This window comes from Triturus cristatus, chromosome 4_1, assembly GCF_964204655.1.
Source record: "Triturus cristatus chromosome 4_1, aTriCri1.1, whole genome shotgun sequence".
Classification (NCBI taxonomy): Eukaryota; Metazoa; Chordata; class Amphibia; order Caudata; family Salamandridae; genus Triturus; species Triturus cristatus.
In genome coordinates this window covers 370,136,452-370,280,630 of record NC_140585.1, presented here as the reverse complement: position 1 = coordinate 370,280,630, position 144,179 = coordinate 370,136,452, and positions in this window count along the sequence as shown.

Here is a 144,179-nt window from a genome sequence, read left to right as displayed (position 1 = left end):
CTCCAGTTCTTGTCTGAGACGCTGTCTCAGACCCTGCTGCTGCTAGAAACTCTGTCCAAGAGTTCGAGATACTGATCAATAATCTATTCATCTAGAAAGATTGCGTAAAAGGGACAACCGAGGAGAGTAGTGTCAGAGAGGGGTGCAACGCTGGCGTTGTCTTTAGAAGAAGTTACCCTTCCAGATCTGAATCTGTCCATTCTTCTACCTGTAACCTGTCTTGGAGATTCTATCTGGCCCCATTACGGAGTTGGGTTCATCTTAAACCATAGGTAAATATAATCAGCTACCTGTCTTTTATGCCTACCTTCTTTTTCTTCCCATCCCCATTTTTCTTTTTCAGGTACCGTCACTATTGATCATTTAGTTTTGCTATGAAATTATTTAGTGTATTCTGCCTCTTGAAATTGAAGGTGGTTACTGTAATTTAATTTTGACTCACAAATTAATTTAGATAAAGGTTTTCAAAACTTCATGAGTCTGTGGTTACCCAGAGTAAAGAGATGAATCTTGTCATTCTACCTTAAACTAACTCAGCAACCTGATTCATTGAGGAAGGAAACTACATTATTGAGTTGGTAAGACTTGGTAAAGGTGAATAACAAAATTGCTGTTATTTTACACAATATTGATGCCAGCAGGGTTTACTAGCTTACTGTGTGAATGTGGTTTGGGCCCAGGTGAGTATTAGGTGTATGTGTGACCAGAGCTGGTGACCCGCGCTCCATCAGAATTGCTTGGTATGGTTAGGTTCTAGTTAGTTAGGTAGGGAATATTGTGATTCAAATTATTGATATGTATTAACATTTATTTGTCATTGTCATCGTTATTCATGTTGACTGAAGTTCCATGGAGTTTTGCACAGCGGATGGTGAATGGAAGCCATACTGCAGTGAAGTTACTTGTCAGGATTCAAGAAAGTGCTGAAAGTTAGGTAAAACTAGAAGCACTGTTTTAGGGATTATTTTTTGTATGTAAGTGAGAGTAACTGGTAGCTAAAGAGTTCATTGGTGAAACTTTGGTCTTATATCACCTAGAAAGGGTAATACTGAAGGAGTAGCAGGATCTCTGATGCTTGAGTGAAGAGTAAGCGGAAAGGTTTTACTCGTAGTGTGTGAAAAGTAAGCGGAAAGGTTTTACTCGCAGTAAAAGAAAATGGACTATTCTTTGGAATTTAGAGAATCTGACACAGTAGCGAATGTTTTATGTTGTTGATTTATGCAAAATACGTACAAAATACTGAGAAATGTAAGTTACTCATTACCTTGTCAAGGAGGGGTCAGTTGCGTATTGGAGAAACGGATTTGAGTAAATTATAAACATAGAAGTCCCAAGAATAATAATAGACGACGGATTGTGTATGTGCAATCCCACATTAACTGGGAGTCGCCCAGATAGAAATTATTTAGTGTTTGCTTATCAGCAATATTTGAGAGGAAGGTCACGAAAACGTACGGTGAGAAAAGAAAAATGTCGTTTAGGCAGAAAATAAAAGATAAGCCCATTAAAACCAGAGAAGGAATTCTCATTCCTCCTCAGAAAACTCCTGCATCATACATGATGGTAGAAAGAGGCTATCATACCTGTGTATGGTTAGAGAATTGGATCGAATACACGAAAGATGATGGAATTTTGCCTTTCCAAGAATACGGAGCATTTAATGGGAGAATTTTACATAATTTACGCACAAGAATGAGTGAATTAGAACCCAGACCTAGGTTGACTCAGTGTGAGGCGTTAGAAGAATGGGAAACTGAGGCATTTGAACAAGATAGACCAAGGTGTAACAGGAATTTGAGGAATTTTTATCCAAAATTTCCACGTGAAACCCGAGACAAGCAAATAAAACAATGGAGGCAAGCCATGTTAACCAAGGGATTATATCCTGTATAGATGGCTGATGAACAGACAGGAAGTAAGTGTATAGAAAAGAGAAAACATTTAATGACGACCAGTGAAGGGAACTCTGAAGATGATTATTTAGAAGAAATATTAATAAAAAGTCCTCGGCCATATCAGGAAGGGCCAAGCAGAATTACCCCGAGGGCTCCACTCTTAGAAACACCTTTGGTGCCACAAATAGTACATGAAAAAACAATGGAAAGGGTACTCCAAGATAAGGAAAGAGAGGCGATAAATAAAAACAGAGAAGAATTAATACAGAAGATAACACAGTTAAACACACATCTTGAAGCTCTAACTATACCTGTAACTATAGGTCAAGTTGTCCCGTTGTACGGAGATAAATCAAACTGTCCTAAAACTCCTGTCATGACCACACCAATCATAGAACCTAGAAAAGGAAAAATAATAGTCGACGACCAAGCTAGTGATTGCGAGTCTGTAATTTCATTAATGGACTTGCCAATAAGAGGGCAAATAAATGACACACCCAGAAGAACCACACCAGGGTGTTGAAGAGAAGTGAGACTTGAGACATCCACTGGAACAAAGAGTGCTACACTAATAACACCTGAAGAATTAGACAAATGGACAAGAGACATAGAAAAGCCCGATAGACCACCAAAAATGCTGGATGTTTTTAAACTAAGAGTAGAATTGGAAGAAATGATAGCAGGAAATGTAGGGTTGGAAAGGTTGTATACCTTCAATGAGGAAGAATTGCTATTCATTTGCAGAAGTATAACTCGAAATACAAAAATATTTCATGAAAAATTAATTAATCTGGCCTTGGAAATGGGAATTGATGTAGGAAGATCCAAGGTTCTGCAAAAACCTTATAGAGCAGAATTTTCTGATAAAGACTTAGAAAATATGAACGCGTCTGGGAGAAAGTTGCAAGTTAAGGAATTAATGATGATATTACAAAAATGGGAAGACCTAGACAGGTGGAACGCAAGGTGGACAAAGAAAAAGGAAGAAGCACAGATCACTCATGTAACATCAGAGTATTTAATGAAAGAAACAGAAAAAGCAGAAGGGTTGTACTCAATGAGAGAAGTTCCCGGGGGAGGTTATATACATGTCCCATGGACTAGACAGGATATTTTGTCATTTACAAATGATTTCCCAAAGCTGAGGGAGAAGCCTGTGGAATGGTATAGACAAGTCAAAAGGTTTGTGAAGGTTTCGAAAGTTATGTTGAAAGATTTGGATGGTTTGTTTGACATAGTGGTACCGGCAGATTTGTGGGCTGAGTGTAAAATTACGGTTGATTGGCCAAATGATGAGTTTCCGAGAGACAAGAAAACTGGAGCACCGTCTGAAGAAGTAATGAGAAAATATAACCAGGTCATAAATTCTTGAAAGGGAAAATTCCCCCAAAGGAGACAGATTGGGTAAAGATAGAACCACTCAGGAAAAAAGATGAATCAGTCCATGCGTACTATGAGCGCCTTCTACAGGTGTTCAAACAGTATAGTGGGGTGGAAAGCATTGGTAATAACGATATGACTCATTTTGTGTATCGATTTGTCAATGGATTAAAGAAGAAAATTTCTGAAATGAATAAGCTACATAATTTGTGTTGGCAAGCAAAGCCAATAAATGAGATTTTAAAATATGCAGACTACTGTGGAGATGAAATTGACAATAAAAGAAAGATTTTAGAGGAGAAAGTGATGTGGGCTCAAGTTAAATTAGCAGAACAACAAGAACTCCAATTAACTAAAATGGCAGAGAAATCAGGAAAAGGGCAAGGAAATGGCGAGAATAATGGGGGAAAACCAAAAGGGCGACTAAGCAGAGAAGAGGCAAAGAAGAAATTCCCTTGTCATGGGTGTGAAAAAGTGTGGCATTGGAAAAACGAGTGTAAGAACATACAAAATAATAATAGCCCAAATCAAAATTTAAATCCACAGATGCAGAATGAGGTGATGATGAATCAACCACAACAGGTTGTAAACCTGCAGAATCAATTGCCCCTGCCCCTATGCCAAAATTTGTGAGTCAAGCCAAGTACAGTACGGACACCGGATTTCAAGAAGGAAGTGGTAAGAAAAATTACCTAACATCACAGTTTCTTTTGCAGGATCCCTATTTGGAGGACCAAGATCAATGACGGTGCCTGAGAGGGGGGTTTGAGGATTGCGTACTTGGCGCATCCTTACCGGTAGATAAGTCAGGTCTGTATATCAACGGGAAGGTAGAGGGAAATGACATTACCTTTTTAGTGGACACTGGCGCTACCCGTTCTACTGTGAGAACAGCAGACATTCCAAACCTACCCCTCTCGGGAGAAGCGATCCAAGTAGTGGGCGTTTCTAATAAGCAAATTAGGACCCCTATTACAAAACCAATGAAAGTATGCATTGGAAACTTCAAAGAGATGCACAAGTTTGTAGTGGCGACTCCAGTCCCGTGAATTTACTGGGAAGAGATTTGTTGTAGGTAGGTAAAGCTTTATTCGATATAAAATATCATAAAAGCACAACATACAATGATAAAAAAAAGGATCAAGTGTACATAAAAAACATCAGTAGTCGAAAACGTCTTAAAAAGTTGTAAAAACAGTTAAAAGCAACATATAAGAAACAGAGAATAAAGTGCTTAGTTATTTAGAGTTCGTTAAAGTACAAGGTAGCCGTCGATCTCATAAGTGGATCAGTGCAGTTGGGATGGAATGTTTTTCTTACGCAATAGCCACGCACAACCCAAGTACTTGGCAATACCGCAGACAATAGTAAGGGACGAAGTATCCGTCAGCAGAATGCGTAGCACAGTACAATAGTCACGACATCCCAACATTCTGCAGATCGGACGGAGCCATTTAGCTCTTGGCCTTCGATAATGATGGCAAGCAAATAAGAAGTGAGGAATAGACTCACTAGGTGCTGTGCAACTCGGACAGCCAGCAGATGACGGTAGGGATCCCTTCCAACCAGCAGTCACACAATTAAGGGGGAGGGACCCTAATCTGAATCGTACATACAGGGATCTGTCCAGAGGGGACTGGATGAAGTCAAGATATGCCTCCAGTTTACAAACGGGCTTATGTTCGAAAAAAGCCACACTCAACTTCCCCAATTTGGGATTGTTCAGATCTCTTGTATTTACCCAACTCCAATATGCTTCCTTAAGATCCTGTTTCTGAGGGGGTACCTGAGATACCCAGGAGTCTTCGTAGCCAATGGATTTCAGTGTTTGCTTTATGTGGGTGATCCATTTTAACCTCCGCCCAGTGTCTGCTAATAGGAGATCATCTAGACCTGCCGCATATTTAGCAAGTTCAGGGGTCCTCCGCAGTCTTGCCCAGAATAATAAAGGGCAAAATGTATTGCACCATATTTTGCACACGGATGGTGTTGCCATTCAAACCCCACATAGAGATGGAATATACAAAATCATGCTAGCTAAGCAAGGAGCAGAAGTGAATGAATTGTATTCAATAATAACATAGGATGACTTGCCAGAAGAGGTAAAACTGACAGTAAATCCAGATGTGTGTGATTTTACTGGAAAAGAAGTAGGATTAATGACAGATGTAGACCCTGTAAAAGTGACTGTAAAGGAAGGTGCGGTTTTTCCAAACACCCGGCAAATAAAATGAGTTCTGAAGTCAAAGTTGGTGTTGTAGCAGAAATTAATAGAATGGTCGAACAAGGTATATTAAAAGAAATTTTGAGTAGTCCCTGTAACTCACCTATAATTGGCATTCAGAAAGCAAACGGCAAGTATAGGGTAGTTCAAGATTTACGAAAGATTAGTAAAATTGTTGTGCCCTGTTGTCCAGTGGTGCCCAACCCTGCAGTGATCCTGTACCAAATACCATGGAATGCGAGGTGATGTACCGTGATTGATTTATGCCATGCTTTTTTCTCCATCCCATTACATCCAGATAGCCAGTTTGCATTTTCTCTCAAATTTGAGGATTGTGTTTACACTTGGAATCGTGTCCCCCAAGGGTACACAGAAAGCCCATCGATTTTTAACCAGATTTTGAAAAAATTTCTTGAGACTTTGGTAATGCCTAAGAATCTGTCTTCGTACAGTATATTGATGATCTTTTGGTCGCTTCAAAAACAAAAAGTGACTATGTGACAGATTCCATAGCCTTGCTAAACCATTTAGCCAAAGGTGGACATAAAGTGTCCCCTGAGAAGCTACAGTTTTGCAGAAAATAAGTGAGATATCTGGGACACCAGATAGAATGAGGAGAAAGGAGAGTGACCTCTGAAAGAATAAAAATAATAAAACAAATGAAGTTACCGCAAACCCAGAAGGAAATAAGAATGTTCCTAGGGGTAGTTGGGTATTGCAGGCAGTGGATTATGGGGTTCTCCTTGCTAGCGAAGCCTTTGATACAAATGACAAAGAAATGAGCAAAAGAACAGATAGAATGGGATGATGAGAGCACAAAATCTTTTCTGAAATTACGAGATTGTTTATGTGAAGCCCCTGCTTTAGGTATACCCGACTATTCAAAAGATTTCGCTTTATTTTGCTGTGAGAGAGATAATTGTGCCCTCTCAGTTCTAACTCAGATTTATGGCCTGATGCGACGCCCAGTGGCATACTTTCCTGCTACCTTAGATCCTGAGGCATCCGCTTTGCCATGATGCCTAAAAGCTGTGGCAGCAACATGCGTGCAGAGTGAGACAATTGTAATGGGACACCCTGTAAAGGTATATGTTCCCCATGCAGTTGTTATTCTTTTAACACAAACTCGTACCCAGTACCTTACCCCAAGCAGATTAACAAAATATTAAAGGATCATTTTAGGAGCAGAGAATGTGACCATTGTTCGATGTACTGTATTTAAACCAGCTACTCTGTTACCAGATCCATACAATGAGGAAGTAAAAGATGACCCTAAACATGACTGTCTTGATGTAACAGAACTTAGTACAAAATCACGTCCATGCATACAAGATGAGCCATTAAAAGATGCTGAGCATGAATTCTTTGTAGATGGTTCATGCATGCGCCATGAGGACGGAGGATTAAGTGCTGCTTATGCTGTGTGTACATTGGCTGAAATAGTCAAAGCATCCTATTTACTAGGAGTCAGGTCTGCACAAATAGCCGAATTGATTGCTTTAATTAAAGCCTGCAAAAAGGGAAGAAATTGGAGAGTAACCATTTACACTGACAGTCAGAATGGTTATTGGGTTGTGGATGACTTTGGCCAGCTCTGGATGCAGTGAGACTTTCTGATTTCTTCAGGGTCTCCCATTAAAACTGGACAATTTGTCAAGGAATTGATTGAAGCAATACAATTAACAAAAGAAGTGGCAGTGGTCAAATGTGCCGCACACCAGTCGCTCAACATTGTGCCAGATACCGAATGGTAGTAAACACGAAAATTGAAAATTGTCAAAACAGCTGCAACCTTATGCTATTCTCAGGGTTAAAAACATGGAAAGAAGTGAAAGATTTACTAAATGAAGCAGGAACAAAAGAGAAAGAGGAGTGGGTAAAAATTGGTTGTACACAGAGGACCGAAGACGGTGTATGGGCCCACTTAGACGATAGGCCTGTGTTACCAGACAGCATGCTTGCACCTCTGGCTAGAATATATCATGGAGAAACTCACATAGGCAGAGATGCAATTATCAGACTTTTTAGGCAGGATTGGTTTAACTCGAGGTTTAGAAATGTTGCTGAAAGACTTTGCCAAAGATGTTTGACATGTCAGCAAATGAATCCAGGCAAGAGAACAGTAGTCTATATGGGAAAAATTAGAAAGGCCGAAGGACCATTCATAAGACTTCAAATCGACTTCATTCAGTTACCTGCCTGTCGAGGATTAAAATATGTACTTGTCATCGTTTGTTTATTTTCAAAGTGGGTGGAGGCATGCCCCACCAAAAGAAATGACAGTTTAACAGTAGCCAGACTCCTATTGAGAGAACTCATTCCTCGGTTCGATTTTCCAGTAACTATTGAATCAGACAGAGGGTTTCATTTTAATAATGAAATAATTCGATTAATTTGTGAAGCATTTAAAATTGAACAGAAGTTGTACTGTGCATACCGCCCAGAGGCATCTTGAGTGGTAGAACAATTGAATGGCACAATTAAGTCAGGGTTGGGAAAAGTGTGTGCATCAACTCCACTGGACTGGCCTGATGCCCTACCTCTTGTACTGATGGGACTCAGAAGTATTCCAGACAAAAATACTGGATTGAGTCCCCATGAAATCATCATGGGAAGAGCAATGAGGCAGGCATGCATACTAGGACACAAGTTGTTGAATATAACTGATGATTTGGTACTGGAGTATTGCAAAGAATTGGCTGACCAAGTGCGTTCTATCTCTCACCAGGTTGGAGAGGACGCAGACATTAGGCAGCCGATTCAAGCGCTTGATCTGAATCCTGGTGACTGGGTTGTAGTGAAGAATCACACACGAGAGACTTGCCTAGCACCAAGGTGGGAGAAACCACATCATGTTATATTAGTCACAACAACAGCTGTAAAATGTGCAGGCTTGCCAAATTGGATTCGTGCAAGCCATACTAAAAGAGTACCAGCACCTGACAAGGAGGAACCTCAACTGACTCAGGCAGTTGAGGGGGCTGAAGTTTGCACAGCTGAAGGATCTCAAGTAATAGATGCTGAAGTAGCTGACGAAGAACAACCGAGCACCAGTCAGGATGATTGAATAGCTTTAGTAGACAGACCAGAGATAATTGTAAGAACCAGAAGCCAAACTAGACAAAATAGTCAAGAAAAGAGGACCAGATAGGCAGAGAAGAAAGTGATAAAGAAACAGAAATTAATTCAGATTATAAACCTGAGCAGGACCAGGTAGGGAAGGTACCAATTACCCAAACAAAATAAGTCAAATTTACAGAACCAGAGACTGGGGGAGAACAGAAAGATTCTAAAGAGAATGAACTGATAAAAGACAACAAAGATTTAAAGGAAATTGAGCAAGAGTCAATAGGGGAAGTTACAGAAATTCAGGCAGATACAGAAAAAGCAACATTAAAAATTGAGCCTTAACCAGGTCAGACTAGTGAAGGAGAAAACATTCAGGAAGGGAGTAGGGAACCAGTAAGCCCTGCACAAGATCGGAGAGAGAAATAATCTGAGAACAGAAATAATCACATTGTGCCACAAATCAACGAAAACAAAAGAACATATGAAGAAGGTACAAGTGCAGTGCAAGCTAAACGAATCAGAAAAGGTGATAATAGGCCAGGTGTTATCTAAAGATTGAAATATCACCTCAAAACCATACCTGAAAACCCAGAGCAGGTAGATGAAGTATCCAGTTGTTCTGGGCAAGCAACTGTAGGTTCAAACCGAAGAAGCCCTAGAGCGAAATTTGTAAACAACAAATTCAAAGGCCCTGAATGGACATAGTAATGCTCGAAGATTTTGAGAATTTAGAAATAATTGAAGAGGAAATTGAAAATTTTGATGCAGAGCAAATTGACGAAGAAGTGAGACCACCTTGAAATGAATTCCCCTTTTGTAACTCTGTTCGAAGTTGAATCACTCAAATAAAGAAGAGAAATCTTCTTTCCCCTTTGAAAATGGCTTACAATAGAGTTGCTGGAAAACTGAATTGTTTTAAGAAATGTTGCAGAGTGTGTATATGTAGCATATTTCTAATACTCATAATATGGTTAATATTAGCAGTGGCCATACCTTATTTAATGGTCAAAAGTGTACAGAATAACACTAACACACATGAAAAGTTATCTACTATCAAAGAAGATAGAGTAGAATTAGAAGCACCAGATGAGTCAGATTTACATCACGCTGTGAATAAAAATGGCACTGATGTGTACAATATGTAGAAACTATGGAAGTTAGTGATTGCTATGTCTGCATGAAATTACCTGCATCTGTAGCAGAGGGAGTGACTTATCATCATTTGCCCTTAACCTATGGTATATCCTGTAGTGTTTTAGCAAGTGTGTTTTATAAAAGTGGAAAATTGCAATATTATTCAAACATAGATGTGATTTTTTCTGAGGTTCCTATGCAAAAAAGCATGAACCCTGTTCTTAGTACAAAAGACTCAGAATGTATGGGTGAATATTTCTTCACGATGAAAGCAATAGATATAGCTGAAACACATAATAACAATTTAACCTGTAAATTGCATAAAGAAGAGAAAATATTTTTGAATTTAGTAGAACAAAGAAGACAGGATTTCCAATGAAAAGCCTCTGAACCTAAACCTCAGATCCCGAAATGGGCTGAGGAAGAAGAGCATTTTGCAAGTAGCAAAACTCATGCTTCCGTGTCATTAGATTTTAAAAAGAAAGTAAAAATCTGTCTCCAAAGGTTAAAAACAGAATATAACAATGTGTTTATTGGTTCCAGTGAATGTGAGCACAATTTCTTAGTTATTGGAGGATGGGGACTAAAAGGAGGAACTGATCCAGTATTTCCTGGAGTTTATTATGTAAGTGGCAATAAAGCCTACTTTAGGCTGCCAGACCATTGGTACGGGAGTTGCTATTTTGGAATAGTATTCCCTAAAGTTTATCATGTAAAAAGACTAATTGGAAACAATGAAGGCGCAAATGGACTAACACGTGTTAAAGAGCTAGTTTTTCAGAGATTGTAAGTGACATTTTTGGTGCATTGATACCTTCAGTGGGAGTTCTTCTGAACTAACGGAAAATTTGTCAGTTGTCTACAGTAGTTGATCGATTATCTACTGACACTGCTGGAGGATTTCTGCTCATCAACACTGAATTAGTTGCGTTCAGATCTATGGTTATGTAAAATCGACTTGTCCTTGACATAGTATTGGCAAAGAGGGTGGAGTCTGTAAATTATTGAAAACGCAACATTGTTGCACGTATATTCCAGATAAAAGTGTTGAAATTGGAAAATATATTAAAAATATTACGAGATTTGAAAACAAGTTGAAACCACTGGAAGTTGAAAGTGTATGGAATACATTTGCAAATAGTTTTTCCAACATAGGTAACTGGTAGGCTTCTAATTTAGGAATAGGTATACTAGGTCATATAATACTACCTATAATTGGAATAACCCTATTAGTCTTAACAATAATGTGTTGCAAATGTGTTGTAAAGGAAAAAAGAAATATGAAGTGAATGAAAAGGGTAAGAAAAGAAAACTTGAAGAAATACAGCTAGAAGAATTAAAAGGAGACTTTTATAAAATAATGAGAGGATTTCAATGCAAGGAGGAAAAGAAAGGAAATGAAAGGGTTGAAGACAAGATTGAGATGTGCTAAAGTTGGCATCTGTTTTAGTAGAAAAAGTTATTATGGGAATAAATGCCATCAGAGAGAGGATTGATGGAGCAAGGATTTGTGAAAGAAACTTGCTTGGATTCAATCCTCTAAAATAACATGTAATAATGTAACCAATTTGTTTTGTGAATACTTAAACCGCAATACACCACAAACACTTTTATTTAGGGGAAGCTTTTCTATGTGCATTACTAACCCGTAACAGGATTGTCCTAAAATGGCCAACAAAACGTGGGATTTCTATTGCGCATGCGTCTACTGCATCTACGTAATATGACTCTGTCGCTTTTTTGTGGGAAACTTTTGCAGTCACGCAATGGCACTAAAATTGGCTGCTTCAAACTCACATGCTAATGCACCTGCTGCTGCTAAACTAAAACTCATAAGTTTTATTAAACACTAATGAAAAAGATTTAAATAAGTAAATGGGGATGGAGTAGAGATAAGTGGTATACAGCAAAATCATTTGTTTCTGTGATCTAACGTGTCTTTTCTGAATTTATTATTAGTAGGCGTGGACGGAATTTGCGTTGCCGCGCTACACAGTGCTCCGCGAAATGGTAAAAAATCTCCGCGAGCACGCAGAAATTCCGTAAACACGCGGAATTGCTTGTTCGCAATGCTTTTTTCCTGTTCGCGAACGCTGTTTGCGTGCTCGGGGGAAATATCTTGCGAACACACATTTTGAGAATGCAAACAGACAACAAAATCCGCGAAGCCGTGGAGCGTAGAATTTTGAGCAATTCCGCGTTCTCCGCGGAACGCGAAATTACCCAAATGCCACAAATTCCACGAGCGGAACGGAATTTACCACCCAGGCATAATTATTAGTTCTTATCTGGGCCTCGGAGGGTGACTGGAATCCCTACTACGAGCATGCACATAAAGATTGGCCGGAAACAATGAGGGCACCTGTGTCACTCAGCCAAGGACACCTTGAATAAAGAAGCATGGGAAGTTCAACTGATGACCCCAGCAAAAGCAACAATGTTGAATAAAATGTTTAATTTACTGTGTAATGTGAAATGCGTGTGGGACTAAAGCTATGGTAAAAGAAAATTAAGGGGCGGGCACTTGGACAATGGCTCATAGATAAAATCTTAAATTCGAAGTGGTGTGATGAACTCACCTCCTCATCCTAACCAATCAGAATAAGGGAAAACTTAAGGATTGATACATGGGGGGGTGGTACACAAATCAAGAACAGTATAATTGAGGTAAGATAGCTAGAAGACCTTGTCCGACTTGTCAGATCTGTCATTCCAACTCGTCACTGACCCAATGCGTATGCGCCTCCAGTTCTTGTCCGAGACGCTTTTCTCAGACCCTGGTGCTGCCAGAAACTCTGTCCGAGAGTTCGAAATACTGATCAATAATCTATTCGTCTGGAGGGATTGCGGAAAAGAGACACCCGAGGTGAGTAGTGTCAGAGAGGGGTGCTACGCTGGCGTTGTACTTTAGAAGAAGTTACCCTTCCAGATCTGAATCTGTCCATTCTTCTACCTGTAACCTGTCTTGGAGCTTCTATCTGGCCTCATTACGAAGTTGGGTTCATCTTATACCATAGGTAAATATAATCAGCAACCTGGCTTTTTATGCCTACCTTCTTTTTCTTCCCATCCCCATTTTTCCTTTTCAGGTACCATCACTATTGATCATTTAATTTTGCTATGAAATTATTTAGTGTATTCTGCCTCTTGAAATTGAAGGTGGTTACTGTAATTGAATTTTGACTCACAAACTAATTCAGATAAAGGTTTTCAAAACTTCATGAGTCTGTGGTTATTCAGAGTAAAGAGATGAATGTCGTCATTCTACCTTAAACTAACTCAGCAACATGATTCATTGAGGAAGGAAACAATATTATTGAGTTGGTAAGACTTGGTAAAGGTGAATAACAAAATTGCCGTTATTTTACACAATATTAATGCCAGCGGGGTTTACTAGCTTACTGTGTGAATGTGGTTTGGGCCCAGGTGAGTATTAGGTGTATGTGTGACCAGAGCTGGTGATCTGCGCTCCATCACCAGCATAGGGCCGATTTAAGGTTTGTCGGAGATGGTGCAAAGGCAACGTAGTATGCTCCCTGCCAAATTCTCAGTCCACCCAACCCATTTAGGGCTGGGCAGACCAACATTATGTTGACGACGTAGCTGGTCCACCGCCGACCTATTCCTCTAACGGCCTGACAGAGTATGGGCCATCAAGGGTAAGCCATCCAACCATCTGCCCAATTTAGAGTGTGCATTCAGATGCCCTTTTTTGACTGTGCATCACTGCCAGGTAAAACCTGGTGGCGAGGACCAGCAAAAGTAAAAAAATGACCCCCCCCACTCCATGGGAGAAAACTTCCATGGTTTGGCAGCTATTCGTTTAACATTCTTCAAAAACAAACTCAGCTCTGGGAGTTTCTTCTTGAAAAAGTTTCATAGACGCCATCATCTTTGATGGTTCCATATGTTGAACTTTTGCTACATTGACTGGAACCGTGACGATAGGGGTTCCTGCCAATGTATAACCATCCTTTACAGCATTTAGTAGCATTTAGTGGCAAATACTTTGTGGCATATAGTGGCAAATCTGGTTCTTTTTCTGGTGAAAGGTTTTTAGCACTTGCACCCTGAGATTTGTTCCGCATTTCAGCCAGAGCACATGACTCTTTGCAATTGGACTCATGCGTTCATGACTGAAAGAAGATGTTGAAACTTGATAAAATGGTTTACTGGGTTCCTTGGGCAAGGACTTTGACACCTGTCAATGGAAGGTCTTAACACAACTTATTAGATCATGGCAATAGTCCAAAAAATGTCATCACCTGAGTGTACATCTAATGCAGATAGGGGCAGAAGTGGCAAGGACAGGAGTCTCATTGGTGTGCAGCTAGTACGATGTCAAAACGACGGATGACATTCTTAATACTGTTTTAGTCACATTCTATGCATTTGCTATAATTACAGCCAATGACAAGCACATATTTATAATTGCAACATAGGAATGTTAATGCAGTCTACTACTATACTCACAGATTGGCCCCGTTGCGGTAGATAAGCAGCCTCTATTTTACACTAGTGAACACTTCCCTCTTGGTGACATGCGGTATGTTGTCCTCCCCTCTATTATTCACGTAGGACTCTTGGCGATGTGCACAAAGTATGTGAAAAAATTTGGGTGCACTCACGCCCCTGAACGCTACAGGTGGTTCCACCTACTGCTTCTCTGTTGATTCCCTGTTGTGCTTTACCTCTGTGATACTCATCCTGTGGGAGAAACCCGTGCTAGCAAGCCTTCTCCTGCATGATTAGCTTCTGATCAGTCCATTTTTTGTGGATGCATTACACTGCCCAGTGGGACACTGACAAGATGGAGACCCTTGTGTGTCTGCATTGCTCTGCTTGACATCATTGCAGTATGTTTGATGCCTACCATTTTATGACTTTGAAGAGTCTTCATACTATTTGTACTGCCTGAGAGTCCCATAGCCACTTCCTAAATGGCTGCCATCCTCCTTAATTTGGCCTCAGATGAGGATGGGTGGGGGCAGGTTTTACAGGCACTATAGGCAATATGCCCACTACAACTCTGTGTACATCACTGGCTTGGAAAGTATAGGCAAAAAAATATGAGAGAGCAAACCTTCTAATAAAAGGGACAGGGTTAGAATACTTAACAACAATAATGTATCCCTCTTGTGTATCCTATATATAATCTCACGTACATCAACTCTTATACCACGGAAATCATTTACTGAACATTCTTTCACCCATCCAACTATGCAATGAGACATGTTTAATGAAAAAACACCTGCCCTTTACTATAATAATGTAATTTTTAATATCACAATACACTGATCTCTCATAGGCAATCTAAAATGTCCTCATTCCTCATATCCTATATATTATATATAGGATACACAAGAGGGATCCATTATTGTTGGGAAGTATAGGCACCACAGTGTTATTGGCACTACAGGTACTGTATGCCTAGGAAGCTATGCTCAAGGCTACCGGACTGGCAGATGAGTGCCGAGCAACAGGAAAGCATCACCTGATGCAGTGTTTTGCTAGGCCGGAGTGTTCCATGAACTGGTGAGTAATTTGTCCCCTTGAGCTTTGGTACAGGGGTGGCTTCTGGTCTGCAGCTAGCTGGGACTAAATTTAGTTGTCTGCTTTTCTCTGGTTGAGCTGTGAATCTGGTGTACTAGTATTATGACAGTGTGTGAACTGTTTACATTACATTTAGTTATGCCTAGAAGGTCCTTAAGAGTGTTTAATAAACTCATGGCTAACTTGCCTGAAAAGTCTGACGAAATGTCTACCCCGTTAGTTAAAAAGTAATTACACCAGTAGGTGGGAAGGAGACAGGCATATCACAGCCTTTTTTTTAGCATTGTTCAGCCTGCACATAAAGGCCAACCACACGACTAGTTGTATGAGTACTATGGTGAAGAGAATGGGCCCTAAAATGCTCAAACGGAGAAGCAGTGACAAAAAATATATGTATAATACTGGTACTCCAAAGAGTCATTAAGTGCGCCTCTGCAAACAATGAGGTCAGAATGGAGATTGCATCAAGTGTCACGCAGTGGAACTCCATCACCAAACACAGTGCCTTCACCACTACAAAACCATCCTCATCACAGACAATGCACTCCCCAATTTTCCGGTGCTAAAGCGTTTGAGAGAATTCTATTGGCTTTAAATGGTGGGGATGGTGAGGACAACCCTGCTTCATGCCTTTTGTGGGAGGTGGGAAAAAGGGCAAGTGACTCTCAGTTTGGTACCCCCACAAATTACCTTGGCCTTGATTGCTGGAATTACCACAGGACTGGGATATAACAACATTACCCCCAATGGCATGGTTGTTTCTGAGATCATGTAAGGATTGCACAGAGTACCAAGTTCCATCTTGTCATTTTTGGCAAAAACCTGACTGGATCCGATCATGTATTACCCATGTTGTTTATGATATTGAAAGCTCTTGTTAGCCTCGAAACAAAACATAATAACGCTGTGCATGAAGTGGATCAAGTACTACTTCTCCTATGCTGCTAATAGCAGCAGACCCAAGAGGACGCCTGGTCAACCAAAAAGCCTTCAAATCCAAGAAGACATTCTCTATCAGGCACCAAACCTATGCCACCGCAGGCTAGAAATGTATCAGAGAAGAAGGAGAAAAAAGCTGTTGAAGATGGGATTTGCAATGAGGGCGTTATTTCAGGAGGAGTAAGAAGGTCAAGACACACCTAGGGTGACAGAGACAAAAGAAGTCAAGATGACCAAGAGTAGTCAAGGGCATAGCCCAAGAAAATGAGCCAAGCAAGGGGACCCCCGATAAAATACCACATTACCACTCCCACCCAACTGTACCCAAGATTTTTAGAAAGGGGCATTAATAGTATTGTTAAAACAGAAATTAAAACTAGGACAAGTAATTACAACCAGAACAACAATCAAAACCAAGCACGAGAAAAAAACATGTAGTAAACAGAGAAAGTTGAGAAGGAAATCCAAGAGAGGACCAGGTCTGGTGAGGTTTGAAACCAAAAATAATGCAACTGGTGAGAGCACCGTTCCAACAATAGCTAAGTTGGATGACCTAGATGGGGGCATTTGCAAAGTGGTGCCCAGAATAAGCAACCCAGGGTTGGCATTAAGTAATTAGATTGGCCCAACAGCTATGACCAGACAAAAGCTTGCCAGAGCCTGTCATCCCATTTAGATTCATTGGCTCTCCTGGCTTCCCTGTATGTTATAGCAATAATCAGTATCACAAAACACCCAAAGAATTAACAGCCCCGAGCAAGAAACTGTAACATCATTACTAGACTTAGAATTTATAAACCTATTCAAGGAAGACACGCAGTATTGGGTGCTCAACAGGTTATGGCTTCTTAACATCTTTTGTCATTACCTGCTTAGAAATCTATTTTTTATTAATGTCAAAGTGAAATCCAAAGAAGTGGGCATAAAAATTGTAGAAAATATAAACAATGTTCATACTATGGGTATGGTTGTGATCTCAAAGAATAATCAAGTGTCACTCCATCTCAGCTCAATTTATTGTCTGTATAGGAAAATCAGTCAGCTAATTAAATGATTATACTACATAATACCAACACAAATATAGGCACATACAAGTATTGAAACCACAAATTGGAGACCCAAAGTACAGAAAATACATTAAGTACCTAACATTAAGTTCATGTAAAATGGTGAAATATCAAACAACTAATTATCATAACCAATATTATAGAAAGCTTTAAATATCAATACTGCAAATAGTGTGCACCACGACATCAGCAATACTATACACCACAATATCAACATCAAAAAACACAATTGATAGATTAAAATTTACAACATTTGAACTATTTTTGATATATTTACATAGCAAAAAACAAACATTTTATTTACCCGCGATTAAAGAATGTTACAAAAAACTCAAACAAACCAATGAGAGCACTGCAAAACCAATAAAATTAACCACATCACACAACCAAATAAAAAATCCCTATAAAAGAAGAACACTTTCTCATTAAGTTTGTGCCTACACACAAATAAATATATAAATGCTGGCTATGCTGCTGAAAAATGTAAAGATCACTACACAGCAAAGAAAGTAATAAAAAATGTAAATTACCTAACAGACTTCCCAACTCTCTTATCCCCTCTCCAACCCTGCTTAGAAATAGTTTAGAAATAAAAATATAAGTAATGTATGTATTTCTCTTGTTCTAAAATATCTCACACCTACTGTAATGACCAAAACAAAGCACAAGAAAATCCTAACCAAACAAGAAAATTTATTCAACCAGAAATAATAGAATACTTCTTCTTGATAAGATTTAAACAAGTGCAAAGAGCTGTAAATAAATGTCCAAATTAATTGTATACATAATATAGTTTACTTTATTTCATCTAACACAGACTACACCATGTCCAAAGAAGTAAGATACATTGTTTTTCAGAAAGGAAAACCCCTGCTAACATACATAGGCTACACCTACAATTCCATTTAAATAGTTGCTATGGGCATCCAATTGTAAATGATGAATTAGAAAGCACAACTGAGCATAACCACCCGCAAATATGGCTGAAATAGAGGTATAATAAAACATATCTCAAAACTCTTAATTAAAAAAGTTGCATCCTGAATTTTAATCTGAAAAGGAAATCCTTTTCTCTCCTGTTAAAAAGAGAGAACTAACCCTCCAAATGCACCACAAAGAACATTAAGTAAAGTATTTGTATAACACACACATAATAATTGTTTGAAACACATAGGGCCTGAATCGCAAAGGTAAACTTAGACCTCAAGTCTAAGTTTAGACCTGAAGTCTAACTTGAGAACTCAAATCTAAGTTTAGATCGGAAGTCTAACTTTAGACCTCAAATCTAAGTTTTGACCTGTAGTATAGGTTTAGACCTGAAGTCTAAGTTTGGATGTGAAGTCTAACTTAGACTTTAGGTCTAAAGTTAGACTTCGGGTCTAACTTTACCTTTGTGAATCAGGCCTACAGCATATAAATTATATACATAGCACATACATTCAAAACATATTTGTTAGACCTGGCATCATTGGCATGAGTCTCTCCTCCATTTTTTTCTGTTTGCCTCCTCTGTTTACGATGTTTTTGCTGGATTATTGCTTTGGGCACTGTGCCACTGCTGATCAGTGCCACAGTGCAAGTGCTCCCTATGTTAAATTGTTACATTGATTGGTGTTACCATGATTGGCTTGGTTGACTTACTGTTCAGACCCTAGTCTAGTGCACTGCGTGTGCCAAGGGCGTGTAAGTTAACTGCTGCTGGTGGGCTTGCAGCACTAGTTGTGCCACCCACAGAAGCAGCGTGTAAAATGTGTCTCAGGCCTGCCACCGCAGCGCCTGCGTGCAGTCCCTGACTGCCATGTCGACTTGGCAAGGAAACCTACTTGCCAGTCTCTAAACCTTCACTTTGCCACATTTCAGACACCTCTATGGTAGGCCCTAGGGCAGGGTGCATTGTTGGTAAAAGGTAGGTCATGCCCTGATGTGTGTGACATGACCTAATAGTGAATTACAGCCATTTTCGTTTTTCACTATTGAAGGGCTACCTGCCTCCAATAGGCCAGACTGGGCAGACTGATTATTAACTCCATTATAATCTATATGACTCAGGGAGCATGGTAGCAAGTCGAGTTTAGTATCCCTGAACTCAGAATTTAATAACACACCCTTTAGGATGGATGGTTTTTAAATTCTATGTTTGAAAATAGCACTTTTAGAAAGTGGCTATTTTCTTGTCCAACTATCTACCGGTCTCTGCTGGTTTGGTGTGTGTGTCAGGGGCTGGGTGGCTCCAGAGGTCTGAATGAGTCAGTGTGGGGTGAATGGGGCGTTTACACATAGAGTGAGGGAAGAGTAGCCTGCCCTGCCTGACACAATACTGGCTCCGCCTCCTGCTGGGCGACTGATAGCCCTGCTCCTGCCAGTGACAATACTGGCTCCGCCTCCTGCTGGGCGGCTGAGGACTCTGCCCTGCTCAGTGAATAGGCCAGGTGCCTCTGCCTGGCAACACCCCCAACAAACCTGAGCTGGTGGGAATCTCCCTGCTTGGACAAAGGGAAAAAGGGGTATAAGAGAAGGACCCCTGAACCAAGAACTCAGATCACTTCTGACAAGGAAACCTGTACCAAGGACAAGAAGCCTGCTGATCTAAGGACTTGCCTCCCCTTTCTGCCAGAGTGCTGTTTTGCTGTGGAGGAACCTGAAAGCTGCTTCTTTATTTTTGCCAAGGAACAAGGAGAGAGGAACTTGGTGTGTACTCTCTGAACACTTGCTAGGAAATCTCCAAGGGCTGGAAGAGTGCCAGTCTCCTGCTGAAGTCACAGGGCCAAAGGACTTCACCATTTGCTGAATTGCTGGAAAGTGTTGTTTCCAGTACACAAGGGAAAATCTGCAGTCTCGACGCCAGCAGCAACGCCAGTGAGCAGTGGGTATCGGCCCCGGCTCCAAGTGACCCCGTCTCGACGCCGGTATCAACGGCAGTGAGGAGTGAGTATCGGCTCCACCTCCAAGCGACCCCGTCCCGACGCCGCTGCTGATCGCATCGACTCGACGCCCTTCTCGACGCCGTGAGCGCTACTCCGGCCCGACATCCCTCGACACCGCTGCGGATTGACCCGACTCCGAGGCACGATCGACGCCGACCTCGACGCCGACATCTCGACGCCGTGGATCCTCGTTTTCGTCGTTTCTCAAGGTACTGTACTTGTGGGGTCTGTTGCGACTCCAGGCTCGACGTAGCGCTCCTCGCGGTCAACGCCGAACCTTGGGAATCTTGTAGACTCGACGTCGTGTGACTCCTGTGGGGGTTACATTGTTGCCAAAGAACTGTGCTCAGAAGAATACTTTGCTAAAGAACTATTTGCCGAGAAGAAACCTTACTTGAACTATTATTTTTCCTTCCAAAGAGTATTTATTAAGACTGTGGTATATTTTTGTCGTTATTTGGTCTTGTGCTAAGCCTTATATAAAAATACTATTTTTATAACAACTTCTGTGTCGTGTCCATCTGTAGTGTATTCACTTTATTACTGTATGTGGTCATAAATGCTTAACACACTGCCTCTGAGATAAGCCTGTCTGCTCTGCCAAGCTACCAAGGGGGTAGCAGGGGTTATCTGAGTGTGTAATCCCCTTTCCCTGACTAGAGTTGGTTGGTCCCTATTTGTCAGAAGTGCATACCTCTGCCAACTAGAGACTGCCGGTTCTAACAATATTAAACATAAACTCTTCACAGAAAACCCTGAAACGTTACAAGTAGGCCTGAGCCGAACTTATAGAATTTCACACTGCCGAATCACACGGAGTTACATAAAAACTCTGCGAGATTCCGTGGATTTCAGTTAACAGCCAAAGAGCACGCAGGAAAATTGAGAAAAAGTACTTTAAACCCAGGCCCTCAGCCCTCCCAAAAATGTGGAAATGTATTTCCCTTAGAAAGAAACTAAAAACGTTAATGCAAAATAGGTCCCCACTGCAACTCCTGGCCATCCACAATCAAATTTAAGAACAACAAATATGGTACAACAAATACTGATGCATCCCTTCATAAAACAACAAACTTACCAAAAGTTCTTTAACTTACTTGATTGCTCACAAAACAAGCATTTGCAATGGAATAAGTCTCGCATTTAGGCGAGTTTGAGCTATTGGCATTGTAAATGACAATGGGCCATATGTAGGTAAATTTAATTTACCGATTCATAAATACTGATTTTTACCGAATCGGTATTTATGAATCGGTAAGTTATATGTAGGTAAACATTCGGTAATTATTACCGAATCGGTAACAATCGGTATTCAAGAATCTGAATTTACCGAATCGGTAAATACCGAAGTGTTAATTACCGAATCGGAAAATACCGAAGTGGTATTTACCGAATCGGTAAATACCGAATCGGTAGTTACCGAATCGGCAATTCAAAAACACATGACTGGATGAATCAGCCAATCCTGTGCAACCAAAGCCCACCCAACCAGGAAGTGGTCACACCCAGGCAGGTGCACACAATCAACAGACTCTGGAGAGGCTGGGAGTGCAGAGGAGAGCCAGGGAGCCAGTGCCTGACTGTGAAGCTCAAACTCACAATGTCCAGCCAGGAGACACAGAGAGATGGAGGGGAAAGGAGGAGAAAGCAAAAATGTAGCCCTAAGGAACTGCAGGTACTAGTGGAGGAGGTGGTCAAGCAGCACCAGAAGCTGTTTGGGAAGCAGTCCCTGCAAGTGCCTGAGTCGGAGAAGCGTAAAATCTAGCTGGGAATCCAGGCGCAGGTCAATGCAATTGGAGTGACCCCCAGGGACATAGAGGTGCTTAAAAAGCGCTGGTACGACCTACGGATCATCACGAAGAGGAAGATGGGGGAACTGCAGAAAGAGGCCAGCCGGACAGGAGGTGGAAGGAACAGGGCACCTGCCCTTACAGAACTGGAGGAGCTGGTGGAGTCCACAATAGAGCCCGAGAGTGTCGTGGGGATTGGGAATGCCGACAGCTCTGCTAGAGCCGCCACCCAACAAGGTAAGACGCATGCACAGCAATGTTGCCCCCCCTACCCCTATCCCACATCCCCAATTGTGAAATGAGTATCCCACTCCAGTCCATGTGTTAGTGCATACTGGCAATGCATTATGGGAGATGTAGTCTGGGAAACCCCAACCATGAACTGAATAGCACAGTACAACAAGGCATGTTACACACATTAGCAAAAAGCAGGCAGAGGACAATGAGAGAGTGTTACAGAAATGTATTGTGATGCTTGCAATGCAGGGCTTCAGGTACACTGAGCTGATGTTGCATTTCTGTCCACAGATGATACATTGCGCAGGACTGCACATGCAACGGGAGAGAGGGCACACCGGCAAGACAGTTCAGGGAAGGCCAGCACAAGTTCTGCCCAGAGATCAGTACCACATGCAGCCTCACCACCACAGCCAGCATCACCACCACAGCCAGAATCACCACCACAGCCAGCATCACCACCACAGCCAGAATCACCACCACAGCCAGCATCACCACTCATGCTGGAGTCACCGGCATCATCACCGCCTGCATTGGTCAGGTCGAGGAGGCGTGCTGCTTCCAGGTTGCAAGTGTTGGAGTCCTCATCTGCAGGGGGCCGGAGCCAACCACTGTGCCCCTGGATGGTAGCCATGCCACTGTGCCCTCCATCTCAGAGGGAGCACACACAGGTGGCAGACGTCGCCGCAGGTCTCACGTGCAGAGTTCACCAGCACACGGTGAGAGCCATGGAGTGTTCTCGTGGCTCGAGGGCACCATGTTAAAGATACAGCGCCTACAAACAAAGGCAATGACGTCAGTTCAGCGCCAAATGCGTGGGCTGACATTTGATAATATGGACAGGGGCATCAGCGCTATGGCGGTGGGAATGAGTGAGATGGCTGCGGGCATGCGGGACATGTCCCAGTCCGTCAAGCTGCTGTGCAGCAAGTATGATGCGGACAGAGCTGCACGGCACCGGGAACGGCAGAGGAGAGATAACCATACGAGGGCACTCAACCGGCTGGCAACTGCCACTACGCTGCTCTGCAGGCGCTCTGTGGCTATGCAGGAGGGCCTGACGCACTGCAGCAATGACGTTTCAAGGGGGATGGTGCAGGTCACCAGTGCACTGGAAGTGCTACTGACAAGCCAGGCGGCCACAACTGGTGCTGGGGATGCTGTGGAAAGCATAGAAACCAGCAGCAGGAGCAGCATTACCCCCCCTGTCCCAGATACACAGAGGAGCAGCAGGCGGCATGGGGCTGCCACTAGTGAGGATGCACAATCCATGGCATCCCACACTGTAGTGCGTGCCCGCAAACACTAATGCAGCACGGTATAGCCTAAGACAATTGGGTGTAGTAACCCTGGACTTGCAAGTAGTCATTACACTATGTTGAGATAACAGCTTTTTCTTTTTGTTGTGGCGTAGTGCAGCATAATTAAACTACGTCATGACATCCAACAACTGGCTGTGTCCCCTTACTTACTCAGAAATAGTTGCATGTGATCTCTGCCCATCTCTCTCTCCCATCTGTTGCTGTTGGCACTCCAGCTGCGTTGGCCTCTGGCTGTGCTGACTCATCATCATTGTCCTCAAAATCAGTTAGTTCCACCTCTGTACCTCTCTTCGTGGCAAGGTTGTGCAGCATTGCACAAGTGGCAATGATCTTGCAACAGATGATGGGGGTGTACTGGCGTGCGCCTCCGCTTTTGTGGAGGCAGCGGAACCTGCTTTTCAATAGTCCAAACGTGCGCTCCACCACGTTGCGTGTAGATTTGTGTGCCACATTATATCGTCTCTCACTCTGGGTTGATGGGTGTAGGTAGGGAGTGAGGATGAATGACCGCACGGCATATGCACTGTCGCCTAGGTGAGTATGAGAGAACCATCAGTCACTTGCCTCAATACACAATGATTTGCACTAAGTATAATGGTGCGTCACTGTTACTTACCTAGCAGGTATCCTTCTCCAAATTCTCCCGCAAGCAGTCGTGTGTAGATCCCACTGTTCTGGAAGATGAAGGAGTCGTGGGTGCTCCCAGGAAACTTAGCTACGATATCAGTGATGATGTTCCCTGCATCGCAGATTACCTGCACATTGATGGAGTGGGTGGACTTTCTGTTCCTGTAGATGTGCTCAGTGGCAGCTGGTGGGCAGATTGGAATGTGTGTGCCATCAATACAGCCTATGACATGTGGGAACTGTGCCATGTGATAAAAGTCTGTTTTGGTTTTCTGCAGTTCAGCCTGTGTGTTTGGGAAGCTGATGTAGTGGTGCATTCTCTGCATCATGGCATCCAGGAACTTCCTGAAGAAACGGGACAGGCAACTCTGGGATACACCGCCCACCGCAGCTATCACCCCCTGGTAACTGCCAGATGCAAGTAGATGTAGGCTGCAGAGAACCTGCACATGTGGTGGTATGGCATGCGCCCTTCTTGTTGGCTGGTCCATGAGTGGGTGCAGGTCCCTTATCAGGTCCATGATGGTTTGTGGGTGTAGCCTGTACCTTTCATGTATCTCTGCCTCAGTCTGTTGGAAGAGTGTGATGCGCTGTCTGTAAATGCCTTCCTCCCGTCTCCAAATCCTCAGACCTGCTGCCTGTAGACGTAGGCGACTTGCAATGACATACAGAGCGGCCATGTTGTCGACGCTGTTGCATTTTGGGATTGCTTATATGCACTGTTGATGCTTACCACCTGCTTTCAATCTGTGTTAATTACCGACTCTTAATTACCGAATTTCATGGATTTCATAAATACCGAATTTACCTACATCTCTTTTCTCGTTTTACCACTTCATATTCGGAAAATATGTATTCGGTAAATATGAATCGGTATTTTTGAATTCGGTAAATATGAATCGGTATTTACCGATTCATGTTTACCGAAAACTTGTTTTTGGCCTCCTACATCTCACTTGACTGAATACCGGTCGGTAACGGGATATTTACCGAATTTCGGCCATTACCGACCGGTATTTAGCTACCTACATATGGCCCAAAGCCTTTTATTTATGTTTTGGTTTTTAAAACATAAATAAAAGGCGTTGTCATTTACAATGGCCAGAGCTTAAACTCGAGTAATGGCGAGACCTATTGCATTGAAAATGCTTGTTATAAAGTCTGTGTTGACAGCGCAGCTGTCTGAAAGATCCATTGTTGCAGATTCTTTAGAATGTACTAAGATTGTGCTTATGCTGCACCCAGAGGAGTATCACCCTCGCAACCCGTTCAGTTGGCTATCTGGTGTTTAATTCCGCCTTCCAGGAAGTGCTCCATTTGGAACATGAGGGGCTGTTTTACATCTGAAAAGTGCACACATTCATTATGCTGTTTGTCACATTCCTTTCTGTATCTCTTATATGCATTCTCTGCTGGAAGCAACCCTTTTTGGCTACTTTTTTCAAGCACTAGCAAAGCCAATGGGGCAAACTCAAGGCCTCTTGAAATACAAACACAAGGCGTCTGTAAAGGAACAGTTACCTTTTTCCTCAGATTACGGGCGTTGACGGTCCGTGAAAATAAGCTCACCCATTTTGGGAACCCAGTCACCTATTTGTGAAGTGGGAAGAAGACAGGCCAACGGACATTGGAATAAAAGGCTGATTCCTTCCAAATTCAAGCTGAGATCTTCAGTGACCCCGGGGAGGAGATATGTAATAAAACATGGTAGTAGGGAAAGTAGGGAGCCCCATTCCAAACAGAGGAAGGGGCAGAGCAGAGACCTGATGGGGTAAGTTGGGGCAAAAAGGGAGTTAGAGGGCAAAGAAGGGGTCAGGTGGCATGCACAGTAAATCACCAGACCATCCCTTTATCCTTACTCACCCTGCTAGTCCAGTCTGAGGTTCTAGGATAGACATATATCCCTGTAATTGTGACCCACCTCCCACCAGCAGTGCCCAATGCTCACCTTTGTAATCCAAGGGCAGCATTTTTCTTAAGAGCCCATGACTCCTAAACACCAAGGTTATTGTAATAATCCCACGGCTGCCTAGTCTTGTTTCAACACTTCACCCCTTTCTTCCTCCAACCTTAACCCCCCCACCTCACCTCACTCCCTCCTTCTAACACCCTGCACCCCCTCAATGCCCCTCACCTCTTATCTCACTCTTACTGCTTCTTTGTCATCCTTTCTTGCTTTTTCACTGTTTTCAGACCTTTCTCTTCATCCTTCTTTCTCCATTCTCTCCTGTCCTACTTGCTTAAGGTCAACAATAAAAATAGGTCCCTGTGCCTGCCATCGGCAAAAATAGAGCTCTGGCCAGAAAGGATCCGAAGAAGTTAACCTTTACTTGTAAATATTCGGATCTTGTATGGATTGCACGGGTCTGATGGCCTTGGGGATCCCGTGTTAGGGCCTTCCTTTCTTTAAATCTTGTTCTAGCCGTGTCTGTGCCATGTATGTTACCACTCTCTCAGCATATGTACATTTACTCCAGGAAAGCTGCACAATAACGCTAAATAACTAATTCTATGAAAATATAAATTTACCTTTGACTGCACTCCTGCTCACATTCACTGCTAGACAATGCCTTGTAAATCAGCAGTCGTTGAATACTTTTGTTTAAAGTAAACATTAATTTGGGCTAACGTTCCAGTTGCAGCTGTCCCTGTGGTCGACCCTTCGCTGGGGGGCTGTCGAGGTCAAAGCTGGCTGCCTTGTCCAAGCTTCTGCGCGATCTGACTCCCGTGGTGATGTGATTTCGCGACACAAGAAGCAGAAATAACCTGGTCTTCTTATCAGCAGACTGATCCTAAGTGGGGGTGGCAGTCTTGAAACGGGCGCAGAAGCCCCCTGGCATCGCGCGGCATATGGCGCTCTGTGCCAGAGGCCGGGTGAGCGTCACTGGGCAGAGATGTAGGCGCTATAATGAGCTGTACATGATGTACATCTACATACCAGCATCAAAGAGGGGATGTATAGCATGATTGCGCCTTGTTCAATAGGGCAAGAATTCAAAGGAAAAAGAAGCATTTGCAATGCAATAGGACTTGAATTTCTTGCGACCTATTGCATTGCATCACAGACAATGGGAGGGGGAGCATGGACAAAGTAGCCCTCACAGTCTAAATAACACGTACCGTGCCGCATAACACTCGAAGTAAAGGGACCAGTAGCCATGGGAGGGTACAAATGATGACATGGCGATAATAAGGAGGGACTAACAAGCTTCATAATAAATCACAAAGCAGCATTTCCGAAAGACAATGACACAAGCCAATTAAGAACATGGGCGGAGATTGGGAGGAGCTTCCACTGCATACTCCATTACTGCATGCCTCGTAGAGCGAGCAGCGCATGTGCACTGCCGCTATAGGCTTGACCTAAAAAGACCTAAAAATCTGATGGTGTACAAATGCAGGCGTGATTAGAGGCAAAGAGAGTAATCCTTTTCCTCCAAATACAAATGCAAAGTGATCAAGGGTCACTGCCCACTGACACGTGCTACTAAGACAATTCCACTAACCAATGATTGGACATGGACCCAAAACAAGCATACAAACTGTAACACACGCAACTGCATCTACCTCATTACGTGCCCCTGCAATCGGCAGTATATAGGGATGACTACCCGCCCTGTGAAAACCAGAATCACGGAACACAGGAGTAACTTTTGTTGTAAAAAACCCAACACCAAAATGTGTGCACACTATGTTGAACACAATCACACCCCAAACGACCTACAATGGAGGGTCCTTGAAGCTTTTCCAAACATCACTAAGGAAGCTTTATTTAGAAAAGAACAATGTTGGGTTTTCAAACTGGGAGGACACACCAGGGGACTTAATGATGAAATCCCGTGGGCAGAACTGAACCACTAGGGCCCACATCTCCTTCCTCCCTGCTCGCACGTACCGTTCCTGTCACTGTCTGTTAGCCCGTAATACTGTGGTTTATAGCCACAGCCATACACCACGGCACGGAACCACCCCCATAGTATCTATGCACCACTTCTGTATCTATGGATCACTTCCATCTGACATAACACTCCAAGGGACAACAGATTAGCCATTGTGGTGCGACTACATACACTGGTACCTTGAGCACAGCAATGACACTATGGCGCAGCACCCGATAACACCTATGGAGTTCGTGCACCCATTGCAGCAGAGTTATTACCCTTAGTTGGCCTAGCACATGTAGCGTCTTCCACCTCACAAATAACACCATCCACCCTGCAACGGTAGCCCATATGTAGCGGTAGACCATACATAGCAAATTTAAAAATTCTTATTCAGCACCTTATACCCCACATTTTCATTTGGCATAACTCGCTACTAACACCTACCCACATGTTTGTGACTCTTACAACCTCCTTTTCTGTTGTGTCTGCTCTCAATAAAGTTCCTTGAAACACTCCCAAGATGGCCGCCGCGTTCACACTCCAGATGACGCACTCTACAGACACTGCTACAAATAGCCGGGACCCGGAAGCAATTGCTACGGGGCCCGGAGCTAGGGTAGGACAAACGGCAGTCAGCTGCCTATACCTGGGAGTATATTCTACGATTCCTGCCTGACTGGTAAGCACCTACCATTTTACCTGTTTAATATTTATTTTAACTGGTTCTTCACAGCTCTCGGAGCAACGGCGTGCTCCGCTTAGCCCGTCAGCCTTAGGCTTTGTAACTAGGGGTGAGTGTGTTACCGCTGCCTTTTACCATCAGTATTTCTTTGAGTGTCTTCAATTTCGTGCATCATTTCCAGCACCCTAGTCTGTTTCGCTCCCGATAGTTCACGCAAAACTGGTCCGTCCTGTACTCATTTGGCATTGCTTTATTACGACCGAACTGTGACCACCCCATAACATGCATGTTTTTCGGCTCTTTAGACCTTTCACGTTTGCGCATCACAGCGCTTGCCCTCATTTCACCTGGCATGGCTCCTTTCACCACGGTCGCCGACACTGTCGGTATGTCGCCACAGGCCACCTGCCACCAGCTTGCCCACTTCACACAGGCTACCCTGTTTAGCATCTTACGCATGACCCTCAGAACGCGTTTTTAAATCTCATTTTTTATCCACTTCAACACCGAGGCTTCAACTTCACTGTTGCCGATGAAATAATCACGTTCGCCCTTAAATAGAGGTGCGCCAGCCCCTACCCCCATGGGGCCCCGTTCTTCCTTTGCTTTAGCCTATCATAACGTCCCGGCTCATAATTGTATACACCAAGGCCTTTGGCCTCTGAATGGGCAACATACTAACAGTACAACCAAGCTCACTCATGTATATTGTAATCAACTATTGCACCATATGACACATTAGTACAAGGCTTTGTATTTCCACCTGAAACCGTTGCCACTCCTTTGGCCTTTGTTTTAACCATCCGTGTTTTTAATCCTCCTTGGTTGTCCCTTTCTCCCCTCCCTTTTTTTCTCCCCTTCTCCCACAGGTCTACCGTACTCCCCAGTACAAGTCTACTAGGGTACTCCCTACCATTCTGGTAATTAGCTCAAAGAATTCTAATACCAGATGGTAGTGCACCATTCACATTTAGTAATTCTGGTCCTGATGAAGTGCCAACTGACCCATTAGGAGCAATCGAGGCACGAAACATGTTGACCAACTACACCTTGGTAGCCCTTCAGGAACATCACTTCCACATAAGGGCACCTACACTGCTTTTAATCAGGCTTGAGCTACCTAATCTATTAAACTTGACCTAGCAGGACTGCTCCAGACCTATTTTACTTCACCTTCCTGTGCACTACCCAGCCCTCACACCCGCACGCACCCTACGGCTTCTTCAAAAAGATCTCTGATAAAGAGCCCCGTTTACGGGAGCCCGTCAGGCATTGCAAGGCCGGCCTGACGAGGAGCAAAAGCCCAATGATGAAGCATGACATCCTCCGGGGTGTGTGAGGGCATCACGAAGAAAGACCTCCCTGTCCCCCCACGCCCAGCCAGTAACTGCACACCCTATTAAAACAGGGTACAAATGATGATATGGCGATAATAAGTAGGGACTAACAAGCCTCATAATCAATCACAAGACAGCATTTATGAAAGACAATGACACAAGCCAATTAAAAACATGTGCGGATAGTGCGCGGAGCTTCCACTGCATTCTCCATTACTGCATGCCTCGCAGAGCGAGCAGCGCATGCGCACTGCCGCTGTAGGCACGACCTAAAAAGCCACCTAAACATCTGATGGTATACAAATGCAGGAGTGATTAGAGACAAAGAGAGTAATCCTTTCCCTCCAAATACAAATGAAAAGTGATCAAGGGATGGGCAAAGCAGTGGGAGGAGCTTTCTGGACAGGTGGAGGAAGTTGGAGTCTCTGTGCCACTTACCTTCTGTTAAAAAAATAAAGTAAAATAAAAAATGCATTTCGAGCTAAGAAAAGCTACCTGAAGTGTCCATTCGGGAAGAATACCTACTTAAAAAAATATTTTCGAGCAGATGTTGCTGACACTCGAGTAGAAAATCTCACCAGAACTGCTCAAGACCACTCACGTTCATAAAATCTCACCAAAAGTCCTTCTAGCAACCAGAAATCTCTTTGAGAGATGCGAAGTCTCACCCGGGCTCGCCAGATCCCATTTTGAAGCCTTGTGTCGTTCCACGTTGTCATCTCGTTTCATGAATGGGGAAAGAATTCGTCAATTGATGTATTTTGGCAAGAACTCTTTGTTAAAAGAAATCATTTCATTTGTTTTGTTCAATTTAAACCTATATAGATAAAATGTTGAATTGTAGAAGCAGGGAAAACATAGAAGTACAAGAAAGAAAGGGCAAAGGGAAGATACAGAAGGGAGGGCCGAGGATGATCACAGCACCAGAGCAGAGAAAAGAAGCAACATGGGCACAAGGGTCAACAGCCATATCAAAGTGCCTAAAATAATGCATTGAAGCAAAAACATCAAACATTTACAGAGCTGTCAAACAAGTGGGCCATTGATACACAAAGCATTCAAGTCCGGGGGGGGAAGTGCAACTATCCTTCATCCCTCCCACTCATTATCAGATGTTGAAAGGCCTTCCATACGAGCATGTTGCAAGGGTGAAGGCACAGTAGTAGTAGGATTCACACTGGCCCTGTCCCTCTTGATATACGCCCAGAAGAGTGATCAGGTACGTTCAAATTTATTCATCCTGTCTATAACCAAAGCAGTCAAACGTTTCATTGCGTAAATGCGCCACACCTTGGTCCACTGCAAGGCTGGGGGTGAGGGAACACTTCCAGGTGTGAGCTATAGTGAGCCTGGACGATAGGAGGTAAAAGGTGAGTAATTTGCCCCTGGGGTGGTATAAGGATAAACAGAGTATTTTTCAGCCTTACCCACCAGACGGTCCATTGGAAGGGTTGCTTAACATTTTCAGGCAATCAACAGAAGCACTTCTGCCCAAAAGCCCCTAACTTGTGCAAGTCAGTAACCCTAGTGTCACAGCCCCGCAAGCAGAGGTCAGAGGTGCCAACCATTGCGTGAAACCTAACCTGGTTAAAGTATTGGCCTTGTTTTGTAAGCATATAGATGCCCACGCCTGCTGCCAGGTTTCATCAGGAATGTACGTGCCTCAGTCCTGCCCCCACCGTGACTGGTACGAAGGTCGTTGTTGAAAAAGGTCACAGAGGGGTGGGTACAGGTGGATAATGCATTCCCTATTAGACTCCTGCACAAAAAGGTGTTCCAGGGTAGTCTTGGTTCTACTACCTTTGGTTTTCATGGGGGTGAGTTATCCCAGTGTAGTAATTGGTTTAGGCAGAATTCATCAGAGGAAGTCAATTGGAAGCGTTGTCCACAAGTTTGCCTATCTAAGGTGGCTCCATCGTGATAGAGTAAAGGGGGCACTACCTTCCTCAGTCCGCAAAGCGTGCATTCAAAGTCCCTGGGACAAAATCCAAATTATGTTCAATGGGAGTCACTGGGAAGGGGTGAGTAGTAGAACTTGTGTTAATTTTGGTAAAATTATTTTTTTCACTTTGATTTTAATAAGGCATATACTACCGGGTGACTATAGTGCTTTACATTACAGGATATAGTTTTCTTTGCATTGATTCTATCGAACGTGAGAATATGAGTTATCTTTACTCTTGCCATAGCAATTGACGTAGTTGGTGAGAAGGCACTGAATGCTGTATTACCCAGGGTTTGCCTTTCTGCACATAGGTTAAGATTCTCTTTCCTTTTAATTTAGCAGCACTTTGTTCATCTTTCTGTCACTTACTAGGTATTTTTGGGCTTCACACTTGATGTATATAGGTTAGTCTTCTTCTTCCCGTTTTTTTGCTATACCCTAGTTTTTCTTAAAATGATCTTTGCTATCTTGTAATTCATCTGTTTCTGCCTTGTTTCTGTCCCTAATGGATCGAAGCTTTATTATATTAGTGTTTGATTGTATAGTCATAATGTGACTTACCTGTTTACTTTTAGCCCTGAAGAAGTCGGTGAATACTTCCTCAAAGACGAAACATGTGTTAGCTAAAGTTGTTTTGCTGATGGCTGAAGTGGCTGTAATCATACAGAACTTGGAATAAGCAAGACTGAAGAAGATTTCTACGGAAATATCGTGTGGCTTCATAATTTCATTACGGACTTTTCGCTCAGAATATATTGACTCTTACTGCTTTGTATATTTGTAGACTGCTGTCTACATATTAAGTAACGTTGGGTGGCCGTTACTCTTTATCCTTTGAGCATCTCTTCTAAAGATATATAATGTTTGCTGTGTGACTCTTTCACGACTTCGCGCATACTTTACCCATCCATCCGCCTTCTGTTTTGTCATCTACTAGATCCTATTTTTACAAATATTGTTGACATGACCACAGACACCCCATTCCAATATCGTGGTTAAATCATCACATAGGGGCTGATTACAATGTCGGGCGGAAAGGCTCCAAATGGCATTCAGATTTTCCTAACCCGTGTCGGGGCTTATGTTTCCGACCGACTCAGAAAAATTTCCGACCGACCGATTACGAGGAAAGGTAACCATTTGGGCTATCCAACTCAGTTCCAACCAGTATTCGGAGACTCTGAGTCAGTCGAAGCTGAATTGTACAGGTCTATGGACCGCGTTTTTGACACGAAACGGCTGTCGGAAACTAAGAGAAGATAGAGCCTCTTATTTTAGCGTAAGAATTACAAATTTGCCGAACTCGTCCAAAGAGTTATTTAAACTGGTGAACAGCCTCATGAAGCAGGCTAGGAGTCAATGCGGCCCCCCCCTCCTTCAGAGGAGTTGCGATATGTTCGCCAACTTTTTACTTGGAAAAGTACACAATATCCTTCTTTTTCTATTAAATGACTCCCTGGGTACGGACATACTGCTGGTATTTCCTGCAATCAGCAAAGAAACCACTGTGTAGATCCTAAAGTCAATTAAACCAGGGTCATCGCTGGACCCATTCCCCTTAGTCTTACTTAGGAATGGGTGAAATACAATTCTGTCCACTTTGACAGATATTTTTAATTACTCCTTGGAAAGCGAGAGCATCCACTCTACATAGAAACATGCAGTTGTGACACCCCTACTGACAAAACCCTCTGCTGATCCTTTACATGCAGAGAATTACAGACTAATTTACCTCCTTCAAGGGGCCAGCAAAGTCCTAGAGAAGTATGTAAACAAGCACCTGTCGTACTTTTTAGAGACACACACTATTTTACATCCACAAAAACAGGTTTTTGACCTGGAAGCAGTACTGAAACAGCCCTCCTAATAGCCACAAAAGAATTGCGAGCAATGCTCGATCAAAGCGACTATGATTTTGTTTGATCAGAGTGCAGCCTTTGATACCGTATCCTATCCCATTTAAATTCGAAGGATGGAGGAGGCAGGAAGTTTTTGAGCTGCACTCAAATGGCTCACCAGCTTTCTGTAAAACAGGAGTTTACAGGTCTGTGAAAGATCCCTGTTCTCTGCAACCCACCCCTTAAAATATGGGTTACTTCAGGGCTTGTCCTTAAGCCCGCCCTTAACCTTTATGTGCTCCCACTGGCAATGATAGTGAGGGGTCACGGCCTAGCACTGTTCTCCTACACAGATGACAGACAGTTCATCATATGTCTCACCTGAGATACCAACAAAGTCTCCAATCAACTAAATGCCTGTTTGAAACAGCTAATAGAGTGGATGTCATGCAAAATGGACAACATATCCCGAATGTCCAGGTGTTTGGCCAAGGTCTGGCTATATAAATCTTGAAACAGGGAAAGCGTATCACCACCGAAAGTGATGAAATCTAGTTTGCAAGCCACTCTCAGAATGTCTTTCTTGACCTTATAGAAATAGACCCTGGTGAGCACATCAGGAGCCAGGTTGTTCCGCTGTGGACAATCGGAAAAAACGTGATGTGTACGGACAAGGGTAAGATCCCGACCATCTAAGTCTTAGAGGATGCGCTGTAACAGCTCCCACATGTAGCTTTCAAGATCAGCATTTGACACAGAAGTGCTCACACCTCTGATCTAAATGTTATCTTGCACCTGGCCCTGCTGTGACACGGTCGCCTCCACCAGGTCTAAACGAGACGCTATCCCCTTCACTGTTTGGTCAAACTCTGCCAGCACTTTGGTGATGTGACTGGTCATAGACACAAGATTCCTCTTTATCTTCTTGAGTAGGGCTTGGATATCCTCTTTTGTGGCCAATGAGTTGAGATCCAGGGGTGGTGCCATCTCCCCTCACCACCTCACCACCTCACCAGCGTCAACCACAGCCCACCACTCTCCAGGGTCTTCAAGGCTAACAGCATATATTTTATAGTGGCGGTGGGGGCCTTTTGCATTAATTGATTGGAGAAGGCCATAAGGAGGAGCCTCTGCGCTCAGGAGCTTCACTAGGGGTATGAAGTAGCCAAGTAAATGGAGTTGAGAACCCCAAGGCAGGGGGTAAAACTTGGTATGCAGGTCCCTAGTCACCAGACGCTTCTCAGGGCCTGCCCAAATGTCCTCGCTGCCCCACAGGCCAGTGCCACACAACAGACAATAATAGGTCCACTGTTTAAAGTGGCCTCTGCAGTCTGCCAGACACATTTGGCATCGGCCGCACGCTAGGAGAAAGAAGCCGGTGATGCTGGCGGCATCTTGAATCTGCTGCGTAGCCGCATGGCCAAGCCACACCCCCCCAATGTCATTTTTTACAATTTAAACAACACTACACACACATAGTAAAGTTGAACATATCGGCACTAGTAAGACATTTCCATTATCATGCACCTACACTATAACGCTAAAACCAAACAACATACAATATTGTAAATAGTAGACCAAATGATACTACCTAAATCAAAAATACTACTAACTACACTACAATACATTTAAAAATCTAAACACTGACAGTATCCTTTAAATTTAAGTTAATATGTAACAGTACCCAAAAAAAGGCACAATCCACTCTGACAACAACTGCTGCAAGCTTGAAATGATGAAAAAAGACAAAAATTGTTTTAAAAAAGTGTCCTAACAGAAATAAAAAAAAATACTTAACACCTATAAATGCAATTGAAATAAAATATTAATGTATATTAAAAAAAAAATAAACTACATCAAATAAAGCTTATTAAATGTATAAAAATGGGTATGATTTTTATATTGCAATCGAAAAAACATGTCATTTATTTGTATGAAAAACATTTAAAATGTTCCGTAAATAACTATTTGCAATGTATAAGAACTACTACAAACATATAGGGGTCGATTCCGATCCTGGATTTTTTTTTCCGTACGACTCGTATCCGTATTTTTTTACGTACGAATCGTACAAGTCCCGTACAAACGGCGAAGTACGATTCGTACGTGAAAAATACATACGAATCGCCTCGGGAAAAGTCTACGAGACGCCCCCCGGACAGTTTTACATACTAATCGTAAAAATGAAGTCCGAGCGCGCAAGTACGATCCGTACCGCCCTTCCGAAAACACAAGCGCACGGAAAAGGCCCCGTACGGAGCAAACTTTGTACGACCCCTACCCCGAGTAACACTTGTGCCCGGGGTACGAGTCGTACGGCCCCCCCAGCCTTCCACCCCTCCCGCGTACGTCTGCACCGTACCCCCCACCCCCTATATGTACAGACCGTACCCCCCACCCCCCCGTACGTCCGCACCGCACCCCCACCCCGCCGTTTGTACAGACCGTACCCCCCACCCACGTATGTCCGCACCGTACCCCAGGCGTACCCCCCACCCGCGTATGTCCGCACCGTACCCCAGGCGTACACCAATCCTCGCGTATGTACGGACCGGGGGGTGGGGGGTATGGTGCGGACATATGGGGGGTGGGGGGTACGGTCCGTACATACGGGTGGTGGGGGGTACAGTCCGTACATACAGGGGGTGGGGGGTACGGTCCGTACTTATGCAATGTTGGGGTACGCACCGTACATGATGACACGTACGATGTGGGTGATGGCGTGTACGTCGCGTAGCGGGCCCCCTTTTCGTCGTGCATCGCAGCGTACTTAGCTTTTCCGGCACTTTTTGGCTCCCGTAAAAATATAGCCATGCGGAGTGCTGTAGGTACGAATCGTACTTGCTGGTCTGTAAAACGTGCGGACGTCGCGTACGCGCTGTCCAGGATCAGAATTGTATGTATTTTTTAGCCGTACGGTGTTTTTTACGATTTGTGCGGAAAAAGTATTTCTGTACGAATCGTACTTGCTGGTTTGTAAGGTGGAATTCCCGGGTACGAGTCCCGGGTTTTACAGGATCGGAATCGGCACCATAATGTAAGTTAGTAAGAAAAGTAAAACAAATGTAAAATAAATATAAAATATTGTAATGGTTACAAAGGTAAAAATAAAGAAAAACTAAATATATAAATAATTTGATCTAAAAATGTTAAATTGAGAAATATATTTTCTAACAAAATGTCTATTGTTTTTGGCATGTTAAAACGTGATTGTGTAATGAAAATAAAAACATGTTAATAAATAATACACTGTGCTATAAGCAAAATATAACAATATTTAAAAAGCTTGTGTTACTGTTAATAAACAAATGTGATACCATAAGTTGTACATTATGTTTTTCATGAAAATGCACAATAAATATTAAAATGAACAACAACCATTGATGGATGTGCACGATTCAAGAGGGCTGCCTCTGGAAAAAAATGAGCCTGGCTTGAAAGAAGATCTTTTTGTCAATTTGGGGGCACTTTAATACCTTCTACATCACCCTGCTTACCTAGCAAGTATCCTGCTTCTAGTGCTGCCTTGTTTGCAGGTGTTTTAAACTACAGTGGAGTCAATTTCATGCCTGAAGAGGCTTCAGAGGCTTCCTGCTTTCAGCTGCCCAGATTCCTGTCATAGTATGAGGAGTTATTCTAGGACAGGGTGCAGTTTTGGACTTTGGATACTCCCACAGCTGGTTTTAGCTGATGCACCTTTGGTAGTACTTTCATTTAACTTGGTATTTAATTTTCTACTAAACTATTTTCTTCAGTTTCTCTGTTTCTCTTTCCGGTTTTCTTCAAAGTGGATGGTAAGAGTACATTTCTAATGCTAATAAGTGCATGCAAACAATATCTCCACCGCCTATTAAATCAGAACTTGTGCACACTTCTGAACCTTCTCTTGCCACAATTTTGAAAGAATTAAAAGCTGCTCGGTCTAATACTGACAGTATTGTCAATTAGATTAATAATATTCGTAAAGATACGGCTGGTCTGACCATGAAAGTTACAAATAACAAAATTCAAATAAGAGGCAATAAATCTATGATTAACAAATTTCTTCCACTTGCAGCTTTAAATCACAGCAGGCAGTATAATTTGAGGATTTTTAATTCACCTGAAAACATTATAGATGGTGATTGAGAAAATATCTTGCAAAGGATTGCTTACCATAGTGCAGCTAATATGTACAGAGAAATCTGAGGTTGATGAAGCACATCGTATTCCATCCCACTGTAAATCAGGTCAAACCAAACCCAGACAAGCCATATTTAAAGTTTTGTGACATAACCATCTAGTCATGATAACAAAAGCTGCCCCAAAAAATTCCTTCTTTATTTGTCAACAGACAATGCCATTTATTCATCAGAAGTTTGCAAAAGAAACAGTGGCCATATGAAAGGAATTTGCTACACTGTGTTCTAGACTGAAAAATTCTGTCTTCGGATATTGCCTTTTTGACCCTTCGTCTCTGCGTATCTAGAAAGACAGTTCAAATCCTTTGTCCAACCTGAAGATCTTCAAAAATTCCTTGATCACTAATGTCCTCTCTTCATAGATACAAAGGAACTTGTCAATTGATGTAAAATAGAGGATTTGACATTACTTATGTGCCCTCCTTCTGTACACTTATTAGTTGGGGCCTTTCTTGCCTGCTCATCTTGTATATGTATGTGTGACTCACATCTAAAGTTATTGCTCTTTGTTGTTGTTTCTATGTTGCCTTTTGTTTCCCTTGTTCGCTATCTGCGTGTTAATCCTCAAAGCAACTTCACTGTCTCACTTCCTACACCTTTTATTGATTTCTAGTTTCCGATGCCTTTTCTTCTTCATTGTTATTATATTTCCATATGGATTCTTCAAAACAACTTAGACTTGTCTCTTTTGTGTTAAGGGTTTTGGGCATCCTGTTAAGTGTATGAAAATATCAGATTATTTAGCTAGACATAAAGCTGATATGTGTTTGGTCCAAGAAATTCATGTTGATTATAAAATATTATCATATAGGAATAAAAGTGGCTCAGGAATATTATTTCCTCCCCAGCAAATGGTATAAAAATGGACTTATTTGTTAAAGTTAAAATTGATACAACTGTTTTACATCTCATAATATTTATGGTCCTACGACTAATGATCCACCCTTTTGTAAACAGATTACATCTGAAATTCTCAAACTGGGCAATGTTCCCCTTAACATTGGTGAAGATTTTAACTTAATATGTGACCCTTTTCTTGAAATACTTCCCACTACTAAATTTAGACTCTCTACGTCCTTCCAATCACTTTAAACAATGTTTAAATAATACCAAACGTATTGATATTTGGCAACTCTTTTGTCCAACTCAAAAAGAAATTACCTTTTTTTCCAAACCTCATAATTCCGATTCCTGAATTAATTACTTAGTTCCCTCATGGAAATCTAGTGTACTCTGTCACTAATCCTATTATTGGAAGTATTAAAGTCTCAGACCATGCTCTCATTTCTATGTGTTTCTGATTGTATAACTCTCCTGTTTCTAAGGCAAGATGGCATATGAATGCTGGCATTGTACTCAATTATATTATAAAGCCTAAAATGTTATCTGCCTTTGAAGAGTACTTTTCTATTAATAAATAACGTGTCAAATTCACTATTATGCTTTGGCATGCTTTTAAAGCATATATTACCGGTGTAACTATCTCTCTAATGCTGCATGAAAATAAATCATTTTATTTTAAACTTTCTGACCTAGAAAAGAAAATAGCTAAATATGAATGTCTCTCCATTAGCTCTTGGAACAATCTTTTTAAACACACCTTGTAGAAGCTTTGTTATGAATATTATTTGCTATGTGAAAGAGTTAGATTACAACTCACCAATCACAAAGCTACATTTCCTTTTAATGTTATAGGTCAGGGAATATATTGGCTAACTACCTTCATGTTAAACATGTCAGAACTCAAATTCTTGCTTTGCATGGGACAGATGGGAAAAGTGCCTTATCTACGTTAGATATCCTTGAAGAGTTTCTAGAGTTTTATTCCTCATTATAGTAAAACGGACACCATAGTTAGCCATAGTATAAGTTATTTTCTCGCCACATGCAATCTTCCTTCTATATCGCAATCTGATAAATCTACCCTAGACTCGCCCATCTCTTTTGATGAAAATAATGAAGCTATTAAATATTTGACATCACGTACATCCCTGGGTCTTGATGGAATCTCTGCTGAATTCTATAAAACATTCTCCGAGTATCTTACTCCTCATTTATTTCCCATATTTACTACCTTCAGTACTACAGGGATGGTTTCTGGATCCTTTACAGAAGCCTTGATCATAGTATTACCCAAGCTCGATAAAGATCAAACAAAAGTATCAAAGTATCACCCCATCTCCCTTAATAATCAAGATGCAAACATTTTTGCAAATATTCTTACCACCAGATTGTCCAATATACTGCCTCATGTCATGCACATGGATCAAACAGCGTTTATTGAAAAATAGATATTCTGTTAATGACACCAGGCTCTTATTTCACATACTTGAAGCTTTCATCATCTTCTCCTTCTGGCCTTCTCACTCCTGATGCTAAGATAGCTTTTGATAAGGCTTATTGGCAATTTTTATTCCATATCTTATCTACCTTTAATTTTGGTGATTCATTCATTAAAATGTTTTTTCCTCTTTATTCCTCCCCTTCGGCAAAGTATTTTTCTATTGAAATTTTTCAGAATCTTTTCCCCTATTTTGGGGAACTAGATAAGGTTACCAGTTATGTCCTTTACTTTTTCAATTACTCATAGGGCCCCTACTATCCACTTTACATAACTCAAATGCGATTTAAGGATTAAATATTAGAAAACATTAATATTAAAATGTCCTCATATGCAGATAACATATTAGTGACCCAGAAATCAATAAACGAAATGTTCTCAGTCTTATACATACCTATTCTTTTGTATTTGGGTATACCTTAAATACTAATAAACCAGGTTTTTGTTCCTCTAAGGTGCCGATTACGCTACAGGGTCGGACCCTCTAGGGCTGCATCATAATGGGCCGATCAGGTTCCTTTCTGACCGCCTCATTACAATGAAGGTGGTCGGAAAGGAAACTGGCCGGCCAGTCGGATTCTGGCCTGTAATCTCAAGGGCGGGTCTTTCCGCCCTTGAGATTACGATCACACTTTCCAACATGGTTTCCATGCCGGTCTGTCTGACCTGTAAACCAAATCGGAAAGCCGGTTAGAGGGCCCCAGCAATGTCCCCTTTGGTGCAGCACCTATGGTTCTCCTTTGTTGATCCCTGCAACTCATGGCAGGCACCTCATGAAGCCGGCTAGGAGTCAATTCGGCCCAACTCCTTCAGAGGAGTTGCAATATGTTTGCCAACTTTTTACTTGGAAAAGTAAACAATATCCATCTTTCCCTATTAAAGAACTCTGTTCCTAACAGGATACCTTGTACAGTAGGTCTGGGTATGGACAAACTGCTGGTATTTCCTGCAATCAGTAAAGAAACCACTGTGTAGATCCTAAAGTCAATTAAACCAGGGTAATCTCTGGACCCACTCCCCTTAGTCATACTTAGGAATGGATGAATTACAATTCTGTCATGTTTTACAGATATTTCTAATTACTCCTTGGAAAGCAAGAGCATCCCCTCTACATAGAAACATGCAGTTGTGAGACCCCTACTGAAAAATTCCTCTGCTGATCCTTTACATGCAGAGAATCACAGTCTAATTTACCTCTTTCAAGGGGCCAGCAAATTCCTGGAAAAGTATGCACACAAGCACCTGTCATCATTTTTAGAGACACACACTATTTTACATCCAACCAGAACAGGTTTTAGACCTGGAAGCAGTACCGAAACAGCCCTACTAGTAGCCACAAAAGAATTGAGAGCAATTCTTGATCAAAGCGACTATGATTTTGCTGGATCAGAGCGCAGCCTTTGATATCGTTTCCCAGCCCATTTAAATTCAAAGGATGGAGGAGGCAGGAATTTCTTGAGCCACACTCAAATAGCTCACCACCTTTCTTCAAAACAGGAGTTTCCAGGTATGTGAAAGATCCCTGTTCTCTGCAACCCCTTAATCACTTAATCTCCCCGTGCCTACCAAAATATAATGTGTCCTCATGTAACGCAACTGGTGCTATGTAAAGCGCGCTGATACTCGATACCGGGTCAAGTGCGCGCTATATAAAACTCTGTAAAAAAAAAACACCCATTAAAATATGATTTTCTCAGGGCTCGTCCTTAAGCCCGTGCTATTTAACCTTTATGTGCTCCCACTGGTGAGTGCTCATGGCCTAGCGCTGGTCTCCTACACAGATGACAGACAGCTCATCATATGTCTCACCTGAGATACCAATAAAGTCTCCAATCAACTAAATGCCTGTTTGAAACAGGTAATAGAGTGGATTTCTGCCAGCAGCCTGAAATTAAACAATGAAAAGACAGCGGTATTAGTTGTTAGTAACAACTCTTCTCAGTGGCTGGAACTTTCCTGGGCTGACAATCGAGATGCACATTCTCTCCCTACTCCTGCAGTCAAAAGCCACGAGTTCTGGATTGATCCAGGCCAAGAAACTAGCATCAAGCTGCTTGGCACTTTCTAGGACTCTCAGAGAACTGTTAGGTTGGTTTCCATGCCCTTAGTGGAGAGTGGTTGTGCAGAGGCTGGTGAATTCACATCTGGAATATGGAAACTCTCTTTACCTAGGAAGTACTAAGTTTGTGATAAAAAGGCTTCGAGTGGTCCAAAATGCTGCCGCCCAGATTCTCTTCAATATGCCTAAGTACCAGTCGACTACACCAGTCCTAGCAGCTCTGCACTGGCTACCTTTGAATAAGAGAATTCCAGTTCAAGACACTCTGTCCAGCCCATCGGGCTCTGCACAGGAATGGTCAACATCTAATACAGCGCTTGATGAATCCTTATATTCCGAGGAGATCACTACGCTCCGGGGATCAAAAGCTACTGCAGGTCCCTATGATCAAGACGTAGGGTGTGCTCTTTTGCCTAGTTAGCTCCTAAACTCTGGAACATCCTCCCAGTGGATCTTGGAATAAACCAACTAGAAGTCAACTTCAGGAAGTGCATTTTGAGTCCTGTGGCTAATGTTCTTCCTAGCTCCAGGGGGGTCCGTTATGTAGCCATGTGCTCTTCAAATCCCACAGAATAGAGTAGAATAATGATATACCAAAATGGCTTAAATTTGTACAACAATTTGTTTTTCCATTCCCTTCCCTGCATTATTATATGCGTCCTGTTCAAATTTGCTGGTCAACTCCTCACCTATTATCAAATCTAGAAAATTGATTCTACATGACTGTGATTCTTTATTTGAGTCACCTAGCCCTACATCTAAAAAATCCCACTGTGGTATATTCCATTAAATTAATCTTAACCACAGCATTACAATTTAGAAATCGTAAGCGATTTTATTGTGGGCTACTGTTTGTGATAGTGGTAGGTTTAGAAACCACTCCAAACACGTAGGCAAATATTTAAATTAATTTTATTATGATTTCGAGCTCCGAAGAGTTCCACATAAAAACATCTATGCAATATATCAAATCAGCCAATGCTTAAAAAACAAGCGAATAAAATTACAAATCATCAAAAATTCAAAAACGAAGGCTAATCAGCCCACCCCCATTTTGTTAGGTTAGCAGTCTAGTCCTACTGAGAAGGGGCCATAAATACAAGGGTACTGCAAGTCCACGCAGCAGTAGCACGCAATAGGCACACCATCGGCACGACAAAGGACAGCCCGTCTGCACCCATCCAGTTCCAGTACAAATAAACAGGTAATTACCCACTCACGAAAAATGTTAAAACCTAATAAACCTCATATGCACAATAAAATTGGATGTTGAACAGTTCACTGGGTACAATAAAGGAACCGTTTTCCTGTTTTAAATGGGAGTGGAATCCAGGACATTGCAGGAGCGATTTGATTATGCATCAAAGTTAGACATTGAGACTACTCTTATTTGACTGTATTTCAATGTCAGATCAGTACCAAAACATTTCATGGGAATGTAAGATTTGATCTCAGAGTCTAAACGAGATTTGGAATTTATTACCGAAACCTGGCTTAAAACATCCCCTTTACCGGAAATTTCAGCAGCCGCACCGGTATTAAACTGTGATAGGAATGAGCACCCAAGAGGGGGCATTGTTATTATTTTGAAAGGACCCCTCTGAACGGTGGAACTTAAGTCTATGTCTAAGGGCTGGGAGATTTTAGCCTTCCAGCTTGCCCATAGAGTTGTTTGGTGGCTCGGTCCGTTATGGACCTCCAGGCTTTGACTCACGTTTAGCGAATAACCTTCTATCTTCTATCTTAATTAGCTTCGCTAAATGCTAAGCATGAATATTAATTAGTAATTGGAGAATTCAATCTAAACTATGAAAAGAAAGATGAGGATGAGCTATGCAAGCAATTGGAGAGTGATATGAACATACTCCAACTTAAACAATGGGTTACTGCAGTGGCGGCTGGTGATATTTGAAAGTGGGGAACGTAAAAGTTCAGGCTGAGTGACCTATGGGGAGGGAGCGGAGCGAGCTAGGCCGACCATCATAAAAAGCACATGGAGCTAAAGCGTCAGGTAGCTCCAGCTCTTCCCCTCAAAGCTCATGGTAAAGGAAGACTTTGCTATAGGCAGTGGAGAAGCATAACGAACAATAGCGTATAGGTAAACCATGCTAAAGGCGGCTGTGACAGAAAATGAACAGTACGGTGTTAGAAGCTCATGCCGAAAGGTAGTTTCATGTGATAAGGCACAAAATAGTCATGAAGACCATGCTTAAAGCTGTGAGGGATACAATTAACCCTGGGCGTAGTTTGCGTAGTAGCACTACACGTAGCTACGCGAAGTGCACTTCGCACTACGCAGGCTACGCATACCTACGCAAACTGTGTAGTGCGGTAGGGAAATGCTGTTCGCACTGATTGCACAGTGCCAGATGTTTTTCCGCACTGTGCAATCATTGCAAACGGCATCTTTCACAGTGCAAGCGGTCGTTTTCTGCCGCTCGAGTAGATTTGTACTCGAGCGGCAGCTTTCTCAACGCAGACTGGTAGTTTCTTATTGCAAGCGGTCGCGAGAATAGGCGACCACTCGCAATGAGAAACCTGACCTCCCCGCGTTGAGAATCTCGCCAGGAGGTTTATTTTCCACGCTTGTGATCGGCATCTTGATGTTGCTGATCGAGGAAAAAATCTCGCCGGGATGTTGATTTTGCTTGCTCGCGGTTGCCAACTTGACGTTGAGGACCGCGAGCATGCAAAAAAGGCCCGCTACACGTTTTTGCACTGTGCTACGTGCAATTGCCGTAATGCGTAGTAGCGCAAACTATGCACGCTCCGCGAGCGTAGCGTAGTACTACGCCCAGGGTTAGATACAATGGCTATGCTATGCTAAATGCAGCAGTGAGGGATTCAGCACATTATAGTGATTGAAAGACCATGAAAGCACACGTTTGACTCCAGTTCTTACCTGTCAGGAGGAGAAGAAGGAAGCTGGGCTCAGCAGACAGGGAATTGTCGGGTGCCGGACCCCCATCAGCTGGTCGGTGCAGACATAGCAGCCGTGAAGCAAGCTTGTCTGAACTAATAGGACTTTATTACTACACAAAGAAGCAGATTTATTTTTAGCAACCTTAGAATAATGACAGATTGAGAACAAAATAAAGTTCTAATCCTATGCCTGCAATTTGCATGCAGTTCCTTGATATCAGCTCATTGTGCTATATTAGAAGGTTTTCAAATTATGAAGTTACAAAAGGACCTCTCTGTCAAAAGCAACAAACCACTTACCTATCTACATAAAATTAAAATCTGTAATGTGCATATTACAGATGTGTTTTGCAGTAGACACATGAACCTTTATGCTGCTTTGAGTGAAAACTGTGATTAGACACTACACGGAACACCCTAGAAAGCGCATTAACCACCACAATTATCTTACCATCATTATCTCCTGAAAACTGCAGGGTAAACAAAGATCCTACCAGAAGGTACCTCTGACTTCTAATTTGTCGGATCCCCAAGTAAAATTACAGCACAGCTAACAAGTGATGAACTCCTTATCTCTTTGCTCCTGCATGACGTGTGACTGAGTCCCTCATAGCCCAGTAAACCTTTTAGGAATCTCAGGCTAAATCTACAACCCTGCCAAGTGCCACACATTAAGGGTTAAACAACAAACAAACTCGTTTTAGGGCTTGTCTTTGCATTAAGCATTCTCTATGCCTTCTCTGATGGAGGCTTTCAGAGTGCTGTTGTATATTTATTACTATAGTATAAATAACAAATTGTCCTAGACTTACTTGGCGCACGTTTAGTCAGAGACGTTCACAATACCAGTACAATTTGTTGCTTGAAATAATCAGCACACGATAATTGCTATATGTCATAATAACATTTTCAAATATGCACCATGAAAAAGGGAAAAACACCCACTTTTTTAGGAAACTTTGTATTTTTATTTTTAAATTTTTAAATGAATCACAAAGTTAAACAACATTACCGAATATATACCAATTAGAAGTTTGCGGTTAGAGAGAGAGGGGGTGTAAGGAATTTGTGCTCGTGTGAAAAGAAAAGACTGAAGAGTGAAAATAATTAGATGGGAATGATTGCGACAATTTTACAGTCCACACTGGTTATTAGTAGAGCATACACCAGTGTATTATGGCCTGTCCACAGTACATCCTTATCTCATCATTTTTATACAGTTCTTTTTGTTGCAGGGAGTCATCATCTATTTGTTATATGGGGTAGTAGTGGAATATGGTACAGGCCCAGATTAGGGGTATGCGTTGATGTTTCGACCTGACTTAATGCGTATGGGGTAGTTCTAAACCTCCGCTCACGGGTCTTCTTCAGGACAAGGGATATGTGGGAGGCAACCTATTTCAGAAGCCTATCATTGGCGGACCTGGTCACAGCTTCCGGGAAAGGGTAGTCAGCATGCCAGCGCGGTACAGAACGCATAACAAAACATCCCATCCTTTGAGATGTTTGAAGGGTATTCAAAACCCATAATACATCCAATAATCACCACAGCCATGGTGTTGACTTAAATTCAAAGGCTCACAGTGTTCCTTCGATGGGGGACCAATCGCCTCTTTGATCTCGCAGATACGGTTACGTCACCCTGGAGCTGAGGGTGTCCTCACTTGCCAAACACTGACAAGTGAGGAGTCCCTCTTCAAACATCTCAACAGATGGGATGTTTTGTTAAGCCCTTTTCCTTATGTGCAGCGAGTGACGAAAATCATATGCTAGACCACCTCCCGGAGAGATTTCTCAACACAGGCAGTCACGGCAGGTCGCTACCACTTGCGTGGAGAAGCCTGCCGCTCGCATTGAGGAAGCTGCCACTCGATTAAAGCATCTACTCAAGTGGCAGAAAGATTCAGCGCCCACTTGCAATGCACGTGGTGCCGTTTGCACTGATTTTTCAGCATGGGACAAACTCCAGCCACTAAAAATCAGCGCAAGCAGTGCGGCTTACCTTACTCCACTGCTTGCGGAAATCCACTTAGTGCTGTGGAGTTTTTTCACCACTTGACAACTCTTCTCAGGCCTACTCACAAGGCCTTGTACAACACCGGACCCGAGATTCCATGGACCAGAGTTGAATTTTTTAGGCATGCAAGGAGCTTGAAATCCTGCAATTTGGCCCTAGCTACGGCCATACAAATAAGAAAAGCCAGAACAGGTGGTTGCTCAATTTCGCAACTGGCAGCAGTTTAGTGGAATTCTATACCTCTGGATCTCAGCCTTACTGATAACTATCTTCGATTCAGAAAAAATTGAAAACCAGGCTGTTCTTGAGATAATCTTCCTTCTGCATTATGAGAATGCCTTCATGGGGTTTTGTTCCCAGATAAAATGAGACGGAGCTTTCAGCATTGTGATATCCCTTAGTGTGTCAGTGAAGTGCTTTGCAAACGCCCTAAAATAAAATTAAATTAAATAAATCTTGGATTGATGTGGGTATTTTTCATTAAACTATTTTTATAGTGACAATGCCTTTTTATCTTTTTCAGATTTACAATATACATTCTTATTACCATCAACCTATATCTATAAAGATGACATTTTATGCAATCCTATACTGAATGCTTTTCAAAACACTATACCCACAACCATTCTTTCAGACTCAGAAATATGCTTAACTGCTATCAGTGTTTCTCCACATACAGTCTCTTCATTTTATAAAAAACTAAACAATACAGGAGATGGTAATTTAATGCTTCTTAATAATTTTTGGAATGAAGAACTTTCCCAGGCCTTTTCTGTGGACACCTGGGTGAAAATTTGGTTGTGAAATATTTGTCGCTGGCACCCTGTTATAACAAGCAAATAAATGTATTTTATTCCACTCTTTATGGACTCCACTTAAGCTATTTAAAACTAAACCTTTAGAGACTCCACTGTGCTGGCATTGTAATATGATTGATAGTTCTTTGAAACATGTTTCATTTGAATGTACTTTTGTTTCAGAATTTTGAAGGAAAGCTTGGAATGTTATTACTACAATACTTCCCATCTCTGATTCATTTTTTAATGAATTCATTATTTGTAAATCGTTTGCATTGTCATGAAATTCCTCTGATATTCCTAGCAAATTATTTGATTTATTATTACCCCAGGCCACTAAATCAATTACATCAAACTGGAAAAATGCTTCTGTTTCATCAGTGCCCTGATGAATGAATGAATGAATGGATATTTCTTAAGCGCATGGCTATCCGCGGGCTTCCCAGCACTAGAAGCAGTACATTCAAGAATAACGAGCAGCCTAGGGGAACAGTAACGTTTTAATTAGTTTCCGGATGGTCAAATCAGTGCATACCTGGTGGTTTTGTGTTACTTTGACTAGACAAGGTGCCCATGTATCCCTTAATGGTTATTCTACTAATACCACCTCATACCAACTGATTTGGAAACCTGTTGATGATTATATTTCTTTGCACATGCTTCTGTAAATGTATATTAATTGTGGATTAATTTTAGTTGTTTTCTATTTATATACATAAAATGTAGCTATTGTTTATTCCTTAACTTTACTTTCAATATATATTTATTATATGAAAATATATTTTGACCTTTTACAGATACAGATAAATGCTTATTTGGTTTTCACACATACTCATGTACCTATTCTGGTACTATTTTTTGTAATGTCTTCTTGACCTTAAAAAAATAATAAATAATATTTTTTTAAGATAAAAAATAGCAACGATTCAACAAAAATATGTACTTATAGGGAGTTCTAATCTGCTATTTCCACTCCAACCTAAGCTACATTAGGGATAATGTTGCACATTATGGTGTTTAGATTTTCTTTTCCCAATCCAAAATAAGATACATTGAGGAATCTGTTGGACTTTGAGGGTTTTAGATTTACTGTTCCCACTTCAACCTAAGCTACATTAGGTAAAGTGCTGGATATTGAGGGATTTGCTATTCTCACTCCTACCTAAACTACACTGAGCAAAGTGTTGGACATTGAAAGGTTAAAATTTACTATACCGACCACAACATAATATAAATTATGATAAATCAAAATTTGTGTGTGTGTGTGGTTTCACACAAGTTATAGTTAGCTGTACATTTCACTCGTAAAAAACCAATGAAATTCCACGTTATAGTTAGATCAGGTAACTATAACTTGCGCCCCCGCAATGCCCTGCTGATGACGTCACATATTACATCACTTATGACATGGTCAGTGACATCACTCATGACATCAATGATGACATCTGAAATGACACATTGTGCATTGCGGTTGCGCAAGTTATAGTTACCTGATCTAACTATAACGTGGAATTTCATTGGTTTTTTACGAGTGAAGTGTACAGCTAACTATAACTTGTGTGAAACCTATGGTTTTTTAAGTGAATTTGCAAGGTTTTTTAAATGCTAATTCCTAACTATAACATGTGTGAAACCTATGGTTTTTTCAGTGAATTTGTACGGTTTTTTAAATGCTAAGTTATGTATTTATTTTTAATTTTTGCGCGCACGGTGCGCTTCGCACACCGTGCGCGCGCTGTGGGCACTCGGTGCTCTTCGCGCACCGAGCGCCCACGTTGCGCATTTCGTACCGTGCACGCCTCTCCATTTTTTACAAAATGTCAATTGTTTTTTTCTCCCTTGGGGGTCCTTAGATTTATATATTAAATGTGATTGTTAATTCTATTTTTTTTTGTTATTTTTTTTTACCGTACGCGTACGGTAAGCTTACCGTACGCGCACTCCGCGATTTTTTTTTAAAATTATTAAATTTATTTTTCATACTTTTTGGTCCTTCGTGAACCCCCTGACGAACGCTAGGGGGTCTGCAACTCTCTTCGTTGCCCCCTTTTCATGTTATCACCTTTGTTTTTCAGTGCAAGAGACAGAAAATGGCGGCCGATACTTTCTGATTTCGACCGATTCGAATGTTTACAGTCATGTAACCACTAATCAGAATTGAGCTCGCGCACGGCACCGTACACGTACGGTAAGCTTATCGTAAGCGCACGGAGCGCGCTTACAGATATATATATTGATTTAAATGCTATTTTCTCAGGACCTACTGAACAGATTTACACCAGACCTGCAAAAGGCACATCCCTGACCTGAGGACTACCTCTCTGCCCAATTTCAAGTAATTCTGTTCAGCCGTTCGGGCTGTAGCTCGGACTAAAGGTCCTATGGGAAAATGCATGGGGAAAACGCGTTTTGGGACCCCCTTTTTTCTCAGCCCCGCGCTTGACGAATCCCCCCGAGACTTTCAGGGTAGGAGCGGAGTGGAGCGCCCCATTAGTTTTGAAAAATTCGCGAGGATTCGTCAACCGGCGCCAAAGTTATTCCAAATAGAATGTTGCGGATTTCCTATGGAAACACGGTCCTAACTATAACTATCTACTGGCGACCGCCAGTAGATAATATACACACACACATATATATATATATATACATATATGTATATGTTTATATATATTCACTGAAAAAACCATAGGTTTCAGGGACGTTATAGTTAGCTGAACATTTCACTCGTACAAAACCATAGAAATTCCACCGTTATAGTTAGTTTAGCTAACTATAACTCACGCCCCCGCAATGCACTGCTCATGACGTCACATATTACATCATTCATGGCATGGTCAATGACATCACTGATGACATCACTGATGACATCATCCAGTGACTGTGTGTTTCTGTAAAGTTTAAATATTTTATATATAAATACCAAGGTGTATTGAAGAATGAGTGGGTGTATAAGTGTCTGGATGGAGGATTTAGGAGGTGTGTGACTGATTGTATAAGTGACTGATTAAACGTGTCTTACTGAATGCATGGGTTCGTGACTAAACTGTATGAATGTCTGTATCAGTCTGTCTGTTGTTGTGTAAGCTGCTACATGGGTTGGTCAGTAGCTACATGAGTGTCTATATGGGTAATCGATTGGTTGGCTGAGTATTTGTATGTGAAACTGAGTGTGTGTTTGGGTGGGTTGGAGGTGTGTGACTGTGCATAGATGTGTGAGTGGTTGATTCACTGGGTGTATGGGTTCAAGAGTGCATGTGGAAACAGCTGTATGGGTGGGTAAGTGTGTGTACGGGTGTGTTGGTGAGTGAATGGATGTCTCAATGGTACATGTCCAAGTAACTACATATGTAAAAGGCAGTGTATATGATTGTGAGAGTGGCTGTATGGATGAGTGTGTACTTGTATCAGTGATTGTAGAAGAGAGTAAGTATGCATTTGTTTCTGTTTGAATAAGTGATGTGGTGTGTGTATAACTGTATAGATCAGTAAATGGAAGTGTGATTGATTTTTTGCATGACTGACTAGGTGTGAAAGTAACTCTGGATGAGTGGTGGTGTGTGAGTGTCTGTATAGGTTTATGAGTGCATCTGATAGTGTTCTATTGATGAGTGACTGCATGTATGATTGCTTGAATGGGTGAATGAGTGGATATGTTTGGAGACCTAGGAATCAGTTATTGCATATGTAGTAGCTGGTATTGGTGTCTCAATGGTTTCGAAAATGGTAGTCTGTATTTTACAGTGGGTGTATCAGGTTATTTTAGAGTGTGAGGAGGTGGATGAGATTTTGATGTGGATGATGTCATCAGTGATGTCATCAGTGATGTCATTTGAGATATCATCAGTGATGTCATCAGTGATGTCACTGACCATGTCATGAATGATGTAATATGTGACATCATCAGCAGTGCATTGCGGGGGCGCGATTTATAGTTAGCTGAACTAACTATAACAGGGGAATTTCTCTGGTTTTGTACTAGTGAAATGTCCAACTAACTATAACGTCCCTGAAACCTGTGGTTTTTTCAGTGACTTTTTAAGGTTTTTTAAATGCTAATTTCTGAATATAACGTGCCTGAAACCTATGTTTTTTTTTGTGAATTTCAAAGGTTTTTTAAATGCTAATTTCAGATTATAATGTTTATTAAAGCTATGGTTTTTTCAGTAATTTTGAATTTTTTTGGGTGATATTTTGTAACTTTAATATCCAGAAAATAGTTTGTGTATTTTTTTTGTTTGTTATTAAAATAATATAATGTCTTCTGTTTTCTTAAATACTAATATAGATTATTTTTTTTAGAAATAGTGGAGTCGCGCACCCATCGTGTACCTATCTTGCTGGGTGTGGGGATTCAAACCGCCATATTGGTAAAGTCGTGAACGATGCGTGTTTCAGCCAGCCCCCTCCTCTTACGTTTACAGGGAGGGAACTACAATGCTACAAGTTCCAGGTCTTCCCTGTAGTGATCTGCTGATCACAGGTCTAGTTGTCAGCATGCCACAGCCAGTCCCTCATGGCTGCTTTACACCCACACCACACCCATGCAGCACAGGCGTCACAGGACATGTGACCCTGCCAATAAAAAGGGCCGGGCGCACATGCTCGATGCCATTTCCACTCTCTACCTGGGTGTATCCGTGTGCTTATTATGTTGGTGGCAGCCGAGGGACTTTGACCAACACGGGCCTCCCGCAGCGTCGCGATGAGTTGAGGTGCACAGAGATGGTGGCAGCCGAAGCACTTTGCCGGACACTGGTTTCCTGCCACCTGACAATGACTTGAGGTGCACAGAGTTGGTGGCAGCTGAGGCATTTTTGCCAGCACGGGCCTCCCGCCACATGGCGATGACTTGAGCTGCACTGAGTTAGTGCAACCAGAGCTGAGCGTGTGTGCAGCCTGCGATGATGAGTGACCCCGATACGCTATCCTGGCAATCAAGACCCAATTTGAATTGTGAGCTCGGCTGGACCGTGTGTACGCCAAAGGCAGCTGGCTGTGCAGACATGACTCCTCGGCGCGGTGCAGCAGGATGCACTGGGGGCCTGTGCTGCGGAATCCAGCGACTGCTGAGGAGGTTGGTCCGGCACGTGGTGGGCCCTCTTGGAGACACGCCGGTGGCGGCAGGTGAGAATTGAGGTCTGGGTGCCTAGGGTCGGGCAGTCATCGCTGGGCGGCAGACTGGTCTGGGGACCAGGGCTGGGATGCTTGCGAAAGATGTAAGAATCATGCACACTGCCTGAGAAGTTTGCGACAACATTAGTGTATAGGCCTCGGTGGTCCAGTTTTGCCTGCACATTGTTGGTATGCGTGTGGTTTCTGTAGCTGTGATTGGGTGTAGTGTCGGCAGGGGGCACAAATAGTACATGTGTGCAGTCAGTTGCCCCCAACACGTGCAGGAAGGCTGCTTTGGCGTGGTTCCCTTGCTTGGTCTCCAGTTGTTTCTGTGCTGTTTAGGTGAAGTGAACATGCATTTGTATCAAGCTGAAACGAACCCTGATGCTTACAGGTGTGATAAATTCTGCATAACGAGACCGTAACAAAAGTTTGTCTGGTTGTAACGTTCCTTTTCTTTCCTACGAAGGTTACGACCACACAAGCTTCTGTTACGGTCATTTTGTGCAGGATTGATCATACCTGTAAGCATTCCGGTTTGTCCAAGTGCATTACATTGTACCATATTACGTTTGTGACCATACTAACTCTTGACCATTATCTTCATTTATTCAACAGGTTTCTGAATACGGACTTTTGGGATTTCCAGGATGATCTACAGTTATTTCGATCCACAAGCTGATGTTCCCCATTGGCAATGTCACTCGTTGTTTGATTATTTTTGTGTTGTTAGTTTATGTTTTTCCAATAAAGTACTGTTTTTCCACTACTGTTGACTACTAGACTTCATGACCTGGCGCACCCCCATTTCAGTGACTACAATCTTGGATCCGGAGCACAGAGGCGTCAAGCAACGGGTGGGGTTGGGGTTGGTTGTACAGGAATACTACGAATTGGGACAGGCGGGTGGTGCGGATGCAGAGGCCCTAAGTTGCTTTCGTAGACATGCATCCAAGACGTGTGAGGAAGTTTAATAGGGCTGGCTGTGAGACTCCTCCAACTCTCGCAGTTGTTAGTTGGAAGATACCAGAGGCCAACAGGTGCAGCACAGCCAGCAGCTTTGTCTGCGTAACAATGTTGATTGTCCACTGTGTTGGTACTGTCAGCCTGTGGGTAATGTGGCAGTGTGCACCAACTTGAGAATGGGGCGATAATTCTTTTGCCACTTTTGCTGCGCTAAACTGCCGATAACTCGGCAATAAGTCCCAACTGTTGGGTTATAGGGTGACTCTAAAACAAGGCCTTGTGTTTATTAGGACTTTGATGTAGCTACATGCGAATCACAAGAAAAATGATGAAAAAACAAGAAAAGTGGGCAGGGTACAAACACCCTGCCCCCCAGGCCTGCTCAGAGGATCCCACATAAAGCCCCAGGGCCAAAAATGATTACTATTTTTTTTTTTTTAAGCGGCTTAGTTCACGAACCAGGACGAAAAAGAAACAAAAAACGATGGGGTGTATTCTCAAGAACTTATCGCTGAGTGATCAGCACTTTACCGCAGCAAAAGAATTATCATCCTATTCTCAACCCGGTGAAAACAGCCGATATCACCAGTTTTCCAGCGATAGCTTCCTAAAAAAACATCTTCACCAATGAGAGCGACAACTAACGCTAATGATATGCAGAATAGGCGTTCCAGTGCAAAAAAAAACATGAAAACACCACTTCCCGATATTTTCAACAACGAGCTAAATCTGCAATGCGATCCAAAAACAGGCGATAAGCCGCGTTAGCAGTAGGAATTTAACATCTGCCTTTTACTGGTGTAAAGCAGGACGACTACCTACAGTATGAAAGGGAGCCCAGCTCAGAACCACATCTGAAGACCAACACATGTCATAGAGCTACTGACCATGCAGCTCCAAAACCCAAGAAGGCCACAACACCCACTGCCACCACCCCCAGGACCTCCCCCTCAGACACCCGCCCTACTACCACCGAGGCAGCGCAGAACAGAACAGCGGACCTTCCCAAAACGGCATGGCCCCTCAGCCACACAATAGCTGAATATTGGGAGATGTGGGAACCAAGTAGGTGTGAAGGAGGCAAGTCACCCATCAATAACAATGCACACAATGCCAAGTGTAGTGGTAATGTGCTGGAAAGACCTCATTATGCAGAGCACAGACCTCTCAATGTGTATCTCAGTCATGTAGCTGTGTCATCCCCCCCTGTAAGGGGAACCGGAAACAGAGTGGGCTGGTCCAACGTACGCCACTCCAGCGTAGAAGCGTGAATAAATAGGCCGGGGCTCTGGGTGTGGTTCACTTCTGGAAAGGCCAACGCATCTGCCAGAGCGGCGGCCCTCACCCTGCCACGAGGCCGCCCCGTGACCGCCGGCCTCCTTGACACAGGCCCCCTGCGAACCCAGTGGCACAGCACCGCAGAGTTATGTCTGTACAGACTACTGCCTTCGATGTACACTGCGGACAGCAGGGCTCACAATTTAGATCAAGTCGCAATGACACAGTCCAGTAGACAAGAGACATTGCTCCCAGTGCGGTCTGCCCGGACCACGCATCATCGCAGGCTGCGCACACGCGGAGTGCGTCAGGTGCCTCTAACTCAGTGCACCACAAGTCATTGCCACGTAGCCTTATTAAGACAGAATTCATTAGACAAAAGACCTTGCTACCAGTGCGGCCCGCCCGGACCACACATAATTGCAGGCTGCGCACACGCTGAATGCTTCAGGTGCCACTAACTCAGTGCACCATAAGTCATCACCACGTAGCCTTATTAAGGCAGAAATCATTAGGTTCTACCGAGTCACAAGATGGCTGCCAACACTTCCTGGTTTGGAGTGTTGGCAGCCAATCACAGTGAAGCTCGTGGTCATGGAAGCCAATCACAGTGAAGCGCGTGGTCGCGAGGGTGTGCGAGCCCACCGCTGCCCCAGATATCGAAACTTTTATTTTTTGAATTTCTCAGCAACTACTGAACAGATTTACACCATTAAAAAAAAAAGTCACTTTCTGAATCAAGCACTAACTTTTTGCCAAATTTGCTGTAATTCCGTTCAGCAGTTCGGGCTGTAGCATTGGCTAAACTTTCCTCTGGGAAATTGATTTTTTGACTTTTATTTTTTTGAATTTCTCAGCAACTACTGAACGGATTTACACTATTTGAAAAAAAGGTCGCTTTCTGAACCAAGCACTACCTTTTTGCCAAATTTGATGTAATTCTGTTCAGCAGTTCGGGCTGTAGCCTGTAATAAAATTTCCTATGGAAATTAAAATGGAGAAAACACTTTTTGGGACCCCCCTTTTTTCTCAGCCCCCGCTTGACGAATCACCCCCAAACTTTCAGGATAGGAGTTGACCTGGATAGACCTTTTTTTGGGAGAATTTCGCGTGTTAGTGAGTGATTGCGAGAGTGACTGTATGGATGAGTGTGTGCCTGTTGTTGTATAAGAGAGCAAGTATGTGTTAGTATCTGTATAAATAAGCAAGGGTGTGTGTGTATAACTGTATAGGTAAGTGGCAGTGTGACTGATGCTTTGGGTGAGTGACTAGGTGTGTGAGTCGCTCTCTGGGTGAGTGGAAGTGTGTGAGTGTCTGCATGGGTGTACGAGTGGATATAGCATGTGGCTGTATTGGTGAGTGACTTGTTGCATGAGTTGCTGTATGGGTGAGTGAGTGGATGTGTGTGTAGACCTATGAATCAGAGAGTGGGTATGTACTAAAAGGTGAGTCTATGGTTTCAAGATTAGAAGTCTGAAATTTGGAGTGGGTTTATGAAAGGTTACATTGGGGTGTGAGTAGGTCCATCAGAGACTATGTGAATGATGTCATCAGTGATGTCACTGACCATGTCATGAGTAATGTAATATGTGACATCATCAGCAATTCAAGTGAAATGTCAGCCTAACTATAACGTTCCTGTAACCTGTGTTTTTTTCTGTGAATTTCTTCGGTTTAAAAAAATGCTAATTTCTAACTATAATGGCACTGAAACCTGTGTTTTTTTCAGTGAATTTCTAAGGGTTTTTAACTAGCAGTCATGTTTGTATAGTGGCGGAGAAAAGGGGCTGTGCCTCCAACCAGCTCTCAGGAATTCAGCTTTGTAGGACATACAGGAGCTACCAGGAGGGCTTTTTTGCCCCCAAGGTCACTCTGGAGTAAAGTGGACTTCCTTCACCAACCAGTAATGTGCCAGGAGGTGCATTTGCAGAGTGGTGGAGAAAGGGGGCGTGGCCTTCGAAGACCTCTTAGCAATACTACTGTGTGGGACTTACTCGAGGTAAAAGGAGGGGGTAGTTGGCCCCAGGGACATCCTTGTGGGCCAACTATCCCTCCTGTTACCTCCAGTAAGTCACACACTGCAGGATTGCTGACTTTTGATAGCAGGCCATGCCCCTTTCTCCACCAGTCTGCAAAAGTGCCTCTTGGCATGCTCTTGGTTGGGGGAGGAAGTCCCCTTCACTGCTGGGGGGCCTTAGGGGACAAGTAGCCTACTTGTTACCCCCAGTAAGCCCCACACAGTGGGATTTCTGAGAGGTGGTCTCAGGCCATGCCCCCTTTCTCCGCCACAGCAGCTGACCAGACTGCCCCATTAGTTTTGAAAATGTTATGAAGATTCATCAAATGAGGGCAAAGATATTGGCAAATTAAAAAACGCTTTTCCTATGGAAACTTGGTCCTAACTATACCTACCTACTGGTGACCGCCAGTAGGTAATATGTATATGCATCTCTCCTTCTTCTACACTTTTTTAAATCAAACACTAGATTTACAAGGCTGTAACTATGCAATCATTATAACATTTGCACAGAACCTATGCAGCCATCTAAACACCCACTTCCAACCCATGCAGTCATTGAAATACTGAGGCACACCCGTGCACTAATGAAACACTCAGACTCTACTCATGCACTCATGTAATTATGTAGAGAGTGCCATTGTAATAAACCTATTACACATATTGTTTAAAGACTACATATCCCTCAGTAATATGTGTAAATACATCGGTTTGTGGTTGAATACATCAATTCTCCCTGGGATGATTGAATGAGTGCATAGGTAGTGACTAGATGATTCCCTGAGGATACAAGTAGTGCCTAGATGATTCCCTGAACTCCATGGGTCATTCTAAATCTGCATACTTACTGCCTGCATGTTTGCATGAGTATACCATTCGTATCTGGGTGTTTGGATGAGTGCATGACTAATGTTTCATTAATTCAATACATGCATACATACTGGTAGGATGATGAAATGACTGCAACTCTAGGGCCTGGATGATTGCAAGAGTGTATACATAGGTGCCGATTACGATCCTGTAAAAAATTTCCCCGTACGACTCGTATCCGGTCTCTTTACCGTACGAATCGTACAAGTGCCGTACAAACTGCCAAGTACGATTCGCATGGGAAAAAGTCCATACGAATCGCATTGGGAATTATTCCCCATACGTCCTCGGGTCGGAAAAAGTGTCCGACACATCCTCGGACGATTTACCGTACAAATGTGAAAAGTGAAGTCTGACCGCGCTAGTACGATCCATCCCGTGCGTCCGATGTTACAACCAGATGGAAAAAACACCGTCCGCACCGAACTCCCATAGCAACCATGGAGACATGTGCCCGCATACGCGCCCAACACTCCCCCCAGCCCTCCTATGTACGAGTCGAATCCCCACCTGTGTATGTACACCCGTGTATGTACGAGACGTACCCCCACCTGTGAATGTACACCCGTGTATGTACACCCGTGTATGTACACCCGTGTATGTACGAGACGTACCCCCACCCGTGTATGTACACCCCCGTACGTACAGCCCGTACCCCCACCCGCGTATGTATGGAGCGTACCCCCACCCCAACGTGTATGTACGACCCGTACCCTCACCCGCGTACGTATGGAGCGTACCCCCACCCCAACCGTGTATGTACGGCCCGTACCCTCACCCGCGTATGTATGGAGCGTACCCCCACCCCAACCGTGTATGTACGGACCGTACCCCCACCCATGTATGCATGGAGCGTACCCACACCCGCGTACGCATGGAGCGTACCCCCACCACAACAGTGTATGTACGGACCGTACCCCCACCCGTGTATGCATGGAGCGTACCCACACCCGCGTACGTATGGAGCGTACCCCCACCCCAACTGTGTATGTACGACCCATACCCTCACCCGCGTATGTATGGAGCGTACCCCCACCCCAACCATGTATGTACGGACCGTACCCCCACCCCAACCGTGTATGTACGACCCGTACCCTCACCCGCGTATGCATGGAGCGTACCCCCACCCCAACCGTGTATGTACGGCCCGCACCCCCACCCCAACCATGTCTGTACGACCCGTACCCTCACCCGCGTATGTATGGAGCGTACCCCCACCCCAACCATGTATGTACGACCCGTACCCTCACCCGCGTATGTATGGAGCGTACCCCCACCCCAACCGTGTATGTACGGACCGTACCCCCCACCCCAACCGTGTATGTACGACCCGTACCCTCACCCGCGTATGTATGGAGCGTGCCCCCACCCCAACCGTGTATGTACGACCCGTACCCCCACCCCAACCGTGTATGTACGACCCGTACCCTCACCCGTGTATGTATGGAGCGTACCCCCACCCCAACCGTGTATGTACGACCCGTACCCCCACCCCAACCATGTATGTACGACCCGTACCCCCACCCCAACCGTGTATGTACGACCCGTACCCTCACCCGCGTATGTATGGAGCGTACCCCCACCCCAACCGTGTATGTACGGACCGTACCCCCACCCGTGTATGCATGGAGCGTACCCACACCCGCGTACGCATGGAGCGTACCCCCACCACAACAGTGTATGTACGGACCGTACCCCCACCCGTGTATGCATGGAGCGTACCCACACCCGCGTACGTATGGAGCGTACCCCCACCCCAACCGTGTATGTACGACCCATACCCTCACCCGCGTATGTATGGAGCGTACCCCCACCCCAACCATGTATGTACGGACCTTACCCCCACCCCAACCGTGTATGTACGACCCGTACCCTCACCCGCGTATGCATGGAGCGTACCCCCACCCCAACCGTGTATGTACGACCCGCACCCCCACCCCAACCATGTCTGTACGACCCGTACCCTCACCTGCGTATGTATGGAGCGTACCCCCACCCCAACCATGTATGTACGACCCGTACCCTCACCCGCGTATGTATGGAGTGTACCCCCACCCCAACCGTGTATGTACGGACCGTACCCCCACCCCAACCGTGTATGTACGACCCGTACCCCCACCCCAACCGTGTATGTACGACCCGTACCCTCACCCGCGTATGTATGGAGCGTACCCCCACCCCAACCGTGTATGTACGACCCGTACCCCCACCCCAATTGTGTATGTACGACCCGTACCCTCACCCGTGTATGTATGGAGCGTACCCCCACCCCAACCGTGTATGTACGACCCGTACCCCCACCCCAACCGTGTATGTACGACCCGTACCCCCACCCCAACCGTGTATGTACGACCCATACCCTCACCCGCGTATGTATGGAGTGTACCCCCACCCCAACCGTGTATGTACGGACCGTACCCCCACCCCAACCATGTATGTACGACCCGTACCCTCACCCGCGTACGTATGGACCGTACCCCCACCCCAACATTCTAAGTACGGAGCGCACCCCAGGCCCCAACACCAGCACCTTCACCCAACATCGCGCATGTACGAGTCGTACCAAGCCAGACACAAGGACAGCACTGTACAACAAAATTGCCGAAGTACACACCGTACACACGCTAAAAACGCACGTACACAACCAGGACAAAGCACAACAACACAAGAATACACTATTCGAATGGCACAAAGCCACAAAACATGTCCAACAAGCACAAATACAACACATTCACTGACCTGCAACTGCCAAAATCCCAAACAGAGGCCCAAAACACAACCACTCCTTATAACACACCCACCCAAAGTTCAAACACAGCCACACCCACCAATGGACCAATAAAAAGGGTCCACAGACACAAACCATGAGCCTTTGCAACAGACTCACTGCTGCCAGACCCCACAGACAACCTACAGCACCATACTTGAACCTTTACTACACCTTACACTTGCACACCTTCACACACACACCTTCACAAACACCCCCTCATCACATTCACACACACACCTGCATAACCACACCCACAACCATCCACACCCACACCCCCCACAACCATCCACACCCACACCCCTCACCATGCCCACTAACAAGAATCCAAAGTTCACTAGCCAAGAGTTGGAGGTCCTTGTCGACGAAATCCTCAGAGTCGAGCCACACCTCTTTGGAACATTGGTCAGACAGACCAGCATTTCCAAAAAAACAGCCATGTGGCAGAGGATTGTTGATGCTGTGAATGCTGTTGCGTCCACCAGAAGGACCAGGCATGAATGCCAAGCCAGGTGGTACGATCTGCGGAGGAGGGTCCGAGCCAAAATGACTGACGACCACAACCAGGCCAACATCACTGGAGGAGGGCTGCCCCGCAGACCCGTACAATACCATCCCTGGGAGTAGAGGGTGATGGTCATACTGCCGGTGGTGTCAGTGGACGGATTAGAAGGACTCCGAGACCCGGGTGAGTACACAAACAACTCACCTCACATGGAGGGAACGTCATCCACAACCAAACTCACAATCAGTCATGCAACCACCCCAAGCTATCGCATGACTCAACCACACTCCATGAACACGCACATGCCACTAGCGCCACCATGCCCCATGCACCCAGCTGGACAATGCCAAGTCACAGGCCACAGAAAACACCAACACAAGACACGGTAAGCCGGATGGCGGGAGTGTGGGCCCCAAAAATCACATAGTGCAACTCAGAAGCAGACAACAATGCCCTCTGCCCATATGGCCTAGGTCACAGCCAGACAAACAGTGTGTCCCCACACAGGAAAGACTTGCCAGCAAATGGCGGACGCCTTGCATTAAGACATGGGGGTGAAGGCACGTTTTTGCACATGACAGCAGCTAATGAACAGCCAACACTGTGAAAGAGTGGCAGCACACACCACCACAGCAGCAGCGCAGACACAGACACTACACCCAATGGGTGCCTGGAGATCAGAAACAAACTCACATCAACAAGCCAAGGGCCATTCAAAGATCTGCTAAAAGTGTGTGCCTAGGAAGCTGGGCTGAGGTGACAGAGGGTGACACACAGAGGGAGGGAGAGGGGGAGAGAGAGGGAGGGAGACACAGGGAGACGGACAGAGGGAGGAGGCTGACACAGGGAGGGAGGGAGAGGGGGACAGAGAGGGAGTGAGAAAGGGACACACAGGGAGACCAATTCAGCCTTGTGGGGTGTGGGAATGTCTGCTCGTCAGCAGGTGGACTGCATGCATGTAGACAAGGGTGGCCAGTGCCTGAATCCCCCTCTCTTCTCCATGGCAAAACACAGGGCCATGTCTCAACCTGTGCACGAGCACAACGCCAGCTACCTGCATTATATAAGTGTGTAGAACAACTCCATGTGCCCACGTACAGTGCAACATGGAAGGCGCCAATGCATGGCTCGCCACACCTGCTCACTCCACTGCTGACTGCAGTCACAATTGACGCAGCAAGTAAGACTGTGCCACACATAGGTAAAGTCTCAAAAGCTGTGGCCAAGGGACATACCCATGCACAAGTGCACTGTGAGTGGAATGCAAGACATATCCAAATTCCCAGAGGAAATGTGCCAACTTTGAAACGAATGAAACATGGATGTTGCATGGAACATAAATAACATTGTGTCTCTCACACACAGGTCAACGTCGTGGATCACCCCCCAACACTGGGGGGGAAGACTCACAGGACCCGGCTCTGCGGGATGCTGATCCCACCGGCAGCGACGACTCTCACCACTCTGTGGATGACCCCGACCAACCTGGCCCCTCTGGTGTCCAACCACCTGCAGCACCTGCGTCAGGTACAACTGGGCCAACCACCACCCCCACTCCTGCCACATCCCAGGAGACACCCAGGATCCCTGCCCCACCACCACAATGCAGCTAGGCTCACCAGGAGGGACACGGTGTACCGGGCACCCAGGAGGAGGCAGGCGACAATGCTAATGCCACCCCTCAGGGGTCCCGGAGACCCGATGTGCCCACAAGGTCAGGCCAGGTGCAAGTGGGCAGTGGTGGTGGGAGTGGAGGACGGCGGAGGCGCGAGCCTGACCAGTTGGCTGCGGAACCGGTATATTCCCATGTCAGAAACATCCTGGACACATACCGGCAGGACACCACGGGCATGGCCCAGGTTGTGTCCATCCTCGAGGAGATCAAGACCCAGCAGGCCCAGCAACATGCGGAGCAACATGCCTGTCTACTGCGACACCAAGGGCGGATGGAGGACAGACAGGCTGAGCTCGTGACGGTGTTCACGGGAATTCACAGTACACTCCGTCGGATAGCCGACAACATGGGCAACCCTCCCTGTGCCACCAGGCGTAGAACATCACCACCCACAGGGAGGGATCAGGAGGAGGAGGAGACATCCGACGGAGCATCCCAAACATCGTCACGGCCTGCTTCTGAGGGTTCCCGCAGGAGGGCGGGTCGTCCACGGAAAAGACCGTGAGGGTCGGCGCAACGGCACCATCTCCCAGGACACCTGGCCTGGCACCTGGCCCACTGGACCAACAGCAGCACATCAGCAAAAGACATTCTCTGCCACACGGACTTGCTGGTCACTGTCTGACCAATGTTGACAAAGACTGTGGCATGGACTCTGAGGATTTCCAATGGCAAGGACACCAACTCCCCTAGTGAACTTTGGATTCCACACACCCGGAAAGCCCCTCATGTCATACCCCCCCCCACGTACCCCAACAAAAATAAAAAGTTACACGATAAAGAGATGATGCCTACATTTTGCATTATTACCTTACATGTGTCTTGTTAAGTCTAACCATGCCTGAGTTCTCATATGACTTCAACCATCCACACCCTGGGGCCTGAGTCTGGCACAGGACACACATGGGTCACAATGTATTAGGCAAGACAGACATGGAGCACCATACACACCCGTGATGGGCCCAATCAGCTGAGGGGGTGGCCGCACAACCGTGCCGACAGACATATTGAGTACAGCGACAGCCATGCGCAGAGGCCAGGGATCATGTGGAGTGTCCTGGGGGGCACTCAGGTATGTGTGGACAGGTGGCAGAACCATGTCCTGCAAGCTTGAGTCAGGTGGATGCAGAGAATGGTGGCCTGGCCAACGTTGGATGCATGGGGATGGCACATGTCACAATACCCACACAGTCATGGACATCATGCACAATACACAGTCTAATCCCACACAAACAGCTTGCATCTTGCTACTCCACACATAGACACATAGCCACTATCACGGAAAACCATGCCAGACATGCCGTATGCACCGTGGCAACACACCAGCATTGACTGAGAATAGGCACCTTGGATGCATAGGGACACCTTTATTATTCATGTATTCGGGAATGCAGAGGCAACTCGGAGTACACATAAACAGGTCATGTGGAGTAACATGTGGGTCCAACACTGGAACCCCCCTTCTGCAGCGCAAATGCGTGATAGCCATGGAACTGGCACACAAGTGTCGGCTAACAGCTAAACACCCCCTGCTGCTCACGGAGAGGCTGCCATACACCATTGATCCTCTGATGTGGAAGTCCCACACCATGTCAAGCCAATGCAAACCGTATGTGTCTGAGGGCAGTGTTACACACATTGATGCCATCATCACAATCCACTATCCCATCACAGATGACTGTCAACAAGTCTGACCATCTATTCAGGTGTACCCAGCTACATGTCATGTGTCCCATGGTGATGCGACATGTCTGCAGAGGAACCAAATATCGACAGGGGCAGTGTGCACGCATCGGAAACAACATCCACACCCAATACACCCCTGATGCATCCCTTACCCTAAGGAGACTTCCAAACTTGTCCGTGCGTGTAACGCTGAGTCAGCACACGATGACGTGTCCATGAGGAATAGCAGTGCCACAACAATGCAACCAGCAGACGGCATGCGCAAGTACCTGGGGATGAGAGACACACAAGAAGTAAGCCACAAAAAGCACAGCCACTTGCATGTGCATGTACTCGACACATGTAAGGATGACAACATGCTAGGTCACAAGTATGACTGGGGAAATACACTCATCACTGGCACCATCACTCCAGTGACACATCCACACACACCTCTGACTCACGTGGCATACATGCAGATGGACACACACATCGCAACACATGCCACACGGGGACCAATGCGTGCACACACAGACACTGGTACTCACCACTAAGCAAAGAAGTCGCGTATGAGCCGACTCCGGATGTCCTCTTGCGGAACCACATCCTCCACATCACTAGCCCCATTGCCAAGCCCTTCGTCCTCCACGGGTGGATGGTCCTGATCATCTTGATCCAGGATGAGTGGCACAGCTTTCTCAACTGCCATGTTGTGCAGCATGCAGCAGACCATGAAGATTTTGCAGACCTTCGCCGGGGCATATGGGAGGGCACCGCCGGTCTTGTGGAGGCATCTGAATCGGCTCTTCAGGAGGCCAAATGTCCTCTCTATCACTCGCCTTGTCCGGCCATGGGCGATGTTGAAGCGGAGCTGGGCCGGCGTGATGGGGTTGCGGAGAGGTGTGATCAGCCATGGCATGTTGGGATAGCCAGCGTCCCCTACATGGAAACCACATGGACATAAGTAGGACAGGAGAAGCGGTCGTGCTGGAAGTCTACGCAAAATACAGGACAGACAGAGTGTACCCACCAACAACACATGCTCGTTCGTTGCGCAGCTGCGTCATCATTTCAGGCACCCTGCTACGCCTCATGATGTAGGCATCGTGTGCTGATCCTGGAAAACGAGCACAGACATGTGAAATCACCATGTTGGACAGACACACCACAAGGGCATTGATGGAGTGGTAGTGTTTGCGATTCCTGTACGCTACCTCCTGTGCCTGTGGTGGTACCAAAGCCACATGTGTCCGTCCCATCTATGGACCCAATGACATGGGGCATCCCTCCCAGGGCATAGAATCCACGCTTGACCCCAGTCAACAGTTCAGGAGTTGGGAAATGGATGAACTCATCCAGGTGAAGCAACATGGCCTCTAAGAAATCATGCAGCACACGACTGAACATGCTCTGGGACATGCCACCAACATGAGCTATGGTATATTGAAAGGTACCCGTGGCAAGAAAATGTAGGGCTGCCATTACCTTCAGCTTGGGTGTCAGTGCCGTAGGATACCTGTGCAGTGGTTGCAGGTGTGGTGCCAGCCTTGCCGTCAACTCCTCAATCAATGGTTGGGGGAAGCGGTAGCACCGTATACAGTCATTCTCCCGCATGTCAGCCAAGTCCGGAATTGGTCGGGGAAGAGGCGGCGCTCTGCAGTAATTTGGAAGTGACAAGGAAGAGTGAGTGCTCTACAACAACAATTGATTTGTACTGAGCACATGTTAATCTGTCAATACACATATGCTACATACGGAGTCAGGTATGTGCCACATGCCCTGGACACGTATGGCTGCCAGGTGACACTCCTACCAAGACCCAGCTACACACGGAGATTGTGAACCTCCACATGCCATGGCATGGGATTAGCTGTGTCCCAGTGTAAGTGAACAGCCAGACACAATACAGGAGTGACATACATCAACACATCACCAGAAGTAGGATGTCGATTTCAGAGACAGGTAGCGGAACACTAGAGCCACAGGTCACATGACATTACACTAGGACAGCCCACACACCTTGCCAATAAGGTGTACATGTAATGACTCACCACACATACATTGAGAGGATGCAGACATGTCCTTGTTATGCTACTCCGTGTCCCATGCATACATACGCACCTCACATCCGATACCACATGTGGCCTGGTGTTGGACCTGGCCTCGTAGTATGGCCCTACGTGCCCCCGCACCACCAAAACCTGGTACCTGCAGCCCCAAGCACACGGCCCAGCCGACCCTCCCCACCAGGACACACGCACCCGACCCGGACATCCCCGTCCAAGGCCTCTCTCCTTTCGGCCACCCCGGGCCCGCGTGCCCACTTCATGCACCAAGATGGCCGCCCGGCCCCAGCGCGACCCGGGCCTAGAGGCGCCACTCCGGCTGGAGGACATCACGCTTCCAGGGGTTGAGAGAGGGAGGAGCAGTTTCTATCACACCTCTGAACTCCCCTGGGACGATGGGTTTCGATCGGCCTACCGGCCTCCCTGAGGGCTGGCTCCATGCCTGCTGGGTGTCTGGGACTCCTCCCGACCCGGCCCTGAAAGGATCAAAAGACAATGACAGGAAATCCCGACAAGCGACCCGCAGGTGACAAGACCCCTGCCTGCACAGACTCCGGACATCAAAGAGGGGTCGACCTATAACAAGGGGTGCTCTGGGTCTGTCCGGCAGATTTGACGCTGGAACAACGAGAGCCTGCCGACGTGGTCGCGGCTCCTGGAACTTGGACCCACCTGAGCCTGCTGAGTGACTCGCGGCTCCCTGAAGATCGTAAGACCTCCGAACTTGTACCTGAGCCTGCTGAGTGACTCGCGGCTCCTTGAAGATCGTAAGACCTCCGAACTTGTACCTGAGCCTGCAGAGTGACTCGCGGCTCCTTGAAGATCGTAAGACCTCCGAACTTGTACCTGAGCCTGCTGAGTGACTCGCGGCTCCTTGAAGATCGTAAGACCTCCGAACCTGTACCTGAGCCCGCTGAGAGACTCGCGACTCCCTGAAGATCGTAAGACCTCCGAACTTGTACCTGAGCCCGCTGAGTGACTCGCGGCTCCGACAGACTCTCACGGTCCCGCCGGACCCCGACTACAACAACGTATCCCCCAGCTCGAGGATTGTGAGCTGTGCGCCGGATACGTCCCTGCCTTGAACCTTTGCCAGAGACTGTCCCGCTACCCCCTACCCCTTCCGAGACTCATTGAGCCCGTGCTCTCCTTGTACATATTTGCAGTGATAACCTACTCGATAAAGATTGATTTCTAAGAACCCCCGGTGTGGTCACTCTGTGTCGTGTGGTGCCAGAAGTACGATCCTAGATACGAGATTCCTCCCCCTGGGGAGTCTCCCGCCAGTGTCCGGCTACGGTACTTCGAGGGTGGGTCTCAGGGTAGTCAGGACCCCTTTCCGGGCTCCTCTGAGGTCGCCGTCTAACATTGGTGGCAAGCGACGGGATTCGGGCCCATCACCTAGAGATCGTACCATGAACGACGGACGCACTACCGACAAAGATGGCAGAAGGAAGCGCCATGAGCCCCGCAGAAACCAACGCCAACAGGGTGTTCCAGGTGGAGCATCTAGAAGAATACACACACAAAGAGCTAAAGCAATTTTGCAAAGAACTTAAAATCGCTACCACCGGTCTCAACACTAAAGAAGATTTGCAGAAAGCACTGAAAACTTGGGTGGATACCGGGGCCTCCCGCCCGGAAGGCACGGGGGAGCGCCCCGACGAAGCCGAACCCCCCCAAAGTGAAAACAGCAGCAATCAGGTGCGAGGCATCGTACCAGACGGGGGCCTATCCCCGGAAGAACTCGCGGACAGAGAGAGAAGTCGCAATCATGAACTCGAGTTAGCCAAACTCAAAATCGAAGGCGAATTGAAGTTAGCGGAAAAAAAGCTAGCAGTAGAGCAAATGCGTGTACAAGGCGAACTGGAAGAAAAGAAGCTCCAACGGGAGCACGAAGGAAGGAAGCTCCAACTGGAGCACGAACGCAGCTTGAAGGAACTCGAGCTCAAGGCCAGAAACGAGGAAGGGAGGCCCCCGGGAAACCGAGAGACGGCCTCCCCAGCGGAACAGAAGGTCCACATCCCCAAGGATGTGGTCAAAGAATATTATAAAAACGATGACATTCAACAATGGTTCAGGGCCTACGAGGTCGCCATGACCTCCCATCGGGTCCCGCAGAAGGACTGGGGGGCGGGGTTGTGGGGGCGGTTTCTGAGCGAAGGAAGAGACACCCTGCTCGACCTACCCCTCTCCCTGCAGACCTCCTACAGCCACATGAAAGAGGCTCTACTCACAAGATACAGCCTCACCGCAGAAATGTACCATCAGCGATTCCGGGACTGCCGGAAGATCCCGGGCACCACCTGGGTGGAGTATGTAAACTTTTTCAGTCGGGCCTTCGATGGGTGGATCAAGGGCAGCAAAGTCACCACCCTTGCCGAACTCACCGACCTCATGTTGTGGGAACACCTGGCTGCGAACTGCTTCATAGAACTATGTCAGCATCTGCTTGACAGCAAGCTCACAGATCCCAGGAAGCTGGCTGTGGAGGCCGACCGCTGGACCAACACCCGGGTCTCCCGGGGCATGGTAGGAGAGTACCCCCGAGCCAGTCAGGGACCACCCCGCCAGAGAGGGGGAGGGAACCAGGGAGGGCCGAGAGAGTCCCAGCCTAGCCCCCCGAAAACACAACCTCCACCTTTCCCGGCGCCCCCCCCACCAGTGACAGAGCCCCCTGGGAGACGGGGACACCGGGTGACCGTCACGTGTTTCCGTTGCCAGAAACCCGGGCACTACGCCAATGACCCAGAGTGCCCCATGGCCACCCAAGTCTCCCCTACCACCCCTGCGAGACAGATAGCCAACGTAGCCCTGGGGGAGGAGGTTGAGGAAACCGAGGAGTGGGAACCCGAGCGATGGCCCTAGTATCCCTGGGAGATAGGGAGATGATCCCTGGTAGCCTCCTACCCTCCAACACAAAGAAATACGGGCAGCTCGTCAAGATCAATGGCCACCAAGTAGAGGCCCTGCGGGACACCGGGGCCAGTATCACCGGTGTCCTCAGGCACCTAGTCCCCGAGGAGCAGATCCTCCCCAACGTCTTTTGCCCCGTAATTTCCGCAGACAATAGAGAAAGTATGTGTCAGGTAGCCCTGGTGCCGTTTGAGTGGGGAGGGGTGATAGGTAAACTCAAGTTTGCCGTAAGAACCTCCCAGCCGGTCGACTGCCTCTTAGGGAACGACCTGGAGAGTTCTCCCTGGAAGCACGTCGAGCGCAACGCCCACCTAGGAATGATGGGACTCCCCGAGTGGGTGTGCGCCACCACCCGATCTATGTCAGCCCGACTCACTCCCCGGAGAGAAGTCGAAAGCACCCCGATCGAAGAGACCAGAGCAGTCCCCGCCGAGGGTCCTCCCGTCCCCCCATCAGAAGGGTCCGTCGCCAGCGACGAACCCGCACCATCCGACCCCGCCCCGGTCCCCGAGTTGGGAGATCTACCCGAAGTGGCCCAATGGCGCCACGAGGGCGGGCCCACCCGGGAAGAATTTTGCCGGGAGCAAGCCACTTGTCCTTCCCTGGTCAGGCTGCGGCGCCAGGCCGAGGGCCAAGCCGCAGGTGACCAGACCGGGACGCACCGAATCTATTGGGAAAATAACATCTTGTACAGTGAACAGAAGTCGGTGGAGCTGGGATCCGGACGGGTACTGGTGGTACCCCTCCGCTTCCGAGACTTCCTCCTGGGCTTAGCCCACGACGTCCCCCTCGCCGGCCACCTGGGTCAGGACAAGACCTACAGCCGTCTCGTGACCCATTTTTACTGGCCTAGAATGAGAGCAGCGGTAGAAGCCCACTGCAAGTCCTGCCCCACGTGCCAGGCTAGTGGGAAGAGTGGGGGGAAGCGCAAGGCTCCCCTCCAACCCTTCCCGGTCGTCAGTACCCCTTTCGAACGAGTCGGAATCGACATCGTGGGACCACTGGACCCCCCCACCTCCCAAGGTCACCGTTTCATCTTGGTCCTAGTGGATCACGCCACCCGCTATCCTGAGGCTATTCCCCTACGCACCATCCCGGCCCCCGTGGTGGGCCGGGCCCTGATGGGGATCTTTTCCAGGGTGGGTTTTCCCCGCGAGGTCGTGAGCGATTGCGGCACTAATTTTATCTCGAAATATATGACGTCCCTGTGGCAACAATGTGGGGTGTCCTATAAGTTCACCACCCCGTACCATCCCCAAGGGAACGGCCTAGTAGAAAGGTTTAATAGGACTTTGAAAGGGATGATCGCTGGCCTAGAAGAGCCCCTCCGGCGTAAGTGGGACGTCCTGCTCCCCTGCCTCTTGTTCGCTTACCGGGAGGTCCCCCAGAAGTCCTTAGGGTTCAGCCCGTTTGAATTACTCTATGGACACCCCGTCCGAGGTCCCCTCAGTTTGGTTAAGGAAGGGTGGGAGGCAGCACCCCAGACCACCCCCCGAGATGTGTTCCAGTACGTCCTGGCCCTCCGGAACCAGACCAGGAAGTTCCGAGAACTGGCCGAGGCCAACCTGGAGGCAAGCCAAGAAGAGATGAAGCGCTGGTACGACCAGAATGCCACTCTGGTCGAGTTCCAGCCGGGCCAGCAGGTGTGGGTCATGGCCCCCGTGAAGCCTGGCGCCCTCCAGGACAGGTGGACTGGGCCCTACAAAGTGGTTGAGCGGAAGAGTCAAGTCACATACTTGGTGGACGTCCAGTCGCCTCGGGATCCCCTCCGGGTCCTTCACGTGAACCGCCTCAAGCCTCCCTTCGTGCGGACAGAACTGAGCCTCCTGCTGGCCACCGATGACGGGGCCGAAGATGAGTCTGATCCCCTCCCGGACCTCCTGTGTGTCAAGGAGCAGGATGGCTCTGTGGAAGGAGTGAACCTCTCCCCAGCCCTCACTGCCCAGCAACAAGCGGACTGCCGCCAGCTCCTAAGACAATTTTCTGACCTCTTCTCCCTGACCCCCCGGGTCACCGACTGGTGTGTTCATGACGTGGACACCGGGGACAGCCCGCCGGTGAGACACCGAGCCTACCGAGTTCCTGATCGGGTCCGGTCCTGCATTCAAGCTGAAGTCTCGAAGATGTTGACCCTGGGGGTGATCGAGCCATCTGACAGTCCCTGGGCCAGCCCCGTGGTCCTGGTCCCGAAGGCAGCGGCCCCCGGTGTCGCCCCCGAGCTCCGATTCTGCGTGGACTACCGGGGGCTCAATGACGTTACCCGAGCCGATGCCCACCCCATTCCACGAGCCGACGAACTCATTGACCGACTAGGGGCAGCCCGGTTCCTCAGCACATTCGACCTCACCTGCGGATACTGGCAGATTGCGCACACCGAGGGGGCCAAGGAGCGGTCCGCCTTCTCCACCCCCGATGGGCACTACCGCTTCCGCGTAATGCCCTTCGGAATGAAAAATGCCCCGGCCACTTTCCAGCGACTGGTGAATAGGGTCCTGGCCGGGCTAGAGCAGTTCAGCGCGGCATATCTGGACGACATCGCTGTTTTCAGTTCAGAATGGAGTGAGCACCTCCAGCACCTCCGGAGGGTGCTAACCGCCCTGCGCCAGGCAGGCCTCACAGTAAAAGCCAGCAAGTGCCAGATCGGGCAAGGATCCGTAGTCTACCTGGGGCACCAGGTCGGGAGCGGCCAGGTCGCCCCTCTACAGCCAAAGATCGACGCCATCCTGGCCTGGGAACCACCCATCACCCAAACGGAGGTCCGAGCCTTTCTGGGACTCACTGGCTACTACCGAAGATTCATTCGGGGGTATGGCAGCCTTGTCGGCCCCCTCACAGAACTCACGTCTAAAAGACAGCCAAAGAAAGTGCAGTGGACGGCTGCCTGCCAGGAAGCTTTCGATGCCCCAAAGAAAGCCATGTGTACTGCCCCCGTCCTCCAGGCTCCCGACTACTCCAAGGAGTTTATAGTCCAGACCGATGCCTCCGAGCATGGCATTGGGGCCGTCCTGTCCCAAGTGAATGACCAAGGCCTAGACCAGCCCGTCGCCTTCCTCAGTCGGCGGCTGTTGCCCCGAGAACAGAGATGGAGCACCATAGAGCGCGAAGCCTTTGCCGTGGTCTGGGCCCTCAAAAAGCTACGACCCTACCTGTTCGGCACCCATTTCAGAGTCCAAACTGACCATCGGCCCTTGCGATGGCTCATGCAGATGCGAGGAGAAAACCCCAAGCTACTGCGGTGGTCCATCTCCCTCCAGGGGATGGATTTCACCGTAGAACATCGCCCTGGTACGGACCACGCCAACGCTGACGGCCTCTCCCGGTTCTTCCGCCTCAGCGAAGAGAACCCCCCAAGATGATGGGCAGTTCTCTCCGGCTTTCAGCTGGGGGGGACGCGTGTTGGACCCGGCCTCGTAGTATGGCCCTACGTGCCCCCGCACCACCGAAACCTGGTACCTGCAGCCCCAAGCACACGGCCCAGCCGACCCTCCCCACCAGGACACACGCACCCGACCCGGACATCCCCGTCCAAGGCCTCTCTCCTTTCGGCCACCCCGGGCCCGCGTGCCCACTTCATGCACCAAGATGGCCGCCCGGCCCCAGCGCGACCCGGGCCTAGAGGCGCCACTCCGGCTGGAGGACATCACGCTTCCAGGGGTTGAGAGAGGGAGGAGCAGTTTCTATCGCACCTCTGAACTCCCCTGGGACGATGGGTTTCGATCGGCCTACCGGCCTCCCTGAGGGCTGGCTCCATGCCTGCTGGGTGTCTGGGACTCCTCCCGACCCGGCCCTGAAAGGATCAAAAGACAATGACAGGAAATCCCGACAAGCGACCCCCAGGTGACAAGACCCCTGCCTGCACAGACTCCGGACATCAAAGAGGGTCGACCTATAACAAGGGGTGCTCTGGGTCTGTCCGGCAGATTTGACGCTGGAACAACGAGAGCCTGCCGACGTGGTCGCGGCTCCTGGAAATTGGACCCACCTGAGCCTGCTGAGTGACTCGCGGCTCCCTGAAGATCGTAAGACCTCCGAACTTGTACCTGAGCCTGCTGAGTGACTCGCGGCTCCTTGAAGATCGTAAGACCTCCGAACTTGTACCTGAGCCTGCTGAGTGACTCGCGGCTCCTTGAAGATCGTAAGACCTCCGAACTTGTACCTGAGCCTGCTGAGTGACTCGCGGCTCCTTGAAGATCGTAAGACCTCCGAACCTGTACCTGAGCCCGCTGAGAGACTCGCGGCTCCCTGAAGATCGTAAGACCTCCGAACTTGTACCTGAGCCCGCTGAGTGACTCGCGGCTCCGACAGACTCTCACGGTCCCGCCGGACCCCGACTACAACAACGTATCCCCCAGCTCGAGGATTGTGAGCTGTGCGCCGGATACGTCCCTGCCTTGAACCTTTGCCAGAGACTGTCCCGCTACCCCCTACCCCTTCCGAGACTCATTGAGCCCGTGCTCTCCTTGTACATATTTGCAGTGATAACCTACTCGATAAAGATTGATTTCTAAGAACCCCCGGTGTGGTCACTCTGTGTCGTGTGGTGCCAGAAGTACGATCCTAGATACGAGATTCCTCCCCCTGGGGAGTCTCCCGCCAGTGCCCGGCTACGGTACTTCGAGGGTGGGTCTCAGGGTAGTCAGGACCCCTTTCCGGGCTCCTCTGAGGTCGCCGTCTAACACCTGGTGTGCGTAACAGTGTGCCATGTCCATCTACACACAGACACATGTTGGTTGCTGCAACAGCTGATGCTTTTGAGGGAGCACCAACATCAAGCTAATGGGAACACACCACACATACATGACATACACACATCGTGCACCGTGGGTAGTCACATGTCTGGTGTGGTAACCCCTGTAGCGGGCATCAGGGGACACTTGCGTGTGTTGTTGACTGTGCCATGCCAGTGACGCTCATCCCAGGAGTTAAGGGCATGCCTGGCACACATTGCACCGTCACACATAACATCTGTAGACATCTCATCATACATCTGTTGCGTTCTCGACTCAGGAGTAATGTGCCACATCACAGCCTTTCACACCTGTGCCCCACACATGTAGTACTGCCCAGACAATGCCTTGATGTCCATCCATGGACAAGTATGTCAGCTCTATTCCTTCCTGTGTGCTGCCTGTCACCACTGTGATGTGTGAAAGGCACCGTACATTCGCTCAGAGGGCCTGTGTACGTTCCCTATCACTATGGGAGTGCTGCCGTATGCGTACCCATAGTGATAGTGAGCGTACGCACGCGTGTACGGTCCGTATCACTATGGGTACGCATACGCGAGCACACCCATAGTGATATGGACCGTACACACGCCTGTACGCTAACTATCACTATGGGTACGCATACGCGAGCACACCCATAGTGATACGGACCGTACACACGCCTGTACGCTCACTATCACTATGGGCACGCATACGCGAGCACACCCATAGTGATACGGACCGTACACACGCCTGTACGCTCACTATCACTATGGGTGTGCTCGCGTATGCGTACCCATAGTGATACGGACCGTACACATGCCTGTACGCTCACTATCACTATGGGTACGCATACGCGAGCACACCCATAGTGATACTGACCGTACACACGCCTGTACGCTCACTATCACTATGGGTACGCATACGCGAGCACACCCATAGTGATACGGCCCGTACACACGCCTGTACGCTCACTATCACTATGGGTGTGCTCGCGGATGTGTACCCATAGTGATACGGACCGTACACACGCCTGTACGCTCACTATCACTATGGGTACGCATACGCGAGCACACCCATAGTGATACGGACCGTACACACGCCTGTACGCTCACTATCACTATGGGTACGCATACGCGAGCACACCCATAGTGATAGTGAGCGTACAGGCGCGTGTACGGTCCGTATCACTATGGGTACGCATACGTGAGCACACCCATAGCGATAGTGAGCGTACAGGCGCGTGTACGGTCTGTATCACTATGGGTACACATACGCGAGCACACCCATAGTGATAGTGAGCGTACAGGCGCGTGTACGGTCCGTATCACTATGGGTACGCATACGCCAGCACACCCATAGTGATTCAGACCGTACACATGCGCGTACGCTCACTATCACTATGGGTTTGCTCACGTATGCGTACCCATAGTGATACGGACCGTACACACGCCTGTACGGGCCGTTGCTATGCATTTGGGGTGCCCTAGGGCCCCGGAATGCATCGTACCTGTGTGTGAATCTCCAAATTACATAGGGGACACATGAGGGACAAGTATAAAGGCCTACATGCATGCTGGTTGTCATGGAGACCAAGTTTAAAGTATGAATTTTTTTCTGCAGGTGCACAGCAAAAGTCAGTTTGAATGAATCTACTTTGTTGCAATGTGGTTCTGGAGTTGACATCATGCTCAAGAAAAAAACCAATGAAAACCCACTGACTGTGCTAAGTTTGAAGGGATTGGAGGAAACATAGGATGCAAATGTGAGTGACCAATCACTCTGTACTCCTGTGCATGAAACAGGCCAGCAAGGCAGATATAAGGCAGCCAGGTCCCATGAGAGAGCACTTGCCTGCACATCTTTGGATTCTACGACCCAGCTGCTGCTCCTGATTCCCTGGAACCATGTCAAGGTCTGTGGAGAGGGCACAGCCTTTCACCCTGGAGGAGAACCTGGCATTGCTGGATGTGATCCTCCCACAGTACCCCCTGCTGTATGGGCGACCAGGGTATCAGGTGAGTGCAGAGTCCACTAGCACAGACTGTGTCCCTTTTTTGTGACTGTGACTTCTGCCATTGTGTCCAGGTGTGACACACATGCAATGTACTGTAGGGGAGGTTCCAGGGGGGGGAATGCCGGATGTCTCCCAGCCAGATCATGCTGTGGTGCATGTCTTCCGTCCTCACTTGCATTGTGTTTACTGTGACAATCACTGCATGATGCATGCCACATTCTGCCTGTCTTATCCTCCTGGGAATGTAGCCTCTACAGTCCTCATGTGATTATGTGGTCAGCCCAGTGTGACAGGTGACCTTACCCACAGATGTGTGTTAGTTCTGTGTACCTGTGCTGAGAGTGTCCACATGATGTGTTCGTGCCCTGGACATCGGTGTGTGTGTAAGTCCCCTGTCATGTGGGTGTGTGCATATGTGGAGTGTAGCACCCAAGCTGCATGAGGGATGGATATACCCTGCCCATGTGATGTGAACAGGGAGCAGTGCTGTGTGTCTGACGTGCAGAGCCAGCCCCACACCTGTGAGCCCACCCCCGTCTAGTGGCACATGTGCAGAGTGAGGTTTGTAGCTGCATTTGGCAATGGCAGGTGAATGTCCTGTGCCTGTGTGTGTCTGTGTACTCTGCTGAGGTAGCGTCAGTGGCCTGTGGCATGTGACTGCTTTGAGGTGCTGCACATAATCCTGGTGTAGCTTGTGATGCACAGTGTGAGCCTGGATCATTGATTGTGTCGTTGCCCTCATTCCACCTGTGTACTTTCAATGGCACGTACTGCTTTTGCCCTTCCCCAGAGGATCATGTCCCTATGACAAAGGTGCAATGCGTTGGATGCATACTATGCCTTGTTGTAAACAGCAAATTTGTTCTAATATGTGTCTCTGTGACATGTGCCAGGTGTATTGATGTAGTGTCACTTGTTCATCCTCACAGGTAGGCGCCTCTGCCAAGAAGCAGATCTGGATGAACGCCGTCAGTGCCGTGAGGAGGACGGACGGACGCAAGCGGCGCCTGGCCCAGGTGAGAAAACGCTGGCAGGATATCCGGTGCTGGACGCGGAGGATCGCACGGGTCCTGCTGGGGGACTCACCTGAGACCCATAAGAACCGTGGGCGCCGCCGTCTGACCCACATCCACAAGCGTGTGCTGGCGGTGGTCTTTCCAGACTTGGACAGGCGCTTACAGGAGAAGCAGCAGCAGGAAGGGGGTAGGTACATGTGTGTTTGTTGTGTGTCACCAGCATTTGTAAGTGCACAGTTGCATGGATACACTGCCAGGGTTTAAAGGTGCTGTGCAGATCCTGTTACCCACAGTATAGCGGTGCTCTCCTGCCTCCCTTCCCCTCCTTGCAATGTGTTCCCTGGTCTGTGTGTAGTCACTCCTTCACAAGGTTATGTAGGTTGGCACTTTATCCACGTGAACAATGCCTGTAGCATCACGTGTGGGGGTGGTGTGTAACAGGTTTTGGGACCTTGCCTGTGCCCTGTCCAGTTTAGTACTTGTGGGTTCCATGTCAGTTGGCACTGATGCTGAGTCCAGACATGGGAGTTAGTCTCTCAAGTGTCATGCCTTACAGCACGCATGTCCTATGTTGTGGCTTGTGACATGATGTGCATGAGTGTGCGATACGCATAGTGCAGGGATGGTGGCGTGTGTTGCAGTCATTCCCATTCAGGACCATGGAGTTGTGTGGCCACTACTGTCCCCTGGGGCATATTTTCCTAGGTGTCATGTGTGTCATCACAAAATGTGGACACTCTCAGTGTCTACAGCATAGGTTGTGCTCTGTGCCATTGTCCCCTGGCACCATGTATATTGACGTAAAATGTAGTACAAGTGTCCACTGTACAGCCTGACCTGATTTTCCTTGTTCATACTCACGGTGGCCAGTGCCTGTGTGTCTTGTTACAATCATCTGATGATGACCATTTGTACATGATTATTTGGACAGGCGCACCTTGGGTATTTTGTGTCCAATCTTGCATTTATCCAGCCCATGTGTATTTCACCCAGACTAAGAGATGTAAGTGCTTCCTGTGTCTCAACAAATTGTCTCATGTAGGGGGTGGTTGGTGCGGGCAAAGCCTACATGTCAAAACCTGATATCTCCTTGCTAGGTCTGGCCAGTGTGTGATGTTTGTCTGGACATACACTCAAGGTGCAGTGAGCCAGTCATGGTGGGCATGTTTTCAGTATTACCTATGCAGCATGTGCCTCAAGTTCATGGATATGGTCCCTGCTCATCCCTATTTTCGGCAACGCTGTGTGGTGCAGATGCAGTGCTGGATTGTCCCCAGGGCCTGGCTCCTCTGTCAAAATCCATTTCATGTCATTTGCCATTGTGTCATGCTCTCCATAGTTTTTCAGTGGCATGGTGGGTCAACCAACTGTGTGTTGCATGCCCTACATATGTACCTTGTTTTGTAGATGTTACTCATCTTTCTTTTCAGGCTATGCACTGTAACCTATGTAGATTGGACTCATGTGACATATGTATACAGGTGTATGATTAATTGCTGTCTCTTCACCTTGCCCACAGCATCGTCGGGGGACAAGGAGGGAGACATCAGCACAGACGGAGCGGAGGGACCGAGCACCAGTGCCAGCGGTGACATCGTGGCTGGCACATCGAGTGGAACTGAGGCGGAGGAGAGTGAGGCCGAGGACCTGTCCACTGCCACCACAGAATATGAAGCTGACGGGTCCGAGATGATCTCTCCGAGTGGGCGGAGGCTGCACCAGCAGCTGACAGCGGCACAACATCTCTCCCCGCCCCCTCCATTGCCATCAGCCCCCTCCCACTTGCTCGTGTCCCTTCCCAGCGTGCCCAGTCACCACATGTCTCCTTCCTGCCAGGCACTGCACCCCCTGCCCCTGTCTCCACTGCTGCCGCCAATGCCGAGTCTGTGGACATCCAGCGGCAGTTGCAGGTTGGTCAGGCTGCGATGCTTAATGTCCTCCATGGCCACAGCCAAGTGCTGAACAACATGGAGGCATACTTGGAGGGCATTTTCTCATCGCAGGCTGACCAACGCAACTTGCCGAGGTCCATTGACTCGACACTGACTGCAGCAGTGAGTCTCCTGCAGCGCTTCGTCCAACCCCCTAACCCTGACCCATCCACACTTCCCACTCCCATGCCTGTCCCACATACACCCAGACGTCAGCATGCACCCACCACAACAGACACAGGCACCACACCAGCAGGGAAGGTCAAACGCACACCTCCTGGCACGCACACACAGGGTGAAGTAGGCACACCCACTGGGTCGGGGGGCAAACGTAAGACACGCAGCCAGAGTGGGAGTCCGCATTCCACCAAATCCACTCCCTCCAAATCCCCACCCCTCAGCTCTCCTGGCCACATATCCGGCAAAGACTCCTTCATGGCCGCTCTGTCCCTGAGCCCCACAGTGACACCACCCCGCAAGCGGTCAAGGGAGTCCCCGGTCAGGGTGGTTGAGTCCCCCCCTGTCCACACCCTCCCCCAGTGGCGCTGCGACCCATCCCTCTGACCCCCCCCCTCCTTGGGGCCTGTGGTTCCTTCGGGTGCAGGGGAGTCGCTGGAGGACCTTGCTAAGGTGTGCAGCGCCATCCTGGCCTCCGCCTTTGGCCCTGCCCCACCCCCTGTGGTGGAGTCCTCCATCCCTGCACCCACAACACCTACCCTTCGCCCTCATGTCCCTGCGGTGCCTGGTCCTTCCCCCCCACATGATGTCCTCCCCCCTCTGGAAGACGAAGGAGTCTGACTGTGCATGCAAGCTAGGGGACACGCGTCCCACTGTGTCCCCCACCTGGATTTGAACTTTGGATTGCCCTATGGGCATTGTACATTTTGAACTTTCAAGGGACAAACAGAATTTTGGATGCTGAATAAAGCAATTTATTTTTCCTTAGTACACTACTGTCTGTTTGGTATTACTGTTGGTGGACCTGCCCCATTATTTTGGGTGGTGATTATGTGTTGGGTGTGTGGGAATTGTAGTCTTGTGCTGGTCATAGGGTGGATCCTGGTATCTGTGTGCCATCAAAAGCTGTTGGCTACATAACTTTGTTCATGTAAGCAGTTACTGCATGGTGACATCGTCCCAAGGTGTGTTCCTTCCTCTGTGTAACCTGACATCTTCCCTGCAGGGTCTTTCCAATATGTGGCGCTGAGCTGTGTCTACATTGGCTAGGTGTGTGACGGACTCGTTAGACTTGGGCCATGCATGCTGAGCGATGTCTCCACCTGCATCATTCGTGGCGTCCTTGGTGGTCACTGTACTTGTGTATGTAGACTGTTGTCATGACTTCATGTGGACATGTTTTCTTTTCGGCGCTATGCATGTGTATACTCCCAGCCTCGCACACATGTGGTACATGTACTGCAGGATCTTTGTGCACCTGACTGACATTTGTGGGCATTGGATCTGTGGGTACTCCACCCTTTTCTTTGCAGGGGCACTGCTGTGAGTGTTAGGCACCCACCCCTCCTGTGTCTGGGCACTGCTGGGAGGACTCTGCACACACCCCTCCTGTGTCTGGGCACTGCTGGGTGGACTCTGCACCCACCCCTCCTGTGTCTGGGCACTGCTGGGAGGACTCTGCACACACCCCTCCTGTGTCTGGGCACTGCTGGGTGGACTCTGCACCCACCCCTCCTGTGTCTGGGCACTGCTGGGAGTGTTAAGCACCCACCCCTCCTGTGTCTGGGCACTGCTGGGAGGCCTCTGCGCACACCCCTCCTGTGTCTGGGCACTGCTGGGAGGACTCTGCACCCACCCCTTCTGTGTCTGGGCACTGCTGAAAGTGTTAGGCACCCACCCCTCCTGTGTCTGGGCACTGCTGGGAGGACTCTGCACACACCCCTCTTGTGACTGGGCACTGCTGGGAGTGTTAGGCACCCACCCCTCCTGTGTCTGGGCACTGCTGGGAGGACTCTGCACACATCCCTCCTGTGTCTGGGCACTGCTGGGTGGACTCTGCACCCACCCCTCCTGTGTCTGGGCACTGCTGGGTGGACTCTGCACACACCCCTCCTGTGTCTGGGCACTGCTGGGTGGACTCTGCACCCACCCCTCCTGTGTCTGGGCACTGCTGGGAGTGTTAGGCACCCACCCCTCCTGTGTCTGGGCACTGCTGGGAGGCCTCTGCACACACCCCTCCTGTGTCTGGGCACTGCTGGGAGGACTCTGCACCCACCCCTCCTGTGTCTGGGCACTGCTGGAAGTGTTAGGCACCCACCCCTCCTGTGTCTGGGCACTGCTGGAAGGACTCTGCACACACCCCTCTTGTGACTGGGCACTGCTGGGAGTGTTAGGCACCCACCCCTCCTGTGTCTGGGCACTGCTGGGAGGACTCTGCACACATCCCTCCTGTGTCTGGGCACTGCTGGGTGGACTCTGCACCCACCCCTCCTGTGTCTGGGCACTGCTGGGTGGACTCTGCACCCACCCCTCTTGTGTCTGGGCACTGCTGGGAGGACTCTGCACACACCCCTCCTGTGTCTGGGCACTGCTGGGTGGACTCTGCACCCACCCCTCCTGTGTCTGGGCACTGCTGGGAGTGTTAGGCACCCACCCCTCCTGTGTCTGGGCACTGCTGGGAGGCCTCTGCACACACCCCTCCTGTGTCTGGGCACTGCTGGGAGGACTCTGCACCCACCCTCCTGTGTCTGGGCACTGCTGGAAGTGTTAGGCACCCACCCCTCCTGTGTCTGGGCACTGCTGGGAGGACTCTGCACACACCCCTCTTGTGACTGGGCACTGCTGGGAGTGTTAGGCACCCACCCCTCCTGTGTCTGGGCACTGCTGGGAGGACTCGGCACACATCCCTCCTGTGTCTGGGCACTGCTGGGTGGACTCTGCACCCACCCCTCCTGTGTCTGGGCACTGCTGGGTGGACTCTGCACCCACCCCTCCTGTGTCTGGGCACTGCTGGGAGGACTCTGCACACACCCCTCCTGTGTCTGGGCACTGCTGGGAGTGTTAGGCACCCACCCCTCCTGTGTCTGGGCACTGCTGGGAGGCCTCTGCACACACCCCTCCTGTGTCTGGGCACTGCTGGGAGGACTCTGCACACACCCCTCCTGTGTCTGGGCACTGCTGGGAGGACTCTGCACACACTCCTCCTGTGTCTGGGCACTGCTGGGAGGCCTCTGCACACACCCCTCCTGTGTCTGGGCACTGCTGAGAGGACTCTGCACCCACCCCTCCTGTGCCTGGGAACTGCTGGGAGTGTTAGGCACCCACCCCTCCTGTGTCTGGGCACTGCTGGGTGGACTCTACACCCACCCCTCCTGTGTCTGGGCACTGCTGGGAGGACTCTGCACACACCCCTCCTGTGTCTGGGCACTGCTGGGAGTGTTAGGCACCCACCCCTCCTGTGTCTGGGCACTGCTGGGAGGACTCTGCACACACCCCTCCTGTGTCTGGGCACTGCTGAGAGTGTTAGGCACCCACCCCTCCTGTGTCTGGGCACTGCTGGGTGGCCTCTGCACACACCCCTCCTGTGTCTGGGCACTGCTGGGAGGACTCTGCACCCACCCCTCCTGTGTCTGGGCACTGCTGGGAGGACTCTGCACCCACCCCTCCTGTGTCTGGGCACTGCTGGGAGTGTTAGGCACCCACCCCTCCTGTGTCTGGGCACTGCTGGGAGGACTCTGCACACACCCCTCTTGTGACTGGGCAATGCTGGGAGTGTTAGGCACCCAGCCCTCCTGTGTCTGGGCACTGCTGGGAGGACTCTGCACACACCCCTCCTGTGTCTGGGCACTGCTGGGTGGACTCTGCACCCACCCCTCCTGTGTCTGGGCACTGCTGGGAGGACTCTGCACACACCCCTCCTGTGTCTGGGCACTGCTGGGAGGACTCTGCACCCACCCCTCCTGTGGCTGGGCACTGCTGGGAGTGTTAGGCACCCACCCCTCCTGTGTCTGGGCACTGCTGGGAGGACTCTGCACACACCCCTCTTATGACTGGGCACTGCTGGGAGGACTCTGCACCCAACCCTCCTATTTCAGCATATGTACGCTTAGAACATACACGGGTGTGGGTTCGCTCCATGCATACGCGGGTGGGGGTACGGTCCGTACATACACGATTGGGGTGGGGGTACGCTCCATGCATACGGGGTGGGGGTACGGTCCGTACGTACACTGTTGGCATGGGGGGTACGCTCCATATGTACGCGGGTGAGGGTACGGGTCGTACATACACGGTTGGGGTGGGGGTACGCTCCATGCATACGGGGTGGGGGTACGGTTTGTATGTACACTGTTGGCATGGGGGTACGCTCCATACGTACGTGGGTGAGGGTACGGGTCGTACATACATGGTTGGGGTGGGGGTACGCTCCATGCATACGGGGTGGGGGTACGGTCCGTATGTACACTGTTGGCATGGGGGTACGCTCCATACATACGCGGGTGAGGGTACGGGTCGTACATACACGGTTGAGGTGGGGGTACGCTCCATGCATACGGGGTGGGGGTACGGTCCGTACGTACACTGTTGGCATGAGGGGTACGCTCCATACGTACGCGGGTGAGGGTACGGGTCGTACATACACTGTTGGGGTGGGGGGTATGCTCCATACGTACGCGGGTGAGGGTACGGGTCGTACATACACGGTTGGGGTGGAGGTACGCTCCATGCATACGTGGGTGAGGGTACGGGTCATACATACACGGTTGAGGTGGGGGTATGCTCCATGCATACGCGGGTGAGGGTACGGGTCGTACATACACGGTTGGGGTGGGGGTACGCTCCATGCATACGGGGTGGGGGTACGGTCCGTACGTACACTGTTGGCATGGGGGTACGCTCCATACGTATGCGGGTGAGGGTACGGGTCGTACATACATGGTTGGGGTGGGGGTACGCTCCATGCATACGGGGTGGGGGTACGGTCCGTATGTACACTGTTGGCATGGGGGGTACGCTCCATATGTACGCGGGTGAGGGTACGGGTCGTACATACACGGTTGGGGTGGGGGTACGCTCCATACATACGCGGGTGAGGGTATGGGTCGTACTTACACTGTTGGGGTGGGGGGTACGCTCCATGCATACGGGGGTGGAGGGGTGGGGGTACTGTCCGTACATATCCGTACCCACGCTGTGGAATGCTTGTGCGGGCCGTACCCAGGCCTTTGCCACGTGGGTACAGCCGTCCTGCCATTGTTGGGGTGACGTAGGTGTGGGCGTGGTACGACTCGTACCCACGCTCTTAAGGCGTGGGTACGGGACGTACCTGTATTGTTGTGTTGGCAGTTCGCGTCGTTAACCACTTCCGTTGTGGCGGACGCTGGCTTTGCTGGACACGCCCCCACCCCCTCGTAGTGACCAGGGCCTGGGGGTCAGGTATGCCCAGGGCATGTGTGCTGTGTGACTTTGGTGGGGGTTTTGTGGCCTGCCCCTGCTCCTGCCCCTCCTTTCCCCCTCCCTTTGTTGTTCTGACCTTCTGCGGCGTCTGCGTCGTAACCTGTAGAGGAGGTCGACTGCTATGAGGGCCGGGTTGATGATGAATACAGGCCCCAGCTAGGCCCGCAGGACACAAGGGTTCGCTCTCCTGCAAATGGAATCTATAAGGAAGTTGGCACGGAAACTGCAAAGTACAAAGACAAAGTTTATTAACCCTTAAGGGTGGTCCTACAATCCATACAACACCCTTCAGTATTGCATAGAGTAGCACAAAGAACTTGCGTACACGGTCCCCTTTTATACACAACAGAGGGGCTCATAAGTGGGTGGATACAACATAGAGCGAAATTCATTACCTTTTAAGGACATTTTCGATACAAGATCAATATGTGGGCGGAGTCAACAATTTCCTGGGCCCGCGAAAACATGGTCAAGCAAGGACTAACTGATAACAGATGTGGTCAAGTCTGGGCATGCGCCAAACGGACAAAGGAGCTATTTATAGACTGTTACTAGGCAGATTGCAAGAGCAACTAACACGAAGATAGGACTCTTCTCGTGTTGAGCACGTGGAGACATGACAATACAAAATGGAGTCCAGACTTTAGTCAACATAACGAAAGAGACATGTTCTAAGGGAGGAGAATTCATGTCTTTAGTAAATGCTTAATCACATCGTCGTTTCAATTTACAACAGACGACCCTTTCAGCATTTACTGAAGACATCCGGTTTGTTAGGATAATCATCGTATATGTCAATTGTCATCATTTCTTCTACTTCTTTAGCTAAATGTTTCTGATAAGTGACATCGGCAATAGCTTTCTTATCGGGAATTCAGAATGATACACATAAGGAACAGAGCAAGGGACCACATTGGACACAAATGCAACAAGAGAACAGAACTGCTACAATAATACAGAGACCAGTTAAAACCTTCCACCCCCAAGCAGTGATCAATGCCCAAAACCATCCAGAAAAGGACCAAGTGCCGTTTTCTGTATGGATTTCAGCTGCAATTTTATGCAACCTGTTGATAGCATTATAAACTGACGGCGTGTGGTCAGGGATAAACACACAACAACTACTTCCGATAATTTTACAAGCTCCACCTCGGTCGGCTAACATAACATCTAGCACCATACGATTCTGCAATGCAACAATTCTAGTAATCTGTAATTCTTCCCTAAGATTCCCAAGAGCAGCAGCGGTTTGGTTTGTCACAGCCTCTACCACTCTTGTTAACCTTCGAACTTTCCTACTATTTAGGGCAGCTCCAACGAAGAAAAACAATCCTAAATTAAAATCAATATACTGCTGCAGCCTAGTGTCAGTCTGATCCACATCATCAATTGATAGAGTACGTTTATACCTATTTACAGTCACATTATTTAACAACTTCAAATCCTTATGATAAGATGCAGGTGCCAAAAATACAGGGGGCAATAGAAATGCTACATAACATACTCCAGACCAACCGGCTGGCAAACGGTAATAACCTTTATTTCCACATACGAAGTATGTATTATGGGATGCTAAAAAGGTACTGTTATTCAACCCGTCGATGTTTAATATGGTAATGCAATCACTAACACCAACAGGAATATAACCCACACTCTGGACACACAGGTCCGCTTGAGCTTGTGCCACTTGAATCACAAATCTGTCTTTTCCCACAGTGTCTCTGGTGTTCGTGAAAATATAGGGAATCGATTCATTGTCTGGTCGATACTCTTCCCATTCCCAAATTGTCCCATTCGCTTGCGGATATCCATCTTTATCCTGATGACATTCTTTATTGAGTCTGAAGAGTAATCGTCCCACTGTGGGTTTCCGGGTGGCAAAAAGCAAAGTGTACCATGCTCTACAAGAGCCATTATGAGAGAAAGGAAGAGGTATGAATGGCGTTCCTCCTTTCTTCTGGTGAGCTGGCATCATACCACATATCCAACAGTTCGTAGCATTCGTGGCAACGTGGGTATGATGCAACATCTGGATGAAAGTGTTATTCAAATAAGACTGACGATGCTTCAATTCTTGATACGGAAGGGTATAGAAGTAGTGCTCCTCAGGCACGGGAGTAGTCAACACAAGTAACTTTCGAGCAGGAGTCACATCCTCCACAAACCATGTGGTTATCCCAACAATAGCTACTGTGAGCATAAAACCTGTTGCACAAAGGATTTTCTTTTTCTCCATGTCAGAAATAAGAATCAATATCTTCCTGAAACTAAAAGGTTTGTCAGAACTCTTCCCCTTGGGCAGCGGTCGATTTCTTCACCAGCGGGCCAAGACGGGTGTCGCTACACTAATGCAGGGCTGATCCCCCCCCCTTGCCTCATTGGCTCTCCGTTTCACTAACCCAAGGGCCGTTCTGACAACATGTCCCGGTACTGAGGAATTCACTTCCTTGGCCTGAGATGATATCGCTTTCCTCCAGGAGTCGCGTGGTCCGGGAAGAGCTCCTCAGCGTCGTTCGGTTCCCCAGCACGGCCTTTCTCTGCGGCCAGAATTTCTCGTTGATCGGTCAATACAGCAGACTCCACCAATCTGGGCGGTACTTTGCGGCAGTGCAGGGAATGGATCCAATTCTTTCTGTTGGAAACTCGCACAGCCGTCCTCGTTGCAAGTAGGACCTGCTCAGGACCAACCCATCTCGGCTCCAAGCTGTTCGTCCTGTCAAAGATCTTCACCATGACATAGTCTCCAGGCCTGAGACTATGTCCTTCACCGGTGGACCGATCAGGGAGCGCCTCCCGGACCTGTTGATGAATAGAAACCAAGTTATCCGTTAACTGCGCCAGATAATCATTCATCATTACACAAGGTACATCATACACAGTCTTAGGTTTTGGTGGACCCCAAATATTCATTGGGCGTCCAAAGACAATCTCGTACGGTGTAAGACCGGTTCGAGAGTGCGGTACCGATCTAATTGACAATAACGCCAGCGGTAAAGCATCTGGCCAAGTCAAAGACATCGAAGCTTGGATTTTAGCGATCTTGAGCTTCAGTGTACCATTATACTTCTCGACTAGTCCCGCAGATTGAGGGTGAAACACTGCGTGAAACTTCTGGGTGATGCCCAGACCCTTCAAAACATACTTTATAACATCCGCTATAAAGTGGGGTCCGTTATCACTCCACAGAAGTCTACAAACGCCATATCGAGGGAAGAACTCCTTCAACAGCATCTTGGCGGTAGTCATTGCAGTATTGTCTTTCGTAGGGTATGCCTCAACCCATTTGCTAAAGGCACAAACCACTACTAGAACTTACTTCAAATTGTTACAGCGCTCAAGCTGGATGTAATCCATCTGCAAAACCTCAAAGGGTGCAGTAGGTGTTACAAATCCTCCTGCTGGAGTTCGAGTACCCTTTCCTGGGTTGTACCTCAGGCAGATCATACAGGTCTGCACCACCCTCTTTGCCGTGCTAGCAATCTCTGGATGCTCCCAGACTTGGGTAAGCAATTTTACAATTGCGGAAGCTCCAACATGTGCTAGCCCATGTGCCATCTGAACCATAGGTTGTACAAAAGCCGTGGGTAGCTTCCATCTATCCATCTGCTTATTTGTCCAGCAACCCTCATCATCCAATTCTCCCTCACTGGAACATTGCTCCCGTTCTTTATCAGAAGCGGTCCTCTGTATTTCTCGCACTTCTTCCTTCGCATCGTGCCATCTTTCTACTTGCGACTTCACTACATACATGGCAGTAGCACCGGGCTGCATCGCAGTCTCCCGTGCCACCCGGTCTGCTAACGCATTCCCTTCTCCAACTTTATCAACTACTTTCTTATGGGCACTACATTTAATGATAGCAATTTTCCTCGGATATGTCAATGCAGTCAAAAGGTTATGAACTAACTCTCCATGCATTATTTGTACTCCATGCGACGTTAGAAACCCTCTCTCCTTCCAGAGTAGGCCGAAATCGTGCACTACTCCGAAAGCATAGCGGCTGTCTGTATAAACATTCACACACAATCCTGTACTGAGCTCACATGCTCGTGTTAATGCTATCAGTTCCGCTGCTTGAGCTGATTTCTGTGGTATGCGTGCTGTCTCCACTATTGTTTGCAGTGTGGTAATTGCATACGCTGCTGAAGTCGTACCGTCTGGTAGCTTCAGGCATGAGCCGTCCACCCACAGTTCTCCATCTACATCTGTAAAGGGCGTATCCTGGAGATCAATACGACCCTTTGTCTGTTCCTCCGTCACAAGAATACAGTCATGTGCTTTCCGTGCTTCAGACTGAGTCTCGGGGTATGGCAACAATGTGGCCGGATTTAACGTTACGCACCTCCTTAACGTAATATGAGGAGCCAAAAGCGTCAGCTCATATCCCGTTAAACGGGCACTGGTCAAATGCTGCGTCTTTGTCTGATTAAGCAGGGCATCAACAGCATGGGGGACTAATACCAACAGCTTATGAGATAACACAATTCCCTCGCTTTGGCGTATTGACACAGCTGTCGCCGCAACCGAACGAAAACAACCAGGCAATGCTCGGGCAACAGGGTCAAGTACAGCCGAAAAATATGCACAAGGGCGCTGCTTGTCGCCGTGCATCTGCACTAAAACTGATAATGCACATCCATCTTTCTCATGCACATACAGCGAAAAAGGTTTTGTATAATCAGGAGTCCCTAACACTGGTGCTGAACAAAGGGCCTGTCGCAATTTCTGGAAGGCAGTGTCACACTCATTTGACCAAGGAAGCGGAATAGGTGTGTCTTTTGTCAAAAGGGCTAACAATGGCTTGGCTATGTGTGAAAACCCTAGTATCCATTGCCTACAAAAAGAAACAAGACCCAAAAAAGCACGCACGTCCTTCTGCGTGGAAGGTACTGGCGTGTCCAAAATTACTTGGATACGATCTGGTGTGAGTGCACGCCCCTCCTTAGACAAAAGGTGACCCAGATAAGTCACCTTTGGTCTACAGAACTGCAATTTCTTCCGAGATACTTTGTGATTGTGGGATGCCAAAAAAGAAAGCAAGGACAACGTACTCCTTTCACACAACTCCGAAGTGTCGGCCGCCAGCAAGATGTCGTCGACATATTGAATGAGGGCGACACCCTCGGGCAGAACAAAGGAGTCCAATTGCCTTTTCAAAGCTTGACTATAAATGCTAGGGCTTTCTGTGTAGCCCTGAGGAACTCTACAAAATCGATAAGACCTATTATTCAGAGTGAAACCAAAAAGGTATCGACTATCGGGATGAATAGGAATCGAAAAGAAAGCATTTTTCAAATCAATGACTGAAAACGTCGTCGCCGTAGGCGGGACCAAAGTAAGCAACGTCGTGATATCAGAAACCACTGGGTACTGAGGTATCACGATCTTGTTTACTTCTCTCAGATCAATTATAAACCGATAAACCTTGGCATCCGTATCCTTTTTCAAAATGGGTAGAATCGGGCTATTACAGACGTTGTAGGGAACTTCCTCCACCACTCCCACCTTAATCAAATCCTGCACAATCTGTATAAGGGCCTCCTCCCCCTCCTGGGAAATACGATACTGCGGGAGGCGTGGTAACATTGCCCCCTCCTTGACACTAATATGGACAGGCGGAATCACCATCTGTCCCACATCAGTATCCGAAGTGACCCACAAAGCACGAGGGAGGGTAGCTAACACAGCATCCTCTGCAACCACACACATCCGTTCAGACTGAGGGTAATTGTCATTTAATATCACTCGCACTCCAGCAGGGGAGCAGCGAATCGTAGCTCTGAAGTGCTTTAACATATCAAGGCCCATAATGTTGTCTGGCGTGTTCGGGGCAAGCAAAAACGGACAGGGTGCAGAAAAAGAATCAACCTGAAATGTGAGGGGCCGCGAAAGAGGGCTTCGGGAGAGTGTACCGTCAAACCCTACCGATGTAACCATTAAGCCAGATGGGGGAGCCCTCGGAACCAATTGTTTAGACAGCGCACTACGAGTCGCTCCTGTATCCACTAGGAACTGATCAGTAGAACCCAAAACCTCAGCTGATACATAAGGACCCTTCTGATCAACCGGCACCTCAACTGATTCTAACCCCCATCCAACGCATTCCTATGCATGCTGAGAATCATGGTACCCAGAGCGGTCAATCCCCGACACTTGATACTGGTTTTGTCGATCGAAAACATTAGGCCTATCTCGTTGCTGCCCGGCAGGGTCAAAACGAGCGTGATCGTTAGAATTCCCTCTAAAATTCGAGAAACCCCCTCTACCTCTCGGGCCACCCTGATTGTGTCCCTGACGCGAAGCATGCAACGCCGGGCAATCTCTGGCCCAGTGTCCCGATTGCTTACAATACGCACATTGATTCCTGTTCAAATCAGATCGGCCCGAGGGAGGACCATAAAATCCTCCCCTACCTCTATTGACACCCCGACGGGGCGGACCATATACTTGCGCTAACATCACCTTCGTTTTTAAATCCTTCGATTTCTTCTCCTCCTGTCCCTTCGCTTCTTGCTCCTGGCGCTCATAATACTGAGCTATAGTCAGGAGGGCTGTCGGGGTCGCAGTGGACCAAGAACTTTCACTCGCTTTTAGGCGGGCTGCGATCGCCGGTAGTAAATTCGCCACATATTTATCAGCAAAGAGGTGTCGACCCGTATCATCCGTAAGTGACTGACCACTAAAATCATGAAACGTCTCCTCAAAACGCGTAAAGAAATCTGCAACTGATTCATCGACTTTCTGCTTACACGAAGCTAACATGTTCCAGTCAATCTTTTTAGGGGGGATGATTGTCTTCAACTTAGTCAGAATAGCAGCGGGGAGATCTAAGATAACCTGAGGTGGTTTCTGCGCGGGCTTCCTCTCCCTATCCTCATCCTCAAGCTCAGACCACCGAGCCTTAAAAGCGGCAACATCATCCACCTTCCGCACAGATCGCCACATATCTGGTGGTAAAATAAGCCCGAAGAACAAATCTATATCTGCTAAGGTCATAGTACAAGAATTCAAGGCCCCCTCGACTTCTTCGTAAAAGGCCGCTGGATTCTTGCGGGGATCAGGCAACACATTCTTTAATGCCATGACGTCAGCCCTATGCCAGGGAGTATAAACCCAATTGTACACAAAATATCCCTTAGCATCGGCGGAGGTAATATCCAAACTAGTTCCCGCTCCTTTAGGAGGAACATACAAAGGCGCCGCCTCTCGCATTGGTTTAACATGCACTAGATCGCTCTTATCTGAGTGGGAGGGAGATGATTGGTCATCACCGACACGTGAAGCCGACTGCTTTTCCTCCTCAGCTTTCTGTCGCGCTTTCTCTTTAAGGTCACTCACCGCGTCCCGTAATGCAAACAGCCGTCGAACCGCATCAGGCGCCTTAGAGGGAGAGAAAACACCATTACGCAATGCTTTAGCATCTGATACCACATCATCAGGCTCAAAGACGCTGGAATATTTCCGGAAAGCAGCAATCACTTCATCAGAAAAGTGGCCCAAAAAATACAACTTCTCTCTATCCTGCCACTTCTCCCAAGAATTCAACAACTCAGCAAGGGATACCTTGCCCTTAAGTGCACGATAGGAAACTTGCCGAAGCTCACCCATTCGGTCAGCCGATAACATGGACCGCGTGTCTACCTTACCCGACACCGATCCAGAATCCGGTGGCCCCGGGGCAGACGCGCCAACATAAGGGGGCGGAGAGCGATCTAGTAAATAAAAATCATCGTCAGGATTATTAAGGACAGGATAAAGTGACTGACGGACAGCATATTGACCCGAGACTTGCAACCTACGCTCTTTCTCTTGTCTCACCGTCTGTTCTCTTTCCTCCCGACGCTTCGCTTCCTGTGCTCGCACATGATCATTCTTCCGTTGCTCTTTATCAAACAGCGCTTTCTCACGTTTCTCTCGCTCACGCACTTCCTTCACCCATAATCGCACACATTCAAACATGTCTTGACGAGCACGCCGTTTACACATACACTGTTCCACATACTCAATCTTACGCATATCAAACGATCCATACAAAGGCCATCGTAACTCAGGATCCTTTCTGGTGTATTTCCTCCATATTGTGCTGTACATTATGGATGAAAGACCATGCTTCACATACATATCCCTATTAGGAGTCCCCTCTGGGGGAGCTGGAGCAGATTCCTCAAGGTTTAACCGGTTTCCAAAGCAGCAGCACCACTTACGGAGTGCGCTAAAAGCAGGCATGCTCAAAAATAATGCAAAATATGCAGTATTATCAAAAAAATGGCACTTAAACGTTGTGCCGTTCAAAGTTACACAGTTCCGGAGAAATATCTCCACATTACCTGCCTATATGTGTTGCAACGCATATATTCTCACAATAATCAATACAAGATATGACCGGTCATCACAAATCAAACTCAAATAGCCAACCCAGGCTTCAAAAACTCAGAGCAAGTACCGTACAACGGTTCTTACCAATCAAGAGTCCAGATTCCAACTGCCAAGCTCCAAAATTCGCCCAAACGGCTGTCACGGCAGGACCGACAGAAGAGGTCTCAGTCGAGGACCGGCGCCACCCAGATGGTCAGCTCGGAAGGGAAGGAAGAAAACCTCGGGATGCCAGGACTAAAGTGCCTCTGGCAGTGATCACGTCCCCGGCCAAATTCCTCACCTTCGTCGCGACCAGTCCTTCGAGCATCCGAGTCGCAGATGAGCCCCACGTGACGGGCGCCAATGAATACAGGCCCCAGCTAGGCCCGCAAGACACAAGGGTTCGCTCTCCTGCAAATGGAATCTATAAGGAAGTTGGCACGGAAACTGCAAAGTACAAAGACAAAGTTTATTAACCCTTAAGGGTGGTCCTACAATCCATACAACACCCTTCAGTATTGCATAGAGTAGCACAAAGAACTTGCGTACACGGTCCCCTTTTATACACAACAGAGGGGCTCATAAGTGGGTGGATACAACATAGAGCGAAATTCATTACCTTTTAAGGACATTTTCGATACAAGATCAATATGTGGGCGGAGTCAACAATTTCCTGGGCCCGCGAAAACATGGTCAAGCAAGGACTAACTGATAACAGATGTGGTCAAGTCTGGGCATGCGCCAAACGGACAAAGGAGCTATTTATAGACTGTTACTAGGCAGATTGCAAGAGCAACTAACACGAAGATAGGACTCTTCTCGTGTTGAGCACGTGGAGACATGACAATACAAAATGGAGTCCAGACTTTAGTCAACATAACGAAAGAGACATGTTCTAAGGGAGGAGAATTCATGTCTTTAGTAAATGCTTAATCACATCGTCGTTTCAATTTACAACATTGACACGTAGGTTCGGGTCCATGTCTGTCCGTCGCGTGCAGGTACTCCTTGTTCGCGTCGTCCTGATTTCCCGGCAGTTTTTGGCTGCCGGAAAATATTCTCCGTGTGGGATGACGTCGGTCCGAATCGTACTTCCTGGTTCGTGAATGGCAGGCTGCGAGCGTCCCGACGTCACGTCGGCGCTTTCCCGGATCACATTTGTATGTTTATTTTCGTCGGTTGGGGTTTTGTACGATTCGTACGGAAATAGTATTTCCGTGCGAATCGTACTTACATGTTTGTATATTGTTACGACCGGGTACGCGTCGGACGGAGAATATGCTCCGTCCGACGGCTCGTACCCGGTTTTTACAGGATCGTAATCGGCACCATAGTATATAGGTAATGCATGCAGTGCATAGATAGTGCATACATGATTGTTTAAGCCCATGAAGAGCACCTAGACTATTGGATGAGTGGATGAATAGTGTTTCAGGGACTGGATGCAGCCCATGTCTTTTTGGGTGACTGAACAGGTAGAGCCTGGATGCTTACATAACTACATGGAGAGTGCCCAGAGAATTGAATAAGTGCATCATTAGTGCCTACCTAATGAGATGAGTGCATTACTAGGGTCTGAGTGACTGTGTTATTCCATTGTTAAAGCTTGAGCGATTGTATGACAGTACGTATACTGCTGAGGTGATTGTATTAGTGCAAGACTATTGGCTCAGTAATGACAACATAGGTACTGGATGGGTGATAGGTTTACTACAGTGGTACTCAATATGTAATTACATGAGTGCATGAGTAGAGCCTCAGTGTTTCATCAGGGCACATGTGTGCCTCAGTATTTCAATGACTGCATGAGTTGGAAGTGGGGGAACCTATGCAGATGGCTGCATAGGTTCTGCGCAAATTTTATAATGATTGCATAGTTAGAGCCTTGTTAATTGCAGAAGTCAATAGATAGTACCTAGGTGGTTAGATGAATGTATACGTAGTGCCTACATACTGCAATAACTACATAATTCTTGCCTTCCTGATTGCAAGAGTACATGTATAGTTTCTGTATGATTGAATATCTCCATGGATTGTTAATCATTGATTTGATGACTGACTGAGATTTCATGAGTGCCTGAACACTGCCTGATTGACTGAGAAAGTACCTTCATTCCTGTTAGATACAGTACAATTTTCACTATATCTCTGAATCCTTGGTTATTTCTTTCTGTCAGTATCAAACTACCTGTTTCACTGTATACATGCTTTTCTTCTGAGCTATGTGTGAGTGAAATTAGCTATCTCACTTGATATATATTTGCGGACATGGCCCTCTGGAAACACACATTGATTTTCTCCTGAGCGTGCACATGCATCAGTAAGTTTCTAAAATGGAAAACAACATTTTGAAATTTTTCAAAGCACAAAACCTTTTGTGAATGGCATGCCTACATCATTTCTCAAATACTTAATCTGCTTCAAAAACATATATTCTCGGGGGGGCGTGGCCAGGCGCCGTAAGAAATGGCCGCCTGATTCCGGAGCTCCGCCGGGACCGTTGGTGTCCTACTACATCCGAGACGAATCCGAGCTGAGGGGCTTGCCCGTGAGTGCCCCCCAGCTCCCTCAGGCAAAGTGACCCACTGGAGCGGTTGCGCGGACTCCGGGGACCCGCGGACGGCTCAGCACTGCGGTCGCGACTTGCGGCGGCGGCCTGGCGCCTCGCTCCTGGAGCTCCGGTGCCGCTCCCTGCACCACCTGAGGCCCCGGCTTCGGCCTGCGGCGCGACGCGACCGGAGAGGCGCCATCGGAGGAGGACGCCGCCTCACATGCAGCGCTGAGGTACCGCTGGCCTCCGACTGCCTGACGACGCTGGTTGCGAGTCCCTGCAGCCCTGGGGGGCCGGCGGGCTGCCACGACTGCTGAGACCGGGCGGCGACCATATCGCAGAGGAGGGCCCGGCCATTTCCCTATCTGCTGCTACCGGAGCGAGGGGAGGAGACCGGCTGGGGCTGCCGCTGCGGAGTGACCTGCATTGCCTGCCCGGTGGGGGGCCCGCGTTCGCAGCTGCTGGGGCGGCCTAGACATCGGAGACCCGCGGGCACTCCAACGCAGAGGCGGGAATGTTTGGCCCCAGAGGCACCAGCGGCACCATGCGGCCTAAGGGGGGCGCCACGACCCAGGCCAACAAGCTGGATAACTATACGGTAGCCAGACCGGCGGCGCAGCCTGGAGGGACGGCGAAGGAGGCCGCAGGTCAGGCGGAACCCTCCCTGACGTCCATAATGGCCGCAATTCAAACCCTGGGCACCAGCCTGGAGACGAAAATGGACAAAATCACGATAGAGGTGAACCTGCTCCGTGCCGACTTGGGAAAAACCACGGACCGCTCTAAAACCAATGAAGTTGACATCAAAGCCCTGCAGGAATCGGAGAAGCGGCTCGAGGGCAGGGTCAACGAGCTTGTGCACCAGCACCGGCTGATGGCCCTACGGCTCGACGACCAGGAAGGTAGGGCTCGGAGGAGCAACATACGCGTGGTAGGTGTGGCGGAAGGACTTGAGGGGGAATGTATGGAGCTCTTTCTTGAGGATTTGATCCTCCACCACCTGAAACCCAAGAGACTTTCTAAGCTCTTCACTGTCGAGCGGGCGCACAGGGCCCCGATCCCGAAACCCAAACCAGGGGCTAAAATACTGAACTACCGAGACCGCGATGCAATTCTCCAGGCTGCCAGACAACATGGTGATTTACAGTACGAGGGGGCCACGGTTCGCTTCTTCCCGGACTTCATGCTCCAGGTTCAACAGGAGAGGCGCTCCTTTCAGGGGGTCAAGGCGGCACTACAAGACCACGGGATTTGGTACATGATGTTCTTTCCCGCCAAACTGAAGATCATAGCTGGCGGTAAATCCCTTTTCTTCACTTCGCCTGCGGCGGTGCAGGAGTGGCTGGACGCGGATGGGACTGCGGGGGCCCCTCGGCAGGATGGCGCACAATGGCGAGGCACAGGGCACCCCTCCCCGTGGTCAGCGGCAGGGCGAGTGGAAGGTGGTGAGCAGAGCCAGAGGTCCTGGCGTTCGAGATCGAATAGTCCCCGCTGGGACTCACCCAGAGACGACGCAGCGAGATGAGGCCATGAACGCTCGACTGAGAAGCCGTCGGACAGTAAAGTATTAAAGTTGTTGACTGTAAGACTGGCTTGCTCCACGGAGCAATGTGACTGCATGCCCGAGGTTGCTGAGCCGGGCTCACTGTTTCGCGTATGCACTGAGGGCCTGGGGGGCTGAGCGAAGTGGGCACCACGGGAGGGCGGCCAGGAGGGGGCTGGCCCACGAACTTCCCACGTAGAGTTCCTCAGTGAGCTCTCACCGGGGCAGGGTTGGGCGACAGGCGCTCTGCTAATTGGGGTAGTGGGTAGTTTGGAACCCACGGAGCAGGGGGCAGGGAGGGGGGGTTTGTTTTTGCAGGGGGGGTAGGGATGTTGGGGACGACCGTGGGGGGGGAGGGTGGAGTGAATGGGATGTCAGGTCCCTGATCGCTTGCATTGAGTACACTTGCGGGGCGGGAACCAGAGAGGGGTGGGGAGTTGGGGATCCTTTATGGTCACACGAACTATGTTTTCACTTAGTCAGCCGGAACACCGGGGTGGTGGGACGAAGCACCCTACGAAGCAACGGCTATGGATAGGAGATGGGAGAAGAGTTTGAAAGTCCTCAGCTGGAATGTTAACGGGTTAGGAGACAGACTTAAACGCACTATAGCCCTACAATTCCTCAAGCGGCACCAGCCAGACGTAGTGCTAATGCAAGAAACTCATTTGATGGGTAATGTCTGCCAGGACCTCAATAGGTGTGGCTACACTCTAGCAGCTCACTCTGGCTTCACCTCCGGCTCAAGGGGGGTGGGAATACTCCTGCGTCGCTCACTGCCCCTCCATATAGACCTTATCAAAACTGACCCACAGGGCCGCTTCACGGCTGTCTCTGGGCCGCACGCTTAACCTACTCTCGGTATACATCCCGCCTGGCCTCCAAGGCCGGGCCTTTGCGGACCTGGGCGCACTGCTCCTCTCCCTTCCCGGGGGTCAGTTGGTGCTGGGGGGGGGACTTTAACGCAGTGGTGTCAGGAACCCGGGATAGGCAGCCCCCCAGAGACCTGCCCCGGGGGCAGGGGTGGTTGGCGGAATTTCTTGAGGCCTTCGGGCTTACTGACGTCTGGCGCCTGCTCCACCCTACCGACACCCAATTTACCTTCTTTTCGGGGTCGCATCATTCATTTTCACGATTAGACTACATCCTTACCCTTCTGCAACACGACATGACAGTACTGGAGGCAGCGCTTCTGCCTAGAGGTATTTCCGACCACTCACCGGTCCGTACGCACATCGCATTTGGGAGTCGCCGTGAGGGCTGCATAGTACCAATAAACGCTTGGCACTTAAAACATGAGGACACCAGAAAGCAGATATCCAACTCAATCTCACAGTACTTCGAAGAGAATGCTGGCTCGGTAGACTCCCCCGTCACCTTGTGGGAGGCATTTAAACCCGTGATTAGGGGGGAGGCGCTCTCGGTCATTTCAGCTAGACGGCGGGAGCGGCGCATGCAGGTTACAACAATCGAGGCGGATTTGGAGGTTCTGGAGGGGGAGGCGACGGAGGGTGGGGACAGGGACGTCAGGCACAAACTGCAGTTAAAGGCGGCGGAGTATAGAGCACTGGTTACCCAAGAGGCTCAGACCGTGGCTCGTCATAAGATGGGTAGACTATATGATCAGGGCGATAAAGCCGGGAAACTGATAGCCTGGCTCGAGAAAAAACAACAGGCCAGTAAGGTGGTGCCAGAAATACGCACCGAGTCCGGGACTGTAGTGACAGAGCCCCGGGGAATAGTGGAACAGTTTGCGAGACACTTCCAGCAGGTCTACAGGCGTGAGTCGGACCGGCCGGAGGAGGACTCCATGGACCTCTTAACCGATATTCGCATGCCCTCCCTATCGGATGAAGATCGGGAGGCTATTGATAGCCCGATCACTGAGGCCGAACTACAGCGTGCAATAGGGGAACTTCGCCCTGGTAAGGCTCTCGGACCCAACAGCCTCCCGATAGAGATTTACAAGCTCTGGCCTGACGCCACTAGTAAGTACTTGAAACTCATGTTCGAACAGAGCAGGGAGATGGGGGTGCTGCCCCGTGATCAGCGCATCGCGACCATAGTGGCAATACCGAAAGAGGGGAAACCCAAAGACTCATGTGCGTCATACAGACCAATTTCGCTCCTCAAAGCGGAGCCCAAAATACTGGCGAAGACGCTGGCCAACAGGCTCAAAGCGGTGCTTCCTTCGTTGGTCCACCCTGACCAATCAGGGTTCATGCCCCACCGTAACACGGCCCTCAACATTAGAAGGTTAAACGGCGTTCTGGGGCAGCGCCACAGGCTACAGGAGGACGCAGTTTTGGTCTCCCTAGACGCCACCATGGCCTTCGACACCTTAGAGTGGCCATATATGTTCGCAGTCCTGCACAAACTGGGATTTGGACCTCAATTCATAGCTTGGGTGCGTCTATTATACGCCGAACCCCTGGCGCAGGTACTGGTTAACAACAAGCTGTCCGAGGTGTTCACGCTTGAAAGAGGAATTAGGCAGGGCTGCCCCCTCTCTCCCCTTCTCTTCGCCCTCTCCCTAGAGCCGCTCGTGGCCTGGATTAGGCAGGATGTCTACCTAAAAGGTATAGCATGGGCGGAAGGGTGGGAGGATAGAATATACCTTTACGCAGACGACATACTCCTGTACCTTTGCAGGCCGCGCAGGTCGATAATTGTGGCACTCGACATATTTGCAAGTTTCGGTCGTAACTCTGGCTTCCGGATCAACTGGGCCAAATCACATCTCTACGTCTTGCGTGGTGACCCTCCGAGGCTCCCGGACACGTGCCCGATCAAGGTGGCAGAGGACGGGTTTCAGTACCTGGGAGTATTCATCACCACTAACAAGACCCTGTTATACGAGCAAAACCTCAAGCCGCCGTTAGTTCGGCTACAAAGGGAGGCCAAATCCTGGCAGCACCTACCACTGTCTTTGTTGGGCCGGGCAGCCCTATTTAAGATGCTAGCGCTACCACGGTTTCTCTATGCGCTACAAAATTATCCAGACTTAGTCCCTAACGCCTACTTTGTAGCGATAGAGGCTGCGCTGCGCGACATCCTCTGGGCCGGGTCGCCCCGAATCTCATTGACTAAACTCACACTGGGATGGTATGACGGCGGTATAGCCCTCCCTGACATTCGCAAATGCTACTGGGCCGCCCATCTCTCAGCGATCAATCAGGGGACGTATGGCGACGGGAATGATCCCGCCTACGGTATGGATAGATGGCTGCTTCCTGGAGGGCACTATGAGATAGCACTCTACTCTAAACGGGGTACACGCCAACTCACCGGCCCTACGCTTCACTCGGTACTGGTATGGCACATTGCTCAGAGGAAGCTCGGATGGTCAGGATTCCTTACACTAGCCACGCCACTTTGGGCCTCTGAAAAACTAGGCAATCTGGGACGCACCAAGGGCTTCCGCAACTGGGACTTGATCGGCATCTCCCAAATCAAGGATATCTGGGGCCCTACAGGGATCCGCACGTTCGCCCAACTGCGAGACACATATGAGCTGGCACACACGGAATACTTTAGATACTTACAGGTGCGACACTCCCTACAGGCTAATATCCCACCGGAGACCAAACTACCACAAACCTCCCCGCTTGAAGATAGGTTACTGGATGGACACCTCACAGAACACGCCATATCACTTACGTATAAAAAACTAATCAACAACCCCCCCGATATGCTCCTGCCCCTTAGAGAAAAGTGGGTCGCCGATGGGCTGGAGATAGACGACGAGGAATGGCTAAATGCTTTGGCTTCCCCACGGGAAGTCGCGATATCAGCCCAACTGCGACTTATCCAACTAAAGATCCTACATAGAATTTATATCTCCTGCACTAGACTACACACAATGGGTAGGGCGGACACAGTACTCTGTAGGAGGGGATGTGGGGGTACGGGTACCTTCTTCCATGTGTTATGGGACTGCCCGAAGATTCAACGGTATTGGAGAAGGGTGGTACAGTGTATGGAGGAGGTATGGGAGGTGGAAATTCGCCCGGAGGCCAAGAGGTGTCTCCTTAACATATGGGAGCCAACGGACCTGCCACCGAAGGGGAGGCTCTGGGTGACGCTCGGACAAATGGTAGCGAAAAGGAACATTGCCAGACTCTGGGGAAGCCCTATTCCACCAAAGCTGTCGGACTGGCACAGCGATATGGACTGGTGTATGCTGCAGGAAAAGACTGTGTATGTAGCGAGAGGGTGCCCCCGGAAGTGGGTGGAAGTGTGGTCCAACTGGAATGATTTCAGGGGGGGGCATCTGCGAGCCTCCTTCCGCCGCGCAGGACGGCTCAGGAGCTGTGTAGGAATCCCAACGCTCTTGTTGCTCCAGGTGCTATAGAGTGGGGTGCTGAGGTCGCACCACCGGTACGTAGGTATTTACGGTGCTCAACGTGGTGACCTTGTTTTAGGTAGTTGGGGGGGGGCAGTTTAATCGTTAGGCGCCCTTGCGCCCTTGTGGTACTATGATCGTTAGGCGCCCATGCGCCACTGTGGTACTATGCCTATGTTGTATGGCTGTAACAAAGAGAAAATGAGTCCTGCACTATCCTTCTCTAAACTGTGAGACACTTGCACCTTATAACGCCGCCGTACCCCCGGGTTGATGGCACCGGGCTGTGTTCTATACGACAAAATGCATGTGTACAAACTGCATGGCCAGCCCGAGGGGTTGTAGGCTGAAAGCTGTGTATTGTGGAACACTACAATAAAGGTCTTCAAAAAAAAAAAAACATATATTCTCAAACAAACTTTACACTCAAAATGAAGCTAGCACAAGAACTCTTGAGGCATTGTGCACTATTAATCCTTCTCAATTTTAAACAAACCATGTTTAAAGAAAAACACTACCCTCACCATATACATGAAATTTTCATCAGCCTTACTGAACATAGATCACAATGTAAACATATATGCTATTTCTTAATAGATGTACACCTTCAAACCATCTTTCCCAAAATAGATACCTGGTATCTTTAAGCAAACTCAAACGTCCCACCATATATATAGCTATGTGCAAGCACAATAACTATATCTCACCATCTAAGCATATGCAAAGTGGTCATATACGTTTAAAACCACATTGACCAACACTTCCCAAAATATACCTAACAAGTATTTGTTCTTTCTAATTCATATACATGCAGACAGCATGTTCTCATCTTTTATTTCTCACTACACTATTCCTGTTTAATAATGTTACTAAAAGTACCACAACTCCCAGAATGCAAATGACAGATGTATCTATTCTGCACATGATGTTTAGACATTTAATACATTCTTAGTTCCTCATTGCAACTTTCCACAAAACTATACTGGTATTTTCCAATAAAATACACAATGTAATAAACAGGCACTAATTAATTTTTCTCTGACTTCCTAAAACATTCACCACTAACCCCATAAACACATACCTTCTAATAAATACAGTTCATCTCATATATTTTTCTCATCACTGTGAAACTCCTTTTAATCGAAGTCCCATATATATCTTCATTTCTAATGTACATCTTAAAAATCATTATAAAGTTATATAAGTACCACTGAATTCAGTTGTAGATTATATTGGTCTTTCTACATGGTTTGGACACTGTTAAGATTTGTAAAACTAAGCACAAGAATGCTACACCATTTTCATACAAAGCAAGTCTAAAATGGCAACCTCTTAGACTTTCCACTCTATCATCATGAGAAAGGCAACAAATAAAATCATGTCTTTCATTTTAGACTACTGCAACTCCACTTGTGAATGGTTAGCATCTGTTAACCCTTTCACTCTCTTTCGAAACAAGGTTCCTGTTGCCTCGTTTTCGCAATGTTTTCATGATTATCGTGGAATATATGCAAGAAAAAAGGAAGTTCTAACTGATATCTAGCTTAATTTTCTGAAATTTAAATACTACACAACTGTTTATTACATAGTCCTGAGTTGGAAATTAAAACTTGCCATTACTTACATTGAGTCATCACTCCTCAACGTTTCAAAAATAATTCTGACTCATTAACAGCCTCCCCCCCCCCACAATACAGTCTTAGCTCACTGTTTGCTAGCAACCCAGTGGAACCAGAACATTCTGCTTTCAAATAAGATAGAGTAGGTGTGGGTTACTCCACAGATTTAAAAGGATTTCCATGTCTGAATTTCATTTCTTTTTTTAAACAACAGCCAATAACTAAGACTTCTTTCTGAGCCATCTAACACAGTACCTCACTTTATTCATTTTCATGCTGACAGCATCCAATTAACAAATTGAAATTACATAATAATATTGGTAGAAATGTAAACTATATAGATACTGAATAATTTAATATATTAAAATAAAGTGTACATATGTAAATAATTTAGAACACAAAATTACAATAATAAACTCAAAAACATGTAACATAAGTAAATTACAAAAGAAATGATAATATATCAACAGAAAATATATAAAACATTATTTTTAAAAATGATAAAATAAAAAAGATTTGTTTTAGTAACTAAAAATTATAATTTACATTTAAAAAATGTGTTTACATTTTGTTACTCTTTAATTATAAAAAAGGACCCATCCTAAGCACTTGTACTTCCCAACAACCCAATATAAATATACAACTAAAGCATACATTAAATATAAACATAAATAAATATTTTTTTATTATCTATTTACTTTAATGTTTATTTTCACTTGAATGGTTTTATACTACTCCCATCTGTAAACCCCACTATTTGTTAACACTCAGATAAAACATACAAACACAAAATATTTAAAAATAAAATTAACAAACTTTACAAATGAAATATTTGAAAATATTTTCAAATTTAAAATGCATTAGAAAAAATCTAAATAAATAACATTTAAAGAAATTTCATCACAAACAAAAATAATAAAACAAGATAGAAAATGTAAATTACAATTATAGTGCAATAATAGAAATCATTACAAGCAAAAACCTAGACAGAATGATATTAACTACATTAACTATATTTCAAACTATGATATATTACTTTTCGATATTAACATACTAAATAAAAGAACAATATATTTACCCCGATATTATGATGCTGTTGATATTCTGTTTTTGATATTATGTACCATCGATATTTAGGGTTTACACCTATATGAATATATCTGCTAGGTTGGGCTTACCTAGATTTTGCAAACTGCCATGAGACAAGATAAAGAACATAGTTGTGGAAAGATATAATGATGTACAATCCCTAAAATGAAAAATGCTTGAAACAGTAACCGGAAGATTACATACAGTTCTAATGAGTAGCTTTGCTAATCTCTGTTTTGAGTGAGCTTGAACGAAACTATAGATGCACGAGCTAAGGTTTAACAACACTAATGTCTCCTAATGTAAAAGGGGGAGAATATGTCTCTATGAAAGATTATCTGTTACTGCTTTCATGGAACATCACAGGGCTTAATTCCAAGCTAAAGCATGATGAATGGTGTAAGTTTGATAAAAACTATGATATATGCTGTGCTCAGGAGACATAGCTGATTGAAGAACTGGCACTAGAGAAGTTTAACTCATTCCACATACCACCACCAGCAATGTAAAAATAAGGAAGGTCTAATGGTAGTTTATTAATATGTATATCAAATCCTAACCAAAGATCAGAACAATAACAAATGCTTAGAGGTGTTGCAGACAATTTCCAGTATGTGAGACTGACCCTACAGAAACACTGAAGGAATAACTGAGGGCCTGATTACGAGTTTGGCGGTCTTGGAGTGGGCCCCCACGCCAGCAACCCGCTCCAAGACACAAGGCCAAACTCATGGTCAGTTCACTTGCCAAATTACAAATTGTAATCCTGGTGGTGGTCCTGCAGCAACAGTCTCATGGTGGTGCCTTTCTAAGGCTTATAGGAGAGCCTTAGAAAGGCACTGCTGCAGCCCGTTTCTGCACAGACAGAAAGGCACAATGCTGGGCATTTCTGTCTGTGCAGGAACAGGGGTGTAAAAATACAGGAGGGTACAACATGTGCCCCACTGCAAGTACCCTGGTGCCCCCTTAGTTTCCTAACCGCCAACCTTTTCATGGAGGCCTCACTGCCATGATAAGGGACACCGTGAGGAAACAATTAAAATGCTCTGCGGTGCGGCAGCGGCACTACCAGCATATTACAGCCTCACACCACTGTGCAACCACCGGGGGATCAGGGATGTGGTGGTCCCATTGCTGTAGTTGTAATATAGCGGGTGAACCGCTAGTCTGCAGGTCCAGGGACCGCTACCACGGGTTCAGCGGCCCCATAGACTGCCAAAACTCGTAATTAGTCCCTGAGTCATTACATATTTGGGACGTTTATACCCCTCCCACGCAAGAGGACAAAGGGACTATACATTATCAAATCCCTTGAAAAAACCATGACCCCAGAAATACATTGGTAAAACAAAGACTCCTTGTTTGTGGGGAGACCTGAATATTACTCCGTCCAAGGAATTTAGTGGGAATGTCATGGAGAACAAGAATGAGATATAGGCTATTCCATTACCCATTTTATTGTGGGGTAGAAGTTATAAACAAGGCACATGTTTCATAGAGGTAAATTTTGAACAGCGGAATGCTATTCTGAATGGGAGTTCTGCCTCAGAAACTCCTTGCTTGATTGATTATATATTGGTCAGCATGGAGGTCTGGCACATTATGAGGGACCTGAAGTTATCTAGAGGGATGGAGAGTGACAACAACCCATTGGTTACAACATTCAAGAGTGCTTTATTACCAGGATGCAGCATATATCCCAGGGGATTATGCCATGTAAACCAATAGAGCTAAAGTTCACCCTAAACAGTAGAACAGTCAAATGGTAGTGTCTGAAGTATGACTTTTGCTAATGATTGATTTGACTATGGGTATAAAAAACATCCTTGAAGAGAAAGCAGAGAGCAAGGATGTTGTTCTTCATGATTTTGAGTAACTGATGACAAAAATGGCAGACTACAAATCATGTACACACTCTACTACCATTAATATTTTTGCCACAAAATTCAATTGGCTCGATAAAGAATGTTGGCAGAACAAACATGATCTTTCATGGTTACTAACCATACACAATTGTAGTCTAAAGTGTTTTTAAAGAGGCAAGAAAAAAGAGAATATGGGCAGAAGTACAGAAAGCCATAGGTGATAAACACAAGAGATTTTTTGGGAGTTCGTTTTGTTCAGATATCAAGATAAAGGTCAAAATATGGAATGCCACATTTCTGCCCATGACTGGAATAATTAGGTCCACATGTGTTTAGATTATGATAAAGGTAGAAGATAGGAAATTCCAGGATGTTATCTGACTGAATCTGTAAAAAAAACTGCTTCTATTGCTCTTTCCGAGGCATTGTCTCTACTGTGATTCCCTTGGTGGGATCAATATGGCTTAGAATTGGGGCCTGCCCAAGTAAAGGATCGTTTTAATTTCTGGAAATTTATTTCTGCTTCTGGACTCTAGGAAGGACATTCAGAAATATTCTTCTTTTTTACTGTATTATATATGAAGCGTGTCTTATGCGCAAAATCCTTCATAAATTGCTGATAGCAGTTAGGTAGTTCAAGAAACATTATGTCTCATTAATAGAAGTTGGAGGTGACCAGAGGTGACCAGTGGAGAATAGAAAAAACTTTCTTAAAATCCATAGTGAGATCTTTATTCTCCCAGGTATTCTATATCCTCTCTTTCAGACTTGAATTGTTCAGATTAACATGACAGTTGATTTTGTTGTGGTTTGGAAAGAACAAAAAGAGATGCCTGTTAAAGCGAGCCCACCTTTCCAGGGGTCAGCGTTCTAGCTTCCTTCACATACCGGCCATAAAAACCACACTGGCGCGAGCGCACAGCGGGCGCCCGCAGCGAGCATGCCGAAGGCACACCAAAGGCAAGCCCGTCTGCGCCCGTCAGTGCCCGGAGCGGGCTCAGGACCAGAACCCTTGGCCAAAACGGGGCGCGCTTCTTCACCAGGAAACAACTGTTCGATCTTAGGAGAGGTGAGTGTTGTGCACCCCAGGTTTATCTTGCAGAAGAAATGAGGGAACAGTTTACTTGTGCAGCCTGTAAGTTCAGGCTAAACGCGATGCGGAGCTCCACCAATGTCGCGGATGACACAGGGTCAGCGGAGACCGGGGCAAACGAGGCAGAGATTGAAAACTCAGGGTGCTGCGCAAATCCCCCCCCCCCGACTTGTAAAACCTAGAATGCTCCCCTGATCAAAGGCGCCAAACCAGGGCACGATCAGCTGCTGAAATGCACCTTACTAACCACGCATTCTCTCGTGAAGCATAAATATCAGCTAGAATGTTTGCTACAGTTTGACATGCCAAACATAATTTTCCTGACCGCAACCTGGACCGATGAATCATCAGATTGTGACTGGAACACAGCCCTTCCTCCAGGGTACACCGTTAGCAGACAAGATAGGATGGGGAACATAGGGGGTGGAATAGCCATAATTCACCGAGAGCACATAAAGGTGCGAGTCTAACAAATCTTTGAGCTCCCAGCAGAGCTGATGCGTTTTTTCTTTAAACTAAGCAACACCTCCTCTTTCCAAGGTTTTCTTGTCTACCAGCCACCGGGCCTGAGAACAGCTTTCTCTCAAGCCCTCCAGACACTATTAGAGTCCTGTCTAGACTTTCCTTCAATCACCATCTTAGGTGATTTCAACTACCATCTGGAGCTAGACACTAACTCTGACACTGCCAGACTCTAGGATAATCTTGCAGCATATGGGCTCACTCAATTAGTGTCCAAACCCACACACTCAGCCGGTCACACGTTGGACGGCATATTTACCCAATAATCCTAACATCTCAGTGACCAAGACGTTGCCACTACCCTGGACAGATCATAGGGCAATCTACTTTGATATTAGGGCAAGAAGCACCTTCACGCCAAGCCCTGGAAGACCTTCCAGGTTGAGGATCAGACGATGGAATAAGATACAGGGGAGGGATCTAGAAAACGCTCTTAGCAGCTGCCCTCCCACACTGGTTTCAGACAATGATGAAGCAGCATACCAGTTCGACAACTGGATTCGCACTGCGGTTAACCATGTTGCACCTGAAACCACCATCTCAGTGAAAGAGCCTCACCAACCGTACCTTGGTATGGGCTAGACCTCAAATGGATAAAAATTGACTGTAGAAGAAGTGAACGAATTTGGAGGTCAGATTGCAGCAAGGAGCATAAAGAAGCCTATAACTTAAACCTAGAAAAATACAAGGAGGCCATTATTGAAGCAAAACGGGTCTATTTCACCATAAAAATCGAGGCCGCCAGTAACTCCTCTAGGGAGCTCTTCAAATCCATTCAACTGTTAGTCAAACCCACCCAGAATAATCAGTTAAGACCAGATCAAGCTTTCTGCAACAAATGGCTATATTCTTTCAAAGCAAGGTTCACCTGATTTATAACGACCTCCTCAACACCCATGCTGTCGCACTTATCGGTAATAGCACAGCGCAGGAGGAAAAGACTGCGCCTGTTCAACTAGTCTGTTTTCGGCTACTCTCCCTGGAAGAGGTCAATAATCTCATCCTATCTACTAAGTCAGGCTACCCTAGTGACCCTTGCTCTTGCCCACCATCGATTACACATTTAACATCTCGCTATATCAGCGCTCAGTTAACCCCCCTCTTAAACCAAGTCATAGAGTCTGGCATTTACCCCGCCACGTGGAAAAGAGCCTGCATCAGGCCAATCCTAAAAAAAAACAGCCCTTGACCCCACTGACACAAAAAACTACAGTCCAATCTCAGGGCTGCCGATGGCGGCCAAGATCCTGGAAAAAGCGGTTAACAAGGAGTTAACCCAACATCTTGAAGCCAGTAATCTGCTCGATCCGACACAGCATGGTTTTAGACCTCGCCATTCCACAGAGACGGCCTTGATAATGGCAATGGAGGAGATACGGATAGTGATGGAAAAGGGGGGCAGAGCCGTCCTCGTTCTCTTAGACCTATCGGCAGCATTCAACACCGTGAACCACACGGTGTTAGTGCAGCGGCTGATGGACGTGGGAATCGAGGACACGGCTCCGGCCCTCCTCTCCTCCTTCCTAACAGCCAGGGAGCAAAACATAGTCTGGGACAACATACAGTCCGATACTTTCCAACTCCCGTGCGGAGTGCCACAAGGTTCCGCTCTGTCTCCCACACTGTATAACGTGTATGTCACCCCTTTGGCCAAACTTGTTAGAAAGCACGGTTTCTCATTGGTCTCCTATGCCGATGACTCACAGGTCATAATATCGGTCGCAGAACAACCACTGATCATGGCCAGCAGCTTCCACGCCTGTCTGGCAGATATTATGAGCTGGATGAGCCAAAACTTTCTTAAAATCAACACGGAGAAAACTGAGGTACTGGAGTTCGGCAAAGTTCCCTCACTATGGAATAAACCTGGCAGGTGATTGTCCTTCCCCCACTTCCAAGGTTAGGAACCATGGTGTGATCTTTGACAATCAACTCAACTTCTCAACCCCGGTAAACCGTCTAACCTCCTCCTGTTTTTACTCATTGAAAAGTCTCCGTAAGATCTTCCCATTCATCCCACAGGAGCTTCAAAAAACAGTCGTAGTAGGGCTCTTTCTCTCAAAATTAGACTATTACAATGCCTTGTTTATGGGTATTGACAAGTCTCAGAAAACCAAACTTCAGTCACTGCAAAACCAAAAGGTCCCTCCACCTCGGCAGCCATAAGGTCACCTCACTGGCTCCCTGTCCAGCAATGAGTCGAATTTAAGGCCCTCTGCACAGTACACAAGTCTCTCTATGGAGGTGGGCTGGCTGAGATCCAGAGGCTGTTCTCCTGTTACTCTCCCACCAGAACCCTCAGATCCTCGAACTCGGGCCTTGTTAGCACCCTAAAAATACGCACAGCTAAGTGGGGTGGCCGGAGCCTATCATACTACGCGGCAAAGCTCTGGAACCATATGCCGACTAAGCTGCGACTTCAACCTAATGGGATGCTTTTCAGAAAATCGTTGAAGACCTGGTTGTTCCCGGCAAACTAAATTCCTAAGTCTACAGCATAGTTCTCCCTGCTCACACACTCAGCGCCAAGACGCCTCGGCATTCGAGCGCTTTAGAAGCTACTATCCTATCCTATCCTAATGTCGCTGAATGTTTTATAAAAATAACAAAATCTGGAGGTCGATGGCAACATGTTGACGAAGTATGTCAAAAAACACAGAACTGATGAACTCTTGAAAGACTGTAGGATCATTACAAAAGCTGAAAGGCCTTACACTGTATTCAAAGAAGTGAAGGGAGTATGGAAAGCTGTTTTACACTCGTCATGCAATTTTTCAAACACAGTATCTCCTTTAACAGCTTCTGAATGTTCTTTGATCAAGGAAACACCCAGTGATTAGCAACCCTCAATATAAAATCCTTGTATGCCAACATTCCTCAGAGGGAGGCCCTACGATATATCAGGTCCACTTTAGTCACCGGATTGCATCCCATCCAAGTTCCCACTGACTTTATTGCTGCCTTGTTGCAAGTTGCACTAACATGCAATAATTTTGAATTTGGAAATGTCTATAGCTATCAAGTAAAGAGAATAGCGATAGGTGCTGGATTTGCACCGGATCTAGCAAATGTATTTATGGACATATTTGAACAGGCACACATTTTCAATGAGCCTGATCTCTTTCTAATTATAACAAAAACACAGTGATGCGATGGAACCAATCAAATATCTTTTTCTCAAAATGTGAAGAATACCATAAATTATTCCTTCACTGTGAGTTATTTACTTTTTGAAAATAATCATATATTAATAATGTCATTGTCTGGACACAGATTCCTTTGACATATCCCTTTTATCAATATACAAATGAAGTATCGAATATTCAATTACACACATAAATAAATGAACACAAATCAATCAATCCAACAAAGGAAAAACAAACAACAAGGAACATTTAATCCATTCCTTATTCCCCTATAGCAAATTATGGATGTTCGCACTTTTTTCGTGAGCATTCCATTGTTTAAAGTCACCCCACTAGGGGGTGACTTTAAACTATACTACTACAATAGTACTAGGGGGTAATGGCATTTACACCCCTTTATACAATTTCTTAGTACTATATACGTCAATTCAACCAGTGATTTCAATTCCTCAGGGGCTCTTTATGTTCAAAATAGTCGACGCGTTTCAGCCCAACTTGCTTGCGGGCCTCATCAGGACTAGGGTATATAAGGATATATCTCCTGGGACAACATCTATAATATAAAAAAACATTAACAATATGTACAACTATATATATAGATCTCTTTCTAATATCACACAGTGAATGAGGTACATAGATAATGTCTTTATAGATAATATCTGGAGCAGGTACTCGTGCTAGCTCCCCCTGTGACAGTTCTCCTGTCTAGCTTGCCTGGAGTCCTCCACCCTCTGCTGCATGTGAACCTGCTGCCCTTTATTTGTGCCTCTTCTGGTTGTTTCTTGCTCTGTTGTGCCTTTTTTGCTTATTTTCTGCACTCTGTTTTACCTCTTTCTGCTTTTTTTTCTGCTCTCTGTTTTATCTTTTCTTCTCACTTTTCTGCCCTCCATTTTGCCTTTTCTGCTCGTTTTTGTGCTGCTACCTGTTTTTACCTTTTCTACTTGTTTTTTCTACTGATTCCTTCCCTCTTCCAGCTGTTTTCCTCCTGTTGCCGTTTCCCTCCTCCCACCACCCAGCGGCCCACCCTCCTCCCATGAACTACTTAATGTAGGCCATAGCGTGACTCCAATGAGACAATTCTCCTGTCCAGCTTCCCTGCAGCTGCTACCGTCTGCTGGCTGTCTACCAGCTGCCTTCTGTTTGTTCCATCTCTGCTCATTTCTTGCTTTGTTTTGATTTTCTGCTTGTTTTTCTGCCCTCTGTTTTGCCTTTGCAGCTCGTTGTTCTCCCTCTGTTTTGCCTTTTCTGCTCGTTTTTCTGCCATCTGTTAGGCCTTTTCTGCCTGTTTTGCTGCCATCTGTTTTGCCTCTTCTGCTTGCTCATTTTTCTGTCCTCTGTTTCGCCTTTTTCTGTTTTTTTCTGCCCTCTTCCTGGTTCCTTATGCTACATTCTCTAACGAGAGACTACCAACAATACAGGGCATTTTGAGTGCTCTCAAAAGGCTTCAGCCCGTTTCAGAAGGTAGGCGATACCAATGTTCCTGCACCGAAACAACTGGTTGCTCAAAGCCCATTCGACACAGATGATGTTGAGTCACCTGCATGCCCATGTCTCCCCTGTCTTCTTACTGTCTCCTGATCATAGGGTCAGTGCTAGACACAACATCACCTTGAGCTTTCCTGCCTCTCTAGATGATCAATTACATTTAAGGTATGATTCTGATGTTTCGGAAGGAAGCTCAAGTCCCAGTACTGATGGTCTTCCACCTGCTAAATCTGCACGGGTGAGCTGCTCATATGGAGAAACGTTAAATCAGAGGCCGCTGGTCTACTAAACATTATTCTGCTAAAACTGATGGTGATTAGCTAGCACCCAAATGTCTCCCTTTCAACCCTTGTCATCCAGTTTGTTCAATTCACAAAGGGGTATTTCAACATACAGGGAGGAGGAGATGCTCTGTCGAGAAGCGATGAGGCTGTGGGCTTGGGCGCACCAGCAAGATGTCTAGTGAGTCACCCGCTCTCTGAACATGCAGACAGCCAGACTCAGTTAAATGCATCTTTCAAACCATGAATGACGCCACTATCCAGGAGAGATCACCTCAAGTGGATCTCTTTAACACTCAAAACAACATCCATTGGCTGCGCAGTTCTCTACCCTCCAGTGTCTGCTACAGAGAGCCTTGGAAGCATTTCCATTGAGGTGGGACTTACCACTTCTTTTCGCATTTCCCCCATACTCCTTATTCCTCGAGTTCTGAGGAATATTCTCCACGACTTAGCCCGTCATCTTCCTCACTCCTGGTTTGCTGAAAAGGTGTGGTATGCAGATCTCCTAACCTTTCTCTGTGTTCCCTGGGTCACCATCTCCTCAGTGCCTAGAGCCTCCACCTTCATGTGTGTAAATTTGGCAGGGTAACGTAGCTTCTTTTCATTTGCTGATTGATTGACGTGATCCTTTTATCCTGCCGCCCTTCTATGAGGATGGTTTATGGTAGGTGGAATAGGTTTGTCACCTAGTATGCCTAACATGGTGTGGATCCCTTGAGGGCTTGTCTTTTGGAGGTCCTCCAGTTTTCTGTTTTACTAGCACAGCAGGGCTGTGTGGTGGGCACCGTCAAAAGGTACATTGCAGCCTTATCAGCATTCCTCTGCCTTTCAGACCAGCCGTTCACGTCTCCAATAGTGATGAAATATCTGAAGGGACTAATTCATGTGTTTCTTCATACTCTCTTTGTCATTCTCCATTGGCGCCTAAACCTTGCATTGATCTTTTTGCTACATTCTCTTATAGAGTCTCTCCATAGTTGTCAGTTAAGACTGTTAACTTCGAAAACCTTTGAGAATTGTTTTTCTTGTGTGTGGCAAGTCATTGATTTCAAGCTCACTAAGGAGGAGGAAAGACTACGATGATTGGACCCCAGAAACACAGTGAGTTTGTACATTTACTGCTCTAAGGAATCAGATCTGATGACACGTTATTTTTGGGGTACACTAGCAGCAAGAAAGGCAAAGCAGTGCATCACAATGGGCTATGCCCTTGCAAAGAAGGAACTGCCAAAGGGAATCCGGGCCCAATTGGGCAAAGTCTTCCACCTCTTACCAGCAGTCTTCCTGTGGCTGCAATTTGTTGGGAACATAATCTTCCATTCAGACTTTCGCCAAACATTACTGCCTGGATTCTGAGATGAGAAGGCATGGCCATTCTGCATGGTCTGTGCTCCAGGATTTCCTTGTTTGATCATTCCTTCAGACTCACCATCAAATAGGGGTACTACTTAGAAACCCATTCAATAGGTAAGGAATCTACAGGTAGAAGAAAAAGTTACTTACCTTCAGAAACTTTCTTTCTGGTGAATACAATATTTATCAGCAGATTCCTCACTGATTCTGTCCACCTTGCCTTTGTGAAGGAAGGCCATAGGCCAAATTAACAAAGTTCCAATTAAGATTACTGCACTGCACTCTAACAAATGATGTAAATGTGTCATCTCTGTCTATAAGGGAAGTAAATAAAACAGATGGGGGACTGACATTAGAGCTTTACGGCACCTAAGACCTCTTATCAGATTCTGTGTGTTCTTAGCTAATTTGATCTCCTGCTCCAATATTCTAATCATCTTACCAATCTTACCAATCTATTGAAAGCACAGAATACGTGCTGGTGTGCTAAGACAATAATTTCATTTAAGCTTGCTAAACATTGAGTTTTCCTTTAACTATGACATTACAGGCCATGAACTCTTTTCCATCAGCACAAGTTTTTGGCCTGCACTGCTATTTTACCACATATAGCTGTGTAATGCTCTCCACTGTTGTTTGTTGTTGCGCTATGTTTTCACATTTCACATTCTCCCTGACATTCCTCCCTATAGTTGATATTTCAGCAATTGGTCTACACTTGGCATGAAGTTATGCATGTTGTCCTGAGAATCTACTGCATGTGTTGGTGTCCTAACTGAAAACATTCCTACCGCCTTCGTACCTTCAACATGCTAGGATCAGTTGTACAACACAATAAAGCATGAGTATTGCAACAATAGTTAGCAACAAGGATCCTAACAGTCCTGACATCCAGGATGGCAGTAATGGCAACCACCCACTAAACAATAATCTGGGGCACCTCCTTCATCTACCCGTTTGTGCCGCAGGTTATGCAAAGTGTCTACGACCTATGATAACGTTCCATTATCCACATAATTTGCTGGGATGAAAGTACATCGCAGAGTTACAGTTTTTCCACATACCCCTCCTTGCATGGCCGTCAAAAGGTCAAGAACATAGTGGTGCTGCACTACCATCATTTTCATAGCATGCAGCTCTTCCTTTATGGCATTAAATCCGTCCTTTGTAGTATTGATAATCTTGAGAAGTTCTCATCGAGTTGTCTGCAGCCTTTGAGCAGTTGCTTTGGTCTAAATAAATGGCAGAATGCTCACAAACAATAACTTTGCATTGTTAAACAAGCGGTACTCTTGGAGAATATCATTCCAAACATTGGATCATAGTACTCTGCAATTCTTTTCCTTCGAGGAAGATGTAAGAAAGCCGTTTGACAGCTCATTGGATGTTCATGTAAACTTGAAATATTTATTCCAGAAATTACCAAAACAGGGGTGTGCAAGGTAACAATCACATAGAGGTATCCCTAGGTCAGTGGTTATTGGGCGTACAGTAGTTCCCCACATTGCCAATAGTAGTCCATGAGGCTGGAGGTGCCCCTCTGTATGTCGGCGTTATCTATTGTGGCTCTACAACTATCATTACGTACTACATTAATAGTGCCATTTCCTCTGAAACATAAAGAAACAAAAGTAAGTTTCATGACTGTCTGGGAACTTATGTACTATAAGTGTAAAGCGCAACTTTGCGGTCCCAAATATGCGCACACTTTTTCCACTGTGTACTGACCTACATCAGTATCATTCCATAATGACATGACCCTACAGGAGAATTTGATATCAGAATGCCGTTGATCATGGGCAAAAAATGATCTAGCAACTTTAAATCCTGGTCTACACATGCAATCTGGGGGTAGAGGATTTACTGGATATCTATTACACTCAGTGTGTGGGCGTTTCACGACTAAAACTCCTAAATCTAAGACCATCTGGACCCAACAACAGTAGTGGGACGACCTATTTTCTTCATGTGTGATATCTCATCCTTAATGTCCTGTCTATCTGTAAGAATGTATAGAACTTCTGCTGAGGAGTCATATTTTGTGTCGCTGACTACAAATATGCTACCTTAACATGTGTTAGTTGTATTTGGATCTTATACCTACATACGTAGAGATGTAATAGACATATGGCTGTGCTTATGGGTACTTCTTGTGTTGACTGTAGCCTATATGATCCTGTGGCATGAGGAATTGGGAAGCACACAAAACATGATTCATTAGTACTTTCTGAACCTATATGACATATGCTTATACCACATATTATCTAATAGACTGGTATGGACATTATGGGCCACATTTCCATGAATGGAGAGTTCTTTTTGCAAATATAAAATGTTAGAACTAGAAGATAGGCTGCTGTAGAAGAGAAACAACAGAAAAGATATTATTAAGAGACACAAAGAAAATAAGGAAAACAAAAATACATAACTTTCGTGCTGTCTTTTCAAATAATTGTCTAAAAGCAGAGGTGGAGGGGGATATTTTCAGGTTGACAATCTTCTTCCCCCCCTTTTGTTCCATTTACATTGTCTAAGGTCGGTAAGGTGAAACCAAGGCTTCCTACCATCCACCTTGAGGGAAGTGGGAGTCACCATGGTCACTGTGAATGATCCGTCAAATCGATTCTCCTTCCATTTTTGAACAACGTTTTGTATGAAGACTTCATCGCTATGTGCACAACTGGAAGGTCAAACTCAGCAGTGGCGTGCTTCTACTTCTTTTTAGCTACTTGTTTTAAAATAAAGTTTGCAGCTTTGATTAATTAAAAAAGATAAACGTGCATTTCATCGTTCAGGATTTCCACTGAGCTTTCACGCTTCACATTACATCTAGTAGCACGGATTTGTATGTTCATGGATCTCCCTGTCACTATCTGATGGGTTGTGAGGTGATGGTCAGAAATGGGTGTATTCCTAATGGAAAAGAGTGCCAATGGTAGGCAATGCAACCACTTCTTGTGTGATGTAGCACATAGCTTGCTCATCTTACTTTTCAAGAGGCCGTTCAGGTGCACAACTATAGCATTATTTTGAGGGTATTGTGTGCAGAAGATAATGTGTGCTTTATCCCTAACATTGTTCTAAGATGCATGAAGATTGAATTAAGAAAGTGTGTGCCGTTGTCAGATCTTGTCCCTTTTGGAATTCCCCATCGTGGAATTACTTCACGGATCAGAAATGTAGCAGCTGACTTAATATCCCAATGGACGCATTGTCCTGCTTTAATCCATAAGGAAAAAAGACAAACTACAACTATGAGGTACAGATAGTTTTTACACCTATCAATCATGCCCACACAGTCAGTGTTGAGGGCTTTAAAAAGACCTTGTGGTTGAGAAAAGGTAGAGTTTATCACTTTCAACATGGGATTGGGAGAAAATTGTTGGCAAACAATGCAGGTATATGGTAAGCGTATTATGCAAATTGAGAACAAACCATTCTTGTTGATCTCTTGAATTATGAGCTGGTAAATGGAAATTATCAAGAGCTATCAGAAGTAAAGCCTGCGGCATTACTTGTTTATCTGTAGATAGTTGCCTATATATTCGGTCATCCCCTGACTGGGAAAATCCTCTGTCCTCCCATAACTGTTTCTCTTGCGGTGGAACAGCTTCCTGTAATTCTGTCAGATGTAAACACGCTGTCTCAGAATAATGAGATGTAACATTATCTATGTTAGGGTTAGATTCTGATTCAGGCGGCAAAGCAGTCTGAGCCACCAAAACAGGTACCTGTTGTGGACCTGCTGGCTCAGGTGGAGGTGTGCGCCTAGCAGCTTCTTTAGCTGCCCAATCTGCTAATGTATTACCCCGCGACACAAAATCCTGTCCATTTGTATGTGCTGCATATTACACAACTGTCACTGCCTTTGGTAACGCAAGAGCCTCTAGGAGTACTTACGTTTGACTTAAAGAAACCTCTTCTATTCCATCTCATAATGCTGGAATGTATAATGGTAGTCACATAAGCTCATTCTTAATAGGTTGTGATGACCTTTCCTGATCCTTGCTTAAGAGCTGCTATGATCAATGCTATCAATTCTGCTATTTTCAAAATAATGAGCTAGTAATGTTAACTGCTCTACTATGTGGAGTGTACGAGAAGAATCATGCTGTTGTGCTCTGACTACTGCTGCATGTGTGTGTCTTACTCCTGTAGTTTGGTCAATAGTAGAAGAACCATGAACAAAATTGACAATGCTACCTGTCATAGGATCCTCTTTTGCTTGACTAGCTTAATTAGGAATGTAAGTTGCACAGTCATGCACATCAGCCTCAAAGTCTAATAAAGGATGGGCAAAGAATGTTGCAGGATTCAATGTATTACATTTCACAACCTTCAAAGACCGTAATGACAGTATCTCCTCATATCCTGACACTCTCTTTGTAGTTAGAGTATCTTAGCCTTCTGAATGATAGCAGACACTGCATGCTCTGCATAGAGTGTCAAAGGTGCCCCCATAACAATGGGGGTGCTCTTCTGCACTGCAAAGTCTGCTGTGGTGAGAGCTTGCTCTCACAACTAATGTCCTCTCATCACTGAATCCAATTGCCCACTGAAATATGTAGTGGGTTTGTGTCCTAAATGATATTTCTGTGTAAGGACAGCAGTCATCACTTGACTATTGTAATGACAAAAGAGATCAAACTCCTTAGTATAATGAGGAGCTCCCAAAACTGGTGCATTTGTTATCTCCATCTTTAATTTCTGAAAAGCCTCCCTCTTCTCTGCTGTCCATGTTATCTAGTCATTTCTGTATTTTGCTTGTTTTATATAAAGTGCTGTATAAATAAAACCCATTGTCTTATATAATTACAGAGACCAAGGAACTTCTCCGTTCCTTTAACAGTTTCTGGCTAAGTTGTTTGATGTTTGGATGCTACTCTTTCAGGGGTTACTCATCAACCAGAAGCTGACAGTAATTGTTCTAAATAATGGATTTCCTTCTGACAATATTGGACTTTGTCTCTCTCTACTTTGTATCATCTCTGTGCAAGAGTGACTGGAAGAGGTATGGTATCTTTTCTACACTGCCGCTCTGTAGGACTGCAAATTAGTATGTCAGCGACATATTGCAACAATGTACTATCACACTGGAAATTTTATGAATCATTTTTCACTACTCTGTTAAAAATGCTTGAGGACTCACAATACCCTTGGGGAAAGCGTGAGTACAAATACTGAGTCCCGCAATAGAACACTGTCAAATAATGGCTGACTGGATGAAGTGGGATGCTAAACAAGGCATTCTTCAGATCGATAACAGAGAAATGAGCAGCATCCTCACAAATATTTGTCAAAATGATTGAAGGAACAATTGAAAATTCTGATACCACTACATCGTTAAAGGGATGCAGGGATCTTGAACCAAACGCCAAGTATTAATCTCAGACTTCTTAACTGGGCACATTGGGATGTTACAAGGAGAAATTCTAGGGTAGATTACTCCTTGCTCCAACAATGCCTGTTTAGTAGTTGTAATGCCCTCATGTGTTTCTTTAAAAAGAGGATACTGCCTCCCTTTAGGGAAGATAGGACCTTCCTTTAATGTAATTCTGAATGGTGTAGCAGTATGGAGGAGGCCAACACCATGGGTACCCTTAGTCCACAAAGAGCCTGGTACTTGGGGCAAATCTGCTTTGCTTACAGAATCAAAAGCTCTACCAGGTGTGGACATCCTTACTTCCAATACTTTCCTCAATGGTATGTCATTCTTAAAGGCAGTTATGTTTTCTTGAAAACATCATCATCAAACACTGGGTCTTCCAATATCTCCCTTGTGGAAATGTGCCTTTTAATGAGCACACCGGTGCAGGGGTCACCCTTCTCTGTCCATGGGTCCTTAGACCAACAAAATAGGGATTGGCACTGAAGCTGGAATTCAAATAACAAGTTTATTAATCACTGATGAGTTGGACTACGTCCACACAGCACTCTCAAGTGCTGCCTGAGGTAGTACATTGAAGTCACAGAACACAGGCCTTATATACAGCTTTTTCTGCACTGGTAAGCATGTGGATACAAATAGAAGGGACACGCCAACACAGGAATAGGTACCGACAAACATGGGAAGATGGGAGATCACTTAGTCAGTAAAGTGGGAGGGGGAGCAGGAGTGCTTATGGCAGCAGTAAGTGATTGACAGTTGAGTCTGAGACCAGGTGTTCTGGCAGTTACAAACTCTTAGCATGCATATTGCTTTTAGCTGAGACAGAAAGTCAACTAAAATAGACAGAACAGGCAGGGAAAAAGACTAGCAGCATCAGATGGGAGAATTACAAAGCCAACAAAATGGATGTCACAACCTAGATGGCTTCAGCTTATGCTAACAGAAATTATTCCAGATTTCCACAGACGACCCTTTTAGCATATGCTGAAGACATCTTCCTATGCTTTTGAGGGAGTACGGAAAACATCGCGCACATCTAGCTGCATTAATTCAGTAATTTCTTGGTCCATTGCCAAGCAAGCATTTACATTTGTGACATTTCGTTTAATCGGTATACATGAGGTACAAGTAGAAATACATAGGGAACAGAGCATTGGGCCACATTGAATACATAGGCAACAAGTAAAAAGAATAGCAAAAATTATACATAGGCTGACAATAATTTCCAGTCCCATACAGTAAACATGTTCCATAGCCATCCAGTCAAAGTCCATGTCCCTGAATCCGGGTGGATTTCAGTGGCTATTTTGTGCATCTTGGAAATTGCATCAAAAACAGAAGGAGCATGGTCAGAGATATAAACGCAGCAGCTACTCCCGATGATGCGACATGCTCCACCATGGTCAGCCAGAATGACCTCATGGACCATCCTATTTTGGAGCGTCACAAATCTCGCAATTTGTAGTTCTTCTGTGAGATTTCCAAGCGCCATTGCTGTCTGATTGGTTACAGCCTCTACAACACGTGTCTAGCGTTGGATCTTTCTGCTGTTTAAGGCCGCACCAACAAAGAAGAATAGTCCCAAATTAAAGTCAATATACTGCTGTAGTGCAGTATCAGTTTGATCCACCTCATCATTGTTTATTGTCCTTTTGACCCTTAGAAATGTCATTATACAGTTTATAGTCTTTATGGTAAGATGCAGGTGGCAAAAACATAGGTGGAAGCAAAAAGTACACATAGCAGATGCCGGACCACCCAATAGGTAGATGATAATAACCTTTACTTCCGCAAATGAAATAGTTGTTGTGTGAGGACAAAAAACTGCTATCATTGCAGTAATATTTAACACTAAAGTACAGTCGATTTTTCCCACAGGGATATTGCCAATACTGCTTACACAAAGATCCGCTCGTGCTCTAGCAACAGCAATAACAGGAGGCCCATTTCCCTTGATGGTTCAAGTGTTGGGGAAAACATAGCGTGTGGAGGAATTTCCTCGACGATACTCCTCCATTTCCCTTACAGTTCCTTTAGCTTGTGGATCTCCTTCCTCATCAGGGTAGCAGACTTTATTCAACTGAGCGTTAAGTCTTTCTACATCAAAGTTAGTAATATTAGTGATATGAGAAGCCCACAATAGTGCAAACCAGGCTCTGCAGGAGCCACTATGTGAAAACGGCAAAGGAATAAAAGGTGTTCCTACTTTTTTCTGATGAGCTGGCATCATTCCACATATCCAGCAGTTGGTAACGTTCGTAGCATTATGGTAGGACATTCTGTGTTTCTGCTCATGATAAGGAAGAGTAAAGTAATGATGTTCAATGGGGACTGGAGTAGTAGCAGTCAATAGATTTCGGACAGGAGCTACTTCCTCTACAATCCATGTTATTATAGCAACAGTAATAACAGTCAAAGTAAGTCCAGTAGCAATTATTGTTCTTTTGCTACAAACTCTAGCAACAGTTGGTTTCTTCTCCTTAGGCATATTCATTTCGTCGACATACAACAAAACAGATGGTGCCCTAAGGTCCTGGGCAGGCGTTGATTTCTTCACTAACATTAAGACGAATAGTCACTAAAAGACTACCCCCCTTTGGAGTCAGTCTTTAACCATCCAGGACAGTGGCTCAAACAGTCTTTTTCAGCAATGAAGTGTCTTTCTTCCTGGGTTGCAGCTGATATCGGGATGTACCAGGAATCGTGTGGTCCGGGAAGACTTCCTCAGATCCTTCAGGTGACGTGGCATGTCCTTTCTCAGGGACCAGGATATCGCGATGATCTGTCAACGCAGCTGGGCTCACTAGGTCTTGCAACACTTTTTTCGACAGTGTGTCGCATGGACCCAGTTCTTCCGGTTTGTCACTCGAACTGCAGTCCTGGTAGCCAATAATACCTGCTCCGGTCCTCGCCGCCTCGGTGCTAGGGAGCTAGTTCTCTGGAAGGACTTGATTACCACATAATCGCCAGGGCTCAAGCAGTGGCCCTCACCTTGCGACCTGTCTGGAAAAGTCTCCCGAACCTGTTGATAAATAGAAGACAAACTGTCAGTCAACTGAGACAAATAGTCTTTCATCAATACATAGGGTACATCATGTATAGGGCGTGTCTTAGGAATCCCCCAAATATTCATTGGCCTTCCGAAAACCACCTCATACGGTGTTAGGCCAGATGGTGTATGTGGTATTGACCTAATAGATAGCAATGCTAAAGGCAGTGCATCAGGCCATTTCAAAGATGTGGAAGCCTGTATCTTGGCCAATTTTAGTTTCAGGGTAGAATTGTAACGTTCCACTAGTCCTGCTGACTGTGGGTGAAAATAAGCATTTAACTTCTGCTTAATTCCCAACCCTTTCATGAGATACTCAACAACTTGCCCAATAAAATGGGGTCCGTTGTCACTCCACAAAACTCGGCAAATGCCGAATCAGGGAAAGAACTCCTTTAGGAGCACCTTTGCTGTAGGTTGTAAATAGGCTGTGGGTAACTTCCATTTGGTCATTTCTTTATTCCTCCAACAACCCTCATCAAATGCTCCCTCCTTGGACCATTGGTCTAATTCATCAACAGAAGCAGATTGTTGCATGTCCAGGACCTCTTACCTGGCATCATGCCAACGTTCAGCCTGTGATTTAACTACATACATAGATGTGGTACTTTTCTGCATTGCGGTGTCCCGAGCTGTGTAATCCACAAAGGCATTGCCTGCTCCTATTTTATCGGCCACTTTCTTATGTGCACTACATTTAACAATTGCCACTTTCTTAGGGTAGACCAAGGCAGTAAGGAGATTATATACTAATTCCCCATGCACTATTTGTGTCCCATGTGAAGTGAGAAAGCCTCTTTCTTTCCATAGCTGCCCGAAGTTATGAGCCATGCTGAAGTCATATTGGCTATCAGTGTTAATGTTAACAAGCACGTCTGTACTAAGCTCACATGCTCTTGTCAGTGCTATCAACTTGGCTGCTTGAGCTGACTTCTGTGGGATACGATCTGTCTCAACTACTGTCTGAAGTGTTGTAATTGCATAAGCAGCAGATGTAGTGCCATCAATCAATTTCAGGCAGGATCCATCAACCCACAATTCTCCATCAACACTGGAAAGAGGTGTATCTTGTAGGACAACACGACCCTTTGTGTGTTCTTCAGTAAGGGATATACAGTCATGTAGCTCTTGTGACTGATACTGGGTAGCTGGAAGTGGCAATAATGTAGCAGGTTTCAGGGTCAAACACCTTTTCAACGTGATATGAGTGGCCAATTCATATCCTGTCAAGTGATCACTAGTCTGCTGCTGTGTCTTTGTTTGCTTTAGCAAGGTATCGACTGAATGAGGTACTAGCACAAACAATCTATCCAACAAGACTATTCCCTCACTCTGACATATGGACACAGCCGCTGCTGGTACCGCTCGGAAACGACCAGGCAGCGTACGAGCAACTGGATCAAGGACAGCTGAGAAATATGCACAAGGACGTTGTTTATCACTGTGTGTCTGTGTTAAAACCGAGAGGGCACAACCTTCCCTCTCGTGTACAGAGAGTGTGAAAGTCTTAGTATAGTCTGGAGTTCCTAATACAGGTGCAGAACAAAGAGCTTGACGTAGCTGTTGGAAGGCATTCTGGCATTCAGTAGTCCATGGGAGAGGCATCGGATTGTCTTTAGTCAAAAGGGCCAACAAGGGTTTAATAATGTACGAAAAACTAGGGATCCACTGCCTACAGAAAGAAGTAAGGCCAATCAATGCACGGACGTCCTTCTGAGTACGGGGCACAGGTGTGTCTAAAATGGTCTGAATGCGATCTGGTGTGAGTGCACATCCCTCCTTAGACAGGAGGTGACCTAAATAGGTAACCTGCTGTCTACAAAATTGCCATTTCTTCTGAGAGACTTTGTGATGATGAGAAGCAAGAAATTATAATAATGACAGTGTTTCTTCTTTACACTGTTTGGGGGTATCGGCAGCCAACAAGGTGTCATCGACATATTGAATAAGAGCCACCCCTTTCGGCACAGGAAAATAATCAAGCTGCCTTTTCAGTGCTTGACTATAAATGCTAGGACTCTCTGTGTACCCTTGTGGAGCTCTACAGAATCTGTATGATCTATCATTCAAAGTGAAGCTGAACAAATAACGGCTATCAGGGTGAATAGGTATTGAAAAAAAATCATTTTTCAAATCAATTACACTAAATGTAGTGACAGTAGGAGGAACCATAGAAAGAAATGTTGTGATGTCAGAGACTACGGGGTATTGGGGCATCACAATTTTATTAACCTCTCGTAAATCAATAATGAATCTGTAAATTTTTGTGTCAGTGTCTCTTTTCAAAATAGGAAGGATAGGGCTATTACAAATGTTATAAGGGACTTCTTCCACAACCCCCACCTTGATCAAATCCTGAACAATGTGCGTCAATGCTTTCTTGCCTTCCCGAGATATTTTATATTGGGGCAGTCGAGGCAATGAAGCACCTTCCTTCACTTGAATATGCACTGGTGGAATAACCATTTGTAGCCCATAAAGTAGTAGGTAATGATGCCAAAGCGATATCTACTTTAATGAGACAAGACCTGTCAACCATTGGATAGTGATCATTTAAAATAACACGCACCTCTTCTGGGGAACAAAGTATTGTAGCACAAAAATGTTTGAGCATTGAGGGCGTGGCCGAGCGTCGAAACAAGATGGCCGTAGCCTATCATCGCTCCGTGCTATACCCTTCCTTCCCGCATCTATCCGCCCTAATATCCGTGACCCGACGCGAGGACCAGCTGGCGGATGCTGATCAGTGCGAGCCTAAATTCGAGCCGCTAGTGCAAGGATACCTTCAGCTCCAGCTGACATGAGCGCATGGCCTACAACAGGCCGAAAGCTGGGACCTCGAGTGATGAGGTTGCCCGCATGGGGGTGAAGGCTGGTGGGCTGCAATAATCCGGAGCTCCGCAGGGCAGACCGGGGCCCACCCATTGAACACTGATCTGAAATCCGTAACAGGGGGATCGTACTTCCGCCGCACAGTGGTGGTCTCTACAGTGTATTGTGGCGCAACCGGCCTGAGGCGGCACGATCAATGACTCGGAACTGGACCCCATCCAAAGGAGGGTCTGACTGCTGGTGACCCGCTCCCGGTGGGAGTATCCAACTGGTGGGGCAAGTCCTGCTTGGGTGAGACTAGAACCTGTCGCACCTGCACGCGGAGGCCGGATGACTTCGCTGGATGGCCGGAGGCCCAAATGCACGCCGGAGCCTAGGCCCTTGATGGTGCAGGTAGTATCGAGCGCTGCAGGGGATTCGCGGGGCTGGTAGCCCAGGTGTGTTGACCGCCCCTAGCACCATCGCCATGGAGTGAGGCATCCGTAGCCACTATAACCCAGGGGAGGCATGTGACAAGTGACGGGGCAGCCATTTTGAGGCCGAATGTTAGTGGACGCGTCCGGAGAGCCCATCAGACCTAACTTATATCGCAAAGCAGCTGCGGCGATAAAGGTAATAGGAGATCCCATAGAAAGCCACAAGACTCCCCGCGTGATGCACCAGTGGGTGTGCTTGCAACTGGGGACCTACCTGCGCGACCCAGCTCGACCCAGGAGTGCCTATGGTGTTGCCCCAGCTCGACTGCCTGGCAGGGACATCGTAAGGGTGTTGATGCCCACACGTCGGGCATGATGTTGTCTTCCAGGGGGCCTAAAACCTCTCAGTCCAACAAACTAGACAGGTACACTTGCCCCAAGGCGACCACGCCTGACCAGCAGCAACTCAGAGACAGGCCAACGGGACGCGCAGAAGGGGGTGTCCCAGAGCCCACACTGAAGGATGTCATGGAAGCAGTCAGTGAGATCCATACCTCCTTAGAGCAGAGAATGGACACAATTTCCTCCGAGGTGATGCTGATCAGGGCGGACCTATCTACAAACAGGGAAAGGTCAAACAACTCTAAATAACGACCACGAGCCTCGTCGATGACACCAACCAGTTGTAGAATGAAGTCAGGGACCTACAGTCATTCCGTAAGTTCACCGAAGGGAAACGATATGACTTTGAAGGGCGATCGAGGCGTAACAATGTACGTATCCTAGGTGTGCCAGAGAAAGCGGAAGGCCAGGCTGCAGATCTTTTCGTGGAGAGCCTGGTTACAAACCACCTGCAACCCAAAGACTTGTCGAACATTTTTGTTGTGGAACAAGCCCATAGAGTGCCGGGGGGTCGTCCGAAGATCGGGGCTCCCCCCCGCCCAATGCTGGCCAGACTCCGTGTTAGAAATGGGATTTCTGGTTGGCTAGGGCTTGCGCCAAAGCCAGGCAGAAACCACCACTCTAGTCAGGGCTGGGGAGTTACACGCCAAAGATAACCCCTGCTCACCCCCTTGGTAGCTTGGCACGAGCAGTCAGGCTTATCCCGGAGGCAATGTGTAAAGCGTTTGCGCGCGCACCCAGCAACAACACCCAAGGCCCACCACAAAGGAAACTCCACACAAGGTATTATATGAAAATAGCCTTTGTATTATACCAAAACACATTAGATAAAAACACACACTTTACAATGTGCCACCAGGCACGGGCAGAATTTACAAGGGATTATATGTACAGGGGACAGGGCCACATGGACCACTGTCAGGAATTAGCACTTTGTAGAAATAGCGCTTAGAACGTAGGAATAATACTGTAGTACAAAATAGCAAATGTAGCACACAACCAGTAACTACTGGTATCAGGTAAGTACCACCTACGCAACCCTAACTACCTTAGGAAAATATTACGCAGGGAATCAGGACCTCACTAGTACCACCTGTACTAGTAGAGAAACAACCACCTAAGTATCACAATACCTGTAGGGGTAAAAGCATAATACACATGACGCATAAAAGCACATTCAGAGGTGTAAACCCAAGGCACATTAGCGCAAAACTCACATTCGCCACCACCTGTGGCAGTCCCTAGGCCAACTAGCCTCGTAGGGGCTTGGACGCCCTGCGTCCAGCAGAGTCAGGGGCCTAAACGGAGCAGCTGCCCACGAAGTGCTGGGCAGCTGTAGGACAATGTTGGGGCCAACGCTGGAGCCTTGCAGGCTCTGTCCAACTGACTGTCCCCTGAGCCCCTCTGGGCTCTAAACAACAAGAAGTGAGGGGGCCGGGCGTTGAGCCTCACAGGCTCTTTCAACAATTGTGGCCCCGGAGTCCCTCTGGACTCTACAAAATGTCGTCCCCAACGGTGGAGCGTCTAGCGCTCTAGACCAGATGTGGGGCGAAGTTGGAGCAGCCCGCTGCCTTCCGGGGCCGCTCTACTCACTCAAATAAATGCCCCCTTTTGTTAGAGCCTCGGGGCTCTAAATCGAGATTGCCCCCGTTACCGTTGGAGCGGCCCACTGCCTTCCGGGGCCGCTCTGATTGTCACTATTATGCCCCAAAGAACGTTGGAGCCTCGCAGGCTCTATGAGCACTGTGGCCCCGTTGGAGCGCACCAGCGCTCAAAGAAAATAATGCGGGCCTCGTTGGAGTGCAGGTGCTTGATCCCCATGTGGCCCCCACTCACCGGGACTCTGGAGAGGCGGCGCTGACGTCTCCGAAGGCGGTGGGGCTCTCCTCTTCTCCGGCGAGGGCACCGGTGCGCAGGGTAGGCTCCTGCCTACTCCGGGGCCCAACCAAACAGTCGCGAGTCTTCGGAGGGAGGCGGGGTAGGCTCCCGCCCTCCTTCTTCCTGTTCCGGTTGTCCCGGCGGCCCGCCCCCAGCCCGCCTGACTCCCTTTGAGCCCGGCCGCGGCGGTGATCTTCTCCTTACACCGAAGCGCGGGGTGGGCTCCCGCCTTCGTACTCACGTTTAAAGAGAAGGAGATAAGCGGGGTGGGCACCCGCCAGCCAATAAAAAATGCAATAAATCGAGGGGTGAACCTGCCAGAAGGGCCAAGTCCAACACTCCTGAACTATCGGGCTAGGGATGTTATTCTTCAAGCGGCCAGAGTCGCACCCCCGCTTCGGTGGGAGAACTCAGTAATCACCTTCTTTCCAGACTTTACCCAGGCGGTTCAGAGACAGCGCAGATCGTTCTTGACAGTCAAGAAGAGACTGAGGGACAAGGGCTTAAAGTACGCAATGATGTTCCCAGCTCGACTTCGAGTGGAGGCCGGGGTGAAAGTCAGTTTCTTCGACGTTCAGGAGGAAGCTGTCGAATGGCTGGATAATTGGAGAGACCCGGTAGAACACGACACACACGAACATTAGCTGGCGCAGGAGGGCCCAAACGACCAGGTTTTGTATCTGTATAATTGGTGACCCTTGGTCACATAATAGACTGCTTATTGTATTGACTCTCAGGGGATTATGGCGCAGAGGGAATCGATATAGACATTGTGGTTCAATCTGATTATTCCAGTAGAGCCTAAGGCTGGTCATGTCTGGGGTCATTATTTTGCTTATGTTGTCGGGGGTAGCGGAGCAGAAATTCCCCCCCCCAACTTTCTTCTTTTAGACTTTAGTATAGCTTTGGGGCGACAGGCACTCTGCATTAAGTGAGGCATGGGCAGTTCCGAGCCCAGAGTGCAGGGGAGCAGGGAGGGGGGTAGTTGGGAGGGGTTGTGGTTTTGTTGTTTGTTTCTTTTGTATCGACAAAGCAATGAAGATCCGCTGCAAGGTTCTATTGGTATCACGTAAGTGCTCATGACAATGCAATGGAATAGGAGTTTTAAATTAATGTGTTGGAACGTGAATGGTCTGGGGGATAAAGTGAAGCGTAATGTAGTGTTGCAATATATCCGATGACATGCCCCAGATGTGGTATTGCTCCAAGAAATGCACCTTGTGGGAAACACATGTAGATCCCTAGACCGGTTGGGATACAAACTAGTGGTGCATGCGGTGTTTCACCATGGGCTCACGAGGGACAGGCATACTATTGAGGAAATCCTTCCCAGTGACAGTGCAATCCTCATGGGTGGACGAATGCGTCATAAGTCAGTGGGAGGGATCCACATTGACCCTTATGTCGGTGTATGCGCCGCCGGGCCTTCAGGCACTTACATTTAAGGACCTGGGTTCTATCCTGCTGGCGGTACCGGATGGTTTTCTAGTGGTTGGAGGAGACTTCAACTCTGTGGTCTCTGGCACGCTAGACAGATGCCCTCCACGAGAGCTCTGCCCTTCAAACCAGTGGCTCCCGGACTTTCTTGAGGCTCTAGGGCTCCTTGACACTTGGCGAGCGTACCACCCTGACACCACCCAGTACACCTTTCACTCTGGTGCTCACAATAGCCAGTCGCTAATCGATTACTTGCCGGCCCCCCCAGACCATCTGGCGCATATTAACGAGATCAGACACATTGCAAGAGGAATTTCTGATCACTCCCCCTTGTGGGCCCACCCGTTATGGGCCAGCATAGAGTGGACCGAATCGCACCTATCAACTCCTGGCATCTCCGTAACCCGGTGGTCCGTAAAGCATTGCACACCTCAATTGAACGGTACTTTCAAGAAAACGAGGGCTCAGTACATTCCCACTAGACATTGTGGGAAGTGTTTAAAACAGTGGCACAAAAGGAGAAAGTGAAGGAGGAAGTAGCGCTAGAGGACGAAATATCCTACTTGGAGAAGGAGGAGGCCTAAAGGGGGTCCGACCCAGATAAGCTCCACATTCTCCAGCTAAAGAGAGATAGCTACAAAGCATTAGTAACTGACCAAGCAAAAATCATGGGTAGAGAGATGCAGGGCAGAAATATATGACAAAGGGGACAAGGCGGGAAACCAATTGCATGGTTGGACAAAATTGAATTGGCCAGTAGATTAGTGCCAGAACTACTTGATGGAACAGGGCACCGGATTATTGACCTTCAAGAGATTGCCAATGCATTTGCTGCACACTACAAGGAAACGTATAGCTCACAGGCGCCATATACAATACACGACTCCCAAGAACTTCTTACAGATATCACTCTGCCCATACTGTCGGCTACAGACAGAAATTACTTGGAGAGTGCTCTTACAGCGGATGAGATTGCTTTAGCGATCAGAAGTCTGAAATCAGGAAGGTATCAGGTCCCAATGGCTCGCCGAATGAACTCTACAAACTCAGACCCCATATAATCGCCCCACATCTACGGGCCATGTTCGAAGAAAGCAGGGAAAAGGGAGAATTGCCTCGGGACCAACGAATAGCGACTCTGGTGACGATACAAAAAGAGGGCAAGCCTAGGACGGATTGTGCCTCGTACAGGCCAATTTGGGGGCATATTAACAAGCGGCGCAAAAACATTATCGCCGCTTTTGCGGCCGTTTTTGGCCGAAAAGCGGAGATAATTTTATCGCTTTATCAGCAAGGTCATGCTATCGCGTGAATCCTTGCCTTAGCGCCCTTTCCCGTAACGCCCACCTTTGCATCTCTAATGAGATGCAAAGTGGGCGTTCCAGCTCAAAATAACTGGAGAAATGTCGCTAACCGATATTTCTCCAATTATCAATGGGCACGCTAACAAGCATAGCGATAAGAAAAGTAGCGCTAACCTTGGTTATCGCTACTTTCCTTATGCTTGCTTTTAGTTTGACTTAGCCATGATATCCAATGGAAGGTGGATATCATGGCTGAGTCTGCCCTGCCCTATCAGCAAGCTATCACCAAACGGTGTGCGATTATCGCTGTATTTCCAGCGATAATAAAACAATTGGCAGCTTGCGCCTGGAATTTTATCACTTTTGAGATAAACGTTGCTAATAGCACGCTATCTCAGCGATAAAATTCGGCGATAGCCGGCGATAATTATCCTAGCGCTAAGTGCGCTTAGCAATAATTATCGCCGGTTGTTGCTGATATGCCCCTTCCTTACTTAATGCCGAACCTAAGATTCTGGCCATACTCCTTGCCATTCGACTGGTCAAAGTGATCGGAGACCTGGTTCATCCGGACCAATCAGGCTTTATGCCACACCGCAACACTGCCTTGAATCTTCGTAGGGTACACGGAGTACTGGGGAGGGTGGCCACCATTCAGGAAGCAGCGGTAATTGTGTCACTAGATGCCACAAAGGCGTTTGATACAATTGAGTGGCTGTATCTTTTTGCCGTCCTGGGAAAAATGGGGTTTGGCCCGTGGTTTATACAGTGGGCGCAGCTCCTATACGCGAAGCCTCTAGCTCAAGTGGTCGTTAGCAACAAAAAGTCAGCAGTCTTCACCCTGAGTAGGGGGACTCGTCAGGGCTGCCCTCTCTACCCGCTTTTTTTTGCACTGGCACTAGAACCCCTGGCATCCTGGATTCGGAAGGATCCGGTGATACGTGGACTCAGATGGGCGGACACGTGGGAAGACCGTATCTCTCTGTACGCTGATGACATCCTCCTGTTTCTGGCTTCCCCAAAGTCATCCATTATAGCTGTACTAGACATATTCGCTATCTTCGGCAGGTACTCCGGATATTCAATTAACTGGAGTAAATCAATACTGTATGTCCTCCACGGGCCCCAGCCTGACCTCCTCAGGGGGTGTCTGATGCAGATTACCACGGCAGGCTTTAAGTACCTTGGCATCTATATTACCACTGACCCCCCTAGTAGATATTCTCATAATCTCCTCCCACTCCTACAACGACTACGGAGGGACTCGAAACGCTGGAAAGCACTTCCACTCTCTTTGTTGGGCAGGGCGTCCTTATTTAAAATGATGTCCTTGCCGCACTTCCTGTACATGTTGCAGAACTCATTGGACCTTGTCTCTTCAAGCTATTTCAAGCAAATTGAAAGCCTGCAGAGAAGCCTGCTGTGGAATGGCCGGCCGCGTTTAGCACTCTCCAAGCTGAATCTCGCCTGGTACGACGGGGGCATCGGCCTCCCCGACCTTAGAAGATACTACTGGGCAGCCCACCTGGCAGCCATCAATCATGGGACATATAGATGGGCAGACGATCTAGGTTATGCAATGGACAGATGGATACTGCCGGGGGGACATATAACAGGGCTCTATACACACGCAGAGGGAAACTCCAACTAACGGAGCTGACCAAACACTCTGCACTAATCTGGCAAGCAGCTACAAGCAGTTTGGGGTGGGAGAGCAAACCAACATTAGCCACCCCCCTGTGGGATTCTGACATACTTGGGATTTTGTGGAAAACTAGGGGCTTCGACAAGTGGAACCTTATTCGCATCTCTAGGATTGGCGACCTCTGGGTGAAGAGGGAGGTTAAATCATTTCCCACCCTACAGTAGGAGCACAACCTGGCTGCAACAGAACACTTTAGATACCTACAGATTCGACACGTACTTCAGTCATGCATTCACAAGGGCGATGACCCTCCTGCATCCTCGCCCCTGGAGGACAGGATTTTAGATGCCTCCTTGCCAACGAAAGCCATTTCCCTGATGTATAAAAAGCTGGTCAATAACTCACCTGAACCCCTACAGCATCTACTGGAGAAGTGGGAGAGGGATGGAATCATATTGGACGACGAAAACTGGGTGGAGGCGGTTGCTTCCCTGCGAGAGGTGGCCATATCAGCCAGACTGCGATTAGTCCAACTTAAAATATTGCACTATATCTATATGACAGGACCCTGTCTGCTGAGAATGGGGAAGGCAGAGAATAGCAACTGTAGGAGGGGCTATGGCAGTGAAGGTACATTCCTGAACATTCTCTGGGAATGTCCATGTATCCAGAGATACTGGAAGAGAATACACAACACCATTAGTGAGGTCCTTGCACTTACAGTTCCCATGGAGGCCAAGCGGTGTCTCCTGAATGTGTGGGAGCTGACAGATCTTAATAACAAAAGGATGATGTGGTTCACCTTGGGGTTGATGGTACCAAAGCGAAACGTTGCCGAAAAGTGGGGATCTATACAGGCACCGGCTGTGTCAGCCTGGAAAGGGACATGGATTGGTGTATGTTCTGGGAGAAGACGGTGTATGTGTCTAGGGGATGTCTGAAAAAGTGGTCCCACAACTGGTCTGATTGGAATATATATCATGGCAATATATGTACTCCCCCTGTATCGACACCCCAGGAAGGTCTCCCATCGGCAGAATAATGTTTCCAACCAATACATTAGACCTCGATTGTACTGTACAGATTTGTATTGAATCTAAGAATGTCATGACTAATGGTGCCTTGTAATGTCGATTTTCTTTTTTTAATAAAAAGAATTATAAAAAAAAAAAAAGAAAATGTTTGAGCATATCGATACCCACCATGTTATCCGGTGTGGTAGAGGAAAGCAAAACGGAACATGCTGCAGTGAATTTATCAAGACTAAATGCAAGTGGCTGTGACAGTGGGCTATCGAATCCTATCAACGTTATCATTGCGCCAGACAGGGGAGCCCTAGGAACCAAATTTTTAGACAGAGCACTATGAGCAGCTCCTGTATCAACCAGAAACCGATCAGTAGAGCGCAAGACATTTGCATCAACATAAGGACCTTTCTGATCTACTGGGACCCCAACCGGTTCCTTACCCCATCCTAGGCATTCCTATGCATAATCAGAACCCCCAAGACCATCAGCCGAATAATCTGACATTTGATATTGATATTGATTTTGTCTATCAAAAGTATTAGAATAATTTGGCCCATGTTCAACTGCCTCAAACCTAGGACGAGTTCCTATTCCTCCCCTATTTCCTGAATCCCCTGGGCGTCCTCTCATACTTCCTCTACCCCGTTGATACTGCTGACCCTGCAAAAGGGAGCACTCAGAACGCCCATGTCCAATCTCTTTATGATAAGCGCATTGATCAGAAGACAAAGTTGATTGAGAGAAAGGGGGTACACCAGGGGTATATACTGCACGTCCGCCTCTACCACCACCTCTGAATGGTGGACCATATACTTGAGCCAACATAACTTTCGTTTTTAACTCCTTTACCCTCTTATCCTCTTTGCCTTTTGCTTCCAATTCCTGACGCTCATAATACTGGGCCATAGTCAAAAGGGAGACTGGGGAAGACGTAGTCCATGAGCTTGAGGAAATATGAATTTTGTGATCAGTTATGTCCCCTATCGTAGACCCCAACGGCTCCATGTACATGCTATACGTACATGTATGTTCCCTCCTGCTCCAGTTTTGAAGACGCAAATATATGTGCGTCCACCGTCAACATGTCCTCTTTCAGATCCACTATGAATGGGTCAGATATTCCTTTTCTAAGTATGAAAGGCCACCGACTTTATGTGGTTCACTTTCCACATTTTTACAGATTCAGGCGAGTAGGCCCGAATTCTGTCATCAAGCCTTTTCCTGTCTTTCTGCCTCTGAAAGCTCCAGTCTGAGCCTGCATCTGTGACCATGAACTTTGTCTTACTCCCTGCGCGGCTAACGGTGCCTGATCCAGCCCGTAGCCTGCCAAAAAACTGTATTTCACCTTCAAGATTATCTCCTCCGCCCCTCATCCGATGCATTCCTGTCTAGCAGTTTAGGTAAACATTCCTCCAGCTACCGTGCAAAGGGCCAGGCCTCGCTGTCCTCATGCAAGTAACTCATAGCCCTGTTACCATGGAATATTCCTACCCCCTCGCATCTAGTGTAGACACTTAGACGCTTGTACACGCACTAACAGTCAGTATAGTCAGTATAGAATAAGATTCTATCCTAAGAGACCTCTCTTTTTGGATAACACAGTTCTTTAAACATAGGATATTAGATATGATTTGGGATTAGGTTGACATAACCCCAGACTTCTGTCTCCACATGTAGAGCTAAATGTCAAGTCCCTTTCTCCCTCTAGTTGCACGTCAATCACACGTCATGCGGCTGCGCACGCATCTCTGCCAACTATTTCTGCTGACATTGCAGGATTCTCTTATGGATCCACCCACTTATGACATCATGTATAATGACGTTTTCTAGTTACGCCTATTCTAGTTACGCATGCATAGTTCATTTTGTCTTATCAGTTGATACGCCTACTGCATCTGTTTTACTGTAATGCCTTTTCTATAAAAATGATTACCTGTCAATAATATATGCCCTTCCTTCCTGAACTTTCGTGGTGATGGAATAGAACGCCAACAATTCGAATTGTGTTCCTTTGTATAGGAATAAAGCCTTTTTAAACCTCTAATACCACGGATTCTGCCTCTCATTATACTGAGTTATTCTTAATAGACTTTACCGCATAAAAAATAGTACCGGTAACGAAATATTTACCACATAAATTGGCGCCCGAACAGGGACACTTTCTCATCTCACGCGCAGGCGGTGCGTTGCAGGCCCGGTCTCCTGCCACAGCTGAACGGACAAAAACGCGTATCTGCAGGATTTCCTGTATCTCCCTCCGGCCAAGCGGGGACGACTGAGGCTGCGATCAACACCCAGACGAGGCGGTGAGAAGTGCGAAGTATCCCGACCAGAGCCTAGCTGAGAGAGCAAGATCCGAGGTATACAGAGACCCGCCAGGTTCCGAAGTTCCGAGTCCAGTCCGGTCCAGTCCAGTTTCAGTTCCGTTCCGAGGCCTTCCGTTCCGAGCTACCCGGTGAGTACCATTACCGGGGAGGCATTTAACGTGCACATAGTCTGTGCCGGTCAAGACGGGTTTGGGTACACAAATCCGGTCTGCACTGTTTTAGCAGTGTATCTGTACTGTTTAGCAGTATATATAGTATGTTTTGCATATAAATAAGTATTATCTAGTGTCGGTATAATGTCAGTAACTAGTTTTCTATTAGTTATCATTGTTCGTAAAACTGTTAAGTGTTAAATGTTTTAAATACGTTCTATATATTGTGGTGTGAATGACTGTTCATTATTGTGTTTTCTTGTATAAAGTGTGTTCTAGTAATAAGGTTTAGAAATGCCGCTCTTTTCGAAACTAAGACAGATCAAAACTAGAAAAGGTGTACTCGAAGAAGCTGTTCCCATCCCACCTAGGGACACTCCAGGGTACTTTATGGATCATAAGCATGGCCTAGATGCCGTATTATTTCTTGATTTATGGGTAGACTACACCAAAGAATTACCAGAGAGTCAGAGATGGCCCGCAGCGGGGACCTGGGATGCAGATTGCATCATGAGAGTAGAAGAAGAATTATGGAAAAAGAAAGCCAGACAGTCACAGAAAGATGCCATTGAATTATGGCGTAAAGAATCATATAGACGTACAGAAAAAGCACTCAGACAGGAAGATAAGGGTAAGGAGAATTCAAATAAAGTCCGAGAAAATCTATTACTTGAGGAAGGTACCCGAGTAGAATCAGACCAAGTAGATACAATAGCTTATGTAGGTAGAGGAAGATCCCATAATAATACCAGAGGTTTTAACGACCCAATACGTCCAATACGTCCAGAATGTAATAGACATCTTCCAAACCCTATGCTAAACACGAAATCCCCTGAACACTTATTCCAAGCCGCTGATAAATTACTCCGAGATCGAAAGGGATACCACGTGCTTGATTCCATGGACGAACAAGAATTAGCCAGGTCAGCAGTACAATGGGCTGACAGTCCCGGCGAATACAATGATGATGTACTTGCACACACGTTTCTGAATCTAGACCCATATGAACAGCGTTTAGCTAGTATATACATGATTCAACACCTCCTTATATTATATAAAGGCCAACACTCCGATCCAGGACCCTTACCTGACATATTGACAGAACTACTCACGAATATATGGAGAGGGTCAGGTACTGATTTGATTAAGGAAATTCTAGAATCCCGAAACCAATATTTAAATTTCGTATGCCCAGAACACGTTCCAGTTCCCATTATGGGAAGAAAAATGTATCACATAGATAGACAGAATCCGTTACGCGAAGTACACCCAATTAGAGGTGCCGGTGATAATTTTACACGCGTGTTTGTGTACACGCCTATAACTAAACTGGAATTATTAGAAATGAAGAAAGTAGTACCCAGCCATGACAAGGACCCAGCAGGTTTCCACCGTGAGATAAAAGACATGTTACTCATGGGAGAGTATACCTACCCCGATATTATGAAAATATTAAAGGTCCTATTACCCGCCGGTGTTTATGAGAAACTCAAAGAAAAGGAATGGGAGGTGGGAGACCAAAAGATAGATTGGACAGCATTAGAAAACGAAGAAAAGGCCCGAGCTGCAGGAGCAGGGCTTGGGGAAAAGACTACAGCACTAGCAGGATTACTAATACAGGTACTGCCACGTTTATTAACTACGAAAAAGGAAGACTGGGGTGCAATCTCAGCCTGTAAACAAAAACCAGATGAAGACACTAGTGATTTTTATTCCCGATTTGAAAAATGTTTTAGTATAAATAGTGGTATAAAAGCCAGTAGTGAGTCATATCCACATCTGTTTGTGACAAAATTAGTTGAAAATTCTCTGCTACAAGTCAAGAATAGAGTATTGAAATTCGAAAGTACCTGGCAAGGTAATACCCCATCACAGATGCTACAGATGTTACAATATCACCACAATAGAATTAGAGAAGAACAAGAACACGAACAAAGACGTATGAAAGATACAAAAATGAAAATGCTTGTTGCACAGTCAGTTCCAGCCGATAGTCATCAAAAGGGTGATTCCGCAGGTCCTGCAAAAGGGACATGCAACTATTGTAAACAACCAGGTCATTATATACATGATTGTCCAGTCCTGAAACATAATATTGCCACAGGTAGAACACATGAGAGACCACGTCCACCTAGACAGGATCAGAATCAACAACTAATGCCTCAGCAGGCACAACCTAGGTTAGCTCCGCAACAACTAGCTCCGCAACAGGCAGCTCCACAACAGATCGTAGCACCACCACAAGCGCAGCCTGTCGCTGCAACACAAGCAACAACACAACAGATGTATCAGTACGCACAAACAGATTATCCCGATTATCAACGATACTCATGAGATAGCCTAGAGAGGGAAGTTGGCTTACCCCTTATAGAGGTTCCAGTAGACCAAGAGGGACCTTATGTACATAGTGAACTATTAGGGGAAGACAGAAAGTTTTTACTTGATACAGGGGCAAGCAGAACAACTATAAGACGCAGTGAAGTTCCAGGGGCACCCCTCTCAGGCTCACAAAATATTTCCCTTGGATTCTCAGGAAAACCTATAATAAATGACGTAACACAACCTCTTCCACTTACAGTCGGTCCATTAACACGTACTACAGATTTATTGCTTACTAAATCATGTCCAGAAAACTTGTTAGGTATAAAAACATTGAAAGCTCTAGGAGCCATAATATGTTGCTCTCCGGAAGGAGTACGACTATTTTTACGTGACTTTAAAGGTCACTACGTATCCAGAGACATGGATCACCGACTGCAGAATTTACCTACACATTTATGGGCACAAGGCCCCACTGATGTTGGTTGCATGAACATTACACCATATCGAGTCACACTAAAAACAGGAGTGGTACTACCACGAATGCGACAATACAAGTTACCACCAGATGCTGTAACGGCCTTACTGCAAATCATTGACGAGCTCATTGCACAAGGAGTGGTTGTCGAAACAGACTCCAATGTATGTAATTCCCCGATAATTCCGATTCTTAAAAGAACGGATCCAAAAGCTCCGCCAGTATACCGATTAGTTATTGATCTGCGCGAATTAAATAAATGCATTGTACCACAATACCCCGTGGTCCCAGACATCTCTTCATTACTCACAGCTATTGACTCAGAAGCAACGTTTTTTACTGTAATTGATCTCAAGAATGCTTTCTTTAGTGTCCCAATTGATCCAGACAGTCAATATTTATTCGGTTTTAGTTTAAATGGACGAAGTTTTAAATTCACACGCGCACCTCAAGGATTTACAGAAAGCCCCAGCATCTATAGCCAAGCACTAAAGCGAGAACTTGACAGTATCCACATGCCAGTTAACACTGCCTTGCTTCAATATGTCGATGATCTGCTGATCACCGCCCGAAGCGAACATGAATGTGAAAAAGCGTCACTGACGGTTTTAAAATTTCTGGCCGACAAGGGGCACAAGGTGTCCCCTTCCAAGCTGCAATTCTGTGTCCAGCGAGTTGTTTACCTTGGGCACTCGCTGTCCAAGGAGGGAAGGCAGCTTACACCCGATCGCATCCAGTTAATTGCTAACATGCCACCACCCAAGACACAAAAGGAGGTGCGGGCTTTTATAGGCCTCACTTCATACTGTAGGCAGTGGATCCCTCAATATGCATTTCTAGCAAAACCACTCATCCAATTAACAACACAGGAGGCAGCCACATCGACTGTCCTCCCTTGGACTCCAGAACATACACATGCCTTTGAAAGCGTAAAGAAAGCTTTATGTCAAGCACCTGTCCTAGCAACACCATGTTACAGTAAACAGTTTACACTCTTTGTTACTGAACGCGAAGGTACTGCTTTGTCAGTACTCACTCAGGAACAAGCAGGATCACACAAGCCATGTGCTTATTTCTCTAGTACATTAGATCCAGTAGCTCAGGCACTTCCAGCGTGCCTGAAATCAGTGGCAGCAACAGCTTTAGCAATCAGACAAAGCGATGCCATAGTGTTAGGACATCAATTAACAGTACAAGTACCACACGCAGTAGAGGTTCTCTTGAACCGCACACAAACACAACACTTGACTATAGCAAGACTCACCGGTTACAAATTAACATTGTTTCAGCCACACATAGAAATCAGACGTTGTAATACGTTAAATCCTGCCACACTGTTACCAGTAGGCGGAACAGATCCATTGGCACATGATTGTGTCGAAGTCATTACTATCACGACGAAACCCAGACAAGACTTGACAGACATCCCTTTGACAGATCCAGACTTGACATTATATGTAGATGGGTCATGTATGAGAACAAGTACAGGAGAGTTAATGGCCGCTTACGCAGTCACAACAGACACTGAAGTCATTGAAACAAATTGTATTAACACTTTGTCAGCTCAAGCAGCAGAGCTCATCGCTCTGACACAAGCCTGTATTCAAGCCACAAATAAAAAAGTCAACATATACACAGATTCCCGTTATGCATTCGGAGTCGTCCATGACTTCGGCGTACTGTGGCGAGAGAGAGGTTATTTAACTTCTCACGGTGCCCACATCCAACACGGACCCCTCATTCAAGCCCTATTAGACGCGATTCATCTACCTACTGCAATATCAATTATGAAATGCAAAGCCCACACAAAAGTTACCGATATCATTTCCCAGGGTAATGACCTAGCTGACAGAACAGCTAAACAGACTGCTCAGAATCAGACTCACACAACTGACATGACAAAGACAATAGTCCCGACACCAACACATTGCATGACAGTTAAGGATCCCGCCCTTGATGTAATTGACATACAGACACATGCTACACCAGAAGAAATAAAGAAATGGACTGAATTAGGAGGGATCCAAACAGATCAAGGATGGATGACGAAGGAAAAATCTATATGGTTTCTTCCCGACTCAATGGTCCAAGTCATCATTAACACTATACATAGTCCAGCGCACCTAGGAGAAAAAGCTATGCTAGACAGCATTCAACACATTTGGTTCAACAAACACTTGCGAGCCGCAGCGAAACAAAAAGTTCGTACCTGTATGATATGTTGTCAGTTTAATCCAGGTAAAAGCATCCCCGTAGAGCAGGGTGGATTCCAAACTCCCGATCACCCTTTTGAAGTCCTCCAGATGGATTATATCCAGATGGAACGATGTTGAGGATTCAAATATGTTCTCGTAGTTGTCTGTGCTCTTTCCCGTTGGACAGAAGCATACCCGGTTTCAGATTACACTGCCCCGACTACTGCCAAACAGTTAGTTCGAGAATTCTTCCCACGGTACGGTTTACCACGTGTTGTCTACTCAGATAACGGCCAGCCGTTCTCGTCCGAACTAATGAAACACGTTTCCCTTCTATTAGGATACCAATGGAAATTCCATTGTGTCCGACATCCCGAGGCGGCAGGTCTCGTGGAACGCCATAATCAAACTCTGAAAATTAGATTGTCCAAAATATGTAGAGAGAAAGGAGTCGATTGGATAGTAGCCTTACCAGTTGCGCTCTTTTACATGAGAATGGTAGCACATTCTCGAACAGGGCTATCCCCGTATGAGGTGATCTTCGGTAGACCACCAAATATGTGGGGGACGCCTATACCTCGTAAAATCACTGATGTTGACTGTAATATGCTGACAGATTACCTGGCTTCCTTGATGTCTGCACTACAATCTTGTCGTTCACAGGTATCCGCAGATTTTCCCGACAATACTGAGGTGAAACCCCATGACGTGGTTCCTGGGGACTTGGTGTTGGTCAGGAATTTTGACCGGAAGACCCAACTGGATCCTAGGTGGAAGTCACCGAAGTTAGTTCTACTTACCACAAGGACAGCTGTGAAAATCGAGGGAAGGAAAGGGTGGTTGCACTCGAGTCATATCAAGAAATTTTATGGACTACCATCCAGCGTAGAGACTCAACCCTGTATTCCCTCACAAACAGACTCAAAGCTCCCTTTGGCTGAATTAACGAAACCAGAACTGTATAAACTAAAATTGAGGTCCAGTAAGTCAGACAATTTGATTGTTTAAGTCCTCTCCAAGGTGAATCGGTTGAATTTGTCTCTGACATGTATCCTCTGGACCGGAATAGAGAAAGAAATAATCAAATGCTGCTCAAGAAGCATGCGTATTGTAAATCATTTCGTAGTCATTGTACAGTAACATTATTAATTTTGTTTTTTCTAAGTCTTCTGATCATCATTGTCAGCATCCTATTGCACATGTATTACCCTATTCCTAAGCGTGCTTATAATATAACTGCAGAACATTCTTTTAGTGAATTACCTCCACATGAATTGTCTTATAGATTTGCGCTGCGCAATAACACTTTCATTAGTATGCTACATCATTCCCATCAAACCAGCAATGCCACAAATTGTTGGATATGTGGCCGACTCCCTCCCTATCAGAACTATAAGGGAGTTTTGCCCCTCTTTCCCTATCCGTTCACACACAATGGCTCCTGTGGAGCATGGTTTAGTTTGATCAATTCCCTAGATTCGAATTCCGCAGTTTATCAAGACAACTGGGTATGGGGAAACCTGAACTTAGTTTTGCTTAAAGTCTGCTACCCTAACAAGGAGGGACTTCCCAAAAGAACAGGAACTGATATAGAAAATGAAGTATATGGATTAGGTAATTTTACACTTAACCTCATGATCCTGAACGTTGAATCTGAAGCTACACCAATCTTGCCCGCCATGTCCGTATTCCCAGTAAAAGGGGAATTATGTATAAGAAAGAATGGCTCCATACACATGGGCCATAGTAAATGCACCACTGTAATAAAATTCAGTGATCAAGGCAAGTCTACATTTAGAGCTTCTCGTCATTCTTACTTTATATGTGGCCAGACCGCATATAAACGCCTACCTTTAGATTGGGATGGTACCTGTTACATAGCATTCCTCCTACCACCTGTTTTCCTAGCTCCTCCTGATTATCACAGAAATACCCATTTAGTACACAATAGACAGCAGAGAGATCTCCCAATTGTCGATTACACTGAAACAGCATGGGAAAAATACACAGATTTCAATAAAGGTTTCTTTCCTTATATAGGTACAGTCACTAATAGTAAGCTGATACGTAGACTAACCAGAACCCTTGAAGCAGTAGTGAACGAAACTATTTCCGCCTTAGGCAATTTAACAGAAGAGCAGTCTGCTATGCGGATTGTTGTGCTTCAAAATCGTCTTGTCCTTGACGTCATCCTGGCCGATAGGGGCGGAGCTTGTAGGGTCATCGGATCAAGTTGTTGCATTTTCATACCAGAAAATTCGCCGTCAGTATATAAAGCCATAACCCGCCTTCATAAGATTGTCAGCCAGATACACCAGAGTCCAGGCACCTGGACTTGGTCCGGTTGGTTCTGGGGCGTGTTGTCAGCCTGGGGATGGAGAATGCTCTCCTTCCTAGGTATTGGCTTTCTCATACTATTCAGTTGCTGCTTATGTCTACAATGTGGGCCAGCGATTTGTGGTCTGTGTGCCACCTCGTGTATCCCACATCCAAGTTTTCGTTCGAGATCCCGGAAGAAGAAAGAAGAACAAATGATGCTATATGAACAGATTGATGGATTGATGAAGATCGATATCTCCTAAGGGTCCGAAGGGGACAAGGAGGGAATGAGGAAATATGAATTTTGTGATCAGTTATGTCCCCTATCGTAGACCCCAACGGCTCCATGTACATGCTATACGTACATGTATGTTCCCTCCTGCTCCAGTTTTGAAGACGCAAATATATGTGCGTCCACCGTCAACATGTCCTCTTTCAGATCCACTATGAATGGGTCAGATATTCCTTTTCTAAGTATGAAAGGCCACCGACTTTATGTGGTTCACTTTCCACATTTTTACAGATTCAGGCGAGTAGGCCCGAATTCTGTCATCAAGCCTTTTCCTGTCTTTCTGCCTCTGAAAGCTCCAGTCTGAGCCTGCATCTGTGACCATGAACTTTGTCTTACTCCCTGCGCGGCTAACGGTGCCTGATCCAGCCCGTAGCCTGCCAA